Here is a 144,179-nt window from a genome sequence, read left to right as displayed (position 1 = left end):
AGCTTTGGCTTCGGCATTACTATTTAGCACCCACGTGCGAATTGGTTTGCTTATATACGAGCTAACGAGAAAAGGCCTGTGTACCTTTTGGAGTTAACGGACGTCGTTTCGCATGACCTCTGCGTAACGAGCCCGGTCATTCGGTACACCAGGGAGCCGTGAAACGGCCATTTCACACAGGTCGCTGACTCTGGTCCTGGCCTCTAGGGAATCGCGACTCTCCAAGGGTACCGCGATGGGAACCGTCTGACGGGGTTCCGCGCAGTTCCGCGTACGTGAAGCGGCTATGATTGTATCTACCTATACCCAGTCGATCGCATGGGAAGGTAAGTTTGCTTTTTAGTATTTGGCTTTCGTTTTCTTTGTTTGCCTCTGCTCTGAAACTGTACTGACATGCAAGCGTGCGCATGTCAGTAACAGTACTTCTTACACGCACACCTGCATATGTACGGGGTGTTGCCCTATAGAAGTCTACCCGCGCCGGCATGTCATGCTCAACCATTACTCAATGCAAATTGTTGTCTACATATAAATCTCGGCTCTGAAGTTGATCCAATCCTGGTAAATTTCAAAATGATTGAACTTCGTATAGCGCAAAGCTATAATGCAAAGTGTACGAATCCCGTATTAGAAATAATCAAGATGGCGGTGTTGCGAAGAGCATGCAGTTGAGGATTAGAGATGTATGCTCACCAGACGCACAAAACTGATGCGCCTGTATTGCAGAACTGCTCACTGCGATCCCTGCCGCTTGAGCGCTGGCGTTGAGTGTCATATGACGCCGCCTAGGGAGCAGCGTTTGTACAGCCCTTCGCGGCACCGAGATTTTGACTCGTTTGAATACGGCGACAGGCATTTCGGTGCGCGGACGTTTCGGTGCACGGACATCTCGGTACAAAGACACTTCGGTGCGCGTATGGAAAAATAAAGGGGTCTTAATTGCTATGCAATACTGTGTTGAGAGTACTGGATTTGAGATATAATTTGACATGGTATTAGTTCGAAGGTCAACGGAGGTTATACGATATATGGAACGGGTTCTCAGACAGTGTGATACATGAACGACGAACATCGGCTATTCGCTGGCCATAGAGAAAATCATTTCCATATATGTTATTTTAAAAATGCGTACCAGTACCAGTGAAACAAAATATGTTAAAAGTACCAACTAAGACGGTAACGGTGAAAATTTAAGGTATAAAAATGCTAATTTTGCATTTGATGCAGGCAATTTGGCGGCAATTGCTGAGGCACGCCTGTCTCCGCGAGATACATTCAATATCAGATGTCTTCTTGGTGAAATTGACAGGTTCCAATGAAATTGTTGAAGCTCGTTGCAATATCGCGTGACGTCATACCGGCATAACGGAAACTACATATATATTAAAAAGAAAAAGAAACTCGGGCGTTTGTGCCTTTGCACTTTCTACGGCGCGAGAGAGCAACACATTCTTTGTTTTGTTAGGACTATTTCGATTATTCTGGACTAAAAATATTTTGACTTCTTTCTCGTATACGGATCCCGCTTTCCGGTGTTTATTTCGGGTTCTAAAAATTAGTGTCCACCGGGTCGCTTTCCCCCCCCCCTTTTTTTTTTCCAGGGCATAGTACAGACCATCAGATGGGCGATATTAATTCGGAGACCGACCACTGTGACGTCTCTCGTGATCTCAATAGTCTCTTGAAGTAATACTCCGAATTCTTAGTACATTACGAGGGTATAATACAGAATTATTCATTATGAACTAGCTAACTTTTAGAGGCGTTACGACCGCGCATTATAGCTAGAAACCGACAAAATGCCACCGACAATGTAGTGGAGCTGATTTGGGGAGGGTGGGCCTCGAGTTTGTGTCTTGACCAACAGAAATTTTAATTCTCGAGACACTCATTGGTCCTCACGACAGTCAGCAATACGAAACTTGAATTGGCAACATTATTAAACATGTGAGTTATGTTCCTCCTCGGGGTGGGCCTAGCGATGATGAGACATTCGGCGGCCCAAATCCCGGATTGTACCGACACCTTGCTTGAAGAACGGACTCGCAGGCGAAGTCAACAGACAAACAACTATTTACATTTATTTACAACATATGATGGCACGTCTTCAACCGACAATCAACCCCAATGATCAAGAACCACACCTCCTTCACCAATCAGATAATTACAAACTGACGTCAAGGTTCACACGTGAACATGAGCTGATATGGAAAACTTTCACTTTCAAACATAGCTTTCTCCGAAGTGGGTAACAAAGGCATACTGGTCCGGCTGACCCGCTTTCCACGACTCCGGACGTTCCGATGGTTTGAAAGGGACGCTGGCTCCGGACGACCTAGAAAGTATATACCGTAATCCCCATTGAGGGATCCAAAAGCGTATGTCGTTCTTCTAACGTGTCCTTCACGTAGGCAGCCAACAGATGCACATTGAAAGTTAATTAACAGCAAAATTATGTGTTTGCTCGGCTAGATGCCTAACAATGTGCGTGCTTGTATTCGTGAATTTTCGGTCACGCGAAGCAGAAAATTTTCAAATTATTTATCAAAACTATACGATTCTGTATCCTACAAAACTCATTTGGAAAGTATTGCGGGCATCCAGTACATTAGCAGAACATAAAGCTTCTCAGATCCGTCGTTGCCAAGAAGAAGAAGTAAAAATCACTGCATCTTATACTAGCTTCTGCGTGCTGCCGCAAAGAACAAAAGTAAAGCCCGAGCGATGAAAATCAGCCACCGGAAAGTGATTGTATCAAAAAGGATCGAGACACCGAAATGTTCGCGCAGCGTGATGTCCGTACAGCACGAGATGTCCGCATCGAGCCCACACAGAATTGTCCTGCATCGAGATGTGCTACATCCGTGGACAATATGCTCCATCTGCATTCACCTTAACTCATTCATCTGTTTGCATTTTTTGTGTGTAAGCGTGGCCCCGATCATATAGCGATCGTCATCTTTTAAGCGGTAACCGCATACGACGAATTCTCGACGGAAAAACGGCCAACTTCCCCACCGGCATGACAACTCGACGGAAAAACGGCGGGATCAACCGCATGCACAGATTTCCACTGCGGAGGACGGTGGCGTCCTAGCGGGCGTTTCGTTACTCCGTGTTAAATTTGGACTTCAAATTAATTGATAAATGTTTTCCTACACATAGAAAAGTTATAGTGGCACACAGAAGAAGTTCTTGCGGTCAAAGCATATTCGCGAAGCGAGCGCTACAAAAGCGCCCTCAGACAGCAGCGGGCGAGCGACAGCATGCTTCCCACTTCCAAAGTTAGCCATACGGGCATTCGAAATGCCCGCGACTGGTCCGGCACATCCGCTCGTGGAACGACAGCGCGTGGAGCGGTCCTATTGGCTGCCGTCGAGTGGCGGCTTCCGCTCTTCGGCGAATTTTTCTGTCCATCGTTGTCGTCGAGAAATCGGTGAAGTTTCCATTGCTCGCGTCGGCTCACCGGAAAAACGGTGACGGTGGCCGTTTTTCCGTCGAGAATTCGTCGTATGCGGTTAGCTAGCGAGCTTCAAAGGCGCTTTGATATAGGCTCGCTCGTGAGCTCGTGGCGAATCACGTGATACGCCACGGGTTCGAATCCCATGCCAGCTGTGCTGTCCGAGGTCTTTCCTGGGTTTTTCTCAGACGCTGTCAGACATATGTCGGCACAGTTTCCTTAGAAGTCGGCCCAGGTCGCACATTCCCCCAGGGCGTCAATCGTGACGTTGCCCATTTCTGTGAGGCCGGCAACGGCGAGCCCTTCCACCAGCGCCAGCATCACCACCACCACATTATGGGATAACGACAAGTTGAAGATCGGGCCCTTGGGTATGTTCAATGCCTCCTCTCCCTCCTTCGCTACCTGTACACATATACTAGTACACTATACCGCGATTCGCAATTCTGCGAATTCAAGAACTCGCAAATGATTGCAGCTAACTTCGCCAATTTGAACCTGTAGACTAAAAGTGTAACAGAAATTTAGTCTTAAGAAAAATATGGGACCGTATTGTGCTTTATTTTATTTTCCCATTTAGTACGTGGGGAATGTCATTACTCGCAGACGACAGTGACCCGTGCGGCTGATGGTGGCTCGTCTCCATGGCTACGGCAGCTGAAAGCACGTTCGCGGTTGGCTACGGCTATTGAAAACACAGTCCTGACTGGCTGACTCTTAGTTGTTTCGTCACGTCGACGAGTAAGCACAGACATATGTCCGCACAGTTCCCTTAGAAGTCGGCCCAGGACGCACAATCCCCAGGGCGTCAGTCGTGACGTTGCCCACACCTGTGAGGCCGACAATGGCGAGCCCTTTCACCATCACCACCACCACCACCGCAACCACTGCCACCGACGAGCAAGCAGGCTTTCTGTATCTGGTGTTGTTTTGGGGTAGCCAGTTCGACTTCGTCGCGACTCACATTCTCATTTTTTTCTTTATCACATCACCATCACCATCCATCGGCATTGAATAATTGTTACCGAGCATGACATGCCGGCATTGGTAGACTTTTATACTGTAGCACCCTGTACTTAATTAGTTTCATCCACAAGCAGTTTAGTGCACAGCCGCTCCTTCAGTTGGAGGAACCAACATCCCCGCATGTTTGCTTCCTGTACACCCTACCTCAGCTCAACGATCACCAGTCTCAGAAAGCTTTAAAGGGAGGGCAATGCAACCATGAGTGACTACCAAAAGAAACAGGAAATGATGTTAAATTTACGTATTATTCGCCAACATGGTTCGCCAATGGGGTTTGTGGCGCAAGAAATTTTGCCTTTTTTAATAGCAATATATATGATTTGTGCTTCTTCCTCCTTTGCTCTATTTTTCCCTTTCTCATTACCTCTCTTCTTATTACTCGACTGAAATGGCCGTGCACATATCCCTCCAGGCTTTAATGGCATGAATGAACGCACTGCAGTTTCCTATAGAAGCACTAGCTTACGAATACTTACTACTTACTGGCTATCATTAATAATTCACTGGCTTTACACTGGGCTTTCAGGAGTGAGTCTCTCACCCTGATGGGAGGACATCACGTTCCACGTGATCTTCCGACGCCACTCGCTCAAATGTCGCCCACCTGCGCACTGCTGATGATGGCCCAATAAGGCCGAAAGAGCTGTCCAGTGTTGGTGTGGTGACGTTCGGTACTTATAAACACATGTTCTGCGTGCAGCCAAAGAGCTTCGGCTACTTCCCTTCCCTTAATACTTCACTGGCTTTGCACTGGGCTTTCAGAGGTGAGTCTGTCACCCCGACGGGAGGACATCACGTTCCACGTGACCTCCCGACGCCACTCGCTCAAACGTCGCCCATTGCGCACTAAGGCCCAATAAGGCCGAAACAGCAATGCAGTGCTGACGTGGTGACGTTTGGTACTTATCAACACATAGTTTACGAAGAATATTGTTAAACCACTTACGTAGTAAGTTACGTCACCATTATGCACATTATCCGATTTATTTTACTGCACAGGGAAGCATAACGACGGAGAGACGGAAGGTGGAGACACCGGAAGCCAAAAAATAGATAATGTTCCTTAGGTCCATCTTTTATAAATCTCCCTCAGGCACGAACCTGCGACAACAGAAGAAATCCACCTGTTATCGAGGACAACATTCGTGGCACTCGTTGGTAACAGGTCACAGCATCGAGATACAAGAAAGTGGCGGGCCAGTGGTGCTACAGACGGGTTCCGGCGCATGTATAAAGATGCCCGTGACCTGTGGCGGTGTTGCTGAGGAGCAGTCATACGCGGGGCAGTGCCGCGACTGGCACGGGAGCAGAGGCTTGCTGGACGCCAGGCAGTACCGTAGTATTACGATTAGTAGTGTGATGTTTGAACTCGTCGCCACTGGACAAGCGAGCAACCGAGGTCGAGCTGTGAGATAATGGCCCAAAATTTCAATTGAGTAAGCGAAAGAGACCTCGTACGTCCAATATTATTGCGGCCGCGTAAGCCAAGGAAAACAGGCACCAGACTCTGTGTCCCGTGGGAACCGCTCCAATTTTGGGCGGGCCAAGCATGAAGCTCATGTAAGGATGACCCTTTTCTAAGCCTTTATAAGGTTTGGCGCGATTGCCCGTCACTCTCGTTCCCGATTTGACTTGCTCATGTAACTAAACGTGCACAGTATCTCCTTCCATCGCTGAATCTCCTTAGGTCCGCTACCACGCTGACTTCCAACACACTCGAGACGCAACAGTTGTGCCATAGAGAGTGTCGAGACGTTGGTCGGAGAATGCGGACCTTTGCGTCGGCTCCTCTGACGTACCGTTACCGGAAGAATACAGGGCTGTAGTGCACAGATCGGCAGGTGGGGAACGCCAGGTAAAAGGAAAAGTCTAATAGTACGCGCTGTGATATGCAGGAAGCAGAGAAATCGCCAGTGTGCCTGAAGGCTGTGGTCCATAGCAATCTTCTGTCAGTAATGCAGCTTACGACTAGCAGAGTGTAGAAAGCCGTTGGGAAAGCGCACGGAGGACGAAGCGGGTAGATGGCGAGTATAGCACGATAGAGGACATGAATCCTCGGTGGAATTAACTTTCCGCGGCTGGCTTCCATACGGGGGTGACGGTGTCGAAGCCGTCAATAAATTTGCAAACCAATTCAAGAGGTCAATCGCGTTCACCTTATAGTTAAGGTACAAGAAACCAAGACTCCGGTAGTTTGCCGAACTGGAGTTTAATGGAAACCAGAAATAGAAGTGAAGCGCACAGATGCGAGGTCACGTGGAGGATGCCTTCGGCTTCTTCCATAACACTCCTCCCGTAAACAAAGTGATGTACTATGAAGTTTCAGCTTCCAGTCTGTACAATAGCTGTATTGGTCTTGTTAGAGTCTTCCCATTGGACAGCTTTATTTTGCAGGACCTTTTGCACCTTCTTGTCAAGGCTGGTGCGTACCCCTTTGACTCGTCCAAGAGGTCACGATGTTCGCGAAGGATTTTCGGTGGAAACAAGGACGATATCTCCAACATCCCAGCCTGCTGGCCGGCATCAGCCCCATCTCATCATCGTATCTCTATTTGTGTGTGTGTGTGTCTCCAACATTCACAATGTCGGAAGGTCGAGGTGAACAGATATTGGCAGACAGCAGACCTAATATGTATTCCTTGGTCCACTTCTTCGAAAATAGCGTGGTCATGCTCTCTAGATAAACCCAACGTCTTCGTATACTTTCCGAAGATGACGTGTCCTCGGTTGTTTCATTGACCGGAGGAAAAGCTGTGAGCCTTTTTCCTACGAGAAAGTGCCGAGGGGTGAGGACTTCTACGTCGTCTGGGTCTTCCGAGATGCAAGTGGGCGCGAGTTGATGACCGCCTCCACTTCTGTGACAACGGTTACGAGCTCTTCATACCCCAGGGTACTTTTGTCCAAGATCTCGCATAGGCAGGTCTTTACGCTGTGCACGAGCCTCTCCCAGAAGCCTCCCCGCATGCTGTATGTTCGGCAATAAATTTCCAGGTGATCCGGTTGAGCGCAAGAGCCTGCTACTTCTGGGTCTTGGGACAAGTTAGGGAGAGTGAGGCCTCGGCTGGCACGTTTGAAGGTGCGAAAGTTGTCGGAGTACATCGTTCGCGGAAGGCTTCGTCTCCACCAGAACTTCTTGAATGGTGTCATGAAATCTGCGGCCGACATAGCCTTCGTTAAGTTCCAAGTGAATCACCCTTGTGACAGCACATGTGAAGATTAGAAAATAGCGCTTCTTAGCCGCTATAAAACCTGATTTGTAATACATCGGCCCCGCGTAGTCTGCCCCAGTTACTTCGAACGGTGGCGACGGGGTTATTCTATCACGTGGCAAAGGTGCCGTAGCCTCAGTGCAGGCATGGGCTTTAGCTCGGCGACAAACAAGACACTGATGTAAAATCTTTATGACTTGGCGACTCCGGACGGCCCATCACTCAGAGAAAAATTTATACCTTTAGAGGTATAGATCGCCTGCTCAATAACTTAGCCCTTCTTAGGTATTATTTTATACCTCGGTTACAGGTATAAAAAATAGTCCTCAACAAAGGACTATATGCCATACCTTTAGGGGTATAGCTCTATACCCCTGTGAAGGTCTGCACGAGTACCATCATGGTGTTACATCACACCTATGCATAGCTATTTTTAGAGGAAGGAACTAGAAAAATCACCTTTGGAGGGAAGAAACGTTTTTGACATACACACACACACGTACTACAACCACACGCAAACGCATGGTTGGCACGCACGCAAACGCATATGGTTGTGAAGTAGGACGAAAACCTCGTGCACATTACTCGGCATCTAAAAAAAATTAAAAAATGTGGAGTTGAAATCTAAAGAAAATTTTCAAGGAGCAAGACGCTCTGCGCAGCCATCATGTGTGTATCACGATGTATCGTGTGTATTGTCATCGTGAGACAGACATTTACAGAGCAACATATACTGATATACTTGTGGCGACTTGACAAACTGTGGAGCAGCTTTCGTCTGGTACGCAACCCTAAGGGTGAGGACATCTAGATTCAACATTCCAGCAATGAAGATTTTATGCAGCCATAAACTAACCATGTGGATTTAGATAGTAGTGTACTGATGTGTATGTTTCTTAGTTAAATATCCGTTTAACTTAGCTGATACCGTCTCAAGAAAAAATAATGATGATGTGATACAGCACGTTGCGGAAGTAAAGGTATAAAAAACCATAAAGGTATAAAGAAACAGAAGGTATAAGCAGCCTCATCGTATCCGTGAAAGGCATAGCCTGGTGATCTATTGCTGGTACTGGATATGAACGCATGGTGATGAGGTATAAATATGGTACGTTAGCTCTCCTTTATACCTCTTTCATACCCTTGAGAAGGGTTGGAGGTATAAATAGGAAATGTGTACCTCTTCTATACCCTCCAAAGGTATATATGTGAAGCAGAAGGTATAAAAGAGGTATAAGAGCACATTATTATACCTTATTAATACCTTTTTTTCTAACAGTGGCAGTATTCTTCTCTTATTTGGGCCAAAGTTTCTTGTACTCCTGGATGCGAAAGTCTTATGTGGACGTTCTTCACCTAAAGGGCTGTAAATGAATGATCTGGAGGGAGCACGAAGGGGTATTTCAGAGATTCTGCGAATCCCTGCGAGACGGCCTTTCATACGTAAGATACCTCCTTCGTCGTGAAATATCGACGCGCACTGAAGCGATCTATGTGTGGCAGATTGGTGTCCAAAAGACTGCTGCTGTGCCAACGCAATCCAGTAGGTTTTCGCTGCTTCTATGTCATCTGACGTCAGCTCCTCGTTCCGCTTCGTTTGAGCTCTCCTGCAGTTATGGGCAAACCTCTGCACCCATGATGTGACCCGTAATAACCTGTGTAATGAGCTGAAGCGATCGGCTTCGAAAAGTGAGTCCCTGACTGTGGTGTGCCCGAGACAAGCACTGCGACGCTTTGCTTCTTGCTGTACTTCAGGTGAACGTTCTGTAGACATACGCCACGCAGGAGGCCACGCTTCTTTGTCACGAAACCGCGTTGGACCGTGTCACCAGTGACAATCTTCCAGTAGACGAAGGCAGAAGGTTCCCCTCTTAATGATGTCTGCAGGGTTGCCATATCCTGGACAGTGCCTCCATTGATCTAGTGACGTCACTGACCGTATTTCCGTAACTCTGTTTGCCACAAACTGTTTCCAGGCCGTTGGAGAGCCGCAGATCCAATGCAACGTGATTTTCGAGTCGGTCCCTAGAGTTGCCCTTGACTCGAGAAGGGAGAGGGCACTCGCTACGAATTTTAAGAGGCGAGAAGCTGTAAGTACACCCTTTAGTTTGTGGTGACGTCTTCCTCACCGGAGCCACTCTGCTCTTCGCCAGTACAAGTGTTGCATGTGAACGTCCGTCGGCAAACTCAGAGACCAAGTAGACTGCAGCGCCATTAGCTTGTGTACTGGCATCACTGAGTACGTGCAAGCTCTTGTGTGGTTCAGAAAACGTCATGGAACGAATCAACCTTCGTGGCAACGAAATACGCAATGTTTGCGCTTCATCACATCATGTATGCCATATATATGCAACAAGTCCTCTGGGAGCGTGTCGTCTCGACTGAACCTTGCAAACATATGTACCTTGGTAGCCACAACAAATGGGGCAACATGGACAAGAGGGTCATACATGCGTGCCACAGCTTGGAGTACACAGCGCTTAGTGTCTGAGCATTTGTCGAGAACCTCAAAAAGAGACTTCATGCTATATTCAATTTCATCTGAAGTTATGTCCAACGCCCAACAAAACCGAAGAATTTTCCTTGTGCTAGATTTTTCAGCGGCTGTGCCTTCTGCTTCGAACATTGTTTGCCCAGCACAGGGCTATTACTAGTCCACTTCCCCAACTTCATGTCTGCTTCGTGGAGAACGTCTTTAGCCAGACGATGCAAAGCTGTTCCTTCATCAGTAGTGTCGGCCCCATCATCTAAGTCATCAACGTAAGGCCTATACTTGGAAGCAGCGCTGCTGTCTCACGACAGACTACTGCTGCGGACTGTAAGTGATGTCGTAAAGTTGCAGCCAGTAGGAACGGGCTGGGTTTTGCACCAAAATGAACACGTGTCATGCGCCAAGTTTCTACATGTGGTAACGGTTCGTCACGCTTTGGAGTTGTCATGTACATAATCAAATAATCAAATAATGAATCTAAATGCTCATTGACGAGTAATTCACTTTTGCCGAATCTGGTCTTCAGAATATCAACGGCGGTTTCATAGTTTTCGTCCCTAATAGTCAGTTCGTCCAGAGCGCGGGCCGCTAGTCCAGTCACCAGCGACATCAAGTATTTCATCTTGTCGGCCTTCGATAGTCTTTGGTTATCATCAAGGATGTACTTGCACGGAATTGGTCCCAAAATCCCTGCTAACGTGAGAGCTCACCACTGAAGGAGTCGGTCTTGAGCTTCGGTATATATAGAGCGATCCCATCAGGCTGGTTGGCAGAAGCGGGCCGATGCGTAGGCAAGAGTGGTTGAAGACTGCCAGCTTCATTTGTCATTTGTCTCCCGGGATGTTGTGAGGCGTCCAGCACAGAGCGTACTTGAACGACGGCTTCTTGTGATGTACTCTAAGCAACGGTTGCACGCTTCGCATTCATTCTCCAGGAACTCCTAATCGATTATTGCTTGAACGTCATCATCCATCTGCTGTAGAGTTGACGCCTTGGTTTCTAGAAATTGCAACTTCTTGAAATTGCGACCCGGGTTTCGGCACCAAACAAACAACAAAACAACTTTATTACAGGATGATGACTGGGGAGTTTCATCGCCGGGGGCGATACTCTTCCCCATTGCACAAGGTCTCAGCCCAAATGATCTCAGCCCAAGGTCTCGGCACAAAAATGTGTTAATGTGTTAATGGAAACCAGAAATAGAAGTGAAGCTAGCAGATGCGAGGTCACGCGGATGATGCCTCGAAGCAACCGTAGAGTCGTGGACAGATGGAGAGAGGACTGCAGGAAGGAGTAGGGGAGGGGTGGATTGTTGTGCATACTGGGCTGACTTCAGTGGGAACTGTGCCGTCATTCGTCTGGGAAGTCTACCCATGCGCGGATCTAGAGGGGACGGGTCCAGGGGTCCGGAACCCTCCTCAATTCCAGACTTGAACGTAGGGTTCAGTGGACCAATCCCAGCATGCACGTGGCACTTGTCCTCAACGGACCCCCTCCACCTCGGGAAAATCGTAGATCCTCCCCTGAGTCTACCACAGAACCCAGAGAAAAACTTTGACAGAATAGCCGGTGGTGGATTCAAGCCCAATCTTCCGCACGACCTTGGCTACCACCAACGAGCGGACGCTTTTACCCATTCGACCATGCCACTGATCGCTCAGTCTGACTGCACAGCCCGTCTCACGAGATGTCGCCCACGTCGTCTGGACGAGGCCCACGCCGACCTATGGTCGGGTTTGCGGTCGCGACGCACGCAAATCATGTACGCTCACCTATAGCGCAGGGACCTTCATCTGGTGTAACGTTACCGCATTTCGTACGCGTTTGGCAGTGCACCAAAGAGTACAGTTATTTTTTTTTATTAATTACTGCAAGTGACTTCCAAAGCAAGGAAGAGGTGTGCATAGCTAGGACACAACAACGTCTGTTCGTAAGTTTCCTTGTCTCGGTTCCCTCGGTTCCCAACCGATATGTACAACCACGAGGAGATACCGCTCTCTAGCGCCACTTGCCCTTTCCACACCTGCGTGCGCACCTGTCACTCTGTTTTCCTCCAGTTTTCCAGAGTTTTAAACATGACTGAGGTTCCGGCAATCGCAACGAGGTAGGTTATGTGAGAATGCAGCGTTCTCCAGCACAAAAGGCATGGCAGATTAAATTTATTTGCGAACGCATCGAAGAAAGCATAGTTACCTTTTTGTATACGTGTTTTTTGGAACCATGCAGCGCTGTGTGCCCTTCATTTATTGTTGTTGTTGTTGTGCCCGTTGCACACTGAATTGTAGCAAACTGTCCATCGAGGTGGACGTTGGACATGGCTAATAAGACATTGTGTTGCTTGGGTACTTCATGACGGACCACATCCTGTTGCGATAAGTGAATTTGTCAGCAGTAAGTAAACAAAAATATCAATAATTCAGGTCATTCTACAGACAGATGCGGTCGAAAGTAAAGGTTGCGCCTATTCCAGACGAGTCCGAAGACGAGACTGCAGCATCAGATGATGAAAATGCTATGTCATGCTATGAGGACTGTGCACCGGATGAGGATTGGACCCCGCAAGGTGAATCCAGTGAGAATGGCGAGGAAATACTACAGAATGAGGAAATTATTTCGAACGCCGCAGATATATCCGCTAGCCGCGCACCATCTGGACCGTCGTCACGAGGGAGTAAAACGAAAACGTCACGACCGCAATACCAGTGGAGGAAGAAAGACCTTGAAAGCAGCGATGAAACAGTTCTCTCTAGGATTCTGAAACTGAGAGACGTCACACCAAGCGAGAATCCTCTCACTTCTTCAACTTGATCTGGAACGACACGTTCTTGGAAGAAGTCGTATTCCAGAGTAGCCTCCTGGCCTAGCCTGCCCTGACTGGGTCGGGACTAACCTCTCCATGTTTTTCTTTCATATCCAATCTAATCCAATCGGGCGGCGCGCGGCATAGGATTGTTCACTTGCTCGCATTCGTCCGCCGACCGATACTGTCGTCGTCCAGGAAAGGAGTCGGCTCCCGAATCTTGGAAGACCTAGGCATCGGCTCGCGGTGTTTCAAGCAGCTGATCTCGAGTCCGAAGGACGTGTGCTGCTAGTCTTCGGCATATTTAAATTTTTGAGTAGATAGTGGCCATGTTATCTTTGACGGTAGCCTGGTGTTGTTGATGAAACGCAGAATCCACGCTGTAACCCGATGCACGGTGCTTGCGCTACTGGATCTTTCGATGTCCAGTACTGCTGCTGACGGCATAGCGGACGTACGCAAGACCGTGGGATCCATTTCGTCTTTCCCAGGTGACTTGGTATTTCGGGACTAACGGGAGCAGGCCACAATTTAGGAGTGACTTGCAGCCAAGATGGTCCTTTCCACCAGAGCTTGGAAACCAGGATCTGCTCGGGGGATATGCCCCTATATAGTTAAGATATCCGAGGGGTTTGCGTAGGCACATATTGTCAACGTTCTTTGCCTACGTTCCTCACAGCCTGGCTAGAGAAACCTCAAAAACTTCTTGAAAAGTGTCCTTGCGAGAAGCTGTAAAAGTTTCCACAACGCGGCAAATTTTCATTGCGTGGCAGCTTGCTAATCCGAAAATTGGTTATGTTCCGTACTCAGGCCATCACTCAACCTCAGCTACAGTCCTATGACCTCGTTGCGAGAGTGGCAGTGCACGACAGTTGAATATTCGACAACAGTTGAGCACGGGTCGTGTACGAACACTAGCGGGTGACTGGCTTGCTGCTTGGAAAAGCGGGATATGCCTGTACAACTTTCCTAATGACGCCTCTGACCAGCTCACGTGTACCAAACAGTCCAGAAGACAGGTATGAAGCTCCGATCCAACAAATAATCCGACCAACGCATCATCGAGCATCATGCAGCGTTTATTACACCTATTTCGTGTGTGTATATAGCAATGCTTCGAGTAGTACTTCTTGAAACTAAGACAAGAGTTGAGCTTGAACTACATCCTGTCGTTTCATGCAAGCGGGCAGCGTACGTTCGAACCCGGGACAGCGTCGAGCGGGCCTTGTTCAGCCGTCGTTGTGACAGTATGTGCTGCACTGCACAATTTGTCTCGCATGCGTAATGAGCCGTGCCCATCACATCAGAGACACCAGCAGCTACTTTCCCCAACACACACACACACACAACGGCGGCGGCATCCTCACGTTGCCCGTGGCCTGACACCCCTGTGGACTCCGACAACGGCACATAGATGTAAACTAATTGCCAGGTGCTTTCAGTAAGCATGATCTGCACATGGTACAAATATGCATCCCTGACATTGTGTAGTCAATTTTCGTTGTATTTGTAGTAGCCCTGCACGCAGTAGCCCTACACCTGCAACGCTTCAGTTGTAAATAAATTTTCTGTACATACTTTCCTACTGTCGCGCTTCTCAGCACAACGTACGTGTACATGTTTTCACTCAAACAAGCAAGCTGTACATTTATTGAACAACTAATAAATAAATAAATAAATAAATAAATAAACATCTGCTCCCTATAGTCTTGCAGCTGCCTAGCTGCTCAATGCTTCTAGCTGCTTCTGCTTAATTTTTGTATCAAGTTGGAGCAGCTCCTGCTCTAGATTGTGCCTGTGTTCGAGATGCTGGAGCTCTCGCCTGTTGCGCTGGTGAAATAGCTGGCACCGAAGCCGTCGCATGCGTAGCTGGTGTTCCAGCTCCTGCTGGTAGTTCGTATACTCCTGTAGGCGGCGACGCAGGCCTCTCCTTCTCAGTGTAAACATTGGCTTCGGCGCGACTATACTGTCTCCACATCTCCTCCTACCTGGAATCTCTGGATCACGGTGCTCTGAATGGGAGAGAATCTGAGATACTAGGACGATGGAGCGAAGCGCGCCCGTAATGGTGTGATGCTTGCGTTTTAACCCTCGCAAAATGCAAATCGTCCAAAATTGTTGGTGCGTATACTTCTGGTATCCATTCGTACCCGGTATTCAGTTTCTTATTCGATATTTCACCTGCACTGTGACTACCTAAATTACGTGCTGAGGTACCCATAAATGTTTTCCACGTCTTTGTAGGATATGCAGGGGCAGTATGAGGTCTCAATGAGGGGATGTCAATATTTTGCCCTTCTAGGGCAGCGTTTCATTTGTAAAATCGGGCCAAGGTTCCCAACATTTGACCAGTCTGGAAGCAGTATTGTCATCCTTCTGCACAACAAGGTGAACTAATACGGGTCCCACGCTGGACAAATATTGGATAGATCGTTTGCTAGTACTGGCCTAATTGGTACAGTATTGGGAAATACAGTGGCCATATGTGAGCTGAAAGCAGGCATGCCGGTACTCGACGACTCTTGGACCAGTTTGCTGTTGCAAAATTGGACCAATAGTAGCATCCCATCTATCATGATAGGCAAGCCTGAGTGATGGGCAAAGACACGTACACAATACAACACACATGGAGTTTATTCACCAGCTATACTGCAGCTACGCCATTCTGTCTACCACATCCCATCTACCCAATCTATGACCACTCTGGGACCCACATGGACCGACTTTCATGGAATATTGATTGGCCGGTGTCTATGTATGTAAACCATATTGCCCATTTTCATGCAATATTTTTTGGTCGCCGGCAATATGTAGACCTTATTTACCGCTTTAATATTGTATTGCAGACGGTTATATGCAAACTATATTGCCAGTTTTCAGGCAATATTCTTTTGCCCATATATTTGCTATATATGGCTATATATAGACCACATTGCCCACTTACAGCCAATATTATCTGGTCACAGGCTGTAATCGGGTCGTATCGCCCGCTTCGATCCAATATTGTTTAGTCTTCGGCTATATAGACCACATTGCCCATCTTCAGCGAATAGCGCCTGTTTTCTGGCTATACGGCGACCATAATTCCAATGACCAGTCAATATTGAGCTGTTGTTGGCAAACTTGGACCAATATTCCTGTGGTGAATGTGCCCGTTCACCTCTCGATGAGCTGGCCTACACCTGGTGTAGGAAACACATAGTGGGAAACATCGAGACACAGGCACAAAACAGGGTTTTGAACGTGATTTTACTCCCTTGGTGGTATCGGCTGCCAGGGGTGTCGCCGGACCCGGTCGGGTACCGCCCAGGGTAACTGGAACCGGGTGGGACGGATGGCCGAACTGATGGAGAACCCTCGTACGACGTGACAGTGAGGCGGCAGCTGTAATAGACCGGGAAGTACAGTGGAGGTTGAAGTCCACCAAGGGCCGGTGTCTAGAGATGCGAAGCCACGGAAAAAACCCGGAAATTTTTGGGGAAAAAAGTTTTTTTCGTTTTTTTTTCTTGTCTCCGGAAAAATTGCCCAAAATTTTCAGGCGACAAAATTCAAAAATGTAAATTTTCGTGCCTTTGATCCGTTCCAACCCGCCAACAGTGCCTTAGGTGCCTCTACTCCGCCAACAACCACCAACTTAGAGACCCGTCTGGCTGTTCAAAGCGATCGCCATCGCGTTCACATAATGTTGAAGTTCTGGTCGGAGTGGACGGGTTGATCCAATTACCTATCGCTGAGTAGACAGCAGTCTCATAGGATGCTCTGCTCTGCATTTATGCCTAGAGGGTGAACACTACTAAAGTTTATATCTCATTGTATGCTGTGGCATGGTCGGCAATGCTTCGACTCAGCAGCAACCGCGTTTGTTTCCATTTGTACCAATTTTTCGAAAAAAAACCCGAAAAAGACGGGTTTTTTCGAGCGATCCAAAATTTCCGGAAATTTTGCATCTCTACCGGTGTCTGCGAGTCTGCGGTTCGAGCCCGAAGTTCCGTCCAGTTCCTTTTTCCAGCGAAGCCAGTCTGCACCCTCTCTCGAGCTTCCCGCCGCCGCTTCTCTTCGTCCATCTTCAGCGCTCCCATGCACCAGCGCCACCACAATTCCCATGCTGCAACAATTATTGGAAGAATAATGGTAAACATGGTCCTTTATAGGACCAGTAGTTCCAGTGTGCCGACAATAATGGACCAAGTTAGTGTGCTGCCTGGGTCTTTCCGTGTGCCATTATGTCTGCACACCACTTTCTACTTATGTCTACTTTCTCACTGCGTACTAGCCATTTTTCAGAATCTCGACCTGGCAACCCTTCACCATATATAGACTCAATCAGACTTGTTCGTATTCAGTATTTTCTACTCAATGCTCTAATTACTTTTAGTTTTATGTTTGTCTCATGTTCAGTTTCACAACAAGCGCTTTCATGTTTCATTTTTCTCATTTCCAATCCATTGTGGATCAATGGACACAAACTTATTGACCAACTACATGGTTTTTAAAGAGAGGAATGCTGACTGACGAACACTATGAAATGAAACTCCTATAAAGAGTCAATAATGTCTATGGGCAAAGTAAAAACAAACAAACAAACAAACGGCAGTCAGCTTTGTTACCCCTAGCACTGCACAGGATTTTGAGAAAAATGGAAGACTCATAACAAAGCCACTCCTCTGAGTACGGATACAACACGGAGTTTTACTGATCTTATAGAGACACAATAAACTGCTAAAATAAAGCGACAACGATCGAACGCATCGATCCGTCATAAACGACTTCAGAACAACCTGCTGTAAACATACCAATTTCTTCATAAGCCTCCTGCGCGAACGGAATACTGCGAGCCATAAACTAATAAAATATTGAATCCTCTAGAACTCATAGTCGAAAAGACAACTGTTTGCAGACGAGAACTTCCCACGGTTCAGGGAACGCAATCCGAAGGCACAACCAACGCACACAAGAAGGCGCCTTCTGCAGACCTCGCTAACGACCTTTCGATTGCCGTACAACCCGCAGAACCAAGATGGGAGGAACCGCATAAAGAAGGAAAAAGGGCCCCGAAAATTCCCCGAGCGACACTGGGCCTCCCGCGACCATAAAACCGAGACCTCGAGTTGCCCGCAGGGAAAAACGGTCTAAAAGACAATGGCGGCGTCCCCTTTGAGTCTGACTAATTGCGCGCCTATTTCAGAATAGCACTTTCCGATGTGTGCAAGCACCTCACGGGCGGGGGAAAATGGCTATCATATCCCATAGGCAGCAAAGGGTGTCACAATACAAGACGCATTTTGACACGTTAATGTCTTTATTGCCGAGCAGTTGGCATTTTGTGTTTCGCCTTGACTTTTGGGGGAACGTTGTCGCTTCGTTTGTTTGATGTTAACGACAAACATATTAGTTTTACAGGTGGTATAGATGACGAATCCTGTTTACTCTAACGACACCCTTTACCTCTCAAAGGGCAGCGAAATCATATTTGCGGTTTTGAGGGTTCGATTCCGCCGCTGGAGGCATAGTCGTTGTTCTCCGTTCTCATTATTTTTCTGATTTGACGCATTCAATTTTTACTACCAAAATTAAGTTTGGACAATAATAACAACAACAAAAATACTGAGTTCGAGATTAGGTCATCTACATAGACGATCGAGCGATATACGTACCTGCAGAACGATATTGAGTGAAGATGATGACCTAAATAGGCAGAAGAAAGGAAACAGTCGCAGCTGTTTTCACACTAAATGTGTCTTTTATCGTGTTGCCTTATCGGCAACTGCTAAAACAATGCACAGCGCACTAGTTTCACTGCGAAGGAAGACTATGCTTTGGGCATTTTGATTCGCACAAACATTTCACGACGTCTCAACACACTGCACGTAAAATTAGCTACCACTGCATCCATACGAAAATGCCCTCCAAGACAGGTGTGACGTCCAACTCCAATAAACCTCCGCAGGCATGGCGGCACATGCACTCTTGAAGCACAACTTCACCACACAACAGGCTAAGAGGCCACACATCATGATGCCGTTATCACTATTGATTTGTGGAAAGCACGGAACGTACGCCTTTCTGTGACACTTAACATAACTGTATGGGTGTCAAAAAAGGACGTAAGCCTTTCGTTTTTAACAAATAGGGGGCAAAACGATGTCATTCGGGACGGTTGCTGGCTTGGAGCGTGCTGTGCGGTGAAGTTCTGCACGCGTGGAACTCATCAGCAGTCAACAATGTTGAGCAACTGTTGCCTTTGTACAACCGTATATCGTATTAAAATTAATCACTCACTCACTCCTATACATTCGCGCAATAACAGTTAAGATGGAAATTATTTCGACTGGATGTCAGCCGTCGCCACAGAGTTGGGAAAGTAGAGCAGAATATGGCAATTCAGCGAACTATCCCCCTTCGCAACGCTATCGTCCCCTCACAATTCTCGTGAAAAAAGGGGACCAGTATATGCTCTTTTCCGACCCTTTTATCTGATCTCATTCCCGCGATCGACACACCAAAGGCGCCCTCTGGATGGATCTCGCGCGACATTCGTCTTGCCGACCCAGCCAATCACGGTCGAGCGGACGTTTCGTCATGGCACGAACAACCATTAGGTGCAACCCCGCTGTCTGACACAGGCTCGTACTCTCGTCCGCCACTCTCCTTCATTAACGGCGTCTGACGGAGGATAAAATAGAGGAGATGATATCGCGGAGAAGCCATGTTTGTGGTGGTTGATCGGCCTCATTCCCTATACACATGGATGGCAATAAAGATTGCACGACCAGATCGCGTGCTTTGTGTCGAGTGAGAGCCCTCCGATAAGGATGACTTTGGCGCAAATGGCGCACGGCTAAGATACTCATTTCCATGTACACGACAGACACCCACGTCCGTGGAGCCTTAAAATATGGCTCGAGTGATTCGCTTTCATGCTGTTTGTCATGCGAGGCATAAACTTTCCTTGCTGCGCAACTCCTGCCTTATTATTCTGGGGAGCCACTCGTCTGGACGTGCCTCGTAATATCTCGTTCCATCCATGAAAGACGTCGATGTTGATACGGGTAAATATTCCATAAAGTACAATGTGATCGCGAAGTCAAACGAGACATTGTGATGTGTAATAACGCCAACATCACTTTTGTGCGGTACTAGTTGTTATGAGTAAAACAGCTGAAGGTCAAGCAGCTAATGCGCGCTTGAAGCGGGTGTGAGACAAGTATGACTATACTTCCTTTATTAACCGACAATATCATGCAGCTGTATGCGTTCGTTCAACTTTTTCTCTTTACGTGTAAACCTATACTCCGAATTATTTAACCCGTTTTCTCGCTCTCTCTTTAATTATTCGTTAAATCATTCCATAATCGTTGTAACTTTCGGATATTACTGAGACGACAGAGATAGCTCGGGTACCTCAGTACTAGATCCCTCTAGTATTCAGGTATCCTAGCGATAAAGGCCCGGTTTCACCAACGCCAATTAACACTTGAACCGAGATCAACGGTCACTTAACTTGAATTTAACGCTTTACTGTGCCTCACAAAAGAGAGTTATTGTTACTGAAACATTAATCACGTCACCAACTAACGTTCACAAAAAGAATTGAGCGTTCAAGTTTTAACAACGCTTGATCTCAGTTCAAAGTCACGTTCGTGAAACCGGGCCACATCCTTGCAGACGACGAAAAAAGACGAAGTGGACAGGAGTCCCGTCTTGTTCCACTCTCTCTTCCCTTCATTTCGACCAGACCCGTGACGTAGCCGCTGATGACCGCCTTCCATGCAGAGACTGGAAGGTGACCTGGGGTTCGAATCCCTGCTCCGGCTGTGCAGCCTGGGCGTATACTCGATACTTCTAGATGAGCTCGCGTAGACGACCGGTTACAATGTAATAGAATAGCTTACATAGCGATTTCGTGTACCCTATAGACAAAGTATTCTGATGTCGAACATGGGAGCATAGTGCGGACTACACGATGAGCTCCAACGTTCCAATTCTCTTCACCCTGCTGCAAGGGCGTTAAAGTGTCTACCCCGTAGTTTTGCATATATTAGCTTTAAGGTGGTGACAAAGAAGAAATCATATAATCAGAACAAAAAAGATTGACTGATTGATTGGTAAAAGAAAAAATTGAGATGTTAGCCCCAAACTACTCGGGACTGGCTACAAAAGAAAAAAAAAAGAAACCTGTGGATGATCCCAACTTTCGGTGATGTTTCCTGTGAATACCATACATAGACAAAGAGACGTAATTGAAATATTCGTTCACGTAAATATAGCGCAACGATGTACGTCGCTCGGGAAAGCGAAGCGTACTAGCCAAACTCGCAAAAAGATGGCAAAACAATAAAGGAAAAAGCGCTTTGTGCCCGGGCATTAAGCTCGCGCACAAAGGGACGAAGTAAACAAAGGAATTATCGATCGGTGCCTCAGGTGAGCCTCGTGCATAATTAGGAACCTCACTGCGAGGGATTACAAGCCTTTTAATTAACGGAAATCCCAGCTGGAGGCTCAATCCCCTGGGCTGACACAAGGTAATGAAAACGACGATGAGACGCGCATGCGCCTTAAGCGGAACACAAAGGACGAATGACAACGCTGATCCACGGTGGAAAGGCGACGTGCGAGAATCGGTGAAACGGGAACCAATAAAGGAGGCCCAATAAAGGTCTTCATGGGAAGGCAGGCGCAAATTGCACCTGCGAGCGAGATACCGCTCTGACAGCCTTAACGAGCATGTGATGAGAACGGACGTGCTCTATTATACGGCCACTGTCAGCAGGATTTTCCTGCACAACGGAGCGGCTTCCTTGGTTCGTGCTGGTCTATAGGGCTTGGCCGCGTATATGGACAAAGCAAACCTGTCAGCATCAGTGAAGGCGAAGCGAGGAACCGTTGACAACGGGAAGCTTGAGGAAAACTAACCTTCCTCATCAACACTTTATTTTAATAATGACGATTGGGGCTATACTTCACCGCACAACACGATCCTAGCCAACCGTCATCCCGAATGGCATCGTTCACTCCCACGATTTGTTGAATACGGGGAACCGTACGCCTTTTAGTGACACTTATGCAGTTGTGATGATTGTCACGGTGGTGGTGGTGGTGTCACAAAAAGGCGCACCCACGCTTTTGACAAATCAGGAGTGATCACGGTGTCATTCTAAGCAATGCAGTCTTAAATAAGAACTTCACCACATAGCACGCTCCTAGCCAACCATCCTCCCGAGTGACATCGTTCTTTCCTCTGATTTGCTGAAAACGGGAGGCGTACGCCATTTTTGTGGCATTATGCAGTTCATAATTGCTACAAAAATGGCGTACGCCCCCCGTTTTCATCAAATCAAGGGAAAGAACGTTGCAATTCGGAATGATGGTTGGCTAGGAGCGTGCTATGCGGTGAAGCTCTGTTTTTAGAGTGTGGTTGGCCTTCACATTAAAAATGAACTTCACCGCATAGCATGCTCTGTGCCAACCATTGCCACGAATGATAGGGTTACCGCTTATGATTGGAAGAGAGAGGGACGCGTACGCCTTTTTGTGTCAATTTGGATACATGATAATTGACACAAAAAGGCGTACGCCTCCTACTCTCCACGAATCAGAAGCGTTAACCCTATCATTCGTGGCAATGGTTGGCGCACAGCGTGCTATGCGGTGACGTTTATAGAGTGTTTGGCGTGCGGTATGGTGAAGCGTTGACGTATATGAGCAGTACACGCAACATTGAGCCACATCCGATAAATTAACGCAGCATCCTAGCAAGAAGCATTACGTGGCACCTGGAGGGTTGCATCAACTCTTGCGAACACAGGTACGTACCAAAAGAATGTCAGTTTCACAATAGTGCGAAGCCACGAGTTCCACTAAGCGTTGAAGAAGCGTGAAGGTAGCTTCTCCACGAGAGTAGACACGAGAAGGTGAAGATAGCTTTACAGGCGTACTACGGTGTCGCTGCGCTATTTAGTTAGGCTATAAAGTTACGCTTTGTAGTGGCGACATTCAGTTGTAACATTGTCATTATTAATTGGTTCACCATTAACCAACAAATGAATATGTGCCGTGATTCTCACGTGCTCCACACGAATCACCCCGCGGTCCGTTCTATGTGCCCTTCTCCGCTGCCAGTTGATACAAGATACCACACCATCCCAACGCTTATTCATGTCCCACTCACGCGAATTCCACACCGCTTGGAGCAATGGGCTGAGGATGAGATTGCTAAGATTAAAAAACGAGATACTCAGCGACGCGTTTTGATATTACGCGCGTGACATTAAACGTTCCGCTATACGTACGCCTCTATACGCGATCGTGCAAGCCAGCAAAGTCGGAATGGGTGGTTTTCAAGTTGAGAAGTGGCGCTGCGCATGCTGGGTCTTCAAACTTCCGGTCCGAAATTGCGCTCAATTGGAGCAAAGCAAAACTTCTACCATCTGGCTTAAAAGACAACCAAGATGAGTTTTCCTGGGAATGCCTGCACCCCAAAGAAGTAAGGTACTGTAACAAATACTTCGCACGTACTTTTCTTGCGACAAAGATAATATTTCGTGACACGTCGTGCATGTTTCGGTTTCGTTCGGCGTGCGCTTCAAAATCGCAATCTTTTGCTACGGGAAATGTTCTGTTACAATGCGGTCAATTTGACGCTTCAAATAACAAAGATAACAGGCAACATTTCAGATATGGCGCAACAAAATGTGCAGGCAGTATTTTACGCTACAATCTTCGGCACTCTGACGATAGTACGCAGGTAATCGTTTTCTTTTAGTCTGGGAATAAGCTGTGGCTTTAGTAATATCCTATTCACATTATGAGTTGATAATCTTATCACAGCCATGCACAATTCAACGTGATAAGTTCACAGCACGACATTTGGTGACAAGTGCCTACACCCCTTAGTTCAATTTTCGCTTACGTTGACAACATTTTTCCAAAGGCGCAGGATCCAAGGGTATGCGATACATTATATGTCCCTTTTCCGCTGAATTAGTGTATTTACGCCCGGAACATTAGCTTATTTTAGGTTGAAAATCGCACTTACTCTATAAGACTCCAGCAGAACTTCGGACCGGAAGCGTAAATCCACGTGACATTGCAACTTCCCTTACGTCGTTTTGACAGGAAGTTGCAAACCACCCATAGGTATATCAAGGGCGTCGAGACAGCTTAGCCCATTCTAAATAAACTACATGTGACTACGTTTACTACTTTGCCTCTATAGCAAATGCCAGGACGACACAGCCGCTCCTTGAACCAAGGCACTCCTCAACCATTTCGCAGAGCTGCAAATCCATTCGGCTCTCGTAGGGAGCAGGTAGCGACCTTATGCATCTATCATAGGGCTTAGGTCTTGTGCTGACACTTTTCATTAGGTACAGTATACGCCCTTAATATTAGAGCTCCACAAAAGCGCACCCTAGGAGCCAATATGTGGCGCCAGCAACTGTGACGAAGAAATCGAGTGCGCAGGCACAACCACCCCGAAGGGATCAGGCAAAATTGGCTACGTCTGCCGCCTCCTACTTTGTTGTAAACCTCTATATGTAGCACAAAGACAGCCAGGTTTCAGGAGGACGAAGGATCCAATACACGTTCGGGCGGAGTGCTACAGAAGGCGAGGAAATGAGAGGTTCATCATGCTGGCTTCACAATTTGCGTTTTCTATCACTGCACGTCACATAGGTGTACTTCCTGGTCAACACTGATGTCTTATCTCGTAGGGAGTGTCCAATCAACATCACTTAATCAACAGCCTTTATTTAATTCATAATTCTTTATAGGAAAGCAGCCCCGCGTAAATCTGCGGAAGTTGCTTGTCGTGGCGGCGCTGATCATTTCGAGAAAACAGTGTTTCAGATTATCGTTTCTAGCGGTGACGTACTCGGGTGGAGGGTTTCGAGGGTTCTAACCCCCCCTCCGAACTCGTACACTCAGCAGTGCATTTGGGAAAGGGGGGACGTGGGTGAAATCCTCCTCCTTATATAAAGTTCCCAAAGAACCCCTCCCATTTTTCTGGCTAGGCGTTTCTGCGAGAACGTTCTCCGGAGTTTGCGAAAACGCAGTTTTATAGCACGTCTTCCACAGCGCGTCGAGACCCTGAACGTTTTTATCGAGTGCCGTTGTGTCTCTGTACGGCGCGGTATTCAACATCCGGCATTAAAATTTTACCCATAATACGCGTGCCCCACTATTTTTAAAATTTACTTCTCACTTAAAAAATACAGACTGTGGAAAACCAGGACAGTAAAATAATTTGGAGAACCACTTCCGCAATGAATGAAAATATAAAAAATTTCTACAGCCCTTTTACGATCATATTTATCGGATATGTGCGCGTCTCAAAACATGAGCCAAAGCTCGTCATGCAAAATAGCGTGACCCAACGGAAAATGAGTAGATCGTCGTATGCAGCTATCAAATGGCGTCACTCATCAAGATCACTGTCCTCGCAGTCAGCAGCACGATGTCATGTGAGACGTTGTGGACATCATTGACACGTGCAAGGAAAGGGAGCAGTGGTAACAAAACGTACAATTTTTTGTTGTCGCCGAGGTGGCACCGCCCATGAAACCAGTGTGAAGATGGCGGCAGCGCCTAAACGACATTTCTTGGATGGGCTCCTTCGTGTGAGTTTGAATGCGTTCGAGTCTGACTTAAACTTGTGCTATACCTTTCTCTCCCGTCCCTATAGGCCGCAATAGGCCACAATGAATGGACCAATAAGGATGCGACAGCGCCCTCTATCTGGTCTGCTACCTTCTCAAGTATTACCAGCCATATCACGGTTGATGTTCCACTGGAAATGCCACTTCGTCGGTGACGATTAGAGGTTTTAAGGAAGCATGGAGGGCGCGTGATATGAGCATACTACTTGTAGGAACTGCTCTATGGCAGACGCTGGACGCGCGACGTCAAATATAACGACAAAAAAGAAAAAAGAAAGAAAGAAAAAGAACTCGCTATTGGGCGGATGAGCTGACGTCGCAGACTCGCAGCCAAGGGAAGAGACACGAGATTGAAAGTTCTCTTGCGTGCTGGATTGCGCGCTGCCCTCGTACTTCTTGTGCTAGTATCTATCCCAGGACTTGTGCACTGCTCCTGACATATTTCTTTTCGTGCCCTTTCATGCTCCTTTAATGCACAGGCCATGAAGCCAATGTGATGGTGCTCTGATCCTCAGCACACCAAAGCAGTGACAATTTGCCTACGTTCTCACGTGGCATTGTTAATTAATGAAGGTATATAGTGGTAACGAAGGAAATGGGATATGGACGAAAGCGCGATGGGAACTGACGTTCTGATGGCAATCTTGGGCAATCCAGAAGATGTGGGTTCGAGTCCTACAGCTGGCTAACCTTTTCAGTGACTTCCTTCTTTCATGGACAAAAGCGCCCCCCTTAGCACGGCAAGCACGCTTTGTACCATAAAAATCTTTCGTACCAGAATGTACACAGCTAAAACAGAACATCGCTACGTAACCCCGCCCTCGTTCCGACTTCAGAATAATATCCTTCTGTCTCCTTACTCGTTGAAAACAAGAGGTTTGCGCGTTCTTTTTCTTTTTGACCGTTAATGCAAAATGCAGCGATATCAATGCAACGACGTTAGCTAGGAGCCCGCCACGTGTATATAATGTGCGTGCGGTGAAGCGGGTGCTTCTAGGTGTGTTATTCGGACGGCAGAATCAGGTAATGGCTTGTCGCAACAGTGGACTGCGCTTTACACGAAACACATTTCTCTGTGTTCGCAGCCGGCTCGCTTTTTTTTTTCTTTTCTTCTTTGCCTGTTCTCTCATTCCTTTTACAGAGAAAAGGGCGCGTTTCTGGGTGTACGAGGAAGCGTTGGCATCATTTTACGACGCGAATCCAGGTGCCAAATTCGCCATAATAGCGCCGGCAGTAGAGGCAGATTCCGTTCTCGCCGCCACTGAAAAGCCGACATCGTAAAACCGCCTATGAACGTCGTAGCATCCGCCAATATTTGCTAGAACAACACTATAACTCGGTGTGTCCTTTAGGAAACGCATCTTCCGAGTGCCTGCAAATCGTTTGTAAAAATGCCAACGTACATTTGTCGGGGACATGGTACATTGCTGGAAGGCACAACGCTTAGCACTGAAAATTAGTTAATTACCATTAGCAACAGTAAAGAAAAATTACAAACAACAGGCAACAGGAATTACAACATACATCGAACTTTGCGTCACTCTCGTGCTAACAGAAAATGAAAAAAAAAAAAAAACGCGATGTGTACTGTTAACATTCAGACGATCGCAGTCTCAATAAACATACGGTCTCAATACACACTAGAAAATGGTCTCGGCATAAATAACGCAACATGATGTGCAGGGTGACGATCTTCCTTTGCACTGTGTCTGATCACAACGTGATGTATGAATGATGCCTGCTGGAGAATCCAACAGCTGTGATGTGCCCGTTTAGTGCGGCGTCCGTTCCTGAAGGAAAGCTCTCATCATGCGCTCCTTGTAAGCAGGTAAGAATCCAGCAAAGCTGTGCAAGCACTGGAAGCCTCTCCTGGTACTCACGCAGAACGTACCCCTTGGGCATGCTCCGGGTCTACATTCTGGAATAGCTAGAGAAAGGATACGGTGTACATTCCTTGCATTGCTTACGTTTTCTCAAATGAAGTGAAAGTCAGCGGCCAGGGGATGCAGTGGCATTTTAATGAACACGTAAATCTGTTTTCTAAGTCTGTAACACTGTTCTGTCTGCACGGGTACATAAAGTATACTTTCAGCAACACGCGCCTGATACTGGGTATTGAAACACATATAAAAGTGCCCTGTCATTTCCTTTCGAAAATTCGCATCACGTTTTGTATCAAGACCGTAGAATAACTTTAGAATGAAGGTGCGGCTTCGCGTTTCGGAAAGGTGTCCACCACCTCAGCTTGGGGCCGTAATAAAGGGCCGGGTTGTTCTCCATGACCAGAACTCAGGGACACCTCCTCGGATGCTGATTTTGCCTGATAACAGTACGACATGTAAGAAAGCCAACTTAAAAGATAAGCATGACGTGAGGAGGAAAGAAGATGGAATGAGGCGCGGGCACACGAGAAAGGGAATTTGTACATCAGATATCGTTAGATATCGAGCGCCGGGCAGCCTAGCTGATTCATATTATAACGTCTACGGCTGCGTACAGTGTCTTACGTATACCTTCGTTCTATCCTAAAGGATGTTCCGTTGCAATGATTTGCTGTCAGCTCAACGTCGCTGGCACGCAGCCGCACGCACACATTGAAACGCGATAGTGTGAGCCGAGCTTAGGTGGCACGGTTTCATTAAAGGTCCCTTAAACTTAGGACTAAACCGCGAAGTTTGCATCGTCTGTTAGCGAGGTAACGTGAATTATACATATAATGTTAGCCAGTGTTGGTAAAGAAGAGTTGAGAATGACCGGCGTACAAAGGCTTTTGTTCTCAGTTCAAATATTCAAGAGTTTTAGTATACATCCTACGCTATCGCTTTTGCGTACGAAAGCCATAGCGTTGATGGTTCTGCACACGCCCCTAACAGAAAGAGAGGTTCGCGCAGTGCGCAGAACCACCAACGCTATCCGTTACGTACGCTATCGCCTTTGCGTACGATCTACGTACGATCAGATTGCGCTAGCGTTACACTGCAAAAGCGCAGTTCGGGATCACTGTGTAAGAAATTTGTATGCGCAAATAAAAATAATCAAAATAGTGACGAAGGCCACATGTCTCCACAATTTTCTACAGTGTATTCCAGAAATTACCCCACATTATAATAGTGAGTGTTAGTAGACCGGTGATGATGTCACCGTTAACTTAGTGTGCCTACCGGAATCAATAGTAGAGAGTTTTAGTATACCGCTACCGGTGCCCGGTAGGCTACCGCGGCTACCGGTGGACTTGCTTACCGCAGTCCCCGGCTCCGGTATAACAGGCTCGTTTAGTATAGCGCGACTCTACCGCGACATTTCACCGGTAGCGACGCACGGAGACGGAAAGGAGAGCGGCGGCGCTGCTGTCGATCTCGCCGGCGAAGCGAGCGGTACGCTGGCGGTAGGCTGCGCGGTATTTCGCCCCTCCGACCGGCGGCCGGTGGGACCGGGAGGCCGGTATTCCGCTCGCGCTTGCGCAGAGAAGGCATGACGTCAGTACCGGCCCCACCGGTGGCCTATGGCCGGTATACTAAAACTCTCTAGTGACTTTTAGTATACCGTTGATAAGGGTATCGTGCCTATCGGAACCAATCGCAGTGGTGCGTGACTCAGAATCTTATCCACTGATTGGTTCCGGTTGATACGGTTCGACGCAAGCCACGCTATCGACAGTCTGCTAAAACTGTCTATTGACAGATACAGCGTGACTGATCTGTTCTGGTGATCTTACCTGTTGATAGGGTGCGGTAGACGCAGGGCTCCCGGTAGCGGTTTACAACATACACTATAGTTTTAGTGCATGTATACGCTATCGCCTTTGCGTACGGAACGGATAGCGTTGATGGTTCGCATGCCCACAACGCCGCCCAGAAAGAGCTCCGCGAATGCGCAGAACCACCAGCGCTATCCCTTCAGTGCGCAAAGGCGATAGCGTACGATGTATAAAACACTCTAATGAAAAGAAGCTATATCCTATGAGTAGTGTTCCAGGTTTTCGGATTACGAAAAACGTACTCCGGTGAAATTTTAAGCAATTATGAATAATCCGAAAAACTCCGCTTGTGGAAGGTTCCAGTAGACTGGACGGCAGGCAGATCTTTTTCCTGATAACCGTGTTATTGTCCTTGGCCTCCTTTTGTGTCCTGGGTTTCTTCTAACCTCAGATACCGGCCCCGCCGCAACATATAACGGTTTCCGTGACCTAGCGTTTTCTTCAACGGTCATCTCGACCACTTGAGGGTTCACCGCCCGGGTTTTTCCCCCAGTCCATTTCCCGCCCAAGCAGCACAACATCTCGACCCAATGTTGGGCCAATACTGGGACAGCATTGCCGATATTGGGCCGGTATTGCCGATATTGGACAATATTGGACTAATACTAGTCCCGTATTGCCGATATTGGACCAATATTGGACCAATACTGGGCCGGTATTGCCGATATTGGGCCAAGATGTTGTGCTGCTTGGGCGATTTCGTTTTCCTACACGTGACTTAAGCACTAAAATAAGCATCGAACCGAGGTCATACTGAGTGGTGTTTTTGACCGAGAGAAGTAGGAGATCTCTATATGCAGGATCCACCATGTAGTTGTCAGGCATCCGCCGTTGATTATCATGTAGTTGTCTCGTGACGTAAAGCCTTCAATCATCAATGAATCCTTCCTTCCTACCAATACGTATTCCCTCACCCTTTGGACGTACCTCTTTCGCAGAACCGTCCAGCAAAGCCAATCTTGCAGTAGCAGACATCAGAGATATCCCTCCGCGTGACACACGTCGCTCCATTTAGACAAGGACTCTCCTCGCAGGTCACTATCCCTGTACATTGAACGAGTGTTAGGCTAAAAAATACGCAAATTTAAAGCGGTCCCGCAGTGTACAGGAACAGGGCGTACTTAGGCAAAGGGCGCCTTCTTGCTCGAACCCAGGCATACAAGAGCAGCGGAATGACCCATAAAGGTTAGTGCAGATGCTGAAGCGTCCGCAGGGTCGTTGTGTCCGGCATTCATTCACGTCATCTTCGCAGTGCTCACCAGTGAAGTTCGGCGGACATATACAAGTGGTCGTACCTGCACCGTTTCGTGAAGAATCACTCCGTTCTGTTGGCACGATGAATGCATAATAATATCATGCTAACACCAAAACGGTTTACAATGATATTGTTGCGCATTATTTAAGCAGTCTACTATCAGAAGTGTCTTGGAAACATCTAGGAACAAGACTTCCTTAGTGTCTATTGGGAATGTACGCAGGGGTCACACTTTTATTTCTGTATTTTTTATTATAATCTATATTATTCTATAATACAGGGTTCGTCACGTAGACTGACCAGAATTTTTATAAAAAGGGTATGGGAGCAGCATAGATGTTGCTTTTGCAGTTGAGTTCTACGGCCAGGCGGACATCCTCTCGAAGAAAGTGTGTAACTACAAGATGACTAATTACCTAAAATTCATTAATTAACTTTTTAATTAGGGGATTTCGGGCAAAAGCGAGATGGCAGTTTGAAAGACTATCCTAGTTGCGAGCCATTTCACGTTTAAAAATCCTGAAACCCGCTCACGTGCGTTAAAATATCCATCCCCGAATTTCGATATGCAAATGAGCCGAAACCGAAACCGCCGCGGTTTCGGTTTCGACCGGCAACGCGCGGACTACAGCGCTCATTTCACGTCAGAGGGCCACATGATTTGGAGCGATTGAGATATATTGGAGTAGGTGCCTCTCAGCTGGCCAGATAAGCCGTTTTCCGGCCCAGATAAACCACCGTCGGCGTGGGTGATGCGCTCCTCAGGCGCGCTTTTTCGGTTTCGGCTCATTTGCATACCAAAATTCGAGGATGGATATTTTAGCGCAACTTGCGTGTTTCAGGATTTTTTAAACGTGGAATGGTGTTCAACGAGGATAGTCTCTCAATCTGCTATCTTGCTTTTGCCCGAAATTCCTTAATTAAAAATTTAATTAATGAATTTCAGGTAATTAGTCATCTGGTAGTTACATACTTTCTTCCAGAGGATGTCCGCCTGGCCGTAGAACTCAACTGCAAAAACAACATCTATGCTGCTCCCATAGCTTTTTTTATAAAAATTCTGGTCAATCTTACGTGACGCACGCTGTATAAATACTGTATTCGCCCACGCGTGTATAGACAAATTAATCAAAAACAGAATTTCGTTCCTTTTTCACGAAGTACAACCATACAATATGCAATGTGAACTGTTCTTCAGATTTCGGATTTTTAACAGGTGGCTTCACACCCCGACTCGATAAAAGAAATCCTCTACGCTCCCAGCAAAGCTCTAAAGCCAATACTTTCGTGATGAAACAAAGCAAAAAAAAAAAGAAAATATGTGGCGAACGAGGTCTTTTTGTTACTATATTGTTACATACCAACTGGAGGCAACCGACACACTAGTAGTTTCGTTCAGTAAGGACAGAAATAAAATGACATCAGCCTTTGTTTATAGAGCTGTCTGCATCACTTGTATCTGAATCTGATGATGAGAAAGCAAAGTACGCAAGAGAGAGAAAGATATAAGGGGGAACGGGAACTATTACAAACCCAACGATATCAAGCAGAACTATTTACGGTGTGCGTACACAGCGCACCCGAAGCAAGGGAGCTCACGCTACATATGTCAATGGCTAAGTGCCAAACCCCGGACTTCCCGCCAATAGACAAATGACATTCTCCCCCCATCTATGCTAAGAAGAGTTACCCAACGCTCGCTTTCCGGATGCCACGAAGAGTCTCTCGTGGAGACAGCTCAGTGGGCGTTACCGCTTGAGACAAGTCGACTCTCCCAGATGCCGTCACTGGGGTGATCTAGATAGAGCACATTCTTCTGCATTGCCCACACTACCAACCTTCCCAAACCGCACTCTGCTGGTCTCCTCTGTCTCAAATTGGAAAATGGCCAAATCTAGTCCACCAGCGCTCTACCCTCAAAGCTCTTTTGAACTTTTTGGACACCATAGAACTTCGACCCTTACTGTGAAGGGGTTCATTATTTATTTCTCCACATCACCACCAGCAATGGGGTAGAGTATCGCCCCTCACGATGAAGCTCCTCATTCACCATCATTAAAGTTGTTGTGTTAGTGGAAATGCGCAATGCACACTGAAGTCTATATATTGTGTACAGTGACTTTCAGCCAGTGATGGCCACTAACTACTTCTACAGTAGTTTAACTATAACTACTAACTACTTTGTGATTGAGTAGTTTAACTAGTAGTTCAACTACTTTTCAGGGGAGTAGTTAAAACTACTTTTTAACTACTGCAATGTAGTTTAACTACATCTATAACTACTTAACGTTGTCCACCAACATGTTCTTGGACAGCTAAATCTGAATCACAAGCAATAATAAACTTTGGCTCAAGCCATTGCTACGATCGTCAAATACAGAGCTTGCGGCGGGATTCTTTCTGTGCCTACGCGATAAACTAAGTTGCAGAATTATTTCGCAGCAAATGAGGCTTCACTATAGACAAGCATTAAAAGTGAAGATTTAGTACACATGCACGATGCAATTGCTCTGCACCTCCGTTCTCATCAAACAAGTAGCTCAAGGTAAAAGTCGGAAGCACAATCGTGCCGTAAAGCTTGCGGCAAAATCGGAAGTAGTTGGCGCCTTCAGTAACCTAACTACTGTAGTTAACTACTTAAAATAGTAGTTTAACTAGTAGTTGATAACTACTTTTTAACTACAACCAGGTAGTTTAACTCGTAGTTTAACTACATGTAGTTAACTACTGGCCATCACTGCTTTCAGCAACGTTAGTTTATAAAAGAAATCGCATTTCTAGTACGGAATGGGACTCCAGGGATTACACAACAGTCAGCACAGGTTCGTGCTTCTGGAGAGCAAGCCAATGTGCTGCGACATCTGTCGCACACAAAGTATTGTTAGGGAGCGTACCCGTGCGGCTCGCACAGTTTGTTTCTACACTGAATGCCGTAACTCTTTTTTCCGACGTGCTGCATCCTTGTCGTAGTCTAGGGGTTTGTAATGTCGAAGTAGCTCAGAAGAGATGACCACCCCGGATGACAACATATTAAATGTTCCATAGCACCCAGGATACAATTAGTTCGCGCTACGAAAACCCATCGAGGCATCTTCGTCGTAGTCTGCCTTATACGACACCACTTTTCCCTTCGCTTTTTGTCTTCACCTTTTTGATGTGAACACGAACGTTTACATGCGTTCACACAATGCGCACTCTTCGCATCAAACCAAATGGAACCATAACATTAACGCTGTTTGTAGCCGTATAGCGTTTGGGCTGTTTTAAAGTTCGTCTGCACTGCGTACGCACTACTTTGTCCTGGGCTTCCTAAGCCACATTGGAGCGCATAGGCATTGTCATCTTCCGTGCTGCCTCCCCCTCCTGAGGAAGTCCGGAAGAAGTCTGGACTTTGGGGTAGGTCCTTGACTATAAACTCTGCCCTATGTACTGCAGCACCAGCGAAAGTACGCACTGCTGTGTTGTTGTGCAGCCCAGGTCGCTTCGTAGCACTATGTTACGGAATGCTAGTTCCCATTTGTTTGTTCAGTTTGAGCTCATCTTTACCTTTGAAGAGCATCGCGCCTACTTGCTGACGAGGTTCGTGATGTGAGCGCGTCGGACAGTTCTCTTCGCTTCTGGTCCGTAACCTTCGTCGTTGGTTGTAGGCTGCCGCGCGCATGCTTTGCTCCTGTTTGTATCGTCTTCGATGTCTTGGTAGATGCGGCCATGAAGGAACAAGCGTGGTGGGCATTACGGGTACGGTGCAACACAGTTGCCGGCCCATAAGCAGTTGTGCGGGAGAATATTTGCATGTTACTGACGTTGTTCGATTATCCAGAAGGGCGTCATGAATTGTCTGGTGATTTGACTAGGAGAAAGTCCGTCTGTACGGCACGTTCTGCCTGCCCGTTGCTTTGCGGGTAGTGCGGAATACAAGTAATGTATGTACTGACGCACGTCGCTAGATATCCTCCGAATTTGTGAACTGAACTGTGGCCGTTATCGGATCGGACGACTTCCTGCATGCCGTAGCGAGCAAACATCGGATGCGGCTCTGCAATTATGCACGACATTGTTGTCTTAAGGTGAGAGATCTAAAAAAAAACTTAAAAAAAAAACAGATATCTGCATAGGTACATGCCCATCACCTTGTTTGTATGGAAGTTCCGGGAGAGGAGTTTTCATCAGGGGCTCTTTACCTGAACTTCTGTGCATCTGGCACATGGGACGCCGCTTCATAAAGTCGGTAAAGTCGGTGTAGATGCTGGCCGATGTCCAACCGCCACGCAGCTGCTCTAGCTCTTGCGCTGCGCCTCGTGATGCTTTGGTGTACATAGTGTAGATACGTCATTATTTGGTGTCGCAGGGTTGTCGGGATGACCAGTCATACTCCCCTCAGCAGGAGACCGTCGACCACGGAGAGTTCGTCCGCAACGCTGATGAACTTCCGACAGTCTCGAGAAAGAACCGTATCTGGAGGTCACTGAGTCGCGCAGTACTCCGTGGCACAAGTTAATTTCGGGTACTGTGCCGAAGGTTTCCTTTTTCGTCCTAGCATATGTCGGATGAAGCGGGTAAGAATAGGTAAATCGTAAAGCCTCTTACTCTATGATTGCAGATATGCTAGGCACGCATCCGGGTCCCCGTTGCTCGTTACAGGATTCCTGGAGCGCTGAAAAGGGCTGCTTTCTCGGTACGTGTGTGAGACGGAGATATCGTACGCGACCGTAAGCGTTGAAGGTGAGGAGTAAGCCCGTCCAGCCTTTTTGTGGATAATATTGGCACTAGAGGTTTCTGGTCTGTGGTCTGTCTCGACATGGAAGCGTAGTCCCAAGACGTACACACGAAATTTGCCACAGGCCCGTCTGACCGCAAGGGCCTCTTTCTCCATCTGGCCGTAGCGCCGTTCAGTTTTGCGCCGCCGATGCTGCTGAGAATTCAGTGATTTTTCCAGGATTTTTATCTCGAGTTGGGAAGGGGACAGTTGGGAGTTGGTGCCCCGTAGGGGGGATGTGACACCTATTTGCTGCCCTTCTGGCCTTTCTGGCATGCATTTTACGGGGTGTCGCAAGATTTTTTAGGGGGCATTAGGGTGTGCGTGTGGGGCTGGGAAAATTCCCGGCTGGGATTCTCCTCAACGAATGGATCGACCAAGAAGAACATGTCGTAGACTTTGAATGACAAACATTTTCTGCTGTGCTGTCTGTCCGTCCCACGTGATGTCGACTTCCACTTGGCCATTGGTGTCGATAGTCTATCTTCCAGGTCCATACAGTACCTTTGCGGGCTATTGCAAACCGGAGAGAACACTGCGGGGCAGAGCTGACGTTGGTATACAGCTGTCACATCTGCGCCTGTGTGCACTTTGAACCTGACATTCGTTTCACTGACTTGAGCTGTAATGAACCAAGGGCCGCTGGGTGATGTGCTTTTCATATCACACAGAAAAACTTTCCTCTATAGAACTGTCGTTGTCTACGGCAGTCCTACATAGAGACGACTGTAAATCTTACGTAAACTGATGTGATCATTGCACAGCCACTTCATTCTGCAGCTGATGAGGGGCGACGATTAATAGAGGTCGCCCAATCCCACGACAGTTCGCGGCGTACGAAATTACGTCCATGGTAGTATACACGGACAGGGGACCTCCCCAGCGCCTAAATAAACTGGGGAACAATGTACTCCGGAGGATCCACGTCTTGATCTTCGCATTCTTGTCTACGCTGGTAGGTTGGAGAACGTGGGAGACATCGTCTGTACCCTGCATTGTACGTGTACTGGCCAAGAGCGCTGCCTCTGAAGATGTGCCTGATAGCGGCAGGGGCGGTACCAGCGAAGTACTTGGGGGGGGGGGGGGGGGGGGTAGGGACGTCTGCGAGCCTTTAGCCAGTCGCTATCCATTTGGGTGCGAGGGGGGGGGGGGAGGGGTTCTGGACGCGGGCTCAACCTTTTCTCGCACGAAATCCTATCACTGGTAATCCATTTTAGGCATAGTGCCTAGCATAAAGCCTGTTGTATTCTACCTGGACCGCATTCATGTCGACCTAGCTAGCATCGAGCCGCCCATATAGTACTCGGCAGCTGTTTGCAGTGGATCACTTCTGTCAAACACCTAGCTGGAGCACTCATTCGTTAACAATTTTGGGGGCACGGTTCCGCATTTAGGTAGAACAATTAAGAGCACATTCAAAATTAGTGACAATAACACACAAGCGATAACATATTAAGGGCTTTACATACACATATTTCATATTAGGGTAGCAGTCCTGCATGTGAAAGCTAGCATGGTTATCACAGGGTCATTAATATTGAAATCGGACATGGCTTGTTTGACATCGTTGTGGCATTTCACAAACAATGCTGGTAAATATTGCTTAGCTTCACTGTATTAAAAGTGAAGGCGCACAAGTTGGTACTCCTTATTACTAGATTGGTAGCAGGGTTCCGTCTGTTGTGTGTTGCGGTCAGCGGGAAGGATTGGTATGCTAGACGATGGGAAGTCTTATGAGTAACAAGTTTGGGGGTGTGCCCTCTTCGCTCTTCTTGAGAGTGTCACAGGGAAAGAAACGAAAACTGGACTAGGCTATGCTTTTTTTTTTGGGGGGGGGGGCGACCGCCCAACGCCACCCCCCTTGGGACCGCCACTGTACAGCGGTGACAGAAACGAGATATATTATATATGGCCTAATATACCACAGCAGCAGCAGACACGAGGTGCCCTAATATAACTTACTGTTAGAAAAATGCGGCATCGGCGCCGCAGTAGGGACGGCATCAGTTGACGGTAGCAGGAGCGGCACCGCAGCGTAGTCACGCGGAGTATTTTCATGCACGGTTCCTGTTCTGCTAATTTCCTCTGAGAAAAACATAAAGCCGCTGAGTGGTCTGCATAGACGAACGCTTGACATGCATTTGTAGCAACGTCAGTTCTCCTTGCACACAATTTTCCGAGTGAGAGCTTTGAGTTCATCACGGTCCGACCCGTAGCGAAACCTGCATATGTGAGCAGCAAGAGGTCCAATGCGAAGCTTGCGCAATTCTTCAACGTGCTTCCAGGCACTCGCCATGACGTCAACAATCGCATATTGCTGCACCGCAACATCATTGAAAAGACCTTCAGGGAGTCCTTTATGTCGTACCTTAGTGCGCTCAGACAATATGTGGGTATATGCTCTACGGCGTAAGGCTAGAACGTTTTCCATGTAGTACTCGAATGTCTCGTCATAATCTTAATTTCGAATCTCAAGGTCGTGGTTGGAATGCTGCCTCCGGTCATCACCCTTGCAGCCATATCTAGGTGTTTTCGGGAAAAGCCCAAATTGCTTGTCCAGATTGCGTTGTCCACAGTCATCATGAGGCAGTGCGGTCTAACTGACCAGTTGTGCGTGACGCCGTGCCACAGTTCTTCTTCCAACCCCCTGCAGCACATGACTGAAGAAGACAACCATATGTATAGTGTTTACCATACACTCTTGTCGACTACTTTACATTGACGTGCGCATTCACAGGCATGGGCTAAGCGACATTTTCCAAGCACACAGCAATCGCTCGTCACTGACTCATTCCTGGCGCTCCGTTTTGCCATAATACCAGAGGAAAAGGAAATAGAGAGATAGAGAACAGAACCAAAAGAGAACAAGAAACGCCTGTGCTATATTCTCCTTGAAGAAAGACCAGGTAGACAACAGGCTTTCATTGTTCTTGCACCAGAGCAACTGAGCAAGCCTGTCCCAGACAGACAGAATAAAACGTTTGACATCCCATTGTCCCAGTTATGTGAAGCCGCCCGATATCCGGTGGAAGCGGACAAGCTAGTACTCCACGTCCAGGTCATCGGTGCCACTGAAGATTCGAGATTCTCTCTGGCGCGCCAAAAGCCAAGGAGTATATAGACGTCTGAGCTACGTTACCCACGCTATACAGCATCGCGGTAGGTCGTAGGCTAGGGCTAGAAATCGACGCTCTAGCTTCGTTTGGGTATTTGTACTGGAAGTCGAATCTGCGCCTCCACCACTCTTTAGGGAGCGTATCAGTGTCTGCACAGTTTTTTTTTATTAGTCTGAATGCCCCAACACTCTTCTTTCTTCACACGCTGCACTCTTCATGCGACTGTATGGGTTACGCTTCTACAGAGCACGGACTTATTAGACAGAGCAGTGACGCGTACAGGGGGCATTTTGATACCGTTTATTCAGTTACCAAACCTAACATCTCAACAGCGAAGAAATATACCGACAAATCCTGCTCGCAAGTCGCAGGGCAAACCGTTTCAGAGCGATTTTTCCTGTATATAGAGATTTGGATCCGGGTCGCACAACCAGGGCTGGCGAGAGAAATTGCGAGACCCGGGGATGGGTCATGCCCGGGCCTCTTCCTCACAGTCAAAGAATTTCTTCTTTATATGATTACGACAGGCGACAGTGTTGTCTTTTTGGAATCATCACTTCGTGCTCGTCTGAAAGGCTCAAACACCACCGCATCTGAAGGTGATATTGATGATAATTCGCGATTTTTTACGTCGCAGGACAAGTATGATCACCAGCGACGCCACAGTGGCTTGTCTGTGGATACATTTTGCCGTCCTGACGGTTCTTTAACGTGCGCTGAAATCGCGGCTTTAATGTACATCGTGGAAGATTACATGTCTAAGCATCTTACACCCTGCCACTGAGTTGCTAGCATCCCCGGCCGTGTATTAACTCGCAACCTTGGGTTCAGCAAGCTGACACGATACCAACTGGTCCAGCATATGAATGGGTTCTGACAAGCTACGCCTCGCGCACGAATATGAGGAGATTGGCAATGCGTACCATTTTCAAGGTGAACGCAGGTGCCTCCGTTGGAGCAGCAGTCAAGTGGTGGAGGCCACGTATTCTTATACAGTTCAATGAAACGCATCGCCTCTGGAGGAATGTCTCCTTCGCGAACTGGAATTCCTGCATTATTTGATAAAGTCACCCCTATAAACACACAGTAATCAGTGTACGCCTACCGAGAGTGCGATGTTGAGGCGTTGCCGTGTCATTCAGGGTCGTAGCGGATTTCGCCACAGGAATATACGTCACTAGAAGCGCCAAACATATTTGCCACACAGCCACGTCGTTCCACATGTATTGAGCGTGCCTTCACATGCCTTCAGCTCGTGACTGTAATGTAACTGTAATGACAAATCCTAGAGGGATGCAAACGTCCCCAGGTGACACGAGGGTATGCTGAAATTGCCCAACACAAGGCACGCCCTTCTTCTTCTTCACACTTTCTGGTCTTGATCCACTAGGGGACCACTAGGGAACCAACGTTACGTTTAGCTTTTCTTTCCTTCTTTGTGACACGTGATAATGTCTATGAGAAACATATTAGAAGCTCCTTTAGACGAACTCTGAAAAAAAGAAACAAACAACGAAATCAAAAGTTTTTACGTTTTGAGTTAATATTAAGTCATTTCTATTTTTTTATTATTTTAATAATTAAGTTTAGATATTAAAACAAGTTCTCGGCAGCCAGCCTGCAAAATCACGTCATTGGCCCGATAGTGAAGCTCGCGCCTTCTTTTTAAATTCCTTTTGAGACCATTGTTGGTCCCGCTCTTCCCGCATCTGAAGCAGAGCAATGCTCCCGAGCCGTGGCAGACGACTCTCGGCGGCCAGTTGGTGTGCACGGGTGACCTGACGTCACAACGCGCATGAAAGAGCTGGGAGAGATCGCCGCCACTGCACGCACTCTTGTAGACTAATTTTCTCAGGAAGCGGCTCCCAACGGAAATATTTTACGTGGCATGTTCAAAAAGTAGCTATGTTTGTATCTCGCGGAAAAGAATAATACAAAAATGCATGTTGGAGGTGCCTTCTATGCTCCTTTAATAGAACCTGAACAGATGTTGTGAAGCATTGCGCACGGGTGTGTTCCATTACACACTGCTCCTCCAATCTCCATGAGCATTATGACCCAGTCTCATATGAAAACAACCTAGCTGCTCAGCAGAAAGAGCGGTGGCCCACGACAGACGTACCTTAGGCCCAACCGCATGAGGCGTTTTTCGTGCGGAAGAACGTCGAGCTTTTCTCAGCGGCAGGCGACGCTGTCGAAAAACGCTCAAAGCTAACCGCATGCAGCGTTTCTATAACGGCGGATGAACGGCGTCCCTTGCGAATGTTTCCGTGCTTTCTCAAGGAAGGAAACTCCATATAACTAGATCAACATTTTTATTACAAGTGAAGAAGCCTCAAACACAGGTGCTTTTGAGTGATAACGAACAAGGTACAGCAATGCGCACTCATGGAGTCATTTGTTGTGAATTGTGATCCCGCTATTCACGAGGCACTCAAATACACGGAGCGAGTGCAGCTTTCCAGTTGACATCTTCATCAATCTGTTGTACACTTCTCTTTGTGTTTTGCATATTGGACGCTCACACAATAATTGCGTTTTTAACATCCGCGACAATCTTCTGATCTTCTGCCGAACGCGATCCACCCGAGCACTCAGAGCAATTCCGCGTGCTGCCATCTATGGGGTCTCCCGAAAACTGGCGCCACCGGATGAACCTAACCTGGGGCTAATCTCTGACTGGCCACTTGCGCGATCCGCTTCCGTCGCCCACCGCCCAGAGCCGCCGATATCTGCTCGCCAGGGACTACGGGTGCTGCGCCATGTTTCTATCGTTCACCGCCGCTCTGGTTGCCGCTCGCCAAACGCCGCGGCAGACCGCTGGATAAAACGCTGGAGAAACGGCTCATGCGGTTCTAAGCAACGAGACATCAATGCAACGACAAACAAAGAGAGGGCTTATGATAATTCGTATAATGATAAGGCGTCTTTTTGTCTCGAGAGAACTAAACAAAGCAGTTCAAAGGACGTCATACCGGCAGAGAGAAGGTCGATCATCAGGGGATTGAGGAATGAACGCAGTGTACGAGTGTGCAAGTTGTTTCTTTTTTTAGCATTTACAAAATTTTTATTTTGAAAAAAAAAAAAAAAAAGGTATGAGAGCAGCATACATGGCGTTTTTGCAGTTGCATTCTACACCCACGCGGACATCTTCTCGGAAGAAAGTGTGCATTTACAAGACGACTAATTACCTAAAATTCATTAACTAACTTTTTAATTAGGGGATTTGGGCAAAAGCGAGATAGCAGATTGAGAGGCTATCCTAGTTGCAAGCGTTCCTATCCTAGTTGAAACACGCACGTGTCTTAAAATACCCACCCTCGAATTTTGATATGTAAATGAGCCGAAACCGCGGCGACCGGGAACGCAGGGAGTACAGCGCTCAAGTTCACGTCAGAGGGCCCATGATTTGGAGCGATGGAGATGATTGGAGTAGGTGCCGCTCAGCTGGCCGAATAAACCGCTTTCCGGCCCAGAGCCGCTTTCTGGTTTTTCTCACGCGCTGTCAGCAATATGTCGGCACAGTTCCCCTAGAAGTGGGCCCAGGACGCACATTCCCCCAGGGCGTTAGTCGTGACGTTGCCCACCTCTGTGAGAGCGACAACGGCGAGCTCTTTCGCCACCACCACCGGCCCAGATGACACCGGCCCCCATTGGCGAGGGTGATGCGCTTCTCAGGCGCGCTTTTTCAGTTTCGGCTCATTTGCATACCGAAATTCAGCTATGGATGATTTCACGACACGTGCTCGTTTCTTGATGTTTAAAAGATAGAGTGGATTGTAACGAGGATCGTCTCCCGTTCTGTCATCTCGCTTTTAGTCATCTTGTAGTTACATACTGTCATCTAGAGGATGCCCGCCTGGCCGTAGAACTCAACTTCAAAAATGACATCTATACTGATCTCATAACTTTTTAATAAAAATTCTGTAAAGCCCCCGCAACCCCCACAAAAAAAGCACACCTTATATACTTCGGCGTCGGATGTGTCGTCTTGATGAAAACTATCTCGTTTTATGTGCACACAAGTAATGTCAAATGTAGCTCCGTGAAGTATCCGCAAAGTAGACACACACACAAAAAAAAAATAGCCAAAAGTCGCCATCGCTCAAATTTCAGCGCCATGACAGTCAGAAAGTAGCCAGTTTTGCACATAGTAGCCAAATGTGGCAGCCTTGACGATATTCGATATTACGTCATAATCGCCGGCACTTGATTTCGCACTGGGGTATATCGAAGCTAGGATTCCCTGAACTGTTGTTTCATTACTACATTGCCGCTGGTCATTTTAGCACGTTTGTAGCGGCAGTGTGTAATAGCGGGTAACCAAATCCTCACCCGCACCCGCCCCCCACCCGCGTCCGCACCCGCGCTGAGTTGTGCGGGTACGCCCACGCAACCCGCAGACGCCGTGCGGGTATACCCGCAATTACCCGCGTCCACGGGATCATGAACATGACATTCATTCGCATGGAATGGCTTGTGCGTAAATGTCCCTTTTGAATCTCTGCAGTAAACGGGACTGCTTGTGATGTGTAAATCATACGCGTCCAAATGACAAAATATCTGTGAGCACAGAAGTTCAAACCCTCGTCGCTACACCGTATCCCGTTCGCAGAAGCTCGCACGCATTTGTGAATTAAAACCTAGCTGAAAACGCCTCGCTCGAAAACTCCGTGAGGGAGTCTGGCAAAATGAGGAGACATCCAATGATACCCGCCTTGGGACTGCATGCGTGCTCGTCAATGTTGTGTCACGGGATCATTTTTGCCTGCGGCACAGATGTTCCGGGCCATTTTTTAATATCCCGGGCCTACCGACGAAAATATTTCATAGACGGCCGGTAATGGCACCCGAACACTGACACCTTATTCCAGAGATCTAACGACACAGCTACAAGCAGAGCCACGTCCGTAAGTAACTATTAGTAATAATACAAGTCGCGTTCATAGCGCCATAGCATTACAATGTCGCCGTAGTCTGCGCCTCTAAGGTGTATAGACAGAAAAACGAAAACGAATCGTGTTCAGACTTTCCGAGTCTGGCACTTCAGGGTTCTGACCGATGATGGCATTTCAAGGCTTAAAAGCTGGAAAATTTTTTTCCCGAAGGTATAATTGGGGGCTTCCTGGTTACATTGATACCTCCCGGTGAAACCAAAGGTATATTGTTGTGGCATTGCACCCATGTGTACCTGACAGGAGGTCTACAATTAGTCCATATGCTGCAAACGACGGCATTTGGCATGTTACTTTTCCAAACCCTTAGGAAACTTGAACTATAGGAAACCGAACCATACTTGAACCAAGCGTGAAAAAAGACGTCGGCACACTTGCCTGTTGTGAATACATCAGCTACACGTGCACGGTTGATTTTCTGTTCCCTCAGTAATATTTCACAGGCGGTAAGCAGCGCGCTATGTAACCAAAAGCGATTCCAGGCCGTGAGATACGTGCGACATGCGCTGGCAAGCCTGCGCGGTGCGCTTCCCATATTGCACAATGGCAATTTGCCGCTTATTCCTGCGAGGCCTGGACCGTACAAAAGAATGGATATAAGGTAGGATTACAACATGCGATAATAAGGGGGAGTTAAAATTCGTTCACTTCTCTTTCGTAACGCAGGGCAAAGCAATCAAATTGAGGGGTGCGGGTAGCGCGGGTACACCCACAAAACCCGCAGTCACTTGCGGGCGCACCCGCATTTTACCCGCGACCTGCAGCGAGGTCAATTTTCCACCCGCAAATCGCAAAAACGTACGAGTATGCGCGGGTATCCGCGGATATACCCGCACCTGCGCACACCTCTAGTAATATCCCCACATATGTTATTTCGTAATCGAGTATTTCGCAGCGAAGATTCTGGGAAACAAAACAACTTTAATTTTAAGAGGAATAATGGGGCGTATCATCCCAATTATGGGAATTCTGGGATGATTCTAGGAAATTTGTTTCAGGGATATATGATTTCGGTCCACAACCCATTTCAGACTGTGTTTTCTGTAACTGTGGGGACGTAGTATATGTTACCGTACCAGCTCCAATATCGCTAATATACAGTTTCGATAAAAAAAGATAAAAAGCCAGCGAGCTGGTGGCAGATATCCATAACGAAAACCCGAGACTAGGGGAAAATAAATAAAAAGTACGCACACAAACACAAGTCTCAACACAGGTTTCCGTTACCATTGCCGTCACGTTGCCTTGTATGAAAAGGCTTTGTATATACTGTATCTGCGCAAAGAAAGTGCTATACAATGTCCAATGCGACAAAGCACGACAATTTCGAAGTCTACTTTCTCTTCCTATTCGCCCTTGTTCTCAAGTCAAGGTGCATAATGTGATGCAGAGCAGTTTAATAGCGAGTTTTAGTGCATCGTACACTGTCGTCTTTGGGTCCGTAAAGGATAGCGTTGGCCGTTCTGCGCATGCGCAAAACAAGCTTCGCGCAGTGCGCAGCACCACCACGCTATCCCTTATGCAAAGGTGAGAACGTACGATGCACGAAAACTCACTAATGTGTCGCAGTTGCCGCTTCCCCGGAGGGAAAAAAATAAAAGCTCGTGTGCTCTAGTATACAGTGTCTTCTTTTTTATCTGCTACAGATTTTTATAAAAAGCTATGAGAGCAGCACAAATGCAGTTTTTGCAGGGCGATTATGCGGCCAGAACTACCTTGAAGCCATTGATTAACTTTTCAAATATAGGTTTTCGAGGAAATGTGATATAGGAGAATTTGGTCCAATCATTATGTAGCGTACTCTGATGTATCCATCGTCAAATTTTGCCATGCAAATGAGCCGAAACCCAAACTAAGCGAACCAGGAGCACAAGAGGGACGCGACCTTCGCCTTCGGCGGCTTATCTAGGCCGCATAGCAGTTTATCTGGCCAGCAGATCCAATCACCAACCTACTCCAACCACCTTTAGCGGCTCTGCAGGTTCAGGGCACGTGGCCCTACGACGTGAAATGCGCATTGTTCTCCCAGCGCTCGAGACGCGCTTGTTTCGGTTTCATCTCATTTGCATGGCAAAATATGGTGATGGATATTTCAACGTATTTGGTTGTTTCAGGACTTTTCAAAAACAGCGGATATGGTTTTGAATTGTCACTGGCTCCAATTCTGCTATCTTACATTTCTCCCTAAAACTTCCAATTAAAAGGTTACTTTACAATGTATTTGGAATGTACCGGTCCAATGTTGTTGAATGGGAATACCAAATAAATACCGAAATTGTTCGTTTGCCAGTTTGCAAGGATGTGATGTAAGCCAGCCATGGGTTCGGTATGGAACTTACAGGAACATTTTTAGGGCCAATCTAATACAGCATTTACTGATTTTTATGCAATATTTCCAAACACGGAAGTCTGATAATTTTCCCTCGCGTCCTCAAGTACTTCGTTGGAACGGTTGGAAGTTTGCCACGGAGCTTGGAAGGGAACACGGACAGAACACCCGCCGCAATGTGGTATTTCCCGCGGCAATCGGGCAACGCTGTGGCGCTGTGGCTGTGCTGACTGTGCGTGAACGTGTTGTTCCGGTGGTTCATTCATCGAGCCCGAAGGAAGTAACAACTTGTGATCTTACGTTGTGAAAATGAAGTTATACAATAGTGATCATAACTGTTTTGGATTGAAAGTTGCTGTGACGATAGCCGTAACCAAAGCGAGTGTCGAAAAAGTGTCGAGGAGTCCTAAGGGTAAGTTCTTGACTAGGCTCTAATGACGGCACACGTACACAATAACGGCTCTTAAATACTGCGTGAGAACGTAAAAACCAGTTGACCGTTGTCTTATTCAGTAGGGCAATCAAAATGTTTTTTCCCATTCTGCTTCGTTCTTTTTTTTTTCTTTTCTGGCTATGTGTTACATGTCGGTCTCTACGTTTTCTGACGCAATACCCTTCAATTTCCTACACGTGTGCAATAATTTGGGTCATCACCTTCTGTTCGCTGGGGTGTCCAGCGGTGTTCATTCAGCTGTGGCTCGTTTTTCGATGTAATAGAAAGAAACGAACAGTGTTACCTTTTGACATATTCTCTACTTACTTCAGCACGTTCAGCACACTCCTGAAATGTTTGAATTAGCATTTCGATGCCTAGTCCATATTCGTCTGAAAGATTGCATCATTTTCATCTACCTGGGACCCTTCAGTGTAAAGACACTTAGTACGGACTGTTTTCTAGTTTTCAATCATGGGTAGGGTTTTCGGCGTTTATTCCGGTATTATTTCGGTAGATTCGGCGGGTGCTTTTCAGCATTGATATTTTTGTTAAATTCGAGTGTTTTCGGCATTTTAAAACGTTTCTGCCAAAAATAGACACCGCAAAATCGGCAGATATAATCACTGGGGAGAAGGACTATGGAAGGAGAGCAGCTTGGTAGGAGCATTGAGGACACATATAAGTTCTTTTCCTTTGTTGGAGAGTTCCATGTGTACTTGAACCCCCTTGTGTCTTGACCCACTGACCAAGTGCTACAGAGGAAGGCATTTCCCTGAAATAGAGGCCAGCAGCTCTGCAGGGCAGTATTCCCTGCATTCCCCGTGTAATTGGGTACCTGCATTTTCGGCATGTAGCACCTTATGCAAGAGTATAATTCTGAGTTTTTCGGAACATCACGAATTTTTCTTAAAAGCCGGGTGTTTTTCGGCAAATGCCAAAAACTTATCTAGAATATTAATAAGTAGAAGCGAGATAGGTAGGCATTCAGTTTTCTGGATACCTTAGTCCTCTACTTCAGCATTTGCAACAATAACCGTGCAGAATGAGCTGAGCTTTTGCTCAGCAGTGCTGTGTCTGGTTTGTGCAACCTCATAGATTCCCTGCTGGATAGATGACCATAAAAAATCATCATCAAAAAACATCAGAAGGATATTTTTGCTGCTTTCTCCTCCTGGGTGAAATGGCTTAGCCCCCTCTCGCAGAGTTGAATATGAAGGAGATGCTTCCCTGCGAATATCATCTTGTCACTGTTTGATAGCGCTTTGAGAAAGCCATCCTTTGGTAAAGGACTCTCGCAGCATGGTACTAGGGGCATTATATTTAGTCACTTCACATGTCATGCACCTAAATTGAATGACAATGATATATAGTGGATTGAAAATGCTTCACTAGCCTTTTCATGTATTGTGCAATCTGTAATATGCATTGTTTGGAAAATGACAGTTTTTTTTAAAAGAATTTGATTTGAACGTGGTCTTTTAAGTGTCCAACATTGCTAGAAATGATTAAAGGAAAGGGACACAAGCGAGTTGGTGTAACGTTGAAGTGGGAAACATCACTTGCTGCATCAATTGAAAGTGCTAGAAATGTTTGCATCATCTTAGATTCACAATTTTTTGTGTGCGCAAAAATTACGAAAGCGAATATGAAGGGTTTTATTCACCACATTATTGCCCACCTTTAACCCGAGATCTATAATATCTATCTGCGACGTTGTTGAACAAATAAAATTGCAGCAAAATGGTTCCCATCAGGAGTTGGTACTATGCTGCTACCTTTAGTATTCCATTTACTTCAGTTTTGAATAAAGAAAAGATCACTGTGCAGAATTGCGCAGGTATTGCAAAAGTGGCTATTAACCCTAGTTCGTGCAGGTAAAATTTTGCATCTATGATTGTAAGCTAGACATCACTACCCACTACAGAAACCGACTGCATCGTGCTGTGGGTGAATGTTATTCCATTGTCTTGCCCTACTGTTCATACTGCAGGTTTACCCTGTAGGTAGCACATTTTGACTTGTCAGGAAGCTCTGAAGTTTTTGCATATGAACTTTCCATTTAGTTTAAACTGACCTGTGCATAATCACAATTGTGGATTTTTACCAAATTGGCAAGAATGCCAGATAAGTGCCAGCCACTGGTCTTGCAAGGAAATGTGGTAGAGAACGTAGAACGAAATACTCATGACACGCCATTGCCTGTAACTTGTTGTTTCCTGCCATTGTTTATTCTATTATGGATCTGATATTCTCGCCAGTATCCTGAAAAGTGTCTTGTCTTCCACTGATTTTAAACATTAACACTTCGCTACACGTAGAATATATCCTGATACGAGAGCTTAATTGACATTTCTTTCATTCCAGAGTACAGAGTTCCATTCCTATCCAGTGAAGGGAAACCTGCATTAGAATTGGAAAATGGCTGTATCATTTTCTCTGAAAACTCTATATGCAGGTAAGTTCATTTGTGCCAGCCTCTGATAATGTGATAATTTGACGATGATGTGTGCAGGTTCCTCTGGGAGGAGGCGGGAAAATTTCCTGTGAGCATAAAAGATAGTGAGTGGTGCGAATGGGAGTGCATCAAACTGCGGGTACTAAGCACACATGGGCTTCTCGAAGTACACTTTACTCACAGGCAAATATTTTCAGGAAGCCTTGACACCTAGATCGCTTCAAAGTACAGTACTACAAGGAAAACCAGAAAAGTCAGCAGATACACTTTTGGGGGAACTCCTGAGAGATCTCGACAATTACCTCGAGCATCATAAAAACCTTTCTGGGTTGTCAGAGGTAATAAGATATAATATCTCGAGCATGTTACAAAGGCATGCTCTGAAAAGAAGTTATAGCTGATACTTTTTACAAGCGCTCTTATTTTGCTGTCTTCATTCATAGAAGGCGTATGGACTCGCAGACGTTATTGTGTGGTCTGCGGTTTATCCCTTGTATGCAGGAAGAGCCCATTCGACAGGTAATGGTCATGATTACTGGACTGTGAGCTCACATGCATAAAAAACTCGCACAAAAATATTAATGAAAGTTCCGCTAATATGGTGCCAAATATCTAAATTAAGTTTATCAAATTTCACATTATTGCTCCTTGAACATTTACAATGTCACCACAATGAACATTTTCTGTAACATCATTCTAACCTTTATAATATTCCAGATGTCTTTCCATTGTATAAACATATCCCAAGGTGGTTCAACACGCTTGCTAAAGATGAGCAGTTTTCACATGCTGTTATGCAAATACCAAACGATGTGTTGAATGAATGCAAGGTGAACTTCCTCTATTTTGCATTGTTTCATGCCATTATTTTCATTGCCATTTCAGATCAATAGTACAAATGTTTATATCTTGTTGTATTAGGTTCCTTTAGTTTCACGAAACAGCGTTCCAGGAATAACAGAACCATGTTCACCATCAAAGCAGGCCATCTGTAGAACACAGAGTAGAGCTGAAAGCCGAAATGAGGTACCTTGCATGATTTTTAGATATCTTTTTCTCAGCTTTTCATATTTTGGTCAGATGATTTGGAAAGAAAAACAAAAACTTTTTATTCTTTTAGGATGAACATGGTCCCACATTCAGCAGTGAAGATATCGAACAAGCTTTTGAAGCTTGGCACAGCAACAAGAATGCATCACTGGAGTTACAGAAAAAGGCAGATCCTATGTAATATAGTCTGAACTGCTTTACATGCTTTGCTTTGGTAACCTAGTTTTCACCCTATCCTAGATTGCCAGAAAAGGGGAAGAAAAACATTCTCATCACAAGTGCTCTTCCATACGTTAACAATGTTCCACATCTTGGGAACATTGTGGGCTCTGTGCTTAGTGCAGATGTCTTTGCAAGGTACACCGTTCTATATTCATAATTCATTTGGGAATTAACTGCAAAACGTTTGTTGTTATTCAGGTACTGCAGGTTGAGGAACTGGAACACACTGTACATTTGTGGGACTGATGAATATGGAACAGCTACTGAAACAAAAGCTCTAGAACTGAAAATTACACCAAGAGAAATTTGTGACAGGTTCAACAAAATTCATAGTGACATCTACGATTGGTTCAACATTTCTTTTGACCACTTTGGGAGGACGACGACAGAAAAGCAAACAGAGTAAGTAAAATACAGTTAGAGCTTTAGGGTCAGGTTAGAGCTGTGTGATTTTTTTTTAATCAATGCGCAAAAACTGGGCTGTATAATAGGGTAAAATTCGTATTTACAGGGTATTGTGTGGAAAAAAAGAAAGAAAAGGAGTGGCATTTTAGATGAACATGAGATACCAAGCGGCTGTGCTGAATGTGCAGAGCAAAGCATTCTCCAGTGTCCGTATTGGTGGCTGAATTTGCACTTTGTTCTGTTCATTTTCAGGTTGACTATAAAATCGAGGGTACAAAAGTGGGTTTAACTCATTTAACCCTAAAACACAAGGCTCTAGCTATATCGAACAGATGTACAAGATGGTTACTTGCGTTGATGAGAACCTGAAGGTTTTGTAGAGACGAGTAATGCAAAAGCCACAGAAGCAAAAATTATGCAAATTCAGTGAGTGCTAACAGGGCCATTCAAATGGTCAAAGGAAATGCAGAATTCCGAATACGAAAATCTATGCAGATCTTCATATCCATAGCCATTTTAGTGACTTGTGTGAAATCGCACACCCGGAAGACATGCTTTAATACTTGAAGACTGCATAATAATGTCAGCAAGGTTTATGTGTATCCTAACTTCGAACGTGATAATTTATGTTTATAGTGTTATTAGTGTACTGTGTTTGCAGACATATTTTCCCAAGCTTGAGCACGCATGAGTGACATTGTTCGTTACTCCCTGCAGAATTGCGCAAGACATTTTTCTGAAACTTCACGCAAACGGCTACCTGTGTGAAGAAGTGGTGGAGCAGCTTTTCTGCAACAAGTGCGATAGGTATGTTGGAATTTATTTTGCTGTTGTCCGCATGTAATGTGCTCAGAACAGTTCATCATTATTGTGTCTTTTAGGTTTCTGGCAGACAGGTTTGTGGAAGGCACATGCCCATTCTGTGCATATGAGGATGCACGTGGAGACCAGTGTGACCTGTGTTCCAAACTCATAAACCCCACAGAGCTCAAGGAAGCACGTTGTAAACTCTGTAAGGAAGCACCTGTCCTCAGGAAGTCAGGACACTACTTCATTGATCTGCCGAAGGTACTTCCATTTGGGAGTAACTACATATGCCCATTTTTAGAGTCTGTCAGAAAATATATTTAAAAAAAACTGGTTGTAAAGGTTGCGAGAAAAGTGGGTGTTGTTCAAAATATGGCAAGCCAGGGTGAGGGGTTATAGTATGTCAGATTCATGAGAAAAAAGTGCATGAATGGTGCTACACAACATTTTCTAATTGTCTTTCTCACTGGACATGACACCTCAGCTCTCAGTACCCACAGCTCAGCAGCACTGCAGAAATATTTGCAGAGTATTTGTATTTGCTTTGGTGACACAAACATGTTTCCACATTGCTTTGTCCACTCTTGTGCTGTTTCCGATTCATAAGTATCCATGAGCATCACGTCATACTGCCACCGATTTCAGTCATACCGAGGATTCCCTTGATGCTCAGAGACAGCACAAACTTTTATTTTGTACCACCCATCAATTCCATACCTGTATGTCTATGACAGTCACTTTCTTGTCATTGCCTCGCGTAATGCACTCAATTAGACTCCTCCTGCTATGCAGCATCTCCCATCACACGAGACTTTTGACCATAAACCAAGATCATATATAGCCTTTATCTTCACTGTCCCCACAACCTTGATGTGAAAGGTAGCCCATGTCTGGGGAAACCCTTGATTGGAGAATACACAAGAAATGAACAAGACAAAACAGAACCTTTGTTTCTCCAGCTCAGCATTTTCCAATCTTTCTCTTTTCTTCTTCTTCTTCTTCTTCTCATTGTGATATTGAAGATGCGTTTGTCTTGAAAATCATGCATAAATACATTAGACACCAGCGGCATAGCCAAGCGGGTTAAGGCGTCCCGCTCGTTGGCGGCAGCCAAGGTCGTACCGAAGAATGGGAGGTGGTGGGTTCGAATCCTACCAACAGCTGTGCTGTCTGAAGTTTTTCCCTGGGTTTTCTGAAGACTTTCCAGACGAATGCCGACACAGTTCCCCCTGAAGTCGGCCCAGGACGCATACTAACCCTCCCTGTCCCGCACTCCTTCCTGCTGTCCCCTCTCCATCTGTCCACATCTTTATGCCGCTCATAGCCACAGTTGCTTCGCGGCGCTAACACGGAACAAAAAAAACAAAAAACAAAAAAAGGCATTACAAGAGAAATATGGTTTACTTCTTCACCGATTATTCGAATTGAAATGGTTGTAACAGATTGCATTCGACAGGGACTCGGCTCCTGGGATATGGACAAAAAAACTTAAGACCATGAACTGCTGATTCAAGCAGAAAACTATTTCAAACTGAGTTCTATTCGAAATGTTGGCAGAGCCAGACCTGGGACTTTTCCGTCTGTTGGAGCATCCAGCAGAAGCATGCTATGCCTTACAATTTTCTTATGATAAGTTCACTGTTTTACAGCTGCAGCCCTCATTTGTGAAGTGGTACACAGAAAAGACGTCGGGGGATGCTTGGACGCAGACAGCCAAAGTGATAACCGGTGCGTGGATCCGAGATGGGCTCAAGCCTCGTTGCATCACTAGGGATCTCAAATGGGGGACTCCTGTACCCGTCGAAGGCTACAGAGACAAGGCATGAATACGTGAACTGTTTCTGCTTGAATATTATCGGCTGAGCGCGCTAACTTCACTAACACGCTCATGTTTTGCATCCTCATTGTGCTCCAGGTGTTCTACGTGTGGTTTGACGCCCCAATTGGCTACTTGTCCATCACTGCTAACTACACGGACCAGTGGGAGAAATGGTGGAAGCAACCAGATGATGTCACACTGTACCAGTTCATGGCTAAAGATAATGTGCCATTCCATGGAATAGTGTTTCCCATGACGCAGTTGGGTACACACGAAAAATACACCACAGTGGATCACCTTGTTGCTATCGGTAGGAGTTCAGCTTCTCAGCATTTCTGCTTCTTCTGAGTTGCTCCCGCAACTGTTCGCATGAGAGGAACAAATATTAATACCTCCGCTCACGCTACACCACTTAAATGAGGGTCTGGTAAATTTCTGTTATATGGTTTTGTCATGTCTTTTTCCCTTTGTTGTTGCTTACTGTAAAATGGGGCAGATTCGGGCAATATCTGGTGCAAATGCTCGGCATCCCCCACTGCCCGTATTGGTGGTTGAAGTAGTACTTTGCCAGGTTACTTTTCCGGGGTTTTTAGGGTTTTACTCTAAGTGACAGTGATGCAAATCGGGGGTAAAAATGGGTTTTACCCGAAACCACAAGGCCCTAACTGTAAGTGATGCTCTAGAGTCTAGCCGTTCTTAGGGCCTTGATAATAGGTGTCCAACCTACGATCTGAATGTACTGCAGGGTACTTTCGTGTCTGACCTAGACTACGTTCATCATCAAGTCAAGTTGATCAACCTCTACACTTTGAGAGATTGAGATCTCGAAATGGAGACACGTTTTCTTTTTCTTTGCTTCCAGAGTATTTAAACTATGAAGATGCAAAATTCTCAAAGAGTCGTGGTGTTGGTGTATTTGGAAATGATGCACAAGACACAGGCATTCCATCTGACGTGTGGAGGTTTTATCTGATGTACCAGCGTCCTGAAAATCAGGTTAGCAATTGGAAACCTTTCGAACATTTGCCTATGTGAGGTGCTTGCTTTATTGCCATACTTATTGCTTGAACGTGTCTCCCTCAGGATTCTAGTTTCTGCTGGGCTGACTTGCAGCTGAAGAACAACTCGGAGTTGCTGAACAATTTGGGCAACTTTGTGAATCGCGCACTTACTTTCCTGTACAATAATTTTGGTGGTGTAGTGCCAGAACTTGACCTAACTGAAGACGACAAGGTTGTGATTGCAAAGGTCTCAAGGCAGTTGTCTCACTACATTGGCTTCATGGATAAAGTCAGGTATGTGGTATTTCTTTCAGCTTTGTATGAAATTTGCTATGCTCTCAGAAATTGCAAGGTAAATGCTAGTGTAAGTTACATTCATGAGGCTTTTCCAGGTCACGAATGAAATTCTTTGTTTCTGTGTTTTTAAACTCTCAGTAAAACAAACAAAACATACATACGTACATATGTGCTTCCATACCAGCTTCAATAAATTGTTGTAACTGACTTCGTGAAGGACAGAATTGCAAAAGAACAAAATAAACAAACATTGATACTAATTTCTCTGTACTTTTGAGGTGTTGTGAGGCTGAAGCAATATCAAATAAAAAAATATCCTGATTAGGGCCCCCAAAAAACTGTAAAGCATACTTATAAGTAAATTACATTCTTGAAGGCAAGCTAAATGTGTCACAGCCCTTTTCTTGTTGTGAAAGGCGGCAAAAGCTTCTTTGAGCCCCAGAGTCGAGAGGACACAACAGGAGTAAGAAATTATAAATTGCCTTTGTATTCAACATTGGAAAGACACAGTAGAGTAGAGGTGAATAAGTGACATAGATGAGAAGTGAAAGGAATAACAAAAAATCCAACAAGCAGCTATTTATCACAGTTACCTCACACATCCACTATAGTTTCGGAGTGATGTTTTCGGGTTAAATGCCTTTCTCAGATTTTTGGGGGGTAAAAATCGGGCGCTATTTTTAAATCTGTAATTCGGGGAGAAATCGGGCGATAATTGTGCCTTCGGGTGTTATTGGGTGTTTTTGTTTCTCCTCTTGTCTATTAAGTCCTTCCCTAATCTCTCTTTTTTGTTTTTTTGCGGGATCGTGACCTTCCAGCGGTAATCCCCGAAGACATAGAGAATGTTGACACACATGGGTGTATTGCTGGGAACGTAACACGTGGTAACCTTTGTTCGTCTTCAGTGGAAGCGTCACCTGAGGATTTCATAGTGACTGGAATTCGGGGAGAAATCGGGTTTAACCCGAATTGGTCGGAGGTCAGTTCGGGGGGGGAATAACCGGGCGGAATCGGGTTTAACCCAAAAAAGTCACTCCCTAACTATAGTGTGTGGGTGTGCTCTCAACAAAAATTAATGCAAGCATAAGGTTCAGTTGAATTAAATTTTATTTTTGCTGTGCCCATGAAGAAACCGGATGGTCTGAGTAATGGTGCGCCACAACAAAAAAGCAAAAAAAAAAGCAATGTATATAGACACTACTACTACATATATATGATGGTGAATGTAATATAGATGGAAAGACAATTTGACTTACAAAAATATCAATATGATTCTGTCGATGAACATCATTAAAGTCAGATGTGGTGCATACTGAACTCTGGTAATGAGTGCTAGCATAACACACAGAGGGGTACCTGAGCACCTTGATTGGTACATTGAAGTTAACAGATTATAAAAGTTTGGGGCAGTCAGCTACTATTTTAGGCAGAAAAGGATAAGCAGCCATGCATGCCATCTAAGTTTGAATTGCAAGGGTGTCTATGACCCTTGACATTTTTATGACCTACATTTTCAGCGTGCCCGAACAGGCTGAGATAGAGCATTGCATGTAGGCAGTGGTGTGGCCAGAGATGGGTATCGTGTGTTCAAACTTCTCCCTGAACTCGCCTTTGGGAACTCATGCTTTTGGAAAAGGGAAAACTGGGCTAAAACCCTCCTCCCCTTGTAAAATTCCCGTTGAACCCCTACCAAAATATTTTTCTGGCTGCCCTACTGCATGTAGGCTGCCCTCAAATGCTACCATGTTTCTTGAAATCTTTGTTGTTGTTGTCCTTGGAATCTTCTGCAGAATATTCTCCTGAGCGTAGAGTGCAACAAAAATATATGTGGCATCGCATAAAATCTAAACAATGACATTCGACAATACTTTGCAGGTTGCGAGATTCTATTCGTTGCATCCTCAATATCAGCAGAATAGGCAATCAGTATATCCAGTTCCACAAGCCATGGGAGCTTGTGAAAGGCACACCTGCTGAAAGGTACGCCTTGTAATACTTAATTGTAGTACTTTGTCTGCAGTAAGTTTACATTGCTCTTTCATCAAAATTGAACAACCAGATTGCGGTCAGCTACCATCATGGGACTGTGTGCCAATGTGGCATGCCTTGCATCACAGCTTATTCACCCCTTCATGCCGGAGACAAGTGAAGCTATGAGAAAGCAGTTAAATATTCCTATGTTCCAGTTAGGACCCCACTTTGTGCAGTTGCTCAAGGCTGGACATCAGATGAACAAGGTCAGTTGTGCTGCAAGACTTGCTAAGTGAGAATATTGATCCTTGTTCATTCCTCCCTCCAGCCAGTGCCTCTGTTCAAGAAGATTGAGCAAGCGACTGTTGAACAGTTACAGAAAAGATTCGAGGGTCGACAAGCAGATCCAGTCAAAAAGGTACTTTTGTGGTTCCTAATCATCCTACTGTATTATCGTGGAGCTTTGTTGTAATGTCTGACGCCATAATTTCAACTGGCCCTGTACAACCCGTATATCACTCACTCATGTGTCTTAGTTGAGCTGAACTGAATGGAGCAAGGATGGTGCTTACCGGAGTGGATAAATTAGATCATTTTACAGCATTCACTAGATTTGCAAACATTCACTTGAACGCACTGCCTCCTATGGATAATACATGCACCAGTAATAAATCATAAAAAATTAATAATGGCACCACCTCTGTTCATTTACATGTGTAACTTTGCTAAGTGACGTGTGCTCGTCTCAATCCCTGCTGTTCTGTAGATAAAAAAACGTCACTTATACGGTACCTGCATTATTTCGGCAGGCTTACCATCTGACTATTTATTGCTGACGAAATGCCTGCCCTGGGCCATTCTTAGCTGCACCAACTCATAGTGCTTAAATCAAGTTTAATTAGCACTTGCCTCCACAACTGGTAGATTGCTCATTAACATTAGTGAACCGCATGGAAATTCATTTTATAATCAGTTGTTTAGAAGCATGTTTCTGTATGAAATTTTGGAACACAAGATTGCATCCTAATAGCTGAAGCACCCTGTTATTATTAAGCAGCTGCACCATATTATTTCAGATGGCAAACGGCATTGTGAATCATGTTGCCGTTGTAAAAGCACAGTCAGCAGGGGACACAGCAGTCGACGTGGATGAGCTAACAAAACTGGTGCAACTGCAGGTGAGCAACGTTGCAGCTCTCCAGGAGCATTATGGCAACAGCTATAATGCTTGGACACAAGGAGTTTACATGTGCTCTTGTTTATGCAACATTTACGTACAGGGCAATAAAGTGAGGGAGCTTAAAACCGCAAAGGCAGACAAGTCGACAATTGAAAAGGAAGTGGAAGTTCTTCTGAGGTTGAAGAAGGAACTGGCCATGGCTACAGGACAAGATTCATCGACGGACCAGAAACAAAAACGGAAGAAAAAATAACATCTGCTGCCTATTATGTGGCACTAACATTATTTATTGCTGTAATAAAACTTACAATATACTCCTCGCCGTGTAAGAATGCGTGAAAAGGAGTCTTATATATGAATGCTAAAGGTTAAAAAAAACGTATGCATTTTGTACACCAAAGCAGGCAACAAGGTTTGTTTGCTGTGCATGTTGTATTTTGACCATATCCAGCACAGTGGTACTGTGGCTGCTCCCATTGGTGATAAGCACACAGTACCCAAATTCTTCTCATGCTACTTCATACTGCTAGACAGAGATATGCATGTATATTATTGTGAGACTGGATCATCGCTGTCATCCTCATCGTCATTGTCATCTGCATAGGTTTTGGACAGTTTCAACCTCGTGTGGGACATATTAAATATGCTTTTGGCCTTCTCAGACTACCCTGCCTGTGTTGTTTCCAAATTTCTGCTTGACAATACTTTTTATGTTTTGGGGTGCCTGAAAATATCCAGTGGTTTAAGGAATGCATAGTTGCTACTAGACACTGTGATAGCAATGGCTCTTCAGGTTTGTTTCGATCATCGTTGGGTCTCGGTACTTCGTTGCGCATGCACCACAGTGATGGCTCGCAGTTATTCGATTTTTCTAGTGCAGATTTCCGTGACACAGCAGCCTTCAACCAAATAAGATACTGAAGATCTAACTCAAATGCAAAACTGTACAGAGCAGCCAGAAGAACGTGGGCTGCTGTGTAAGAAGCAAACAATAGAAACTGTGCGATCTATCACGCTTCATAACTTGTGCCGAAGCACTTTTACTAGTATGCCTATGCTTCTTGGAAAGCAAAATTTTAAAAATTGCGAGTGTTTTTCACAACTCCAACTAGTTCCTGTGGCAGTGGGAATCCATGCCGGAACTTGCCACAATACAAAAGTGAATTGAAATGGCTTTGTTGTGGAAATGCATGTCATGGGTCACTACATTCTTCAAAGCCAATTCATTTGTGCAATATTTGATTCTTGCGATGAATGTGATATTCATGACTGCTACTGTAGGTGGGCATACATGCTTGACTGATGCAACTTTTCAGCAACAGCAATCTATCCAGTGGCATAGCCACGGGGCCCCCCTACCTGCCACAGGCTGACCCACGGAAATCGCGCAAATCCGAGGAGAAATAATATATATGGGGGGGGGGGGTCCAGTGTGACGATCGCAAAACTTCTTGCCGTTACTGGCATCTATCGAAGCAGCGTACTTGAATACTTTTAAACTATAAGCTTTTTTAGCTACTTCTAATCTCGTGAGGCAGCCTCACAGCTCATGACACCCCATAAGTCAACACATTATTAATAGGGCCTGACTTTTTCGGGTTTTATTTTTGGCCAAATTCGGGGGGTAAATATCGGGTGATATTTTTCATTTGAAAATTCGGGTGTATTCGGGTTAAATCCCGTTACGGCATATTCTGTCGTCAGGAATTCGGGTGTATTCGGGTGATTTTCTTTGTTTAATAAAAATTTGTCTTAACATGGACCTAATGTTTAGCAATGTTATCAAACTTTATTTTAGTGCATGCTTATGAGTGTGCCACGCGACCCGGATGTTTTCGGGTAGATTCGGGTTAAACCCGAATTTTACAGATTTCGTTCGGGGGGTAAATATCGGGCGGATACGGGTTTAACCCTAAAAAGTCAGGCCCTAATTATTAAACGTTGAAATATTCTGTATTTTCATCTCTCATCTCGCTGTGCGCACAAGGATGACTGTGTGGGCTTACCCAGGATCAGTGCAGGGGGTTTTCGTATCGAGCCCCCCCCCCCCCCCCCCTACCTTGGAGGTCTGGCTACGCAACTGATTCTAGCATCCGTGGTCACTAATATTGCCATCATACTGCTTGGGATAGGAATTACATGCTCAGGTAATTATTTGGCACATTCCTGTGCACCGTTAGGTTGAATGTACATGGATCATTTATTTTAGAATGATATTTGTTCAGAAATTTTACACAACACAGAAGATGAAGAACAATACACTTTTATAGGGCTCCTCTGGAAGTGTTGCTCCTAAGTATACAAACAGCAAATGCAGCAGTTCGTTAAAGTACCACACTGGAATGGAAGCAATGAAATATCACATCATGTTGACCTTCATGCAGGAAGACAACTACATCACCAGTTATTATGATCCAAACAGTTGCCATTATCGAAACTGCGATTACCGAAAACTGAATGAAGCTCTGGGGTACATAAGAGAAACAAGTCTTCCCTTGTCACATAAAAGATACAAAATAAATATCGCAAGACTGTAATCTCGCGGTGCAAACTAAATAAATTATGTATGTACACACAACCTGATACAAATCAGCTTCTCCCATGTTTTACATGACCTTAACATTTTGCATTACTGTCCTTGTCCACAGTTCTAGATTCCACTGAAGGGTTTTTAACACTTTTAGTTAGAAATAATCACCAACAAGTCCACACCACGATTATTTTGACATGTATTCCACGGACGTGAGGAGACTTATTTTGAAACATTTTTCTTTTGTCACAATGTTTTACTACCACCTTAATATTCCCTTGTGCACATGCACTTTACATTCATGCTCATATGACCTACATGGGCACAACAACAAGTGTAGCCGGGTCACTCCAATGTACTCAGTGCCTTAGGATATGTATCCTGCTGTTATGATACCAAGAAATGGGACAACATTGCGTATCTGCTTGCAACTACTCTAACCAGTGTCTTTGAAATATGTACATTGTAATGACTTGTTTTCTTAACACACACATTTTGCTTTCTGTCTATACTGACAGTGTCAAGGTGCTGTATTTTGAGGATGTTCCTAACAGTCAACCCTCGATTTATGAACAGTTTACGTTTCTTGAGAACTCATTGGTAAGTCGTGGACTGGTATGAGCAGAAGAGCATGAAAGTGCTAGAACAATAGAAAATACATTAATTTCATTTTATTTGTATTTTTTAGGTGCCCACGAACAGGCAAAATGCCTCCCTAAAGGTGCACCTTGCAAGGAATATAACAGTAAATTTAAAACGTACCATAAATGCACAAAGATAGAACAACATTATTAATTATTATTAAAATTCTTATCAACATACTACTTCATGATGTGTGCAGGAAGTGTTATTATGTGCATTGCTTTTTTGTGTGCAAGGTTTCAATTGCTGGTTACAGCAGAATTGTTCAGATTATGTTTATTTTAAAAATACTTTGCAATAGCTCTGCACCATCATTTCTCCTACGTCAATCTTGCTCAGGAGAGATGTTAATGATCTAACGCTTTACTTGTTGTTCCTGTAATTGAAGTATTGCATTGCACCCTCATCATGCATCCATTTGCCCTTACATGCTCCTGAAAGATAGATCATCTATGGTGGTCAATAGGTGAAAATTTGCTTTTCTTATTTGCTCTCTGACAGTGGGACACAAGATGCTCTATGTATATGCTTATCTGGCTTCTATTGACCAGTTATTAATCTGGATGTCCGTACTTGTCCCGTTCATGCAGTGAGCAAACAAAGGTAGGGCTTTCAAGGTTCTCCCCTGACACATGCGTTTACTTATTGGAAATACGACGGTTCATATCTTGTCCCAGGAGGCACCGTTCATAAAGCGAAGAAATTCGTAAATCGAGGGTTGACGGTACTTCCTGCCGTGCTTATAAGGCCAGTGAGATGTACCTGATATTGAGAACATACACGCATAAACAACCAAAAATGAGAATACTTTATACGAAGCTTTCATTTGCTTAGAAAATGTGAAATAAAAATTTACACAGTATAAAAACTGAGTACTCGGGACTCCGTAAGTACAAAAATCAACACAAACAGTAATTTAAAACATTGAAAACGCACATTCAATACTGCCCTGAGTTCCTGCCTATTTGGCATTATTGCATCCTGACATCACTGTACTGACAAACAATTGTTCAGATCGAGAAGTCAAAGTGGTAAGGACCTGAATCAGAATTCTCAACACAACAAAGGATTTTTGCTGCAGATGCAAACTCACACATTGACTTGTTACCTACCACAACACTGCAAATGATGTGTGCGTCACTTGGTTCGACAGAGTGTGTACTGCATACGTTGTTGTTTATTAATATGTCCTCCTCGTTGCAGTGCAATGTCAACATTAAGTTAACTATAAGTTAAATATAAATAATATAAGTTAGTCTGTAAATATGAGCCTATAAATCCTCACGTAGCACTGGCACAGACAGAGGTACATGGGAACTACAGAGGTACAAGTGCACTTGCATTCCAGAGCCTTGACATTTGCACAGTGAGAGAGTTTGTTCGAAGTACAGGTTCTTAGCACACCCTTAAAATTACGAAAATCTCATTCATACAGTGAATGTCACAAATCAACTGCCATACCAAGTACTTGAAAGCCATCAAATACACAACTCATGTGCCTGCCGTCATGCTACTGCGAAGTAACAATGATGTAAGAAAGTTTGGAGAGGTCCACATTTGGGGCACAGGTGTTGAACCCACACCATTTCTGTATATTTTCAAAGAAATAGAATTTAAATTCCTACGTACAATGTGCGCGTTAGTGTCTTACGCATTCGAGAGCACACGTCCAGATGGGCTACAGTGACATAATTCTCCGTCCCAAGACCTTCTAGCTTTCATGGTGTTGTGGGGTGACATTCCTTAGCCATCCATTTCCTCCATTCTACAGTGGATGGCAGTCTCGACAACCTCCAAGCTGGCATAGTCCAACTCTTTGATCAGGCACAGCACAGCCGAGAGGATGTTGGCATTCTGAAGAATAGAGTCAGTCGGCACTATTAGATGGGATGGTTTGTCCGGTCCATGACAGCTGTTATGTCTGTGGAGGCCGTTATTAATGCCGTATTTACTCGCATATTTTGCGCATCCTTTGTTTAGCACCAAAAATGAAGAAAACAAAAAATCGCATATTGCACACCCGAGCGCGGATATCTGGCACACACTTCTCAGCGACCGCGGCAACTGCTTTTTCGCGACGCCGTCAGTGCTACCGAAGTTACTGCTGCATTTTTTGTTTGATTTGCTCACACTTTCGGGTGATGGTCCACTGGCGTGATGGACGATACTCACTCGAACTGCAAAACGCTGAAAGAAATGCTGGACAAACACGCTATGACAAAACTTACAGCACAACATGACAAAGTTGGTGAATATAGCGTGCCTTCGGTCATAGGCGCCGACGCGGGGGCCCTTGCCCCCCCGGAACATGAAGTAGGGGGGGGCGCCGCCTCCCCCGAGAAGTCCTGCTAAGAGACTGGGGCTCGGCGTGCCTGGGTCAAAAGAGCGAAGGGGCACCAACCCCAAAAATGCATCTTGCAATTTGTAAAATATGTATCCGCCCACCATACTCATTATCACAGTAGAAGGTGAGGCGAAGAAACACAGAGGATGACACAACACATAGCCTGAATTTCGCCCAAAGCAATCAGATCAATGAAACGAAGCAGTCGAAAAGGCACCAGCCGCTGCCAGTCTTCAGAACGCATATCCGTTGGGAGCGGGTTCAACTCCTGCTGGTCTATTTCATTGACCATATTCATTATATTACGCGCATTTCAGGTCAAACACCCAGGATTCAATGCATTTTGTTCCTTTTGCACTCAGTTTTCAAAGGCTGTAATGCCTTCAGTTGTGCACATGTTCACTGTTTACGTTCTGTTTTTTTTTCCTTCCTTTTTCTTCCTTCCTCTTATTTCTATACCAGTTCTCCATACATCATAGGATCCCACCAGAGTGTGTGATTCTTCAGCTTTAGTTTTGTGTTCTTCATTTTTCTTTTCCTTTTCTTTCCTTTTTGTTTTCTTTGCCTTTTTTGTCTTCCCCCTTTCACTTTTTTTTAAATAAGAAGCCGACATCCCCTCCATCTGGCTTACCTTTCCTTTCTCTTTTTTTTCTTAATAAACATATCCCCCCCCCCCCTGCACTTGGCGGTGCGCCCTAACCTAAGTTTTCCAAAAATAACTCAAATCAGGTCAGAAAACGTTAAAAGCCATTGGTTTAGCTATCGTTTGCACTTAACTAGAAACAATAGGCAACCTATACCTCATTCCCAGTTACAAAGCACTGCTTCTTGGAGTCCCGAATTAACCCAATCTTAAGGAATTGCCATCTGCTTCCCTCACCGCTATCACTTCACAATGTTTGCGCTAGAGTCAGTGTCTTATCGAATGCTGCTTTATGTTGATACTACTATCTGTCTTCAAGACATGACCAGAGGAGAGGTCAGGGTGTCTTGGCGTCAGAGTCGCATGATTTTTTTATTGGCTTTGTACGTAGTAATCTCTCTGGCTGGAAGATAGCAGCATGATCTGATCTAATCCAATCCTCCTTGCATGTGTGATAATTGGTTATTTTCTAATTACAAGTACGAAAAATGTGGTTCAGGAAGAGCTCTTTTGTTTGAAATAGAGGTCATTTCGAATTATGCAAGTTTGACTTAAACGGATGGTCGCATCTGGAAACCCCTTTACGAAATCAATACCACTGTGTTCCGCTTCCTGCTCAGCCTACCTCCTCAGCCTACCCAGCTAATTTTTTCGTTCCAAAAGTGCTTAGATGTTAACCAAACGAATTTAGAAAGCGCTGCCTCCGCGGCTGCAAAAGCTTCAGCGGCGTGACGTCACTCTGTAAGCAAAGGATTGCGCAGCCATTCCCTTCAAAGTGTAAGGAAATGTCATAGTAACCTTACGAATTTCCCATTAAAATTTTGTGGTAATATAATAGGCTGCCTTCTGCAACTACGTATGTCTAGTTTCTTTTTCTTTCACTTTGAAACAAATGCCTCCCATTATGCTTGACCTGACCGTTGCACGCCCTGTTTAACGAAGTTACCATTCTTTCTTTTTTTTTTTCGCGGCCTCGTGGATTTTGTTGTAAAGGAGTCTGACTGCTTCAAGCCAGACAAATACTGCTACCTCTGAGGGACACACAACATTTCATTTGTTGCTGATCATCGTGCTTGTTCATCTGTTACATGCTTTGTTGCTGATACTGAAACTTGCAAAAAAAAAAAAAAAAAGGAAAGAAAAGAAGAAAAATGCGACTCAGGAACTGTTTTTTTTTACAATGGTGGTACATGAATCACAAGTTTCGCATTGCAGACAAGCTTGCATTCATACGCCAAAGACTCTCCTGTGCAGCAAGAACAAAGTACGAAAGCAGCTTGAGCTTGTGCACACCCCGACATCAGCATGCCTGAAGAAACGATTACTTGCGGTAAAAGGTACTCACCCGGTTTTTGCCACCTTTTGGCAGGAGACGAGTTGGTGAGCCCTTTTCTCCCTTGTGAACCCTATGCAAGTCCACATGCAAGGGAGGGCGGGATTCCACAGGAGACATCAGTGTGTCCGTATCAAGGGAATGGCTATGAAGGTACTCCACTGAGGCATACCTACCATACAAGATATATGTCAGAGGTTAAGTACTATCACATGGTTCTCAAATTCCATTCATACGACAAAACAACAGCGAGTTTTAGTACATCGGATCAACTCTACTAAAAAGATACGATAAAAGAAGTTATCAAATCCAAGCTTAGCAATGTGATGTCAATGTTTTGGAATCCTTATCGTGAACACCTTCCGATCTACTAAAACTCGCTAACAGCTGCAGATCCCTATACAGCATCTGCAATTGGAACTGTACCTGAAGAAATATGAAAACTGGCATTTGCTACAGCAAGAAGGAGCTCTGCTAACCTGCGAGAGTCGTTCAAAGACTGTCTTGCTCCCAGTCCACAGGACCCATCCTCGCCTTCAAACATGGTAATTGGATCGCAGGTGACTTCAGCACTCCTGCGAACCTTCCTCCCAGAATGATCCATCAGTGTCTGCACCCTAGCAAGGAAAGCGTGCTGCTCTGCTGGGGATAACCCCGGCTGCTGGGGCTGTTGAAAATCTGTTTTCTGCTGCTGCATATCAGCAGAAGGGACAGGAGAGCGAGCGACAGGACCGTGAGGCCGCACATGTTTGGGGTCTTCATTTTGCACTGGGTCCTTGCAAAGAGTTCTGAAAAGATAAGCGTGTATTGGGGCAAAACAAACCTCATGCTGAATTCTGCTCAAACTGCGAGCTTTTGTAAATGTCTGCAACGAGGCAATTTTTCATTTATGTGCATTTTGATCGTGTCCACATACAGTCAAACCTCGCTTTACGAACACCCTTCGTTTCTCAGAAAATCGTTCGTAAATCGAGGTATTCGTAAATCGAGGTCCGAGGAGTGCAGTGCACAAATACCTCACAAAAACACGGGAAATTGATTTGAATAAGTTTTATTTTTGAAAATACTGCGTAATTGTGCTTTGCACCATACTTTCTGCAGGGTCTATCCTGTTTAGAAGAGATGACAGAAGTCTGACACTTGACTCATCCACCCGGCCCTCAAAGTACCGTATCGCGCGCGGATGAGACTGTTTCCAACGGCAAATATTACGCTTGTCACCGGCTGTCAGGACTGAACGCCTTCTCTTGGAACAGCAAAATGTTTCCATCTCGTAGACCTGGTCCAAACTCACAACCGTTCGGCTGTAAACGCCCGAATTATTCTTTCAGGAAATGGTGAATCATGTTTGTGGAACGTAGCGACGTTGGGACATTGTATGTTTGACCTTAGCAGCATGTACTGAGGAACTTTCATTATCCTCCGGTCCATTGGCCTGTCCTCTGTACATTCATAACGCCCGTTCGTATATCGAGGTCAGAATGGCTTGGCTACTTTGGGTCCGTTCCCTAATAATCCGTTCATAGTTCGGATATCGAGGGTTCGTAAAACGAGGTCAAAATACACGGAAAAAGTTTGGTTCCCTGTGGAGCCGTTCGTAAGTTGAGGGAATTCGTATATCGAGGGTTCATAAAACGAGGTCCGACTGTACTTGCTTCAATGAAGGGGGAAAAAAAAAAAATTCACATACAAAGCATAATATATAGCAACAAATTCCTTGCTCACCCAGCTAAGCTTGCACTAGTGGTATTCTGTTGCTTGTTTGGGGATTCAACTTGAGGAGCTCCAACATCCAAGTCTTTTGGACGAACGCTATGGCGTCTGGCATCACTTCCATTCTGTGGCCCAGATACTTGTGCTCCTACTGTAGGCTGGTGGAATTTGAGGCCACCAGAATGGTCTTCATTTTGTGTAGCTTCAGAGGGTGCCACTGGCAAATTCAGAGATAACCCCTGCACCTTTGCTCGTTCCACTTCCTGGCACTGAACATCTAGATCAGTAAAGATGCTGTTCGTTTAAATACATTTTTTAGGCAATTATGAGAAACTAATCTCAATAACTCTACTCTAAAAACAATAAATTGCACAACAAGATTAATAAACGGTTTGAAAAGCTAGGATAAGCACCCTGTAGACGTGACCTGACACTGAGTACTAGATAGAGTATTTTTGTTTTTATTAGCCAATAATGCAAAAATCATGCTAACAATGGTGTAGCTTTTAAGTCCCCCCCTGTTACACTGAAGGTTAGACAATGGGGACTTCGACAAGATAGATATTGAAGGAGGAGGCAAAGACCAGGCTGCTCGCAACAGCATTTGTTTCACAACTGAGCTGTAACACCATCGAGATTCTGAGGGCATTCCACGTATGAAAGCTATTCCCCGAAAAGATTTCCAGGGGGGGCTTCAATGTTCACATTCGTTCTGGACTGTTTTTTTTTTTTTCCACAGGATGTAAGACACAGTTTACAGGCAGGACTTCAATATTTTACAAAAAAGTTTATAAGCTACAGGTATTACGACATAATACATGGGGTCTACGTAATAGTGATTCCGTCACAAACGTGACAGGTGACCCCTAAATGTTGAAGATCACAGCTTCACAGGATAGAAAAGAATGAATGAATGAATAATGAAAGGATGAATACAACGAAGGGCACTATCAATTTCTCACACTTTTGGCATCGGATACCAATTTCTAGTGCAATGAGTGCTTACTCCTATGGTTTCGAAACTGTAGTTCTGGTTCCGGATAAGTGGAATTTGCTCTGCAGCCCCACAAGTGCAACATCAAAAGTTTTCAAGGACTGTGGAAAATTCCAGTCTTCATGACCTCGAAAACAGCATTATCGAATTCCAGGGTATTCAAGGATGCCAAGCGACATGAGGGAACCATGATAAAGAAATATCACATTTGTCACCTTCAAGTGCCTGCCTTCAACAAAAATGGATATCTTGGTGCTATGGCAATGCACACATCAGAGGTTAAAAAGGTTGAGACACTTTGCCATAATTTAACCAGGATGAATGTGAAAGACAATTATCTGCACTGATGTGAACCTGCATTCCAAGTCAGAGTAGAAAGCCAAGAGTAGCAAGCCAGGATTTCCTAGGTTGACCTGTCTTAACCCATATCAAACAAACTAACAAGGTGGAGTAATAGACACGTTGAAAATCGGTACTGCAAATACTGAGACTCATTTGGCTCAGACATCGTGGCAGATGTCTCTGCCAGTGAGGCAGCGCGGGAGAGGTCACGTGCTTATGACTACCAGTGGGAATGGCTGCAGCTCTCACTTCACTGACATCAGGGGCCCTATTCTCGTCAAAAAGTAGTCAACCTCGATTACTTGACGCTACAAACTGTTGGGCAGAGCTACCATAACATGCTCCACCCATAGACTCTGCCCTTATCTAGGGATATTTATCCCTAGGCGGTGTCTAGCGCATGAATAGTGTGAAGGTCCCCCCACTCTCTGCATCCGCTACTGCGTAAGGGAACCATGCTCATACACTTAGCGTATTTTCACGCGTATTAGCCGCGGCTTATGCGAGATTTTTTGTTTTCGTGGACGCTCTGCGGCTTATGCGCGGGTGTGGCTTATCTGATGACTATCTTTCCCTGGTATTTTCCCAATACCCTGGATGAAACGAAAGGGCAGACAGTGCGTCATGTTTTTCAGAACAGGACCGCCCTGCCAGTGCACGAACAATACCAAACAGGGACGAGTCCATATTCGAGTGGCCTGACCTTCCGGATACATTCCCCCACGCAGCTTTAACAAAAGGGGTGACAGTGAATCATGTCTTCTGGAACATGTCTTATTGAGCCGCTCTGTAATATTTCTGATGTTAGCCTTTTTTCTGTCGAATAAATGATACCCGTTTTCATAGCAATAAAGTCTCTATTGATTTCGTATGTGCATCACTGGTTTAGCACACAAAGCAGTCGCGTCGTATTACCCGCGGCTTATCTGCAAAAAAATTTTCAAAATGTATCTAAAAACGAGTCCTGCGGCTTATCTGCGGTGCGGGTAATACGCGTGAAAATACGGTATACTTTATTTTTCCTATCACCTGCAGACCTCAGAATTTGCTATGCAGAGCCACTAGATTACTCCGGAACACTTTTCTTCACAGCCACACAAATTTACCTTTCACGATACAGCTTTCCGCTTCTGGCGAGAACATGCAAGGGTAGTCTCATGATGTGGGCACACCAATAAAGCACGAAGACTGCAGGATCCAGAGCTCGACTATTGATTGAAGGCATATGACATTCATTTCTGTTCTTCGCGCCTTCTCCGCGTAACGACCAATGACAGGCAAGACAAAGTAATCGAGGTCGATTACTTTGACGAGAATAGGGCCACAGGCGCGTAGTACAATGCTGGCACAATGCAACGATCGGCATCGAAGTGTCACAACCCCCTCAATTTTGTTCACTTTTTGAGGGCTGTTTTTTTTTCTTCCTTTTTTTTTTCCTGTGTGGGTCTTCCTCCCTTATCAATTTTAGCTCCTGAACGACCAGGACTGAGTTGTGAGGCTAAAACAAACAAACAAACAAAAAAGCATACTGCACTAGCTGCTCGTATTTTCAGGCACAAACATCAGAACATAGATTGATAAGTTACTGGTTTAAAAGAACTCGTTACAAGTTAAGTTACCGTGTGCAAAATGTAACGAAGTTAGTAACGAAGTTCTTCAGCCTGGAATGTAACTCGCAGTTACTGAGTTACTTAAAAAAAAAGAACGAGTTACTTCCAAGTTACGTCGGACACAAAACAGCATTACGCAGGTGCAGCGCGCGTGAGCAGTTGAGTTAGACTTTGAGTTACCTGCGGAGGAGTGCAACACGCTTAAGCTGGATTCACACATGCGTTTTTTGAACGCGTTTCGCGAGCCGCGGAGCGTTTCCAGTCGCTTTTCGAGAACCGCTACAGCTGCTGCTTCGTGCTGCAGCTTCGGAGGGCAGAAACGCGAACGCTTTTCATCCAGCCAATCGCTCCGCTCGGAGGGGTGGAGGTGGCTTCCTTTTGGCGCCGGCGGGCAACGGCGGGCCTCCTGAAACCGCACTGGGATCTTTTGTCATTTGTGTGTGTGTGTGTGTGTGTGTGTGCGTGTTTGTTTGGTGCTACCGCATGACTAAATTCCTTGTCACCAATAGTTGTTTGGTGTCTGAGGTATCAAAGATGAGCTGGAAATTTGCGCAAACCACGGAATCGATGAAAATAAATACGACTTGTGTGTGACTGTGTGTTGTTCGTCGGTGGGTAAACATGTGTCTCGCTTCTTCTGCCGTTCTTTCTCTGCTATTGTGTCACGTCTGCCGTTCCAGCGATTGATGATTCCAGCAGAAATGCTTCGCGATAATTATAAAATGGATAACATGCTTCACAATGTAAATTTTGAGGAAGAGAGCTGGAGGTGTCGGTACGATCTTCACGTAGCAACGACAACGAAGCGCGTTTTCAGGATGGCGGCTCGGCTATGTGTGACAGGCCCCTCTCGGCGGCGCCGCTTTTTGAAACGCATGTGTGAATGAGCCTTGTCCAACAATAGACCTCTCCCTGTTTGTAAACAAATGACGTCATAGTGTTCGACAGTGCCACAAATTTGGTAGAATTCAACTACGCTCGAAGCTAGAGGTGAACAAGGTCGCACCCGAAAGCCATGGTCTTGAGGGGATTACGATATGGTCCCTTAAAGGGACGCGACCCTTGGTCCTGTTTTTCTTTCAATGGGAGGCAGCGAACAAGTGCCCGTTCGCGGAACCCAGCCCTCTCCTTCCGATTTGTTTCGGTTTCAGTCTGTCTGCCAATGTCATGATGACGTTTCTCTGGTAGAAGTCTATACGAACGCTTTGGATCTTACTCCCTGTGGGCGCACAATGGTTCAGCTCCATTTCAATGGCAGCGGCTCTTACTTCCTGTCACTGATTGAATATTACGTTTTATGGCAAAAAATGCCATGAAGGAACTGGAGAGAAAGCAAGAAAATATGTGGACGTGAGCGAAAAAAGAGGTAACACTAACTTGGAACTTAACGTAAGTTACTTTGGCAAAGTTACCTGAAAAAGGAACGAGTTCCTCTGAAAGTTACCACGGCGCAGAAGTACCGAGTTAAGTTACAAGTTACCAAAAAAAGGAACTTAGTTACAGTAGCGAGTTACTTGTAACGAGTTACCTCAAGCTCTGCATCAGAATACGCATTTATGGGAACCATAAAAGTGAACATGGGTGTCCTGAAATGTGCTATCAAGTGGAAAAGGCATGGGAAGCATGAAAGCAGGGGGCACCCCAGAGAAGCCACTACATGGCATCAACAGACAATGGACAGTACTCCTTTCAATGGCAGTGTTTCCACCACACTTTCTCAGATATATCTGGTCCCGTTGCTGCCTGATACAAGGACTTGGCAAACAACACAATGAGCACAGCTGAATACTTGCTTACTTTGGTTGTCTAGCTTCTGTAGGTTTGGTAAATGCCTGAGGACTGTAAACCTGTACTGCTCATTTTCAGCACATGGATTATCAGCAAGCCACAAATTCTTGAGTTTTGGCAAATCTTTCAAGTACAGAACTTCGTTCAAGTCCTGGATGTTGTTCTTCCGGATGTACAATTCCTGAAGGTTTTTGCAATGAGCGAAATCTGCCAGGGTACTTATGTTGTTGACACTGAAACAAATGTGTATCAACAGATAAGACTGAAATGCGTTGAAGATAATTGCGGTACCTTAGTGATAAGACCTCGACGTGCGACATTTTTCTCACGATACTGACGTCCTCAAGTTCACTTCCCCTAAAAAATGAATAGGTTTCCCTGTGTTTATGCGGGCAAATTCGAGCATTCAACGAGAACTAACCAGCAGTTCAGCTTGCGAACGCTCTTCAAGTCTTGAGCTCTGGTGCGAGAAAGAACGCAGTTCTCCGTAAGCACGCTCATGCTAACGATCGTACCAACTGTACTGCGTTCTCCTAAAAGAAACGTTTATTATGAGCAACGATGCATGAATACAACACGCTAACGGGCACTACTACAGCATTACCTTATGAGCTCAAGAATGCCTACGCGTCTTGAACTTGACTCAACAGGCGACTTCTTACTCGTGGTATTAGGCGCTGCTCATTCACATCGAACGTACATGCTCCGGATTGCAACTTCACCGAAGTATAACAGGTGCTCCGGTACCACGAGAAATCCCACGCCATGATTTACACTTATTGAAGACCTTGCGTTTGCCATGTTAGGTAATGCTTGCACAGCCCGCGCAAACAAGCGGCTAGCAATCTGCTCACTAAGCTTTCCTTTAACGTTGCTCACCGCAAATGTTCCACAAGAGTGGCCACGCCATTCAAAGCGATGGATACAAACGCAGCGAAACACTGCACCAGCACTGTCCCCATTCTGCTGCACAAGGGCTAAACAGTTTTCTGCAGACGACAATGAACGCGCCACCTAGGGCCTACATGCGGCGCCGAACCGAAACCAAAAGTTACACGTGATGTTCGATTACATGTTCCGTTCAGGTCGTGGTTCACTCACTTTTGTCGTGACGACGGCAACAGCGATCGTTAATTTGGGACACGAACGCTTTGTTTGGCGGTGCGTACAGGCGCATATGTCACTTTGGCAAGAGAGCAAAAATTTGGTGGTGACATTTCATCGAACGCTCTTTCGTCGAAAAATGGACGTTTCATCGAACGCAGTTTCATCGAGATCGGTGGCCGACGCGTTTTCTTGTGGCAACTTGTGAAATACGTAAAAGGCTCTCCCTGACATAACCTTGGTCAGGCGTCAATGAAACGGCCGGCGTTCGATGAAATAGGCGGACATCGCTTGAAGAAAGCTGACAAGGGAAAAAATGTGGGCTTCCGACTCTTCGGATTTCTCCAATAAACCCCCGCAGATGTTTTTTTTCGCAGATGTTTTTTTATCGGATTTATCCGATAAACTCCGATTTTTCCAACGCCCACGTGGCGGCCTTACGGTTTTTCCCGTTTCCTTCTTCCTTTGCCCCCTTCTTCCACACCTATACTTTTCGGCTTCAAACTGATCCAGAAACTAAAAAAATGGATCAGAAGTGGTAGCCAGGGTCGCTGGACGCATGAATGGCCCAAAAGGAGGATAATACACACACCTGTCCCATCTGTTCTATAACATCCTCGACCCTTAATTGTGACTCTACTTGACCCCGGCACTGGACTAGTTTGGCACAGACAGTTCTGGTTCGTCACAGTTGCTACTCATTTTGAGCCTGGGCACCATTCACAATTTGTGCAAATACGCTTGTTTGTACTTCAATAACTCTTGCTAGTAAAACATCCGTGCACTACATCGTGTAGTCTCAGTCACTTTTGTACTTCTGTTCTTGCATTGTCTCTGCGATGACTGCTCAGAAATACTCCGAAATCGGCGCTGTTCATTTTCAGACTTTTTAATTTTTCGAGAAACTCCGAATTTCGGAAAAGTTGAAAACTCAGATAAACACCCTCAGAATTTTCCAAAATGAAAACTCCGAAAACTCGGAACCCCAATTATACTTTATCGGCTTCACATGAGGTATACATATGTGTATCTGAACATGCAATGTCAAATTATTTTTACACTGAAAGTGTGGTCTCATGAAGCAAACTGAAAACTGTAAAACAACTTTCACTTCAAAAGTCACTCATGCATTTCCCATGTTTGACAAGAAACTCCCGCATTGGCATTGCAAGTGCAGGAAAAACAGACAACAGAATGGACGAAAAGAGCAATGGCATGTTCAGAATGTGGGATGGTTTAGCCATTTAGCACACAAGTTATCATGATAACTTGGGAGCTAAAAGAGCACAAAGGAAAATAAAGGTAGCAAGTGTCCTGTTCTTGCACTGGCAATGCCTTCTGCATTTGTGGCACTCGTGAGAGCAAGTTCCTGATGGTAATGTATAGTTAGAAACACCTCCTTAATTGGCGCTGTAAAAGCGCTACAATCGATTGTGCCGGCACGTTTCAGCGACATTTGTGTTGAGCACGTCTTTCATTTTGTCTGAAGGCATACACGTCTTGTTCTCATCTGCAACAACAGTGAATGCAGTTTCAAATGGTTTTGCAGCGTTGTCGTCGTTCTAGTTGGTACTTTTAGCCTGCGGTCGCAGCTCCTGCACAATGCCGGGATTGGAGAAATTCTGTGGAAATATCGTCACACCGCACTCCCCGATTATTGATGTTGTCGCATGCATCCATGATTCGATGCTAAATCGTTGACTGGCACCAGTTGGTAATCTGTCCAAACTATCACAGGGAAGTCTGTTCAGACCTGGCCTAGGACACAATAATGTAGTGGCATATACAAATATCTTGAGACAAGAGGTGTGCAAATATTGAATACGAATTAATTACATTATTGAATTAGTTACACTACAATACACTATTCAAACTTTTTCGAATATCGTACCAATACCACTATGTTCGGCATTGGCCAACAGTCTACCCGCCAACATTTTTTCATCCAAAAAGGGCTTAGATATCAAACCAACAAATTTTAAAGATGGGCACAAACTACGGTGGCATGATGTCACTCCCTAGGAGTGACATAGCGCTCAGAGGAGGAAAGGTGCCATCTAGAAGCCCTGTTAACTCTTGAGACTGCCGCGGCATTCCTTTTCTCAAGGTTGCGCCCTCATTGGTTCTGAGGGAGTAACGTTTTCTCGTTTTTCCAGAGAGAGAATTCCGAAATACCCTCAACATCCGGCGTCTGCTCTTGTTATGTATTCCGTTGTATAACAGTCAAACTGTGCCACTATTTCGCGTGGGATTTTCAGTAATGTGGTCGGTGGTTCAGGAGGAATAAAATGACACTATCGTTTCTAAATCAACTGGAACAGATGCGACCGTCCCTTTAAATTCCTACCCTTCAATACGAAGCATACAAAACCACGGTATGCTTTGTGTGAAGTATCATCGTGGCTTCACTTGATTGTCAACAAACTCTGAACATTTGAATGAGGCGTCAAATTCTAGTTAACACCTCTGTCTACCGTGCCACCGCATGCGTAGCACGGTCGGGTGACGCACCCACGTCTTGAATGCAGTTTCGATTTGTGGTAGTGACCTTTTGCGTTTCTATACTCCGGAGTTTGAACTTGAACTGAGTTTGGCATTTACTGCACCCCACAAGGGCAACTTTTGAAGGGGTGTAGTCTCCCTTTGGCTTAATGAGTAAAGGAAGGTGTGCAAAGTTCTAAAAGTGCAGTTATATCGGAATGGTTAGTCTGTTTTGAACAGTACGCAAAACTTCAAATCATGTTAGCCAACTTGTATACGAAAAGTGGATACAGCCAGATTGGACATTTGAGATGGAGCACACTAAACAGAGTCAGCTGTATTCAAAAGTGCAAAACCATATTTATTCTTCAATGGTGTAAAATTTATTGTAATTAAAATATTGCTAAAAGTTGTAGTCATTACTGCAACCTATAAGTTGCATGTCATATAGGGGTAGCTCTCATAAAAGATCTTAATTACACACAATGCGAAGATTGGAAGCGCATTATTACATGACCTTGCCGCATTGAAAAGTGCATCTGTGCCGTATTCATGCAGCTTCGTCGAATTGTACTGCTTTGAAAGGCAGCGTCAAGACAGGGATGCCGTACACAACTGGTGCGGCCCCGACCAGGTGCTGTAACTTGCAGGCTTTCCTTGACGACTGGACTGCTGTTGTGATATCTGGCACATGGTCTTTGGTCACCAGCTGGGGGATCCACAGTCTCAGGAGTTCCTCTGTGAATCTGTCAATGTCTCTGTCAGTCACTTCCCAGAGGTTTGCAACAACACAAGGACTGCAAGAAAAGAGGATCAAGGACTTAAACAAGTTTGCTTCCAGGATGATGCAATATGCCAAGTATTGCTACTGTAGAAGCAAGAGAAACCAAATGTTTGCTGTAGACAGAGAGACAATACAAGATTTGTCACCACATGTCACACACTTTTTTGGTGGTGTTTGGAGCATTTTCTTTGTGTTCATTACTGAACAAAACGGGGATAAGCTTCTCTAATAAACAACTTGCTTGTACAACACTTATGTACTTTTGGGAGTAGCAAGGAGTGTTACACTACCATATTTACTCGCGTATTAGACACACCTAACTTGAGCGCCGAATGCTGGTACTTTTTTATTCCCTGCACATCAAACGCATCAATACTTTAGTAGCACTGCCGGATTGTCTCGCACATCGCCAGCCAGTCAGTCAGCCAGCATTTCACACAGTCAGTGTGATGGAGCGCCTGCGAATGCGATGGCCATTGAGGAGTATTTCGTCCACGCTCGGTAGATCAGAAGACCATTTGATGTGGGTGAATCGCGAAGTTCTATTACGGGGAGATTGCCGCAGATATCTCGGAATAAAACAGGGGTTGAAGGGACCTTGAACAGACCTTCAAAACCTCTGTAAGCATATGTAATGCATTCCTAGACACTAATATTTACTTATTTATACATACTGCAGCATTAAAAAGGCTATAGCAGGAGTAGGCATACATTGCTGGTGAAATCACTAACAGATAGTTCTCTAATCATACTAGGACTAGAGTTCCACTGAACAATCGAGTGAGGAAAGAAGCTATAAATACTTGAACACATCAATGTGCGAAAAGATAGGTACAATGTTCAAGGGGTGCGCACTACGTAGTGACGGAATGTTGATCTGCTCATGGACTATTAGGTACAGATACCCGAGTCTTTCCAAAGTTCGCCTGTTGCTAAGGGAAGATTTAGCTAGATTTAGGGAGTCACGAGCAGATGATGGAGAGAAATGTCTATCATAGCGTTTCATGATGCCTAACCGCCCTTGACTGAAATGTTTCTACTATAGTGTTTTAGCATCCCTGTCGGTGTGAGGGTACCAAACAACTAAGGCGTACTCCAGAATTGGGAGCACAAGGGTTTTGTAGGCCAAGAGCTTGGTGTCTGCGGATGCCAGTTTGAGGGTGTGCTTCGGGAAACCAAGCTTTTTTAGAGCTTTTAGAAGATATGGCAACTGATATGTGCCTTCCACTAGAGGTCATGAGAGAGTGGACACCCAGACATCTGTATCCATCAACCCTATTAATTACACTGTTGCCAACACCTTAAGAGAATAGAAGGGGACTTTTGCTGTTTACATTCAATCAACTCTGACAAGTGAGCTGACATTAGCTTCTCCGCTTCTGGCATTTTCAATCGGTCATCAAAATTGGACTGTAAAGAAGGCTGACGTGGTTTTGGTCAGATATGCTGAATGGGTATCCAAATATCAGGAAGTATGTTTAGTACAGAACTTAATTCAGGAAAGGTTCCCGACATGGAAGACAGCCATTCTTCTTAACGTGACAGCCCTGACTCAAGAAACGATAAATGAACACAGCAACATGAAAGATGGAAGTCACTGAAAAGGTTAGCCAGCTGTAGGACTCGAACCCACATCTTCTGGATTACCGGTCCAGGGCTCTACCAATTGAGCTAAGCTAACACACCTCCCCAGGGACTTCCAAGGGCGCGTCATCTGAAGGGACAAATCAACCACTCTCTCTCACTCATCCCCCTTTCACTCTTACATTTTTCTCACTCATACACACAATCATACGACAGGATCGATGCAAGCGGCAACTGTTGAACATGAGAGAACTGATGTTCTGAGGCTGGAACAACACAGAAAGGACAAATACATACAAAGCCTCAATTTGCCTAAGAAATTAACGATGAAATATGGAAGTCACTGAAAAGGTTAGCCAACTGTAGGACTCGAACCCACATCACCTGGATTACCGGTCCAGGGCTCTACCAATTGAGCTAAACTAACACACCTCCCCAGCGACTTCCAAGGGTGCCCTTGGAAGTCGCTGGGGAGGTGTGTTAGCTTATTGAGGCAAATTGAGGCTTTGTATGTATTTGTCCTTTCTACGTTGTTGCAGCCTCAGAACATCAGTTCTCTCATGTTCAACAGTTGCCTCTTGCATCGATCCCGTCGTTATGATTGTGTGTATGAGTGAGAAAAACGTGAAAGAGTGAAAGGGTGATGAGTGAGAGAGAGTGGTTGATTTGTCCCTTCAGATGACGCGCCCTTGGAAGTCGCTGGGGAGGTGTGTTAGCTTAGCTCAATTGGTAGAGCCCTGGACCGGTAATCCAGAAGATGTGGGTTCGAGTCCTACAGCTGGCTAACCTTTTCAGTGACTTCCATCTTTCATCGTTAGTTTCTTAGACAAATTGAGGCTTTGTATGTATTTGTCCTTTCTGTGTTGTTCCAGTCTCAGAACATCAGTTCTCTCACGTTCAACAGCAACATGCTTTGCTATGATGCTCAAAGTAAAAATAACTGAATTTTGTAGCCCGTGCTTGTGCTGCTGTGACGTCGATGTCAGTAGCTTCCGCTTCCTGCTGTGTCATGTGGTGAAGCAACTGACTGGATACAAAACTTGTTATACGTTTAACAATATCTTAATACAGTCCTCAATCGCCCTTACCTTGGTCGCATAACTTTGCGACATCCACAAAGGCTACTACGGCAGCTCATGCTTGTGTCACCATAAAACCGAATCACATGAACATGCTGCTCGTTTTTGTTAACCTCAAAAACTATGACGCTCTGTTGGATAAAATTTTGCATTTGTCATCTAGATGTAACTTACAGTACCTACATGTAATTCCAGATACAGCTCCACATCATCCCTTTAAGCTTGGCAACAGCGCTTTTAACAAGTTGACAAACTGAATCGACAACCAATCTCATGGAGTCTACTACGTCTCAGATTATACTTGGAGACGAATAATCTTGTCTGACTGTCAGCAATTACAGTAATAGTTCAATAGCTCAGTCTTTTACATTGATGATGGGTTACAAAATGTATGCATGCAGTGTGAAACCTCCCATTATTATCACCTCTCTTGGATGAACACTCCCCTGCTACAGGTGTATACTATGAATATATTTCTCCCAGTAAGCTTCAATGCTCTTACTTGAATACCTCTGGTGTACACGCACCTATCTTCAGCAGACAAGAACCCTGGCCCCGTAGGTGTCCGTACTACAAGGGTTTCACTGTTTATGGTACGTACCTTCCTCCTAGCCAGTACTGAAGCACCACTCCAACGGGTTCAATGCGTGAGCCAAAGACTTTAAGGCGACCACTGCCACAGCCCATCAGAATAGGGCAGGCATGACACAGCATCTGCTCTATTACATCTCCACAAAGATATTCTCTGCCGGAGCCATGCCCACAGTAGCTGAATAAAGACAAATTTAACAGATAAGGGAACAAGAAACAGAAGCTCTCATACCACACAACATCAGCACTGTGTAGATAGGGACTAAAACAGGGACAAGTAGCCGGGACCATGGCTGATACAGCTGTTATACACTCAAACTTAAGATTTCTCACAGGCACAGGCTGTGCATAACTAACTGCATACACAATGGAACCCCAAGCAAGATGCTTACACCAGTGCTGGCTTTTGAGGAGGCACGAAGGGGGTTTTCCAACCTAGTCATCCTTTTATTGACACTGATCCGGGTCACTGTCATCAGCATTGCAAATATTACCAGTAAATTGAGGCTCAAGTACAGTGAGGCCCACAAACCCTTTTTTAAAAGTTTAGACATTGTGCAGTTTTTATGCACTGCTACCACAGCACTAGCCTGTGCAGATGTACTGTCTAGACCAAGTACACATGCTCACGTGAACACAAAAATTTCCTACAAGGTCATGTCAGGTCACGTCAGTCTCCAAGAAACTTGTACGCCAGTCACTCTGGCACTTGCAATACCAGAGTGACTGGTGCATTGCCTCCTACATTTCAGCAATGTTATAGTGCTAGGCAACTTATAAGAAAGTGCCTGCCTCATTATTGGGCAGAAGACATGACGTCGCAGACTGGCAGCCGCAGGAAGCAGCTTTTCGGACCTGCGAGATTGAAAGCACTCTTGCACACCACGACTTTTTGTGCAAATATGTGTCCCAGGGATTGTGATCCTAAATTCTATGCCTGCAGTCATTTTTTTTTCCGCCCTTCCATGCTCTAGTTCTTCAAAATGGAAAAAAAAAGTAAGGGTGACTTTGAATAATGACTGACTCCACTTCTATCTCACATTTCACGGAAAACCTCTAATGAAAAAGTTAATTTACAAAGTTTAGGTAAGTCATCTTGTACAGTTGCATATTTTTGTCCGACAAAATATCCGCCTAGAATAAAAAAAAAAAAAAAAAAAAAAAAGAAGAAAAAGATTTTAAAAATACACGGCCTGCAAAAACAACATCTGTGCTCCTCTCATAGCTTTTTTCTATTAAAAATCTAATGAATAAAAAACCTGTATGTATTGAATATCTCAGAGAAGGTTTTTACGTAGGATTCAGCTGTCCTATATGGACAATAATGTAACCATCCATGTTCAGCCGTACTACAGCAGTGAAAATCATGCCCAGGTTTGACTGTGCTTACAGTGTCCTACCAAGGATAGCAAGAGAGAAATCAAACATGCCAAATAGGCAGATGTACATACAGAATGAGGTCCTGGCCAGCAATAGCAGACTGGAACTCTTCTTTCTCTGGAGGTTTACCGCAGACACCTGGCCATCCTTCTCTATAATGCAATGTTGCATATGTAAAAGGTACATTTCAAGCAATCATAACCTATGGTGGATCACTCTTCTGCACAGCAGACTCACTTTCTAAACATCACTTCAAACTGCGCCTGGGTTTTTGGGATGTCGTTACTTGGGTTCAGAATAAAATAGGTCTTTCGGGAGTCCACTCCTTTTACGTAAACATTCTCGGTCATCATCTGGTAATAATTCAGCTGCGCATGCAAGTAGGCCAGGGAGGGCACTCTGCTTACAGAGTTTTTTCGCAGTATTGGCACACTTTCCCATGGAAAGGCTTGAATCGTCTGAAAAAGATGCAATGCAGAATAGCTTCTTGAACAGTACAAAGCCAGAGTCCTCTTGTTCACACGTGCGAGTGTCATTTATACATTTGTCTGCTGCACACAACCTACCTTGCCAAGAATAAGGATCACAGGATGCCTCTTTGTCGGGCCCTTGTCAAAGTTCTCCATTATCTGAACTAGGGCATTATGTGCCAGGTGCGTGCTGGTGATACCAAACAGTTGACACACCGCCACAGACAGCTGCTGTGCACTAAGGTCAGCCACAGAGCCTACCACAGCCTGCAAAAGAAAAGGGGAAGCACAAATGAGTTCTTGCTGTGCAGGTAACCCCCAAAAGAACAAACTTTCCTCAAATGCTCTGTGCCTCGACAAGTTTGTTGCGTTTTCAACGTAAAAACATTGACGAAATGTGCAACATTGGTGCCAATTACTCACTTCGAGAAGCCTCCTGCTGCAGCACTCCAACTTGTGCTTTGCTGCCTTGCTCAAGACCTGGGTTACGGTGGAATTTAGAGCTTGCTGGTACGCTGAACTTGCAGGTTTCCCGTTGAAAACACATTTCCAACATCCCATCCATATGTTTTCAATGCTTTCAGTAAGCTCCTAAATAATAGTCATCAGGGTAGTACCAACAACTTGTACTTTATTCATAACACTGGAACATAGATGATGTAATACCTTCAGTCGTTTGTCTAAGGCACGTCGTATGCTCCACCAAAGTGCTGGGTCTGTGGTTTTCATTGTTGCAACACTCTCGCTCATGATGCTCTTGTATTCATCAAAGAGGCACCTGTGAAACTGACATAATACTACATATGACTTCACCTGTTGGAGTCATCCCATATAAACTACAGGTTTTCCCACTCATTTCAATCACTTGGTCACTCAGTTTAATCCCAGTGCTACCCAATTTAATACAAGCAACACGTGTAAATGTATTCCATATGTATTTCGTCATGGAAATTGTCATGACTGAGACTTTCATGATTACGCCAATGTATCATGACTCATGATACATTGGCGTAATCATGAAAGTTGTTGTTGGATCAGTAATCATAAACTCATGATTCATGAGTTTATGATTACTGACCCAGCAACACCGGGTTTTTGCAGTGTCATGCGGTGTTTTATGACTTTTTTTGTCATTATGACGTTCCATGACTATTTTCATGAAATGTGCCATGAATCAATTTTATGGGACTACCACTGTTTGAAACAGTGTCATACAATGGTGGTCATTATGACATTACATGACTATTTTTTGGTGGTGGTGACAGCACCAGAACACGTCGCTAACCTCTTTGGACTTAACGCATTCCAGGAGGCCTGTGTCGTCCCGGCTGTTCCGGATTCACCGTAATCTTCTCGTCTACACGTGCATTACCTTTGCCTGGTGCGTGAAGCCGGTTCCTACAATCGTTACTGTCGCCTCTGGTTATCGTCGTGTGCACCGTGCCCACGCGCTGGTTGAATGTAACCCGGAATTTACGTCATCACTTGTCAGCACCGAGACTACAAAAGCGGCTTACTCCCACTGTCCTGGTTTATTTTGGTGGTGGTGACAGCACCAGAACACGTCGCTAACCTCTTTGGACTTAACGCATTCCAGGTCAGTGTTATTACTATACTTCTTCTTGCACTGCTTGTAAGACTGTCACTGCCACCACCAATATCTGCTGTTGATTGCTGACACTTGCTTAGTACGCCTGTTGTAACGACTGTTCTGTACGCAACAACACTGTGTTTACTGTGCCGCGTGTACTTGTGCCGCGACCAGTGAAATAATGAGCAAAGAGGTAACAAGGATCTGTGAGGAGTTGAAGCGTGAGATAAAGCAAGACATAAAGTTGGCTAGGGAGGGTATGGAAAGGGAGCTACGCAACGAGTTACGAGAGTTAAAAAATAGTATGGACTTCTTCAACAAAAATTTTGAAGAATTCAGAAGTAAGATGGAAGCCTTGTCTGTTGAGAACAGTAACTTACGGTCAGCCAATGAAGCATTGCAACGTGAATGTCATGGCATGAAAACGCAACTAAGAGATCTAAATCTGAAGAGTATCCAGCTCGAACAGTACTCCAGAAACAGAAACATCGAAATCAAGGGGATACCTTTCATACAAGGTGAATGTATCCCTGGTATATTAAAGAAGCTCGGCGAAGCAGTAGGCGAACCGATATGTGAATCTGACATTGATGTCTGTCATCGAGTCCCTGTAGTGAAAGGGCCTACTCAGAATATTGTTGTTCAGTTTTGTCGGAGGGGAAAGCGTGACACTGTCCTCGAAAGATCAAAGAAAAAGCGTCTAACTTCCTTAGATCTTGGCTTCGCTGACAGTCAGCCCCTGTACGTCAACGAGCACTTGTGCCCCGATTTAAAAAAGCTACTGGGGATGACTGTTGCTGCAAAAAAAGAAATGAAATGGAAATTCGCATGGGTGAAGCATGGTAAGATTTTCGCCCGGCAAGATGAATCATCCCCAATTGTTAGTATTCTCAGTCCTGATGACCTGTCCAAAATGAAGTAATTATAGTTGCTCTCTTTGTATCTTTTGTGTGTGCATGGGCTGATAGTTATGCCGACTAGGCCAATTGACTGTCATTATTATTCCGTTGATGAACTAGATTGTTTCACTAAAAATGCATTTTCTGTTCTTCATTTAAACGTTCGTAGCCTTCGAAGACATCATGATGATCTAGGCAATATGCTGTTAAGCTCCAAATTGGCATTTTCGGTTATCGGAGTCACTGAGACATGGCTAAATGAGGCTGAAACATCCCTTTATCAGATACCCGGTTATTGCTCTGAGTTTGTTTGTCGCAAAGAAAGCCCACATGGCGGTGCTGGTGTGTTCATTTCTAGTGATTTGTTGTACATTCCGAGAAGAGATTTATATATTGCCAATGAGAAATGTGAGTCTATTTGGATTGAACTAGTCAAATGTTGTTTCTCGGGGTTTCGTCGAAACATTATCATTGGTATTTTGTATCGCTCTCCGAGCTCTTGTTACACAGATTTCTGTCATTATTTAGACGTGTTATTAAGCACCGTTTGTCGGGAAAACAAATATGTATTTTTACTCGGTGATGTCAATATTAACCTTGGTGATACATCTGCATCGGCCTGCTCCGAATATTTTGAGTGCTTAGTTAGCTATGGTTTTACATCCGTTGTCAACATTCCAACTAGGGTGTCTGACTCATGCAGCAGCACTATCGACCACATCTTCACCAATTTCGACCACATACACGCTTCAGGGGTAATACGCCATGAGATCACTGACCACTATCCTATTTTTGCAACTTGCGATTTTCACGTTAAGGTTAACCGAAATACTTTCTTGAAACCATCTCTCAATCAAGACAAGTACATCGAGATACTGAATACCACAGATTGGTCTGACATTTACGAGCTAGAGTCCAGTGAAGAAGCTTACGCAGCTTTTGTGTCCCTCATCACCAATGCACGCGCTCGGTGCACAACATATAAAAGGTGCGGTGGGAGGTTTAGTAGTCCCGTGAACCCGTGGGTAACCACTGGCCTCCTCAATTCCATTCGTAGGAGGAATAATCTCTACAAGAAGTTAAAAAGATACCCTCATGACAATAACCTTAAGAATCGATACAAGAATTTTTCAAATAATTTAACCACTCTTCTTAGGGTCGCTAAAAGGGAATATTACTTTGGTGAAATTGAAAAATATAAAAGCGACCCCAGGAAAAGTTGGAGGGTCATCAATAATTTTCTAGGCAGAAATAAGGCACATGCTTTCCCCCCCGAAATGTCCTCGGGTGAAAATCTTTTAAAAGGTGACAGTGAAATCGCCAACGCTTTCAGTATCCATTTCACTACAACACCCAGTCAGACTTGCGCAACTTCGCCATTTGTACCTCTGAGTAGGCGTCATCATTCTTTCTACTTGCGACCCACGTCCCCTGAGGAGGTAGCAAACGTGATATCAGATCTGCGTAATACCGCTCCTGGTCTTGATGGTATTTGCTCGAGTCACATCAAACTTGTAAAGCACACTCTTGCTCCCGTATTAGCACACATTTTTAACCTCATGTTTAAGACCGGCACTTTCCCTACTCCTTTAAAACTTGCTAGAATTACACCAGTCTACAAAAAAGGCAAGCCCACCCTTATCGATAACTATCGTCCCATTGCCATCCTGCCATTTTTTAGCAAGGTCTTCGAGAAACTTCTTGTGATTCGTCTCAATAATTACATTGAGAAGTTCAATCTGCTCACGCCGAGCCAGTTTGGATTTAGGCGCCACTCGTCCACTGAATATGCTGTACTTGAACTTACTAACAAGATCAGAGGTGCAATCGACTCGGGCCAAGTGACCGCAGCTGTTCTCATCGATTTAAGCAAGGCATTCGACACTATTGACCATACCATTCTTTTGTCTAAATTAAATAGCTATGGCATTTGTGGTCCTGCTTACACACTTATATCTAACTATCTGTCCAATCGCTCGCAGGTGGTTAAAATTAATGATGCGTTGTCTTCACCCGTAACAACTAATAGAGGTGTTCCCCAGGGCTCTATTCTAGGTCCCCTACTGTTTTTACTATATGTTAATGACTTACCTAGCTCCACCATTCACTCACAGTGCATTTTGTACGCTGATGACACCACCATCTTCTTAGCTGAAAATGACATTAACTCATTGCAGGCTAAACTAAATGAGGACCTTACTAATGTTGTTGACTGGTGCCGCACCAACAAGCTAACTATTAATAATAAAAAAACTGAATTCATTCTCTTCCATAGCCCTCAGAGGAAACTACCGCTACTGCCAACTTTAACGCTAAATGGTAGCTCTCTTTTACCTACTGGCAAGGTAACGTTCCTGGGAGTAACGCTAGATACCCATTTGAAGTTCACATCACACATCTCAAACATATGTCGTCGTGCGGCTTACGGCCTTCATGCGTTATCCAAGGTCAAATATTTTTTTCCACTCCATACACTTGTGTCATTATATTACGCTTTCATACATTCCCATCTCTCTTACTGCATCACATCATGGGGATCCACATATATCTCTCATCTCTCGTCTCTAAACCGCTTACAAAGAAGAGCTATTCGCATCATTACATTCACTCCCACAGTATGCAGCAGTCGCCACCTCTTCATATCACTGCGTATTTTGCCACTCATGCAGCTGTTTCATTTCCGCGTTCTACTGCTTCTGTACAAGCATTTGTCAGGTGTCTTCAACAATCAGTGTCTTGCAGTAGTCGTTCCATCTAGATCACCTCGCTCCGGTAATTTTCTCCTGCCACGCACAACAACCAACTACGGGAAGCAAACATTCACCTTCGTTGCTGCCAAACTATGGAACGCCTTGCCCGATAACCTAAAGTCAGTACGTTCGTTCCATCGTTTTCGGATCATCTTAAGGAACCATTTCATGAATTAGTTACTCATATTCATACACATTCTTTTCATGCATGCTTTTTCAACTATTTGTCTTTTTTCTGCCATGGGTTTTTTCGCCTACGCTGTTCACCTTCATAAACGTCACAATTTTGCTCAATCTCAGTTGTTTTTATTTCTTATATTTATTTAATTTGTTTGTTCTTCTTTTTCTTTTGTGCGTATTGTGCTTTGTCCCATACTGTATTGGATACCTTGTTCTGATGTTGTCGCCACATATGATATGATATTCAGATTGTTTCCGGGAGGCCCCACCTCTAGCTATGCTACGGGGCCCCCACTGTGTACTATGTATTGCAAATATTACTAATAAAATTGAATTGAAAAAATTGAATTGAATTTTCATGGTATGTGCCATGAATCAATTTGAAGGGACTACCGCTGTTTCAAAACAGTGTCATACAGTGTTTTACGACTACCGACGGTCATTATGACATCTCATGACTATTTTCATGATATGTGCCACGACAGAGTTTTCAATCTACTGGAGGGGGCTGGGGCACGACCCCCCCCCCCCCCCCCTTTCAAGCACAGAGGTCGGCCAGGGTGTTGGAAATTCTGTGTTGAGTCTTTTCACTCGTGTTGTGAGGCAAAGTTTTACAGGATTTTCATGATCACTCACATGAAACACGCGATTCTTAGGATTCCAGATCATAGTCACAATTTATTTGTTGTTGTTGTTGTTAGGATATCCCTCGAAACGTTCATCTTGAGTGTCAGCTGGATAGACTTCGCAGTGGGGGTCTATGTGCCACGAATCAATATTTTGGGGCTACTGCTGCTCCAAACAGTTCCATAGTGTTTTATGACTACCGATGGTCATTATGACATTCCATGACCATTTTCATAGTATGTGCCGTGAATCGATTTGATGAGACTACAACAGTTTCAAACAGTGTCATACAGTGTTTTATAACTACAGATGTTCATGATGACACTCCATGACTATTTTCATGGTATGCGCCATAGATCGATTTTAGGTGACTACCGCTGATTCAAACAGTGTCATGTAGTGTTTTATGACTACCAATGATCATTATGACAATCCATGACTATTTTCAGGATGTGTGTCATGAATCGATTTTATGGGACTACCGCTGCTTCAAACAGTGTCATACAGTGTCTTATGACTACAGATGGTATTTATGACATTCCATGACGCTTTTCATATGTGCGATGGATCAATTTTAGGGTACTATTGCTGCTTCAAATGGTCTCATACGTGTTTTATGATATTGATGGTCATTATGACATTCCATGATATTTTCATGATATCTCCCATATCCCAACATGATGCAACTCAGCTGCTTCAGATCGTGTCAGTGTTTCATGACTTGGTAAAATCGCTAAAACCAGTGCTAAAAACACTAAGGACGACACAGGACGGACGCACTGCACTTTCAACAAATGTTTAATGATCCATCACCTTACACAACACTTCATCGCTACGTCGCTCCACTCAAACACACGTTTTTAGCTCGTGTTAGAGAAATGCATGTATCTTATCAGAGTAAAATACTGAACACGAACTTACACAATTATCTGCAAACAACCTGATCTACATCGCTTCCTCAAACAATAACGCTCCCCTACCCTACATTTCCTTAAAATCTGAGTTTTCTCATACATGGCAGCACAATTGTTACATTCTTGTAGGAGTACCAACTAGGAGTTACCCAGCGTTTTTGCCCTCAATATATGAACAGATCGTTCCGAGGTCAACAGAAACCTTCAAAGGGATTATTCTGTGGTCTTATGAATGACGCCTGAACGGACAAAACGTTTTCCAGGTATTGCACCCTCGGGTCTTAACCCCTCGAAATCCGAACAACAAAGGGGTCTTCCGGGGTCGCAGAAGGTGCGACCAAGTGTTCCTGACCTCAGTTGATGAATAAGGTGACCGCTGTCACCCGGAGATTAATAAACGGAGGTTAAAAATCGCGGAGGAAATCCGAGACCAGTCCATTGCGAATGTGGTGACATATCTTCTTTCCAAGATTGACACAGCGGAAGGCGTGGTCCAAAGCAAAATTAAACAATTTAGTATTGCATAATAAACAGTGTGTGAATGCCTTTTGAGATTGATACAGCAGAAGGCATTGTCAAATGCAAAATTACACAATATATGGCATTATAAACACAATACCAACTAGGAAATATTGTTCCATTTGCTCGATAGTACTCAGTTAACGGAATTTTCGACTTATGAATCCCTCGATTTATGAACGATTTTTCGGGGAACCGAGGGTGTTCACAAATCGAGGGTTGACTGTACACATATTTCGTTGATGAGTATGTTTGTGCTAGAATTGTCCTGAAAATTGTAATTCCAGACATAAAGTAGCTGGCTGTGTGATTAAATCCCTCTTTCTATGGCGTCATAGCTGGTCCAGCCAAAGCTCAAAATAATTAAACTAACTTAAACATCCCTGCCAACATTTGCTAAAATATTTCTCAAAAGTGGCAATTTTCAGTGATCCCTCAAATCGCACTTTTAAACCATGCCTGCAACCCCGCGGCACTGGCAGAAGTGTAAACTAGGCTTCGCCTGATGCTCGGAGACATGAGGCGAAGCCAACTTGCAGGATATCGTCAAGTCTGCACGCGCAAAACTGTAAAGTAAGCTTCACCTAACACTCAGAAGCATGAGGTGAAGCCACCTTGCAGGATATATTTGAGGCGCAGAATTGTAAAGTAGCCTTCGCCAAACGCTCAGAGGCACGAGTTGAAGCCAGCTTGCGGTATTTCGAATATATTCGAGTATTCGATGAAATGTTATTCGGTACGAATATCGAATATTTCGAATATTCGCACACCCCTACACTAAAGCCATGGGGTACAAAATGGAAAATTTAGTGCGAAAGCAACATATTGTAAATTTTGCACAAATATTCGATATTCGATTCGGTATTCGGAATTTTTTCCCCCATTCGATTCGACTTAAAATATTCGGATTCGCACACCCCTAATGAAATGTCATAATGACAAGCTGTAGTCATGAATCATTCCAAGACAGTTTCCAACCAGCTGTAGTCACACAAAGTTGAGTTATGACCCTTATGTCCAAAATCGTCCTGAAGTGTCATAATGACATGCAGTAATCATGAATCATCGCAATACACCATTTGAAGCAGCTGTAGTCGCACCCGTATATGCAAAATTCACGAAATGTCATAATGACAAGAAGTAGCCACAAATCATCGCCTGACTTTGTTTGAACCAGCTGTAATCATGCAGAGTTGAGGTATTACCCGTACCTCGGAAACAGTCATAATGACAAGCAGTAGTCATGAATACTTGTGCAGAATATTGCAGATAGCAATAGTAATCAAATTTGTAGTCATGATAAGAATCCCACAAATTTTAATACAAATTTCAGTTTGACACGCTGCATTATGGAATTGTTGCTTGGATTAAATTGGGTAGTGCTTAGATTAAACTGAATGACAAATGGATTAAAATGAGCGGGAAAACCTGTAGTATTCACACTATTAGCAATGCAATGTGCATGAGAGAAATTTAGCCATCTGCACACAGCTGGACCAGTACCTGAGCATCAGAGGACCCACTAAGCTGCACAGTGATTGGACATTTTCCTTTCACATACTGGCACACCAACAAATCAGGAGTCAGTGCTGCCCCATTCTCAGCTTTGCTGATGGTATCTGCAGCAGTGATCTGCACCACTGTCCAATCTGTAGGATATGAAAAAAAAAAAAAAAAAAAAAAAAATCAATGTGATGGTTCACTAAATCAAAGAAAAAGGTTGTGGTAGCACATTCGCCAGAGGTTAAAAAGGAGCACATACACTTATAATGATGTCTAATAATTATAATTACTGTATTATAATACCGTATTGCAAAGTGGAAGTAAGAAGCAGTCTTATATGGTAAAAATATCTCAATGCCAACTTCCTGTATTAAAAAACTAAGTCATAACCAAGCCGAAAAGCATGATAACAACAAGTATTTTCCTACGGCTCTTCACTTCACACTTCAATGGTACATCCTACTCTTTAGAGTGAAAGACACTGCAACTACCTTTTGGATATGCCGAGTATTTCACAAAAATCCACCAGTTGAATAATTTGGATGGGAGTAATAATTAACGGCTAATGCATTCAAAGAACCTTATTTTAGGTAAACATCCACGAGACATCAGCCAGGAGTTGACCATAAATGGCGCAATTGTACACGCTCATTAATTAAGAAATAAAATAAATTTCAGACCCCGTCGGCATCTGTGTGGTATTGTAGCAATCGGGACCCACAGCGAAGGATATTACAGGAAGAAAAAAGAAAAGAATTTGTTTCAGTTCCCACATTTATTGTGTGCAGCGGAACAGCAATACACTCTTTCATTTAGCAATCTATCTCTGAATGGGGTGACCATCTGCCTGGTTCACACATTGGCTGACTGAAGATAACAGCCACAACAAGAGATGTTTCAACATTCCTTCTCTACTTGAATGGTACACAGTGCTAGTGGGGCATTCGTCACCACTATGCTAAAAGTGCGACCGCGCCCTGCCAACGGCAGCTGCATGTGCTGTGTACCATTTGGGTAGAGAAGGAGAAGGCTCTGGGAGAAGGAATACCTAACAGTCTCTTGTGGCTGTTGCTTATCTTCTGTCAACCCATGCGTAAACACACACTGGAGAGCCGGATAGTTCAGCGAAAGAGCATATTGCTGCTCTGCTCAACGCAATAAAGATGTGAATCGAAAACAAATTATTGACTAAAACAATCATTAAATTTTCTGGAATATTTTTTTGCTGAAGGTCCCGGTCACCACAGTACTGGTGCTGAAAACCTCCGAAGCAAAAACTAAAAGTTAGGACTTTTGATTAATGGGCCACTCACCAGTCAGCTCTTTACCAATGCCATTGAGGGCATCTACCAAAAAGAATATTTTTCTATAGAATCAACCATTTCTGAATCATTCACCCTGGGGATTTCTCTGAGACACTCATGGTGTCTTTCTTGAAGCGTGTAGTGATGGGAGGGAAAGTGGAAACAGTGTTTGACCTAATGCTCCATAGGGGGGCACTGCACCCCCGACCACCCTGGATCTGCTACATTGTCATTCAACAACAATTCACTATAACTAGAGGCTGAAGTTTTCGGGAAATATTTTTTTCTAAATTCAGGGGGTAAAAATCGGGTAAATAAACGTGTGCACTAAATTCATGCGAATTCCGCTGAAAAAACTTCCAGTAGGCTAAATTCGGGGGGAAATTGGGCTCAGTTACTCAAAGTAACTGCAGTGGTTTGGTACAAACGGTCATGTAACTGCATTTGCTGCCAAACAAGTAAGTTAGTGCAGTCCTACAGACATCCAAGTGAGGGAAATTTGCCGGGCAAAAATCAGGTTTCACCCTAAAGAGGCAACCTTCAATTCGGGGTGCAAATTCGGGGAAGAATCGGGTAAAACCCTAAAACTTCAGGCTCTAACTATAACTGTTCAGTTAGGGAATCCAAAGGTTCGTGTTTCTTCTAGCTTCTGGATAAGCAGTGAAAAGTGATGTGAAAGTGAACCCACAGAGCATGCTGTGAATGGTGACGCAGATGACAACTGACAATTGCACAGTAGCATACCTGATGGAATTATGTCCAACATTTCCTTGAGGTGTCCCGCTTCTCTTCCCACAAGTAGCTTGAACTGCAGCATTTCCACTTTCTTCAATGAAAAGCTGCTCAATTCCTTCGTGTCATCCCCAGCTTGTCTCCTATTCCCATAACTAGGTATGAGTGCCACAGCTCCCTAGTACAAATCTAATCAAACCAACTTTCTATTGGGGGGGTGGGGTGGGGTGGGAGAAGAAAACTGTGTACAAAGGCTGTCTGTACAGAAGAAATTAATTGTATTCCTACTCTTGAATGCAGCAGACAGGGAGTACTTGTATGGAAAGTTATTTGCAACTCAGTATCTGTGCTGGTGGAGGCTGCTTTCCCAAACAACGAACAAGCTAGATATGTGAAGGATATTGCACATCATACTCTATGTAGGACATAACAGCTTGTTAAGAGGTAACATTGCAGTTATCACAAAGTTACTTATCAGTTATCACAATGAGGAACTGAGCCCGTTTGCAGAAAAGTTGAGTACAAGTCTCAGACTCATTCTCAATAGCCTTGGCAGTGCATGAAGTGCTGGCAAGGCTATTGAGAATGAGTATGGGACTTGTACTCAACTTTTATGCAAACAGGCCATGGGCTAGTTGGTACTGGTTCATTCTAAAGGGAAAAGCACAAACAAAACAAATGGCAGAGATCGAGGATCAAGACAAAGCGAAGCGCTACTATGAACTGAGGGTTTTCCGGGCATAGAATGAAAGAACCCATAAATTATGGGTAGAGCCTGAAGTTTTCGGGGAATATTTTTTTTAAAATTCGGGGGGTAAAAATCGGGTAAATAAACATGTGCACTAAATTCATGCGAATTCGGGTGAAAAAAACTTCCAGTATGCTAAATTAGGGAGGAATCTGGCTCAGTTACTCAAACTATTTCTATTCGGGTTGCAAATTCGGGGAAGAATCGGGTTAAACCCTAAAACTTCAGGCTCTAATTATGGGTTGTGGGCCATAATGACGGCCTGAGCACAGAAAGAGGTTGAATACATATTCCTACCTGCCACATCTCACTTCCATACTTACACGTGTTCCAACTTCATCAAAGAATATGATCTTTGTATCCAAAGCAGGGGAAGGTTGGAAGGTTCATGCGTCCAAAATTCGGTTTGCACTTGTACTCTCAACAATGAATAGCAAAGTCCTCAGAGTGGTGGACTTAAGCGCAGCGGCATGCTCTTGCTTTCTAGTGTTGATAGGACTACTGGTTTTATTACGTATGGGAGTCAGTGTATTAGGTACAACCAAATTTTGCACAGCTTGCTCAGTTTTCAGGCAGTTTTCCAGAATTCCACCAGTACACCTTACCTGGCCACCACTCAGCTGTTAGTAGCACTTCATCCTGCCTGGATCCTCAGCCTCTGTTTGTGCTTTACGATTTATATATATTACTTAGCTTACGTGATGCCATTATCATCTAACCATATACACAGGGACAGTTACAAAAGTTTACATACGCCAAACCTTTGCAATCCTGCACAGTATAGTCAAACACAAAAGAGTACCTGATTGTCTTGTTTAAGCAGTTGAGGCCAAGATGCTGGAGTGTTACTGCTGCAGTCTGGCTGAGGTACCACGATGAGATTTGTCTGTGCTCGTTGCTACACTTTTCCTGTGCACAGGAATGCAAGGATCCTGATGCAACTAGAGTACACTCATACAAAGCAAGGGCCCATGAATGGCACAGTTCTTGATAACGATACAATAATGTGCACAATTCAGATTTGCTCTCCACAGTATGTGCGTTTTGGTGGCTCTTCTCCACATAGCAGGAGCCTACATGTCACTCTAAATAGGCAAAGATATGACATTTCAGATATGATGCACATTATTTTTATTATAAGGTTTAATCACAGCTCATTTTAGCGCTATCTTTCTTAATGCTGTCCGCATACACGGGGTTGTCCCTCTGGTAATCTTTGGTTTTCTTTAGCATGGTAAAATCTGGAGATGGATATCTCAAAGCACATTCAGGTTTTCTAAAAATGGTCTGGCTTTAAATAGTAACTGCCTCCAATTCCAGGAATTAACATGTACCTGAAAACTTCCAATTATAAACCTGGTTAACTTTACACACTGTCGTGTAACCGAACCACCTATGAAAACAGTCTGCACTGCTCTTACATATTTTATGAAATATCTAATAAAATCAGCAAAAGGCAGTCGGGAGGTGGATCTAGTCTCCCCTGACAACAAGAAACTTCCCTTACGTGAGATATCATTTCCGTGCTCTGCAGGCAGCACAAAGTTGGCGACCTACATTCGCAACAACTCTGCCATAAGGAACTGTCCTGAACAACACCAATGACAAAAGACTCGAGGTTGCCATGCAATTGTGTCTTGTCTGGTGCTTCTACTCATATACCAGAAGTAGGGATATATCTGCTCATTAATTTCCATGCTTTTTTCATGTATAGTAACAGAATGCCTGCAGGATTAATAGGAACACTAATCTTGTGGTGCAGTTTGTCTGGAGCAGAGAATGCAGCCAGCACTAGTCCTGTGGTCTGGTACACAGAGTTGTTTGGTCCAGCTCAGAGTTCTGATCCATATATCCTGTGATTTGGTGCCTGCCAGCATTGTTCTTGTGGTATGAAGGAGTGAAGGACAGATGTTGCCAACTCAAAGTACTTGCTGGACACTATTCAAGCTCCATGAGTACTTTGAAACTTTCTAATACATCTATCCAATTCTAAGCTAATCTAGAATAATTCATGATTTGAAACTTTTGAAGACGACCTGGTGACTCACGACCCATATTCTCGCTCAGCCCTGAGGGATCCCTCTGCTTCGAGGGGCCCTTTCAGTAGCTTGGGCAATGCGTTTGGCATGCGCATGCTGTGCATGCAGAAAGCGCTGCCAAGGCTATTGAAGCAGACAAGTGATCCCCCAAGGCCGAGCACGAAGACAGCAGTTAGTGTCCTCCTTTTGTACCCATTGGAACTGCGCTAAGTAGACAAACAAATGCGTACTGTGATCATCACTAGCTTTGCTGTTCTGATTTTAGGATATGTTCTTAGGACTGGCGACCTGGTTTTCCTAATTATAGCATACCCACTGAGGCCCTTACATGCATTACAGACATTGCACACAGCCTTGGGATCTGTTTTCTCCTCATTCATTATCTAGATGGAGGATTACCACAGGGAGCGGAACAGACTACAAACATGGCACATGATTAGAGCCCCTAGTTTTCCGCGAATCCGCGAAATTGGTCATGTCATGCAGAACTTGCTGTTCCCCTCGGAATTGTGGGGTTTGTTTTATATTATTTTCTTGTGGAATAGTTGATATACTATTACAGAATTATGTGAGGATTTCAATCAATTTGCGACATCTTCACGGGTTAAACCTGACCAGTCGCTCACGACTGATATTGCTGTCACATACACGGCTGAACATGCCGCGCCGAAAGAAAATTTAACAGGAATGTCTGGCGAGAAACTATCAGAGCTTCCTCTAATTTTCTTTGCACACTCAAACATTTCGAAAGGCTGGAAAAGCGTGGAAGACGGGTCGGAAAGCGAACTTGGGAGAATTATGCAACATTTTTGTGCTTGTTTTCTCCTGCCTGCGGATTTCTAAATCGCAGAAAGCTATGGGTTTTAGACACGATTGTATATATAGTCCTTATTGAATGTCAGAGTTTTCTCACCTGCAATGCAAGCACTTGTACCATGGTCCTGCACATTTCAGAGTACAGAGGGCATGGAGGAAAATGAACTGCTAGCTGTAGTGCGTCCTCAAGCTGAAGCTTCAGGTCATCCAAAGAAGCTGGAATATACCGGGACATATGCACCAGATCTCTGCTCAGGGACTATACAACATCACACTGGGTGAAGATTAATCCTTCGATGCATACATAGGCTAGGTGCATGATGCACCCCACAGAGGTTCTTTTCACATTTGACAGGTCCTTTGACTCAAACAGATACAATCTCCTGGTCAAACACTGCACAGCTTATGGTACACTCAGTATCTTGCTACCTCATCTGTTCCATCCTGTGCCGCACAAGCAACGGTTGTGACTCGAGAAAAAAATGAAGAGCCGCATTCACAACATCTCGACTGCATCTGGAGTTACGATGATGTGAGAATACTCTAACATTTTAAGAATAGTGAAATTACCTTCTGGGATATGCAGGGCTTCCTCTTGTGTTAACACTTCCCTTCGAATGTGCTGGCTGCATGGTAATTCAGAGAAGTCTGCTTCATCAGCATGTGAGGACCTCACCACAGCAGTCACTGCTTCCTCTTCAATCCTGTTAAGTATTGATGCCCGTGCCCCTCGTGTCTGCTGGTGAGAACTCTTGGAACCATCCACGGAATCAACTGATGCAAGAGAGAAACTGCTAGACGATGTTAAATTTGTTGTGGCTGCCTGGCCTTTTGCTCCTGAAGGTTTTCTTTGGGGCTGTCTCGTAGCATCCGTGGTCTTAGTAACAGCTGCAAGAGATGCTCGGCTTCGGGTGTCTGGTCGGCTTAACGCCCGTTGCCTAGTTACCCTTGCACCCCTGGAAAATTTCATGCTTTGTGAGCACAACTGGGAACAGTAGGACACTTCAGTTTTACCAGAAGTTATATTTTCCATTGGGAAGTATGGGAAGTTGTACAGCTCCAGGGGTGCACAAAATATTTCTGCAAAGGCCTTGCATAGACTAGTTTGAAATAAAAACACTCATCCTACAAAGGTTCACACTACGAGACCCTGAGCAATGGCAAAAAAACACACAAACACGATGGCTTAAACCAGCAGAACATCTAATTTCAAAAGCTTTTGTTCTTGATATTGCATTTTGCTGGTTTGAGCAGACCCATGTTTTTTGCCCACTGCTGAGGCTCGCCTATCATGGAGCTTATCCGCCAGCTATCTTGCATCTACGCTATCTTACGTATGATCCTACAAAGACTCTTCTTGCAGCATAGAGGCCTCCAACAGGCCCTCAACAAAATAATGTGTGCCAACACTTCGCAAATCTGTTACAGATACGTTATGAGCAGCAAACCAACCTTGTTCTGGTGGCAACTCCTTCCGGCTTGCTTTGCCCTTTACTCTCCACATCGTCTTCATCAAGCACAAGAAATGCTGCAGACCGTCTGTTGGATGCTGGCTTGGCTTCACACTCAAGGCTCCGAAGGTACTTATCTAGCATGTTTTTCTTCCTTTTTGGTGCATTGGGAGTCTTGAAGGGCGAGCTACCACTTCCAGGTTGGCGCACAGGTGACAGAGCAGTTCTTGGACACACTGTCACGGCATTTCCAACTGCATGCTCATTCACATTACACAGCCATACAGAGTTTCTTTTCAGATCCCCTTCGGAACCTTTCGTTCGAGACAGAGCCTCAAGCAAGACCCTGACTTTCTGGTGCGTCAAACTTGCAAAAAGGTCATAATGGTATGCCCTACATCCAGTTTGCTGAGACAAAATTGTCAGGCCTCTACTCGCACAGTCTAGTGCCGCAGAGTAACTCTTGCACGCAAGATGCACCTCTGACATGTGAAGCAAGATTCTTGCATGAATTCCAAGAAGTTTTCCCCAACCTCCAATGCTTTGAGAGATCTTTGGTGACAGTGGCATCAAGTGGAGCTTCAAGAAGGAGAGGACATCGACACACTCCTTCTTCAGTTTGTCACACAGTGCATCGTGGAATGTAACTTGAGACCCCAGTGCTGTCAGAGCCACCGAGATGTCGCCAACAGTGAAGTAGAGGATACATCGAAGTAAGTTCCTCTCCAGACGCATCTCCATCACATGGAAGCAGCGGCACAGGTGACACGAACACTCTTGATCGTGAGCAGACTCAAGTTTGCACGAGGATGGCACAGAAGGCGTTTCTCGAGACTTGTTCCTTGCCAAGAACTGGCTCGCAGCCATACGATGGCTCATAACTGATGGGGAAGACAGCTGCAACGGACAGTCAGCGGTATCTTCACTGGATGGCTGGAAGGCTAGCCGACTGAATGTTCCCGCTCGAAGTAGAAGCTCTATGCCGTTCAATTTCACCTTTACATCGTGTAATTTTTCACAAAGAAGGTCCATTTGGGTGATAAGCAGAATCAGTCGCCCACAGCTGCAAAAACACTTTTATGATGTAGTATAATTCATCATTTAACTAAGCAAGCTTGAAGCAATACAAGGTGGTAGACTTGAATTAGACAAACTAGTAACAAAGCAATGTTACAATGGTAAAAAGCAAACAACTTTCTGGGACATAGCATGCTACTCGAACCTCAAACAGAGGCTTTGCACAGCAGAAGTGCTGAAAAAATATGAAATAAGAAAGATAAGTCAGCATAAGGAGAAAGATGAGGAAGAGTTTTGACACAACACAACAGCTAACTTCACTCATACTGACTGACTTTCATGTTGTAGTAACAATAAGAATTTGTAATTCGTACCTTGTAGAGGAAACAAGCTGCTGAGCTCGCTGCAAATACTCCTTCAGAAAGCAGTACGCTTCTCTTGCTGCACCAATGTTAGTGTACAAGTACCCAAGCATGGCCGCAGAGTCCAGTAACAGTCTTTCTAACACAAACTTTGTGTGCAGGTCCTCTGTAACACAGATTTATCACAAAAGCTTGAGCTCTAGGCAGCAAGATATATTGAGGTCAAGCATTTCCAGTGACAGAACTGTGTTTAAGACTGGGTTTTCTCCTTAGCAAAGATTGTTTTAGATGCTCCGGCCTTAATGACAATGGATAATGTCATAAAATGTTCCTATGATTTGTTCCACAATGAAATGTGGGCATCGGCTACAGAATGCAGTAATAATCCTATTTGAATTCCTTCTATTCAGCATAAGACAAAATACACATCCTGTGCATATTCTAGATGCCCTCAAGCACTTCTCAATTAACACCTTTTTGCCATCGACTGTCCAACCCACATGTAAACTTAACAGCTATAATTAGAAACAATCATCATAGACCTGACATGTCTGAGAATGGCATTGCATACAGATGCTCTTCCCCTGTGCTTCGCACCAGGCAGACATGTCGACAGTATTTTCACAAGGCTATTCATACAAAAGAGATCTGCTGTAAGGCAGTAGGTGCAGTTCCTGGTGTACACAGTGCTGCTATTACGTTACAGTTGTACTGCGAGGAAGTGTAGACAAATAAATTGCAGCTAAAGTGAATGAAAGATAACTCACGAGGGTCTCCCTGCTTTCCTTCAGCAAGGTGCCGCAGTACACTTTGTGCTAACTTGAGTGCGTCTTGGGCTAGGTTAATAGGCGTGTCACTCGGCTCTATTGTATGCTGCGTTACAGATGCTGGTGGCAACATTGCGAACCGACATGCAAGGAGTTTTGCATCTGCCATAAACATGTGGCAGGACTTTGTTTTCTTTTGCAGAACAGGGTGAGTGAGAAGCTTCCTCACAAGTTCTTGACCTTCTGAAAACTGATATTTAGCTAGAGTGAGTACAAAAAAGTACAATAGATTAAAAAAGAAAGAAAGAAGGAAACCTTAGCTGGTGGCAATCAAAGCTTAATATTGCAACAGTGGGGCTCTATATACTAACATGATTGACAAAGAGCATCAATGCCACAAACCCATCAAAAAATCAAGCAGGAGAAGGTAACATTCGCAGTAGGTGCACAATTTCATCATCCCGAACTCAATGTTGCGTACATGTAGGGTTCTTCGTTTTCGGGTTAAACCCGAATTTTCACGATAGTTCCTCCCCAAACAAATTTTCAAGAATTCGGGTAAAACCTGACAGCTACCCGAAATCCTTGCATTCCTTCAACTTGTCTTTCTAGGTAAACCGTCGGAAAAGTGAATAATAATATCAGCAAAGAGAGCTATTTGTGGAGCTCGGACAAGTGTTTGAATACTGCGGTCATTCACTGCTCCAGTTCAGAGCGGAAATAAAGACTCTTCCCATTGTGTCACAGCAGTGGCTTGTTTCATATGACTTTCGTTTCACCCGAACATTCTGCTATGACATATCAAACGGAGGTCGTAGTGTCAGGGTTCCTGTGTGTAAATAGCACCCAATAGCACCCAGTCGTTCACCATACTAGAGGTGAGATGAACAGACGAGTCACTTGGAGTACTGTAACTGAACCTCTGTTATGCAATAAGGGGATAAGTCAACTTATCCCATTTGTAATAAATTTGCTGCAATGCCATCTAAATACATCATCTAAAAGACCCTTACTGTCTAAATAAATGAAATGAAGTACCATTATATATACTTACCAAAGAAAATTTAGGACCACATAGCAGTTTATTCACACACCAGAGGCAAAGCATGCAGAAAATGCATGCGTGTGAATGGAACATAGTTTTATCAGGCCCTTTTCCACATACTGATACAACTTCTGTTATGATGCAGAAATGAATTACGACTCGTTTTTCCTACCTCACATGACTATGTTAGCAGTGCTATTGGGCATTGTAATAGGAAAAACCTGCACACTTGTGCTGTTATATCGCATTATGATGAATATATCTAGAACATTTCCTTGAAGAGCATGCTCATGTAGCTGCATAATAAGCCTGACGGCCGCTCCGCTACACATAGGTGACTTCATCCCACCTAGCATCACCATTGCTGAACTAGCAAGGCAAGACCCGTGATATTGTTGTGATTTTTTTCTGCGCCAGAATCCTGTGCATGTTGTTTATATTGGAAAAACGGGATATGTTACGCACCTGGATTTTGTTCATTTTCTGCCAAGACCCTAAGTTACTACCCTAAAGTACCAAGTACCCTAAAATGATGCTAACAGAACCATAGAACCATGTAGAGTAGATACATACATGTATGCAAAACATTTGTCATTGGAGTTATTGCCAGTATACGTACCAGTTGCAACAACTTTACCAAACGTTCACCTGAAGCTTTCTCAGTGTTTTCCAACTCATCCCCTTGTTGCATACAGGGTTTCAATTCAAAAGAATGTCACACCAATGTGGTGAAAAGGTAGCAGCCCTGACCAGAAATTAGAATTAACGCACCTATTCAAATGGTATGAGGGCTCACCACTGTATTACAGAAGAATGTCTGATACAGGTGCACTTTAGTGTGTTATGCTTCTGTAAACTTACTGCACAATAACACAATAGAAACCCACTTTTTGCCACCCTGGATGACAAATGGATAAATTAGCACACTAATTTAGCATATAAACTCTGACACCACTCATCCTTGCCTGCAAAAATTTGCGCTGTATTACTGTTGAATATTGCAGGATGCATTACAAATGCTCCAGTGACTTCGCACCCCTTGCAATCACACTCACCTGTCCCTTGGAGTACAGCACTTGTGCCCTCGCCAGCAAGAAGCGTAGCTTTGGCAGACCATCTTCAAGGCCACTGACCACTTCTCTGTTGTTCTGTATCACCTCAAAGGCTGCACCAACAAGTCCTAGCTTTGTGAGGCTAGTAGATAAGCCAGCTGCTGCTAACACTTGCTCTTGTGGCAAACTTAACTCCTTGGCAGCAACATACCATAGCGTCAAAGCTTTCACCTCTTCTGAAGTCTGCGAAAGAGTACAAAATGCGAAGACATTAACAAGGATGACTTGATGAATGTTGTTTGCAGTGCCATACCCTCAAGGAAGATGCATAGACTTCTGCTGCAACCTTAATGTGATCAAGGAACCAGAAATGCATCACGTCATCTCGCAGCTTACACCCGTCTGAGTTGTTGAGAACCATTCCACTCCACAATGACAGAGCATCATCAAGTGATCGCTGCACATCCAGCTCATTACCCAAGTTGATATGTAAATAGCCCATTACATCACAGGAATAGTCTTTTTCTTCTGCAAGAGCTTGGTTCAGGATTGGGTCATCACACTTTATTTCTGTTAAATCTACAGCTGCTTCTGCAAGTTCCTTCTGGAAAGAGACAAGGAAACAAGGATATTTGGGAGACCCATTCAAACCCATCAGCAATGTTTTAGTGAAAAGACCATACCATAGGTACATAAAAACTATCATACACCTATGACAGTACCATGCTTGAGTAGCCCATAGTGACAAAGCGAGCCACAATTTTGCGCAGTAGTGGCCATGCAAATGACAGATAAATGCCTTGTCATATATGTATAAAAAAAAACAAAGGGTGAGCCAAGTTTCTCGTGTTATCACTCACAACTATAGTGGTTGATTAAACAATGCAGGAAGGGCTTACTGCTCACCTCGAGTATCCTTACGCGGCAACTACCAAGAAAACCTAGTAAGTCAATTAACCTTTCTGCCACTGACCACCATGCCCATTATAAATGAGCTGGTTAGTTACAAGTAGCTGTGGAGCATTTTTAAGCAGTCTCTTAAAGTTTGTACGCTAAAATGAACAAGACCTATTTGCAGCAGCGACGTCTCGCGCTCTGACCTTTCTCAAATGCCACGTGCCTATCAGTCCACAAGCACTCTAATTTACGACAAAACAGGCAACAAACCATACTCAGGGGCTGTTATTCTTACAGGGTACACAATGGTGCATTCAATGGAAATTTCAAGCAGGTGCTAATGAAGCAATAAATTGGCAACTAACTAGCCCCCCTTTCCTGAAGCTCATACTAACTATTTTCATTTTGTACAGTATGTGAGGATTCATCAAGACAATGAAGAGCAAACACTTTTCATTTAAACTCAAATAAACAATAAGTAGCAAACACTAGACAGCACTCCATCTGCATCATAAATGCAGTGAAAAAAAAAAAGGAAGAAAGAAACAAACAAATCGTGTCACTCTTGTCAGGACAGGGTGTCTACCAAATTGCAGCCTTCAAGTTCCCTGAAAAGAAAAAAAAGGGAACTTGGTGCCTCTCGTACATTTTGATGCAGATCCCTCGTACAACAGCCATCTATGAAGTATTAGTGAGGCTTCCCTACTTTTCTGACTCAGGGTTCGTCGTATTGGCAAACTACTACTCATGACAACGTTGATCGGCACTAGGGATCCGCAGTGCATCGCCACGGCACTTGCCTGCAATTTCCCCTCACTTCGGCTGCTTTTTTGCCAAATTCCCTGACAATCCCCCGACTTTTCCAGTTGCATCATGATTTCTCGACAATTCCCAGTTTTCCAGGTCGGGAAACACTCTGCAGGACCCACAGAATGGTCACTACGCACTGTTTATGACGTGTCAAATTCTTTGCCAGATTAGCTATGTATGCACTTAAGAATTTATTTGGTTGCCTCTCAAGATACATGCAGGTTGTTTAAAATTAAAAGAGTGCAGGTTTTCTGTAGAAAAGCTACAGATGAAGTTTTTGCAGGTGGCTTATATGGCCAGACAGACATCCTGTTGTCTGACATTCTCTGTCAAGAGATGAAGTATCCACCAGATGGCCAATTTCCTAAAGGTTCTTAATAAACTTAACTAGAGATTCTAATTTAATTACAGGATTATGGGGGAAATGTGAGATAGCAGAATCATAATCAAAAGCTACCACATTTTGTAGAATTCCTGAACCAAGCCCATCCGTAGTTTTTTTTTTTTTTTTTTGCTATGCTGACAGACAGCCACGTTTCCCTTTCCTGACGAACTTGGTGTTGTCCTGATAACACTGGCATATCACCGTTAGAGACAGATTTATGGGACCATGTGGTTCTCTCTCAGCCTACAGGCTTCGTGGGCATGCTTCGCCATGGACACTGCTTTCATGCAGTATTTTACGTGCTGCAATATGCACCATGTGGACCAGTCTTCAGACTGGATCCCGTGTGCTGTACATAACATGCTTCTCTGTGCAGGTCTGAAACATGTTGTCCTCCACGCACTGGAGCTATTCCTATGACTTATTTTCCTTGGTTCTTTTATATAGATGGACATTTCGCCAATTCCAAAGACCCAAACTGTGTGTACAAATAATCAAAAATTGCAATTCAAAACAATACAAAAATACCTATTGTTGCTTTGCCAGACAGACACCACCTTGAGCACAAGGCCTCTCCAGAGCAGGTCTAACATCGTGTCTCTTACAGTGCATTGGGTGCTTGCATGAATGACTCATGTATGCATTACCCAGTAAGGAAAAAATATTTCTGGGTGGCCATATTTCCCTGATTGTGCTTCGTATGGATGGTTCAATGGCAATCAAATGCAGGCACCACCATACTTGCATTCGGTAAACCAACCACTGCATTGGCCTCCTGGGAGTGTATTTGCACAGAGGCCTTGTATTCCAGAAGGTATGAACAGTAAAGAGGAAGACAACAGACTTGACATAACACGAGAAACAATTTACTAGACGTTTCATCTCCCATTAGAATGGGAGTTGTAACGTCTAGTAAATCGTTTCACATGCTATGTTACGTCTGTGTTGTCTTTCTCTTTACTGTTACTATGATGCCCAGCTTCTGGACCATCTTCCCAGAAGGGATTGTCCACACACCCCAAGTTGTAGGAGGTGCCCTAAGTCCATGGAAACATGTATCCCCACAAAGCATGCATGCTTTATCATTGCTTTTCCCTGATTCAGTACTTAACACAAGTTTGTGGCTGAAACAAACAATGCGAATCGCCAAGCTCTTCTTACTGGATCCACACTGGGAAGTTGTCAGGTGAGTGCAAATATAGTTTACTCACGGAAGCCATGTTGCGCAAGCTGTCAATTTTACTAAAGAATGACCAGAAGTGTGCTGTGGCTAGCAGGAGTTGAGAAACATCTTTCATCTTTTCTGTGGTTTCGACGAGCATGGTTGCAGCACTCACAGCTTTCGTGCAGCTTTCCTCAAAGGTACTGCAAATGAAGAACATGTTCTCATATACTTATTGAAGTAGAATTACACATTTCCCACTCACTCGTCAAGTGCAGCCTCCAGGTGAGGAAAATGCCAAAGAATGTGTGCTTTTTCCACAAGCATGCAACATTTTTTCAATTTCCCAGAGCACCTTGAAACCATTTCCTCCATCTCTGTGAATACCTGCAGGCAAATGTCTGAAGAAAGGCTAAAAAATATGGAATGACTTATAATTTGTACAGTGACTGAGCTTGGTCACTCACCCTTCCTTGATGGAAATGTTCAATTCCATAAAAAGGAGATGAAATTTCTCATTGCCAGTCATCTCCAAGTTCAGCTGCTTCATTTGGTCTACTAGTGTGCTACAAGGTGATAAGTGCAGTTTATTATGGCAGCTTTTTATTATTGCTGCTTATTTTTATTATTGCTGAGACTAGGAACACAATGCAATGACAGGAGCCATGTCGACTTGATGAAATTTCACTAACCATTTCAGCAGAACTGGGTGAGTGATATCCCTTTTTGTTTTGACCCAACGAGTAACAATGGCAGGGCCCATATCAGGAACAGCAGGCATGGCCTTTGCAGTAGCTTGCATCGCTTCAACGAACAAGGCTTCTTGTCGATATGCCCAAATAAGCAGCTCACACTTTTTCCAGAACCCCTTCTGAAAAAAACACTTGTGATTATACTCGTGTAGTTTCATGGGCACTGTAACGCCTAGCCTACAGAGAGCTTCACATAAACAAACAAGTACTACAAGTGAAGGAAAAAGTACATACCACAGTCTCATCTTTGTCTTTCCCTGAACCCGGTTTTATTTGCAGCCTGTGAAGTTCAATGCTCATTTCTCCAAACATTATGATGAATTTATTCAGCTTATGCTGAATGCAGCTATAAGCTAGGAAATAAAAGATGGAAGCTGGAACAGAAAAAAATTAAATAAATAAAATTCAATGAATGCAAAAGACATAACCCTTCCAGGGTACGGGGAAATCTGTGTCTCACCAAGGTGTTCCGTTTCGCCTAGGTGAGCAGCACCACCTTGAACAATTTCTGAAAGGTTCTCAGGATAATATTCCTTGGCTTTGCTCAGAACCTTATGCAACCTTTTTAAATCTAGCAGAAAAACATCAGGAAGGTTAAGAATGCTCCATGCAAGCTGTGAATCACACATACCTTTTGTCTCTTGTATGATGTACATGTAGTGTGTAAGAATAAACCGCAGCACTTTCAGAGTGACTTCCACAGGCTCATCGTAGACACCAATGCGGTACAAATGAGAAAGATATTCTTTCAAGAAGGGGCCAAACTCTAACACAGCATACATGATGGGCATAAATCCCTGTTTGTGCTCAGAGTCATCAATGAAGCACTGAATTTCAGCCATCTTTACTCCCAAGGTGTTGACAATTGCCATTACGCATTTTAGCTCTTCAGAGTTTTGCTTGCAGTTGTCCCAGTTGAGTGTCCTGTGCATCAAAAAGTAAGCAAAGCACAAAGATAATCAATGAAATTGCACAGTCTACGTGCTGTGCGAATCTGTGTGACAGACTATGTGACTCACAACAACAACTTGACAGATGGCACGGCACTCTCGTTCAGCATGCACTGGTGGATGGCATATACCTGGTCGACAATGCCGAACAGGACTCCAATGTGTGCATGCAGTTGTCGGTCATTGTCAAACAAGGATACATCTGCTATTTTCTCCCATTTACGTTGTAGGGAAAAATCCACGGCCACCTTAGCAGACAGCTTTTTATGGTCGAGCAGCAGATCCACAAGTGGAGGCACGTTAGCCCTTGTGCTCTTGGATGTTCGAAGCAGCAGCTTCTGAATTTGAGGGAGTATTGTTTCATAAAGAGCAGTTATTTTTGACTGCTGTTTGTGCATGGACACACACCACGTTGCAACACGAAGAGTCCTGTCTGCCACGGCCTGCATATCATCTTTCAGGCATAAGAACTCTATGGCTTGAACTTGAAGTTCATAGATTGTGGACTGGTACAAAGCAAAGTTCTCCTGGCAAAGTTTCAGGGAAGTGTTCCACACTTGAACATAAGCATTAGCCACAATGACTTGGAGTTTAGGCTCTTTTGGGTCAGATGACCGAGTTATCAGCAGAATGATGCTCGAAGCCTTGAGAGCAATCGCGAACAGTTTCTGCAAGTCAAAATATATAGTGAATAATAACACATCTCAACAACATAAAAAAAAAAGGATAAAAAGCTAAGTGCATTAATGCAAATAAGTGTGAATACTGGTTTATCAATTCTCGCTGGGCTAGATGTGTACAAATAATAAATAAGCAATTCTATGTATGCAAAGAGGGGAAAGCAATCTGCAATGCTTGCAGCACCTAAGACAGAGTGTAAAGGTTGCTCACAAAGCGTGCAGACTTATGAATGCACAACTTCCTCTGGCTTTCCTCTGTACCGAAGTCCACCTTAATACCCCAAGGGCCCAAACTTCTGGGCTATTCCCGTACGTAAACAATGCAATAACTAGAAGCAGCAACTTATATACCTCTTTTAGAAGGAGGCTGAACACATGATACAAGATGTTTGTGAGATCAGCAGAACCATCAAGTTGAATTTTTTCTAGCTCTTGTAGGCCCAGATTGAGAGACTCTGCAATTTCTGTAGGAAGTCTCTCCATGTTCATGCCGTCGTGATACTTCACAGCATGCTTGAAGAGACTTTTTAAAAATGAGAGGCAGTGTGCTTTGCTTCCGCTGAGAGCTTTGAGGTGTGCCTGAAAAGTTATGCATAGGGAAGAGTACTGAAAGAGACAACAATCACTCATTACAGTACTTACTGTAACACCACTCAGAAACCCGTCCAGCTGCCGGGATCTCAACTTTTCCAGTAGACGTTCTTCCATAGTCCTCTGTCGGCATGTACTGCAAGTTTTACTTTTACATTGTACTTGGTCACACTCACGTGCATACTCTAGTACATCCGTCACAATTACAAACTGTGGGTAAAAAGTAATAATGATTAAATGCTAAATTACATATGGTGATCAGAAAGACTCATGTGCATGGAGCTATGTTGCTGTCCTCATGTGTAGCATCGAGATTATCAAAGGGCATACCAACTTGACAAAAGGCTCTGACACCAAATAGAAGGGTTACTTCGTTTCCCCCCCTGCCAGGTTTAGGTACATCAGGGGCGGATCCAGAACCTCAATATTTTTTTTATTGGGGGGGGGGGGTTCTTTATCGAAGTGAGGGAGGGAAGAGGGAAATGCAATGATTAAGCTGACGCTTTGACGTCCCCACTGGATCCGTCACTGAGGTGCATTCTTAAGGAAGTGAAAGAGACAAGCACACGGCCTGGCTGAACTTGATAACGCGCTTGCTGCACTCGTTGACATTTAAGTTCAAATACAATGGCCCTCGTACACAACGAACTTTAGTTTCGCGAGTGGGGGACCTGGAGAGACCGGTTCTTCAACGCCCCTCTGAAGTACGGTGTTACTTTACCAACGCGGGCATTCGTAGTTGCTGTCCAATATCAAATTCTTGTTCATGAGCCAAAAGAAGGGCTTAGATACGCACGTGCTGCATAACATAGACATGAGCAACATTATGCTGAGCGAGAGCAGAAACAGTGCTCGAAATTCTCGTTCCATTCCAAACTCTATTTTTTTTTTACAGGGCAGCTTCCTTGCGCTATGGGTTCAAAAGGCCCACCGAATGCGCAACATAAACAATTAAATCAGTCTTCTATTTCTATAACTAACACACGATCTAGTTCTTACCTATTCAAATAAGTGTAAACGTCGGCGAGTTACCCACATTACCGGAAAGGCCGAATGAGATGAAATAACGCCGGCATAACACATTCGAATATGGCGCACGCGGTAGAGAAAGACCAGTGTTGCCAAACTGTACAGTGGAACAATCGCTGAAACGCCACTAAAAAGTATCTAAAACCTAGGGAAATGCTAAAAGTTGCTGTAATTTTCTAACGTCACTCTGAAACGATTTCTTAAAATGTATGATGCTTGAGACAATTAATCTGGTTGATATACAGTTTTAGAATCAAAGCTCTGCCATGCCTGTGCACAAAGACAAGCATAGCAGAGTATCGTGGATATTTGGAGTTCGCCACCTAAAAGTCACCCCTCCCATTTAATCGTTTAATTGTGACTGTGAAGCCTTGCTGTTGTCTTGACGATAAGCACTGCCCTAAGGCATGCGTCTTCAAATCTACGCCCTCTTTCCCTCTTTTGACCGTCATCGCCATCCATCCGTTGTGCGGATAACTATAATTGAGACGTCACTCATGACATCCGGTGACGTCACAGTCGACGTCAATTGTGACGTCTGTTTCCATGTTCACGAACTTCCATTTGGTTCCCTTTCCCCCCTCACTCCGCACGCGCTTCGTTTTCCTTTGCTTCCATCGCGACATTGAACTATTCAACGGCCGATGGATCGCGTGTTTGACCCAGTGTTGCCACACCTACAGATTTATCATGAGATCTACCTACTTTTTGAAAAATCTACAGATCTAGAGAGATTTCTGAAAATCTCATGATTTTTTTGCTCCAACGAATGAGTCAGTCGACCCAGTGTTTCGCATCAGTGCCCAAAACGAAACGATGAAAAACGTCAGCAGAACTCGGGAATGAGTGCTTTACTGACTATTTTTTAGAATATTTTCCACAGTTAATTTGACGAAAACGAAGCAACGACCACCAACTGGCCTCCTGCACACAAAACGCATGCTGTTGGGTCAAACTGCTTCGCCTTCGCAGTTGACAAGGATTTGACCCATCGATCACGAAACTAGCGGGGCTCGCCGAAGGAGAAGGACGTCTACTGCGTCTGACTTATTGGCGAGCCTCAACGCAGTTTTCTTGAGTGTTTGTGTGCGCGTTACTAGCTTGCATCACAGACTTGACTCGCGTTGAAGTGAAACAACAACGTTTATAATTCACGTCACGCATGTACGCTTTCATTATGTCTGTGGAAATAATATCGACTTTTATTGTTTTTGTGGTCCATTGCGATCCTCGCTCACCACTGTGATGGTGGGACGAACGAGAGAATTGTTCCTACTACACGCGATGCGTTATTCTTGCATTGGAGCGCAACGGCTCACGTGGATATATCACATGTCAAAGTATTAAAATCTATGTGCAGTGACACTTTTTTGTGATTGTAGCAGATTTGAATACGCGACATCGCAAACCGAAAGTTCCAACGCGTAATGCCAGTGCGCCGCAGCAAAAAAATTCCGGCTGTGGTCTTCAGCAGCGGAACGAAATAAGCCCTTGCTCTTCCACTAATTTAGAGACGCAGGCAGACATTACAGATTTGAAGGCAAAATGTTCAAGAAACTAAGTTTTGAGTGGCTACAGACTTTTACTCTATCTACAGATTTTTCGGGCTCGGATCTACAGATAAATTTGTTTTACGTGTGGCAACACTTTTGACCATATATGGAAGTAGCCCACTGAAGAGAGCAATGAAACACAAGACAGAGAAAACTTCATATCAGAGTGCACTGGTAACAGGTTTAATGACAAATCACACCAGTGCCAGGGAAGGGCAACCGGGGCGTATATGCCCCAGGGTCCCCACCGAAAGGGGGGCCCCCACCACTGCAGTATTTTTTTCTGTAAATGGTAGGTGCTGCAACATAGAACCATGATTTCAACATTTGGACAGTCGAGCACTGCGGCAACTGTCCTGATGGCAAGCCGAAACTGTTAGGAAGACCTGTTACGGACCTGCAGTTAGACGCATCGGATTGCTCAATCCCGTGTAACCACCTAGTAGCACCGTAGCACGACGTCTGGCGCCACCGAGTGACCAGGGGCGGATTACTGGCCACTTGTCGGTGCGTAGCGCAGCGTCGTCTCCATAGTAACGCGTGCTGCACGTGACCCGCTTCGTCGTGAGAAGGAAGAAGTGACCTTACTCGCAGCCTGCCACCGTCGCCGGGTGTGTGGCGTTCGTAGCCATTGGGCGAGAAGGTCAGCCGACGCAAAACGCTGCGATGTTCGTCGTCGAAAATGGCGCTTGTGTATGCGTTTCTAGAGGACCAAGGAGCCACTTCAGTGCAGTCAACGAGGACATTTCGTGCTCACAAGGATGTCTTCACGTCGTTGTCGGAAGAGCAGTTTGTTTCCTTCTTCCGACTGTCCAAAGCCTCGTGTATACACATACAGGATGTATATGGAAACATTGACATACACATCGAGTGTTTCCCATATAGGGAATGTTATGCACCCGCATTAGCTGAGTTAGTGTGTATGTAACCCACCATTGTGGAATTAACTCCGTCTTGCACAAGCATGACATTTCTTTATTTATGAAATATTTGGACACTGCAAAAAAAAAAAAAAAATCTAGCAATACTTGCGCTATTCATTTGTATGCCTTTTCTGCAGAAGCTTGTGCGCAAAATATTGTGATATTGCAGCCAGTGCCTGCGGGAATGAGCCAGCACATATTTTATTGTCCGTATTGTTAGTAACTCTTTCATTGGGCATACTTGGCATAGACGATCAATGCTTCCTGCGGTCCGCCGTTGTTGTTCCACGATTCTCCTTCGTTCTTCAAGGAGTTGGTGGACATTGATGGTGGCACCTGTCTCCTCCTCCGTCGACATCTGCCTCCGCTCCGCACATTTTGAGCTTGGCTGCTTGTTGTAGCCGGCAACTCTCTGGAAGCCTCAGCAGGCTGTGTAGTCCTGAGCTGTTACCCGAATCACTGCTTAGTTTAGTTGTAGAACTAAAAAGGAGGAGGAGATCACTCGACAAGCTCAGCAAGCACACCGTAAGTCCACCAAATAACTTTATCCTCGTCAGTATAGCAATCTTCCACGCGGCGTATAGTGCACAGATCACCTTCCTCGTCTTCTACGAATGTAATGCTAAAATAAAAAACGCAATTAATCCTCAACACATGTGTCGCGTGAAAAGAAAAAGAGCCAGCTCCGAGCACCGAAGGATTCCCTTCGAGCCGGCGACGGCAGCAGACGACACTGCACAGCATTCGCATTGGCTGATTCGTGTCTTACGTGCTCATCTAGCGAAGTATGTGCAAGAAGGTTTCTTTCCACGCGGTAACAAAATTTATATTTCTTAGAGGTAAATACAAAGTAAGTTAATGTCGTCAAATTTAGGCTTTTTGCTTGACAGACTTGCGTCTGCCACCGAGAGTAGCGTCATTGCTCCTCGCGCCGACGAGGCTCGCCTACCCAGCGGACGACGGTGGCCTTACTAACCACTTCAGATCGTGCGTCGGCAGCGCGCGCTTGCCCGACGGTGGGCGTTGCCACGTTAGACCGACGCACCGATGCAATGGCCAGTAATCCGCCCCAGGTCCCCACCGCGTGTCTGCAAGAGCAAAGTTGGGCGTCCCTGCATGGTTGGTACGGAAGTAAGTAATAAAAGCCTCCAATACTACTCAATTTCGCTAGATTTCATGCCCGATATCAGCCATGTTGGTCAGCTGGCTCTAGTGTTTCGGTACATGGAAAATGCTATGCCAGTTGAAAGGTTCGTGCAGTTTGTGCCTAACCAGGGACATAAGGCTGGAGTTCCTCGACACACATGGCATAGGACTGTCATGGGCAATCCTATTCTTGATGATCCACATTGAGTTTGCGTGCCCGCACGCATTTTTGCTTGTATATGCGCGCAATATATGCATTGAACAGTCACTTTCAAATGATTTTGGACAGATGCATGGTACGATCATCTGCATGAGTGTGGTCCTACAGCCCAAGTTTGATAGTACAGGATGTAATTCGCTGCGCCGGACTCTCTACCAGAACGTGTTGGTGGCCAAGCTGGGTGGGGTCACCTAAGAAATTTCAGGGGGGGTGCAAAAATGGAGGGGGTGTAGGGAAATCCCTGGCGGACCTTTCTGTGGGAACGTTGAACACTATCATTCATGAACACCTCCAGTTTCGGAAAGTTGGTGCCCGTTGGGTCCCGAGGCAGCTCCCCGTGTTTGACCGGCAGAGAAGACTGGAAATCTCCCAAGAGCTAAGGTACCGTTTCGACACTGAAGGACAGCCGTTCCTTGATCGGATCACCACGTGCGATGAAACGTGGGTGCACCATTTCACTCCTGAGTCTAAACTCACATCAAAACAGTGGAAGCATTCGGGCTCACCAGCTCCCAAGAAGTTCCGAAGCACCCCGTCTGCGGGTAAGGTCATGGCCACGGTTTCCTGGGACAAGGCTGGCCTTGTTCATGTTGACTTTCTGCCCAGTGGTACCACCATCAATAGTGCATATTACTGCCAGGTTCTCAGGGATGTGCATAGGGCGCTGAAGCAAAAGCGGCCGGGCCTCATCACAAAAGGAGTCCTCCTCCTACAGGTCAATGCACGCCCGCATACCGCGCATCTCACGACACGCAGCTTACAGGAACTTAACTTGGCTGAGAGTTGCTGCCACATCCCCCTTCCAGTCCAGACCTCGCCCCCAGCGATTTTCATCTCTTCGGGCCACTGAAGGCGTTCCTTGGGGGCCGCCACTTCAGCTGCGACGACGAGGTCAAGAATGCGGTCCGATCATGGCTGCTACGCGCCGGTAAGGATTTCTACGCTGCTGGCATCCAAGCCCTCGTGAAACGCTGGGACAAGTGCATTAGTGCAGCTGGAGATTACGTTGAAAAATAAAACTAATTTCTCGCCAGTAAGTTCATTTTACTTTTGCGAAAAATGAAAAGTCCCGGTTTGACTTGAACACCCCTCGTATTATTTTCTCTTCGGATGTGCACGATTTGAGTGGGTCGGTCCGTGGCAGGTAGGAGGGGCAATGCAAAATGCAATTATAAATGCTGTGCAATGCAAGGTGGTGCACTGTTAACTTCAGGTTATGCTACTTTCTCATCAGTTCACCGTTACTATCAGGGTAATGGTGACGACCCAGAAGGTGTAAGCGCGGTGACCCAGTGCTCTCTGTGTATCACCTTCTCTCCCAGCAGTTTCGTCACGGGCGGGCCTGCTGGGCACAGATATGACGGCATGTTGTCTGCTGTCCTCCCAAATGCTTCTAGTTTATGCTATATGGTGTCAACATACATCTGTACAAGAATACATGCATCTGTCTTACTCCTCTTGAGGTCATGCAGATATGATTACAGGAACACTGAAAATATTGCACCGTTCTATGCGTTTGTTGGCCCCATGCTTACCAGCACTATATGAAGAGCACTCCAGTGTCGGTATTGCATCCCACCTGAGCCTTCCTGTGTGTAACAGTGCGGTCTATGCAGTCTGTGCAGGCTGTGTTAGTGCTTGTGTTGTGCTCAGAGCAACCCTGGGTGCCAAGGAACAAAACCGCTCTGCAGCTCCACGTCACAAAATTCCACCCATGCTTAACACATGAAAAATGGTTTCCATTGTAAGTAATGTTATAGAAAAAATATGCAGGATATTATACAAGAACTGGCCAGCATCCCAAGCATGCATCAGACTGCGCAACACCAAGACTGAAAGCCCACTGCGAAATCACGTTCAAATGCACGTGGTGGTGGTGTTGCTGGTGAAAGGGCTCGCCGTTGTCGTCCTCATAGAGGTGGGCAACGTCACGACTGACGCCCTGGGGGAATGTGCGTCCTGGGCCGACTTCTAAGAGAACTTTGCCGACATAAGTCTGAAACCGTCCGAGGAAAACCCAGGAAAAACCCCAGACAGCACAGCCGGCACAACCTTCAAATGCATTCAGAAGCAAGCAAGCAAGCAAGCCCAAAATCATGCCGAAGTGCCCACCAGGCAAACCACATAGCTCCAGAACCCATGCAAATATGAGAAAACGAAGAAATCATGCAACAAGCTCGTGCACACTGTTCAAATTTGCGCGCGCAAAAGCTGAAGCAGCAAGACACGTGCTTTACCAACCAAGTGTTTACCAACTCGTTTGATGTTGACCAATGCGAGCAGGTGTTCCAGCAACAGCGCTGAATACATACAATATAATTTATGCACCAGCAAACTATATATGTTCCTACTTGACAGTCTTTATTTTTCGATCGAGGCATCGCATCATATCCAAAGCTTGAAAGGCTGGGAACTTGGAAGTATGCGTAAACGAGAATAACCACAGCGCATGTACAGGGTGTGTGCAGAAAAAGTAGCCGCACGGTTTCACGCATAGCGCGTTCCTTGCACACCGTAGGAACTTATGGTGGCGCACGACGACGCATTTATGCGATAAAACAAACAAACAAACAAACAAAAAGAAAAAGAAAGACCAGAAATGAAAACAAAAATTTATACGCAGCATCGCTCACTCACTCGTCAAACTCGCTCACTCTGCACGACTTTGACGTACGTATTGAGCAGGCAAACAGGCTCCTTTTCCTAGCTACCGAGTAACTTATGTCATCGATGAAAAAAATAAGTTTACGTTCGTGTTTGTTCTGGCAACACCCCGGTTCGCTCGCGCATCAAAACACCAGGGTTGCCCAGTCAGATCGCATATTTTTCTCACCTTCGCTACCTTTTTCGATTTACCTTGCAGGCCCCGACAAAAGTTTACGGAACACGCGAGCGACGTATTTTCTCCTCGGCGCGAAACCCTAGCAGCAAGCGGAAGCGGGCATGTTTACTCGTTCAGAGGAGTGGAGGAGTGCGCCGACGGCGAGAACAATTCAAACCACCCTTCGAGCACGTTCAAATTATATCGAAATTATCGCAGTGTGTCGCTAACAGCGCACTCGCTCAGCCCTCAGAACGAGTAAGCGAGCCCATCTCCGCTCGCTGGTGGGGTGTCGCACCGAGGAGAAAATCAACCGCTCAAGTGTTCCGTAAACTATTGTCGAGACCAATTAAAAAAAGAAAAGAAAAGAAGAAAAAGAAAAAACTTGTACCATGTTCGGGAATGTCCTGGTGAAATCTTGCGAGGTCGTCATGATTATTCACTTTTCACAATGAGTATTATGTTTTGCTGTCCACTTAGTATTCAATGTGTCGCCGATACATATCAAGCAACCTTACAGAATATAGTGGGAAGGGTAGCAAAATAAAGCGTAAAAGAAACGATATCTGACAACACTTGGGAAATATTGTATCAACGTAAAGGTAACAGTGAACAACGCATAAATGTTGACACCTAACGACTGCTGACACGCATTCGCGCGGTCATATTCTATGTAGATTCTACGTCGTAGGTTAGCATAGGCTGTAAAATGCAGCCGTATACCTTGCAACGGTATTTCACCGTTCATTCTTCAAATCGTTGTGGACTCGTGAAGACGTCTAAAGTCACCTGCAGTCACCAGAAGGCGTCTGAAGTCACCTGAAGTCATATGAAGACATCTGAAGTGACCTGCAGTCAACTGAAGTATCCTGAAGACATCTGGAGTCACATGAAGTCTTCTAAGAGCCTGGTGTCACCTGAAGACGTTTACAGTCCCGTGAAATCTCCCGAAGACGTCTCTGGAGTCACCCGCAGTCACCTGAAGACATCTTGAGTAACCTGTAGACATCTGAAGCCACCTGAAGGCGTCTGGCTTGACCTGAAGGTGTCTGAAGTCACATGAGGACGTCTAAGGTTACCCTGGAGTCACCTGAAGTCACTTACAGACACCTGAAATCACTTCGAGATATCTGGAGTCACCTGAAGTCAGATATACACATTTTGAGTGACCAGAAATTACATGAAGCCGTCTCGAGTAACCCGAAGTCATACAAAGACGTCTAGAGTCACCCGAAATCACATGAAGACGTCATTAGTCAGCTGGAGTCACCTGAAGTCATATGAATTCACCTCAATACGTCGGGAGCCACCTTAAGTCACTCAAAGACGCCTGAAGTCACTCGAAGATGTCTGGAGTCACATGAAAAGGCTTAAAGTCACGTGAAGACATCTGCATCCCCTTGAAGGCGTCCGAAGCCACTTGAAGAGGTCTTGAATCCCATGAGGTCCCTTGAAGTCGATGGCAATTGATGTTCTGAGGCTGGAACATATAGGAGGGACAAATACACACAAAGCCTCAAACGCCTCAGCCTCATCTCCAGACATCTCAGTCTCAAAGATGATGTAGGTTCGTGTCCTACAGCTTGCTAACTTTTTCAGTGACTTCCTTCTTTCACCCTTGAAGACGTCTGAAGTCACCTCAAGATGTCTGGAGCGACCTGAAGATGTCTGAAGCCACCTGAAGACGTCTCGTGTCACATGAAGTCTCGTGAAGGCATCTTGAGCCACCTGAAACCTCTGGAGTTACCTGAAGTCACTTAAAGACGCATTAAGTCACCTGAAGTTGTCTCGAGTCACCTGAAAATATCTGGAGCCACCCGGAGACGTCCGTAGTAACCTGAAGATCGCTGAAGTCATCTGAAGACATCTGGATCCACCTCAAGTCGTCTGGAGTCACCTAAAGTCACTTAAAGACGCCGGAAATCACCTGAAGACATCTACAACGACCTGAAGGCGTCTGGAGTCACCTGAAGACGTCTTGAATTACCACAAGTCACTTGAAGACGGCTGCAGTCAGCTGCAGTCACCTAAGGCGTCTGGAGTCACCTGAAGTCACATGAAGACGTCTCGTGTCATCTGATGTCACGTTAAGACCCCTGGGGTTACCTGAAGACATCTGGAGCCAGCAGGAGTCACCTAAAAACGACTAGAGTCAGCTGAAGAACATGGAGACGTCTCCACAGTCACCGGAAGTCACCTGAGGACATCTGGAGTCACCTGAAGACGTCACCTGAAGAAGGCACCCTTTGGATTTTTCTGATAAGTGGGGGATCATGGAATAGGTGACCCTATCTGGACCAGGAGCACTGACCTTCACTGAGGACAATGCTCGCTGGAGCTCTCCATTGTGAACGGCTGGTTGTATGTATAATTTTCACCACCCACAGTTGAAATGACTTGTTTTTCTGCACGGTTTTTTTAGAGACAAGAACGTTTTGCTGTAATGTGCAGAACTGGAAACATTTTAAAAATGTTCACCTAGGAGGTCCGTCTGTTCGTCTAAACTCTGACATGGAACACAATTGACTTGAAGGAGAGGAATGGAGAAGCTCTGGTAGTCTCCTTCAATTTTCCGGAGCCTATCCCATACTTTCTTTGATGGGGTTCCATGTGTTAAAGAAGAAACAAAGTTGAGCCAAGAATACCTTTTTGCTTCCTTTCGCGTCTACCTTGCTTTGGCACGTGCTTTTTTGAAGGCAAGAAGATTCTGTGATGTGGGGTGTCCATGCAGTCATCTGAAGTCACGTGGAGATGTCTGAAGTTACCTGGCGACGTCTTGAGTGAGCTCAAGTTTCGTGAAGTCACGTGAAGGCGACTGCAGCCGCCAGAAGATCCATGAAGCGTCTGACGTCACCTGAGATGTGTGGAGTAACACGAAAATGCCTAAAGTCACATGAAGAAATCTGCAGCGACTTCAAGGCATCTGTGGTCACCTGAAGACATCTTGAATCGCCTAAGGTCACTTGAATACGTCTGCAGTCAGCTGAAGTCACCTAAGGCATCTGGAGTCACCTGAGGTCATCCGAAGACGCCTGAAGTCACATGGAGACATTTTGTGAAAACTCAAGGCGCCTGGAGTCACCTGAAGTCACTTACAGACCTCCTCAAGATATATGGAGTCACATGGAATAAGCGAAACACATTTGGAGTCACCTGAAATCACATGAAGACGTCTTGAGTCAACCGAAGTCATATGAAGACGTCTCGAGTCACATAAAGTCACGTGAAGGCATCTGGAGGCACCTGAAGACGTCTGGAGTAAGCTGTAGATGTCTGAAGTCATATGAAGACATCTAGAGCCACCTCGCCTTACACGCCTTACACGACCAAATGGCGTCGATAATGATCATGGTTTTCTCGCGACGTAAAGCCACGAAGTATGATATCAGCTAAACATAGCTAAAGTATTCAGCTAAACATATCAGCTAAACACACCTAAACATATCAGCTAAACATACCAGCTAAATTTCAGCACAGAATAGAGAACCCCATGTGAGCAAAACAATCCACAAAACGACCAAATGGCGTCAATCACGATCATAATTTTCTCGCGACGTAAAGCGACGAAATATTATATCAGCTAAATCTACCTAAACATCAGCTTGACATGCCATCTAAACATATCAGCCAAAATATCAGATAAACATATCAGCTAAAAATATCAGAGAAACATATCAGCTAAAAATATCAGATAAACATAGCAGCTAAACATATCAGCTAAATTTTAGCACAGTGTAGAGAACCCAATGTGGGCAAAACAATTCACAGAACGACCAAATGGGCATCAATCATGATCATGATTTTGTCGCGACGTAAAGCCATGAAATATTATATCAGCTAAACCTACCTAAACATAAGCTAGACATGCCATCTAAACATATCAGCTAAACATAGCTAAAGGTATAAGCTAATCACAGCTTAAGATATCAGCTAAATATCAGCACAGAGTAGAGAACCACATGTGATAAAAACAATTTACAGAAGCACCAAATGGCGTCAATCATGATCATGATTTTCTCCCGACGTAAAGCCACGAAATATTATATCAGCTAAACCTACCTAAACATCTGCCAGACATGCCATCTAAACATAGCAGCTAAACATATCAGCTAAACACAGCTAAAGCTATCAGCTAAACACAGCTAAAGACATCAGCTAAACATATCAGCTAAATTTAAGCACAGAGTAGAGAACCCCATGTGAGAAAAAACAATCCACAGAACGACCAATTGGCATCATTCATGATCATGATTTTCTCGCGACGTAAAGCCACGAAAAATATCAGCTAAACCTATCTAAATATCAGCTAGACATGCCATCTAAACATATCAGCTAAACGTAGCTTGAGCTATCAGCTGAACATATAAGCTAAACACAGCTAAAGGTATCAGCTAAACATATCAGCTAAATTTCTGCACAGTGTAGAGAACGCCATGTGACCAAAACAATCCACAGAACGACCAAATGGGCATCAATCATGATCATGATTTTGTCGCGACGTAAAGCCACGAAATATTATAGCTAAACCTACCTAAACATCAGCTAGACATGCCATCTAAACATATCAGCTAAACATATAAGCTAAACACAGCTCAAGACATCAGCAAAATATATCAGCTAAATTTCAGCACAGAGTAAAGAACCCCACGTGGGCAAATCAATCCACAGAACGACCACATGGCGTCAATCATGATCATGATTTTCGCGCGACGTAAAACCACGAAATATAATATCAGCTAAACCAACCTAAACATGAGCTAGACGTTCCATCTAAACATATCAGCTAAACATAGCTAAAGTATTCAGCGAAACATATCAGCTAAACACAGCTAAAGATATCAGCTAAATTTCAGCACACAGTAGAGAACCCCATGTGAGGAAAACAATCCACAGAACGACCAAATCGCGTCGAACATGATAATTATTTTCTCGCGACGTAAAGCCACGAAATATTATATCAGCTAAACCTACCTAAACATCAGCAAGACATGCCATCTAAACATATCAGCTAAACACAGCTAAAGATATCAGATAAACATATCAGCTAAACACATCAGCTTAAGTAATCAGCTCAATTTCAGCACAGAGTTGAGTACCCCATGTGAGCAAAACAACCCACAGAACGACCAAATGGCGTCAATCATGATCATGATTTTCTCGCGACGTAAAGCCACGAAATATTATATCAACTGAACCTACCTAAACATCAACTGGACATGCCATCTAAACATATAAGCTCAACACAGCTAAAGCTATCAGCTAAAGCTATCAGCTAAACATATAAGCTAAACACAGCTAAAGATATGTGCTAAACATATAAGCTAAATTTCAGCACAGTGTAGAGAACCCCATGTGAGCAAAACAATCCACAGAACGACAAAATGGCATCAATCATGATCATGATTTTCTCGGGACGTAAAGCCACGAAATAATATATCAGCTAAACCTACCTAAATATCAGATAGACATGCCATCTAAACCTATCAGCTAAAGCTATCAGATAAACATAGCAGCTGAACATACCAGCTAAAGGTATCAGCTAAACATATCAGCTAAATTTCAGCACAGAGTAGAGAACCCCATGTGATCAAAACAATCCACAGAACGACCAAATGGCGTCAATCATGATCGTGACTTTCTCGTGACGTAAAGCCACGAAATACTATATCAGCTAAACCTACCTAAAGATCAACTGGGCATGCCATCTAAACATATAAGCTAAAGGGAGCTAAAGATATGAGCTAGATTTCAGCACAGTGTAGAGAACCACGTGTGAGCAAAATAATCTACAGAACGACTAAATTGCGTCAATCATGATCATGATTTTCTCGCAACGTAAAACCACGAAATAGTATATCAACTAAACCTACCTAAACATCAGCTAGACATGCCATCTAAACATATCAGCTATACATAGCTAAATTATCAGCTAAACATATCAGCTAAACACAGCTAAAGCTATCAGCTAAGCACAGCTAAAAATATCAGCTAAACACAGCTAAAGGTATCAGCTAAACATATCAGCTAAATTTCAGCACAGAGTAGAGAACCCCATGTGATCAAAGAAAATCCACAGAACGACCAAATGGCGTCAATCATGATCGTGATTTTCTCGTGACGTAAAGCCACGAAATATTATATCAGCTAAACCTACCTAAAAATCAACTGGACATGCCATCTAAACATATAAGCTAAAGGGAGCTAAAGATATCAGCTAAATTTCAGCACAGTGTAAAGAACCCCATGTGATCAAAACAACCTACAGACCGACTAAATTGCGTCAATCATGATCATGATTTTCTCGCAACGTAAAGTCACGAAATATTATATAAGCTAAACCTACCTAAACATCAGCTAGACATGCCATTTAAAGATATCAGCTAAACATAGCTAAAGTATCAGCGAAACATATCAGCTAAACACAGCTAAAGCTATCAGCTAAACATATCAGCTAAATTTTAGCAGAGAGTAGAAAACCCCATGTGAGCAAACCAATCTACGGAACGACCAAATGGCGTCGATCATGATCATGATTTTATCACGACGTAAAGCCACGAAATATTATATCAGCTAAACCTACCTAAGCATCAGCTAGACATGCCATCTAAACACAGCTAAAGACATCCGCTAAACATATCAGCTAAATTTCGGAAGAGAGTAGAGAACCCCATGTGAGGAAAACAATCCACAGAACGACCAAATGGCGTCGATCATGATCATGATTTTCTCGTGGCGTAAAGCCACGAAATATATCAGCTAAACCTACCTAAACATCAGCTAGACATGCCATCAAAACATATCAGCTAAAGTGAGCTTAAGAAATCAGCTAACCATATTAGCTAAACACAGCTAAAGTAATCAGCTAAATTTCAGCACAGAGTTGAGTACCCCATGTGAGCAATACAATCCACAGAACGACCAAATGGCGTCAATCATGATCATGATTTTCTCGCGACGTAAAGCCACGAAATATTATATCAGCTAAACCTACCTAAACATCAGCTAGACATGCCATCTAAACATATCAGCTAAACATAGGTAAGGATATCAGCTAAACATAGCTAAAGCTATCAGCTAAACATATCAGCTAAATTTCAGCACAGTGTAGAGAACCCCATTTGAGCAATACAATCCAATGAACGACCAAATGGCGTCAATCATGACCATGATTTTCTCGCGACGTAAAGCCACGAAATATTATATCAGCTAAACCTACCTAAACATCAGCTAGAGATGCCATCTAAACATATCAGCTAAACACAGCTAAAGATATCAGATAAACATATCAGCTAAACATATCAGCTAAAGAAAAACAGCTAAACATATCAGCTAAATTTCAGCAGAGAGTAGAGAACCCCATGTGAGGAAAAAGAATCCACAGAACGACCAAATGGCGTCGATCATGATCATGATTTTCTCGCGGCGTAAAGCCACGAAATATATCAGCTAAACCTACCTAAACATCAGCTAGACATGCCATCAAAACATATCAGCTAAAGTGAGCTTAAGAAATCAGCTAACCATAATAGCTAAACACAGCTAAAGTAATCAGCTAAATTTCAGCACAGAGTTGAGTACCCCATGTGAGCAATACAATCCACAGAACGACCAAATGGCGTCAACCATGATCATGATTTTCTCGGGACGTAAAGCCACGAAATAATATATCAGCTAAACCTACCTAAATATCAGATAGACATGCCATCTAAACCTATCAGCTAAAGCTATCAGATAAACATAGTAGCTGAACATACCAGCTAAAGGTATCAGCTAAACATATCAGCTAAATTTCAGCACATAGTAGAGAACCCCATGTGATCAAAACAATCCACAGAACGACCAAATGGCGTCAATCATGATCGTGACTTTCTCGTGACGTAAAGCCACGAAATATTATATCAGCTAAACCTACCTAAAGATCAACTGGGCATGCCATCTAAACATATAAGCTAAAGGGAGCTAAAGATATGAGCTAGATTTCAGCACAGTGTAGAGAACCACGTGTGAGCAAAATAATCTACAGAACGACTAAATTGCGTCAATCATGATCATGATTTTCTCGCAACGTAAAACCACGAAATAGTATATCAACTAAACCTACCTAAACATCAGCTAGACATGCCATCTAAACATATCAGCTATACATAGCTAAATTATCAGCTAAACATATCAGCTAAACATATCAGCTAAACACAGCTAAAGCTATCAGCTAAGCACAGCTAAAAATATCAGCTAAACACAGCTAAAGGTATCAGCTAAACATATCAGCTAAATTTCAGCACAGAGTAGAGAACCCCATGTGATCAAAGAAAATCCACAGAACGACCAAATGGCGTCAATCATGATCGTGATTTTCTCGTGACGTAAAGCCACGAAATATTATATCAGCTAAACCTGCCTAAACATCAGCTTGACATGCCATCTAAACATATCAGCTAAACATATCAGCTAAAGATATCAGATAAACATATCAGCTAAACATATCAGCTAAAGGTAACAGCTAAACATATCAGCTCAATTTCAGCACAGTGTACACAACCCAATGTGAGCAAAACAATACACAGAACCACCAAATGACGTCAATCATGATCATGATTTTCTCGCGACGTAAAGCCACGAAATATTATGTCAGCTAAACCTAAGTAAACATCAGCTAGACATGCCATCTAAACATATCAGCTAAACATATCAGCTAAATTTCAGCACAGAGTAGAGAACCCCATGTGAGAAAAAAATATCCACACAACGACCAAATGGCGTCAATCATGATCGTGATTTTCTCGCGACGTAAACCCACGAAATATTATATCAGCTACACCTACCTAAAGATCAACTGGACATGCCATCTAAACATATAAGCTAAAGAGAGCTAAAGCTTTCAGCTAAACATATCAGCTAAATTTCAGCACAGTGTAGAGAACCCCATGTGAGCAAAATAATCTACAGAACGACCAAATTGCGTCAATCATGATCATGATTTTCTCGCAACGTAAAGCCACGAAATATTATATCAGCCAAACGTACCTAAACATCAGGTAGACATGCCACTAAACATATCAGCTAAACAGAGCTAAAGTATTCAGCTAAACATATCAGCTAAACACAGCTAAAGATATCAGCTAAACATATCAGCTAAATTTCAGCACAGAGTAGAAAACCCCATGTGAGCAAAAGAGTCCACGGAATGACCAAATGGCGTCGATCATAATCATGATTTTCTTGGAACGTAAAGCCACGAAATATTATATAAGCTAAACCTACCTAAACATAAGCTAGGCATGCCATCTAAACATATCAGCTAAACATAGCTAAAGTTATCAGCAAAACACAGCTAGAGATATCAGCTAAACATATCAGCTAAATTTTAGCACAGAGTAGAAAACCCATGTGAGAAAACCAAAATACGGAACGACCAAATGGCGTCAATCATGACCATGATTTCGCGCGACGTAAAACCACGAAATATAATATCAGCTAAACCTACCTAAATATCAGCTAAACATATCAGCTAAACACAGCTAAAGCTATCAGCTAAGCACAGCTAAAAATATCAGCTAAACACAGCTAAAGGTATCAGCTAAACATATCAGCTAAATTTCAGCACAGAGTAGAGAACCCCATGTGATCAAAGAAAATCCACAGAACGACCAAATGGCGTCAATCATGATCGTGATTTTCTCGTGACGTAAAGCCACGAAATATTATATCAGCTAAACCTACCTAAAAATCAACTGGACATGCCATCTAAACATATAAGCTAAAGGGAGCTAAAGCTATCAGCTAAATTTCAGCACAGTGTAAAGAACCCCATGTGATCAAAACAACCTACAGACCGACTAAATTGCGTCAATCATGATCATGATTTTCTCGCAACGTAAAGTCACGAAATATTATATAAGCTAAACCTACCTAAACATCAGCTAGACATGCCATTTAAAGATATCAGCTAAACATAGCTAAAGTATCAGCGAAACATATCAGCTAAACACAGCTAAAGCTATCAGCTAAACATATCAGCTAAATTTTAGCACAGAGTAGAAAACCCCATGTGAGCAAACCAATCTACGGAACGACCAAATGGCGTCGATCATGATCATGATTTTATCACGACGTAAAGCCACGAAATATTATATCAGCTAAACCTACCTAAGCATCAGCTAGACATGCCATCTAAACACAGCTAGAGACATCCGCTAAACATATCAGCTAAATTTCGGCAGAGAGTAGAGAACCCCATGTGAGGAAAACAATCCACAGAACGACCAAATGGCGTCGATCATGATCATGATTTTCTCGTGGCGTAAAGCCACGAAAAATATCAGCTAAACCTATCTAAATATCAGCTAGACATGCCATCTAAACATATCAGCTAAACGTAGCTTGAGCTATCAGCTGAACATATAAGTAAACACAGCTAAAGGTATCAGCTAAACATATCAGCTAAATTTCTGCACAGTGTAGAGAACGCCATGTGACCAAAACAATCCACAGAACGACCAAATGGGCATCAATCATGATCATGATTTTGTCGCGACGTAAAGCCACGAAATATTATAGCTAAACCTACCTAAACATCAGCTAGACATGCCATCTAAACATATGAGCTAAACACAGCTCAAGACATCAGCAAAATATATCAGCTAAATTTCAGCACAGAGTAAAGAACCCCACGTGGGCAAATCAATCCACAGAACGACCACATGGCGTAAATCATGATCATGATTTTCGCGCGACGTAAAACCACGAAATATAATATCAGCTAAACCAACCTAAACATGAGCTAGACGTTCCATCTAAACATATCAGCTAAACATAGCTAAAGTATTCAGCGAAACATATCAGCTAAACACAGCTAAAGATATCAGCTAAATTTCAGCACACAGTACAGAACCCCATGTGAGGAAAACAATCCACAAAACGACCAAATCGCGTCGAACATAATAATTATTTTCTCGCGACGTAAAGCCACGAAATATTATATCAGCTAAACCTACCTAAACATCAGCTAGACATGCCATCTAAACATATCAGCTAAACACAGCTAAAGATATCAGATAAACATATCAGATAAACATATCAGCTTAAGTAATAAGCTAAATTTCAGCACAGAGTTGAGTACCCCATGTGAGCAAAACAACCCACAGAACGACCAAATGGCGTCAATCATGATCATGATTTTCTCGCGACGTAAAGCCACGAAATATTATATCAACTGAACCTACCTAAACATCAACTGGACATGCCATCTAAACATATAAGCTCAACACAGCTAAAGCTATCAGCTAAACATATAAGCTAAACACAGCTAAAGATATGTGCTAAACATATAAAATAAATTTCAGCACAGTGTAGAGAACCCCATGTGAGCAAAACAATCCACAGAACGACAAAATGGCATCAATCATGATCATGATTTTCTCGGGACGTAAACCCACGAAATAATATATCAGCTAAACCTACCTAAATATCAGATAGACATGCCATCTAAACCTATCAGCTAAAGCTATCAGATAAACATAGCAGCTGAACATACCAGCTAAAGGTATCAGCTAAACATATCAGCTAAATTTCAGCACAGAGTAGAGAGCCTCATGTGATCAAAACAATCCACAGAACGACCAAATGGCGTCAATCATGATCGTGACTTTCTCGTGACGTAAAGCCACGAAATATTATATCAGCTAAACCTACCTAAAGATCAACTGGACATGCCATCTAAACATATAAGCTAAAGCGAGCTAAAGAAATGAGCTAGATTTCAGCACAGTGTAGAGAACCACGTGTGAGCAAAATAATCTACAGAACGACTAAATTGCGTCAATCATGATCATGATTTTCTCGCAACGTAAAACCACGAAATAGTATATCAACTAAACCTACCTAAACATCAGCTAGACATGCCATCTAAACATATCAGCTATACATAGCTAAATTATCAGCTAAACATATCAGCTAAACACAGCTAAAGCTATCAGCTAAGCACAGCTAAAGCTATCAGCTAAGCACAGCTAAAAATATCAGCTAAACACAGCTAAAGGTATCAGCTAAACATATCAGCTAAATTTCAGCACAGAGTAGAGAACCCCATGTGATCAAAGAAAATCCACAGAAAGACCAAATGGCGTCAATCATGATGGTGATTTTCTCGTGACGTAAAGCCACGAAATATTATATCAGCTAAACCTACCTAAAAATCAACTGGACATGCCATCTAAACATATAAGCTAAAGGGAGCTAAAGATATCAGCTAAATTTCAGCACAGTGTAAAGAACCCCATGTGATCAAAACAACCTACAGACCGACTAAATTGCGTCAATCATGATCATGATTTTCTCGCAACGTAAAGTCACGAAATATTATATAAGCTAAACCTACCTAAACATCAGCTAGACATGCCATTTAAAGATATCAGCTAAACATAGCTAAAGTATCAGCGAAACATATCAGCTAAACAAAGCTAAAGCTATCAGCTAAACATATCAGCTAAATTTTAGCACAGAGTAGAAAACCCCATGTGAGCAAACCAATCTACGGAACGACCAAATGGCGTCGATCATGATCATATTTTATCACGACGTAAAGCCACGAAATATTATATCAGCTAAACCTACCTAAGCATCAGCTAGACATGCCATATAAACACAGCTAAAGACATCCGCTAAACATATCAGCTAAATTTCGGCAGAGAGTACAGAACCCCATGTGATGAAAACAATCCGCAGAACGACCGAATGGCGTCGATCATGATCATGATTTTCTCGTGGCGTAAACCTACCTAAACATCAGCTAGACATGCCATCAAAACATATCAGCTAAAGTGAGCTTAAGAAATCAGCTAACCATATTACCTAAACACAGCTAAAGTAATCAGCTAAATTTCAGCACAGAGTTGAGTACCCCATGTGAGCAATACAATCCACAGAACGACCAAATGGCGTCAATCATGATCATGATTTTCTCGCGACGTAAAGCCACGAAATATTATATCAGCTAAACCTACCTAACATCAGCTAGACATGCCATCTAAACATATCAGCTAAACATAGGTAAGGATATCAGCTAAACATAGCTAAAGCTATCAGCTAAACATATCAGCTAAATTTCAGCACAGTGTAGAGAACCCCATTTGAGCAATACAATCCATAGAACGACCAAATGGCGTCAATCATGACCATGATTTTCTCGCGACGTAAAGCCACGAAATATTATATCAGCTAAACCTACCTAAACATCAGCTAGAGATGCCATCTAAACATATCAGCTAAACACAGCTAAAGTATTCAGATAAACATATCAGCTAAACATATCAGCTAAAGGAAAACAGCTAAACATATCAGCTAAATTTCAGCAGAGAGTAGAGAACCCCATGTGAGGAAAAAGAATCCACAGAACGACCAAATGGCGTCGATCATGATCACGATTTTCTCGCGGCGTAAAGCCACGAAATGTATCAGCTAAACCTACCTAAACATCAGCTGGACATGCCATCAAAACATATCAGCTAAAGTGAGCTTAAGAAATCAGCTAACCATAATAGCTAAACACAGCTAAAGTAATCAGCTAAATTTCAGCACAGAGTTGAGTACCCCATGTGAGCAATACAATCCACAGAACGACCAAATGGCGTCAACCATGATCATGATTTTCTCGCGACGTAAAGCCACGAAATATTATATCAGCTAAACATACCTTAACATCAGCTTGACATGCCATCTAAACCTACCAGCTAAAGGTATCAGATAAACATATCAGCTGAACATATCAGCTAAAGATATCAGCTAAACATATCAGCTAAATTTCAGCACAGTGTAGAGAACCGAATGTGAACAAAACAATCGACAGAACCACCAAATGGCGTCAATCATGATCATGATTTTCTCGCGACGTAAAGCCACGAAATATTATATCAGCTAAACCTACGTAAACATCAGCTAGACATGCCATCTAAACATATCAGTTAAACATATCAGCTAAGCACAGCTAAAAATATCCGCTAAACACAGCTAAAGGTATCAGCTAAACATATCAGCTAAATTTCAGCACAGAGTAGAGAACCCCATGTGATCAAAACAATCCTCAGAACGACCAAATGGCGTCAATCATGATCGTGATTTTCTCGTGACGTAATGCCAAGAAATATTATATCAGCTAAACCTACCTAAAGATCAACTGGACATGCCATCTAAACATATAAGCTATACATAGCTAAAGTATCAGCTAAACACAGCTAAAGATAACAGCTAAGCACAGCTAAAGGTATCAGCTATACATATCAGCTAAATTTCAGCACAGAGTAGAGAACCGTGATCAAAATAATCCACAGAACGACTAAATGGCGTCAATCATGATCGTGATTTTTTCGTGACGTAAAGCCATGAAATATTATACCAGCTAAACCTATCGAGAGATCAACTGGACATGCCATCTAAACATATAATCTAAAGGAGCTAAAGGTATCAGCTAAATTTCAGCACAATGTAGAGAACCCAATGTGAGCAAAACAATCCATTGAACGACCAAATGGCGTCAATCATGATCATGATTTTCTCGCGACGTAAAGCCATGAAATATTATATCAGCTAAACCTACCTAAACATCAGCTAGACATGCCATCTAAACATATAAGCTAAACACAGCTAAAGGTATCAGCTAAAGAAAACAGCTAAACATATCAGCTAAATTTCAGCAGAGAGTAGAGAACCCCATGTGAGGAAAAAGAATCCACAGAACGACCAAATGGCGTCTATCATGATCATGATTTTCTCGCAGCGTAAAGCCACGAAATATATCAGCTAAACCTACCTAAACATCAGCTAGACATGCCATCAAAACATATCAGCTAAAGTGAGCTTAAGAAATCAGCTAACCATAATAGCTAAACACAGATAAAGTAATCAGCTAAATTTCAGCACAGAGTTGAGTACCCCATGTGAGCAATACAATCCACAGAACGACCAAATGGCGTCAACCATGATCATGATTTTCTCGCGACGTAAAGCCACGAAATATTATATCAGCTAAACCTACCTTAACATCAGCTTGACATGCCATCTAAACCTACCTGCTAAAGGTATCAGATAAACATATCAGCTAAACACAGCTAAAGTATTCAGATAAACATATCAGCTAAACATATCAGCTAAAGGAAAACAGCTAAACATATCAGCTAAATTTCAGCAGAGAGTAGAGAACCCCATGTGAGGAAAAAGAATCCACAGAACGACCAAATGGCGTCGATCATGATCATGATTTTCTCGCGGCGTAAAGCCACGAAATATATCAGCTAAACCTACCTAAACATCAGCTAGACATGCCATCAAAACATATAAGGGAAAGTGAGCTTAAGAAATCAGCTAACCATAATAGCTAAACACAGCTAAAGTAATCAGCTAAATTTCAGCACAGAGTTGAGTACCCCATGTGAGCAATACAATCCACAGAACGACCAAATGGCGTCAACCATGATCATGATTTTCTCGCGACGTAAAGCCACGAAATATTATATCAGCTAAACCTACCTTAACATCAGCTTGACATGCCATCTAAACCTACCAGCTAAAGGTATCAGATAAACATATCAGCTGAACATATCAGCTAAAGAGTTCAGCTAAACATATCAGCTAAATTTCAGCACAGTGTAGAGAACCGAATGTGAACAAAACAATCGACAGAACCACCAAATGGCGTCAATCATGATCATGATTTTCTCGCGACGTAAAGCCACGAAATATTATATCAGCTAAACCTACGTAAACATCAGCTAGACATGCCATCTAAACATATCAGTTAAACATATCAGCTAAGCACAGCTAAAAATATCCGCTAAACACAGCTAAAGGTATCAGCTAAACATATCAGCTAAATTTCAGCACAGAGTAGAGAACCCCATGTGATCAAAACAATCCTCAGAATGACCAAATGGCGTCAATCATGATCGTGATTTTCTCGTGACGTAATGCCAAGAAATATTATATCAGCTAAACCTACCTAAAGATCAACTGGACATGCCATCTAAACATATAAGCTATACATAGCCAAAGTATCAGCTAAACATATCAGCTAAACACAGCTAAAGATAACAGCTAAGCACAGCTAAAGGTATCAGCTATACATATCAGCTAAATTTCAGCACAGAGTAGAGAACCGTGATCAAAACAATCCACAGAACGACTAAATGGCGTCAATCATGATCGTGATTTTTTCGTGACGTAAAGCCATGAAATATTATACCAGCTAAACCTATCGAGAGATCAACTGGACATGCCATCTAAACATATAAGCTAAAGGAGCTAAAGGTATCAGCTAAATTTCAGCACAATGTAGAGAACCCCATGTGAGCAAAACAATCCATTGAACGACCAAATGGCGTCAATCATGATCATGATTTTCTCGCGACGTAAAGCCATGAAATATTATATCAGCTAAACCTACCTAAACATCAGCTAGACATGCCATCTAAACATATAAGCTAAACACAGCTAAAGGTATCAGCTAAAGAAAACAGCTAAACATATCAGCTAAATTTCAGCAGAGAGTAGAGAACCCCATGTGAGGAAAAAGAATCCACAGAACGACCAAATGGCGTCGATCATGATCATGATTTTCTCGCAGCGTAAAGCCACGAAATATATCAGCTAAACCTACCTAAACATCAGCTAGACATGCCATCAAAACATATCAGCTAAAGTGAGCTTAAGAAATCAGCTAACCATAATAGCTAAACACAGCTAAAGTAATCAGCTAAATTTCAGCACAGAGTTGAGTACCCCATGTGAGCAATACAATCCACAGAACGACCAAATGGCGTTGTAGCGGCCGGTGGACAAGGACGAAGAATGCCACGCGCCTGGAGCACCTGCCTCAGTTCCACCGGCGCGGCCATGGAGATAGGCCACCGTCACCGCCTCTCCGTGGCATACCATCACCGCCGGTCGGGGCTCATGTAGAGGCAGTCCACCGTCCTCTACATTTGGTGACCCGAACTATGAACATCAAGTTCGATGTAATTCGGCCCTTTTATCATCCAAATTCGGCAACCTTCCCGCAAGTCCAGCACCGACGGTACGCTGCCGCGGAGCCTGGAAGCCCTCTTCCATTTCCTGTCCGACGCAACAATGGACCGCTACGGTAGCTCTGTGATACGGCAACCGATCGAGCCTGGTGCTCTCCACGAATCCTCGCCTCAACATCACCTGTCCAGCCCCACTGCCACGCTCTCCATCCCAACCAATCCCCTGGAACGACAGTCACCAAGCGGCTTTTCTGGCTATCAAGCACGCCATTGCCAATGCCACGCTCCTCGTTCACCCACGGCACGAGGCTCCTCTCTCCTACAAAGCACTACCAACCGGTACACACGCGCATCACAGCTTCATTACCCTTCGCTTCAGCCCGATGTTCACCGCACCCCGGGGCTCCTTCACTGCCGGCCGCGACACCCGAGCTTCGCGCTCACCTGCCGGTCGCGGCAGTCGCGGCAGCCGACGCCACGGCACGTTTCAGCCGGCGTCTCGGCGTCTCTCAACGGCTCCCACAGCCTCACCCTCTCCTCCTCTGGGACTCTCAGAGCTTCGGCTCCCGTGCCGGTAGCGGAACCCCAGGACCTCCACTTACCCAGCGCCTCACTCTTTTCCTCGCTGTTCTCGGGCTACCGGATCTGATTACTCATCAGCTGTGATGCTTCGCCACCGTCTGCCGTGCCGTCATCCTGTTAAACCGTACATGCTAACCACGGTCGCCCTCGCTGCCCTCCTCCAGTGAAGTCGCGGACGTCATTTGCTTTATCGCCGCTCCGCGTCTGAGGGGGGGAGTGATGTAGCGGCCGGTGGACAACGACGAAGAATGCCACGCGCCTGGAGCACCTGCCTCAGTTCCACCGGCGCGGCCATGGAGATAGGCCACCGTCATCGCCTCTCCGTGGCATACCATCATCGCCAGTCGGGACTCATGTGGAGGAAGACTATCGTCCTCTACAGCGTCAACCATGATCATGATTTACTCGCGACGTAAAGCCACGAAATATTATATCAGCTAAACCTACCTTAACATCAGCTTGACATGCCATCTAAACCTACCTGCTAAAGGTATCATATAAACATATCAGCTGAACATATCAGCTAAATTTCAGCACAGTGTAGAGAACCGAATGTGAACAAAACAATCGACAGAACCACCAAATGGCGTCAATCATGATCATGATTTTCTCGCGACGTAAAGCCACGAAATATTATATAAGCTAAACCTACGTAAACATCAGCTAGACATGCCATCTAAACATATCAGCTAAACATATCAGCTAAGCACAGCTAAAAATATCCGCTAAACACAGCTAAAGGTATCAGCTAAACATATCAGCTAAATTTCAGCACAGAGTAGAGAACCGCATGTGATCAAAACAATCCTCAGAATGACCAAATGGCGTCAATCATGATCGTGATTTTCTCGTGACGTAATGCCAAGAAATATTATATCAGCTAAACCTACCTAAAGATCAACTGGACATGCCATCTAAACATATAAGCTATACATAGCTAAAGTATCAGCTAAACATATCAGCTAAACACAGCTAAAGATATCAGCTAAGCACAGCTAAAGGTATCAGCTATACATATCAGCTAAATTTCAGCACAGAGTAGAGAACCGTGATCAAAACAATCCACAGAACGACTAAATGGCGTCAATCATGATCGTGATTTTTTCGTGACGTAAAGCCATGAAATATTATACCAGCTAAACCTATCGAGAGATCAACTGGACATGCCATCTAAACATATAAGCTAAAGGAGCTAAAGGTATCAGCTAAATTTCAGCACAGTGTAGAGAACCCCATGTGAGCAAAACAATCCATTGAACGACCAAATGGCGTCAATCATGATCATGATTTTCTCGCGACGTAAAGCCATGAAATATTATATCAGCTAAACCTACCTAAACATCAGCTAGACATGCCATCTAAACATATAAGCTAAACACAGCTAAAGGTATCAGCTAAAGAAAACAGCTAAACATATCAGTCTAATTTCAGCAGTGAGTAGAGAACCCCATGTGAGGAAAACAATCCGCACAAGGACCAAATGGCGTCGATCATGATCATGATTTTCTCGCGGCGTAAAGCCACGAAATAAATCAGCTAAACCTACTTAAACATCAGCTAGACATGCCATCAAAACATATCAGCTAAAGAGCTTAAGAAATCAGCAACCATATTAGCTAAACAGAGCTAAGGCAATCAGCTAAATTTTAGCACAGAGTTGAGTACCCCATGTGAGCAAAACAATCCACAGAACGACCAAATGGCGTAAATCATGATCATGATTTTCTCGCGACGTAAAGCCAGAAAATATTATATCAGCTAAATCTACCTAAACATCAGCTTGACATATCAGCTAAAGCTATCAGATAAACATATCAGCTGAACGTATCAGCTAAAGGTATCAGCTAAACATATCAGCTAAATTTCAGCACAGTGTAGAGAAGCCAATGTGAGCAAAACAATCCACAGAACCACCAAATGGCGTCAATCATGATCATGATTTTCTCGCGACGTAAAGCCACGAAATATTATATCAGCTAAACCTACGTAAACATCAGCTAGACATGCAAATCTAAACATATCACCTAAGCACAGCTAAAAATATCAGCTAAACACAGCTAAAGCTATCAGCTAGATTTCAGCACAGTGTAGAGAACCCCATGTGATCAAAACAATCCACAGAACGACCAAATGGCGTCAATCATGATCGTGATTTTCTCGTGACGTAAAGCCACGAAATATTACAACAGCTACACCTACCTAAAGATCAACTGGACATGCCATCTAAACATATAAGCTAAAGAGAGCTAAAGAATTAAGCTAAATTTCAGCACAGTGTAGAGAACCCCATGTGAGCAAAACAATCTACAGAACGACTAAATTGCGTCAATCATGATCATGATTTTCTCGCAACATCAAGCCACGAAATATTATATCAGCTAACCCTACCTAAACATCAGCTAGACATGCCATCTAAACATATCAGCTAAACATATCAGCTAAAGATAACAGCTAAACATATATGCTAAATTTCAGCAGAAAGTACAGAACCCCATGTGAGGAAAACAATCCACAGAACGACCAAATGGCGTCAATCATGATCATGATTTTCTCGCGGCGTAAAGCCACGAAATATATCAGCTAAACCTACCTAAACATCAGCTAGACATACCATCAAAACATATCAGCTAAAGAGAGCTTAAGAAATCAGCTAACCATATTAGCTAAACACAGCTAAAGCAATCAGCTAAATTTTAGCACGGAGTTGAGTACCCCATGTGAGCAAAATAATCCACAGAACGACCAAATGGCGTAAATCATGATCATGATTTTCTCGCGACGTAAAGCCAGAAAATATTATATCAGCTAAACCTACCCAAACATCAGCTTGACATGCCATCTAAACCTATCAGCTAAAGCTATCAGATAAACATATCAGCTGAATGTATAAGCTAAAGGTATCAGCTAAACATATCAGCTAAATGTCAGCACAGAGTAGAGAACCTCATGTGATCAAAACAATGCACAGAACGACCAAATGGCGTAAATCATGATCGTGATTTTCTCGTGACGTAAAGCCACGAAAATTATATCAGCTAAACCTACCTAAAGATCAACTGGACATGCCATCTAAACATATAAGCTAAAGTGAGCTAAAAGTATCAGCTAGATTTCAGCACAGTGTAGAGAACCCCATGTGAGCAAAACAATCTACAGAACGACTAAATTGCGTGAATCATGATCATGATTTTCTCGCAACGTCAAGCCACGAAATATTATATCAGCTAAACCTACCTAAACATCAGCTAGACATGCCATCTAAACATATCAGCTAAAGATAACAGCTAAACACAGCTAAAGGTATCAGCTAAACATATCAGTTAAATTTCAGCGCAGAGTAGAGAACCCCATGTGATCAAAACAATTCACAGAATGACCAAATGGCGTCAATCATGATCGTGATTTTCTCGTGACGTAAAGCCACGAAATATTATATCAGCTAAACCTACCTAAAGATCAACTGGACATGCCATCTAAACATATAAGCTAAAGAGAGCTAAAGAATTCAGCTAAATTTCAGCACAGTGTATGTGAGCAAAACAATCTACAGAACGACTAAATTGAGTCAATCATGATCATGATTTTGTCGCAACGTCAAGCCACGAAATATTATATCAGCTAAACCTACCTAAACATCAGCTAGAGATGCCATCAAAACATATCAGCTAAAGTGAGCTTAAGAAATCAGCTAACCATAATAGCTAAACACAGCTAAAGTAATCAGCTAAATTTCAGCACAGAGTTGAGTACCCCATGTGAGCAATACAATCCACAGAATGACCAAATGGCGTCAACCATGATCATGATTTTCTCGCAACGTAAAGCCACGAAATATTATATGAGCTAAACCTACCTAAACATCAGCTAGACATGCCATCTAAACATATCAGCTATACATAGCTAAAGTATCAGCTAAACATATCAGCTAAACACAGCTAAAGGTATCAGCCAAGCACAGCTAAAAATATCAGCTAAACACAGCTAAAGGTATCAGTTAAACATATCAGCTAAATTTCAGCAGAGTGTAGAGAACCTCATGTGATCAAAACAATTCACAGAACGACCAAATGGCGTCAATCATGATCGTGATTTTCTCGTGACATAAAGCCACGAAATATTATATCAGCTAAACCTACCTAAAGATCAACTGGACATGCCATCTAAACATATAAGCTAAAGTGAGCTAAAGGTATCAGCTAGATTTCAGCACAGTGTAGAGAACCCCATGTCAGCAAAACAATCTACAGAACAACTAAATTGCGTTAATCATGATCATGATTTTTTCGCAACGTAAAGCCACGAAATATTATATGAGCTAAACCTACCTAAACATCAGCTAGACATGCCGTCTAAACACATCAGCTATACATAGCTAAAGTATCAGGTAAACACATCAGCTAAACACAGCTAAAGGTATCAGCTAAGCACAGCTAAAAATATCAGCTAAACACAGCTAAAAGTATCAGCTAAACATATCAGCTAAATTTCAGCACAGAGTAGAGAACCCCATGTGATCAAAACAATCCACAGAACGACCAAATGGCGTCAATCATGATCGTGATTTTCTCGTGACGTAAAGCCACGAAATATTATATCAGCTAAACCTACCTAAAGATCAACTGGACATGCCATCTAAACATATAGGCTAAAGAGGGCTAAAGAATTAAGCTAAATTTCAGTACAGTGTATGTGAGCAAAACAATCTACAGAACGACTAAATTGCGTCAATCATGATCATGATTTTCTCGCAACGTCAAGCCACGAAATATTATATCAGCTAAAAATACCTAAACATCAGCTAGACATGCCATCTAAACATATCAGCTAAACATATCAGCTAAAGATAACAGCTAAACATATCAGCTAAATTTCAGCACAGTGTAGAGAACCCCATGTCAGCAAAACAATCTACAGAACAACTAAATTGCGTCAATCATGATCATGATTTTCTCGCAACGTAAAGCCACGAAATATTATATGAGCTAAACCTACCTAAACATCAGCTAGACATGCCATCTAAACATATCAGCTATACATAGCTAAAGTATCAGGTAAACATATCAGCTAAACACAGCTAAAGATATCAGCTAAGCACAGCTAAAAATATCAGCTAAACACAGCTAAAGCTATCAGCTAAACATATCAGCTAAATTTCAGCACAGACTAGAGAACCCCATGTGATCAAAACAATCCACAGAACGACCAAATGGCGTGAATCATGATTGTGATTTTCTCGTGACGTAAAGCCACGAAATATTATATCAGCTAAACCTACCTAAAGATCAACTGGACATGCCATCTAAACATATAAGCTAAAGAGAGCTAAAGAATTACGCTAAATTTCAGCACAGTGTAGAGAACCCCATGTGAGCAAAACAATCTACAGAACGACTAAATTGCGTCAATCATGATCATGATTTTCTCGCAACGTCAAGCCACGAAATATTATATCAGCTAAACCTACCTAAACGTCAGCTAGACATGCCATCTAAACATATCAGCTATACATAGCTAAAGTATCAGGTAAACATATCAGCTAAACATAGCTAAAGATATCAGCTAAGCAATGCTAAAAATTTCAGCTAAACACAGCTTAAGCTATCAGCTAAACATATCAGCTAAATTTCAGCACAGAGTAGAGAACCCCATGTGATCAAAACAATCCACAGAACGACCAAATGGCGTCAATCATGATTGTGATTTTCTCGTGACGTAAAGCCACGAAATATTATATCAGCTAAACCTACCTAAAGATCAACTGGACATGCCATCTAAACATATAAGCTAAAGAGAGCTAAAGAATTAAGCTAAATTTCAGCACAGTGTAGAGAACCCCATGTGAGCAAAACAATCTACAGAACGACTAAATTGCGTCAATCATGATCATGATTTTCTCGCAACGTCAAGCCACGAAATATTATATCAGCTAAACCTACCTAAACATCAGCTAGACATGCCATCTAAACATATCAGCTAAACATATCAGCTAAAGACAACAGCTAAACATATATGCTAAATTTCAGCAGAGAGTACAGAACCCCACGTGAGGAAAACAATCCACAGAACGACCAAATGGCGTCGATCATGATCATGATTTTGTCGCGGCGTAAAGCCATGAAATATATCAGCTAAACCTACCTAAACATCAGCTAGACATGCCATCAAAACATATCAGCTAAAGGGAGGTTAAGAAATCAGCTAACCATATTAGATAAACACAGCTAAAGAAATCAGCTAAATTTTAGCACAGAGTTGAGTACCCCATGTGAGCAAACCAATCCACAGAACGACCAAATGGCGTAAATCATGATCATGATTTTCTCGCGACGCAAAGCCAGAAAATATTATATCAGCTAAACCTACCTAAAGATCAACTGGACATGCCATCTAAACATATAAGCTAAAGGGAGCTAAAGAATTAAGCTAAATTTCAGCACAGTGTAGAGAACCCCATGTGAGCAAAACAATCTACAGAACAACTAAATTGCGTCAATCATGATCATGATTTTCTCGCAACGTAAAGCCACGAAATATTATATGAGCTAAACCTACCTAAACATCAGCTAGACATGCCATCTAAACATATCAGCTATACATAGCTAAAATATCAGGTAAGCACAGCTAAAAATATCAGCTAAACACAGCTAAAGGTATCAGTTAAATATATCAGCTAAATTTCAGCACAGAGTGGAGAACCCCATGTGATCAAAACAATCCACAGAATGACCAACTGGCGTCAATCATGATCGTGATTTTCTCGTGACGTAAAGCCACGAAATATTATATCAGCTAAACCTACCTAAAGATCAACTGGACATGCCATATAAACATATAAGCTAAAGAGAGCTAAAGAATTAAGCTAAATTTCAGCAGAGTGTAGAGAACCCCATGTGAGCAAAACAATCTACAGAACGACTAAATTGCGTCAATCATGATCATGATTTTCTCGCAACGTCAAGCCACGAAATATTATATCAGCTAAAAATACCTAAACATCAGGTAGACATGCCATCTAAACATATCAGCTAGACATATCAGCTAAAGAAAACAGCTAAACATATCAGCTAAATTTCAGCAGAGAGTAGAGAACCCCATGTGAGGAAAACAATCCACAGAACGACCAAATGGCGTCGATCATGATCATGATTTTCTCGCGGCGTAAAGCCACGAAATATATCAGCTAAACCTATCTAAACATCAGCTAGACATGCCATAAAAACATATCAGCTAACCATATTAGCTAAACACAGCTAAAGTAATCAGCTAAATTTCAGCAGAGAGTACAGAACCCCATGTGAGGAAAACAATCCACAGAACGACCAAATGGCGTCGATCATGATCATGGTTTTCTCGCGGCGTAAAGCCAGAAAATATTATATCAGCTAAACCTACCTAAACATCAGCTTGTTATGCCATCTAAACCTATCAGCTAAAGCTATCAGATAAACATATCAGCTGAACGTATCAGCTAAAGGTATCAGCTAAACATATCAGCTAAATTTCAGCACAGAGTAGAGAACCTCATGTGATCAAAACAATCTACAGAACGACCAAATGGCGTCAATCATGATCGTGATTTTCTCGTGACGTAAAGCCACGAAATATTATATCAGCTAAACCTACCTAAAGATCAACTGGACATGCCATCTAAACATATAAGCTAAAGTGAGCTAAAGGTATCAGCTAGATTACAGCACAGTGTAGAGAACCCCATGTGAGCAAAACAATCTACAGAACAACTAAATTGCGTCAATCATGATCATGATTTTCTCGCAACGTAAAGCCACGAAATATTATATGAGCTAAACCTACCTAAACATCAGCTAGACATGCCATCTAAACATATCAGCTATACATAGCTAAAGTATCAGCTAAACATATCAGCTAAACACAGCTAAAGCTATCAGCCAAGCACAGCTAAAAATATCAGCTAAACACAGCTAAAGGTATCAGTTAAACATATCAGCTAAATTTCAGCACAGAGTAGAGAACCCCATGTGATCAAAACAATCCACAGAACGACCAAATGGCGTCAATCATGATCGTGATTTTCTCGTGACGTAAAGCCACGAAATATTATATCAGCTAAACCTACCTAAAGATCAACTGGACATGCCATCGAAACATATAGGCTAAAGAGGGCTAAAGAATTAAGCTAAATTTCAGTACAGTGTATGTGAGCAAAACAATCTACAGAACGACTAAATTGCGTCAATCATGATCATGATTTTCTCGCAACGTCAAGCCACGAAATATTATATCAGCTAAAAATACCTAAACATCAGCTAGACATGCCATCTAAACATACCAGCTAAACATATCAGCTAAAGATAACAGCTAAACATATCAGCTAAATTTCAGCACAGTGTAGAGAACCCCATGTCAGCAAAACAATCTACAGAACAACTAAATTGCGTCAATCATGATCATGATTTTCTCGCAACGTAAAGCCACGAAATATTATATGAGCTAAACCTACCTAAACATCAGCTAGACATGCCATCTAAACATATCAGCTATACATAGCTAAAGTATCAGGTAAACATATCAGCTAAACATAGCTAAAGATATCAGCTAAGCACAGCTAAAAATATCAGCTAAACACAGCTTAAGCTATCAGCTAAACATATCAGCTAAATTTCAGCACAGAGTAGAGAACCCCATGTGATCAAAACAATCCACAGAACGACCAAATGGCGTCAATCATGATTGTGATTTTCTCGTGACGTAAAGCCACGAAATATTATATCAGCTAAACCTACCTAAAGATCAACTGGACATGCCATCTAAACATATAAGCTAAAGAGAGCTAAAGAATTAAGCTAAATTTCAGCACAGTGTAGAGAACCCCATGTGAGCAAAACAATCTACAGAACGACTAAATTGCGTCAATCATGATCATGATTTTCTCGCAACGTCAAGCCACGAAATATTATATCAGCTAAACCTACCTAAACATCAGCTAGACATGCCATCTAAACATATTAGCTAAACATATCAGCTAAAGACAACAGCTAGACATATATGCTAAATTTCAGCAGAGAGTACAGAACCCCATGTGAGGAAAACAATCCACAGAACGACCAAATGGCGTCGATCATGATCATGATTTTGTCGCGGCGTAAAGCCATGAAATATATCAGCTAAACCTACCTAAACATCAGCTAGACATGCCATCAAAACATATCAGCTAAAGGGAGCTTAAGAAATCAGCCAACCATATTAGCTAAACACAGCTAAAGAAATCAGCTAAATTTTAGCACAGAGTTGAGTACCCCATGTGAGCAAACCAATCCACAGAACGACCAAATGGCGTAAATCATGATCATGATTTTCTCGCGACGCAAAGCCAGAAAATATTATATCAGCTAAACCTACCTAAAGATCAACTGGACATGCCATCTAAACATATAAGCTAAAGGGAGCTAAAGAATTAAGCTCAATTTCAGCACAGTGTAGAGAACCCCATGTGAGCAAAACAATCTACAGAACAACTAAATTGCGTCAATCATGATCATGATTTTCTCGCAACGTAAAGCCACGAAATATTATATGAGCTAGACCTACCTAAACATCAGCTAGACATGCCATCTAAACATATCAGCTATACATAGCTAAAGTATCAGCTAAACATATCAGCTAAACACAGCTAAAATATCAGCCAAGCTCAGCTAAAAATATCAGCTAAACACAGCTAAAGGTATCAGCTAAACATATCAGCTAAATTTCAGCACAGAGTAGAGAACCCCATGTGAGCAAAACAATCTACAGAACGACTAAATTGCGTCAATCATGATCATGATTTTCTCGCAACGTCAAGCCACGAAATATTATATCAGCTAAAATACCTAAACATCAGCTAGACATGCCATCTAAACATATCAGCTAGACATATCAGCTAAAGAAAACAGCTAAACATATCAGCTAAATTTCAGCAGAGAGTAGAGAACCCCATGTGAGGAAAACAATCCACAGAACGACCAAATGGCGTCGATCATGATCATGATTTTCTCGCGGCGTAAAGCCACGAAATATATCAGCTAAACCTATCTAAACATCAGCTAGACATGCCATCAAAACATATCTGCTAAAGAGAGCTAAAGAATTAAGCTAAATTTCAGCAGAGTGTAGAGAACCCCATGTGAGCAAAACAATCCACAGAACGACCAAATGGCGTCGATCATGATCATGGTTTTCTCGCGGCGTAAAGCCAGAAAATATTATATCAGCTAAACCTACCTAAACATCAGCTTGTTATGCCATCTAAACCTATCAGCTAAAGCTATCAGATAAACATATCAGCTGAACGTATGAGCTAAAGGTATCAGCTAAACATATCAGCTAAATTTCAGCACAGAGTAGAGAACCTCATGTGATCAAAACAATCTACAGAACGACCAAATGGCATCAATCATGATCGTGATTTTCTCGTGACGTAAAGCCACGAAATATTATATCAGCTAAACCTACCTAAAGATCAACTGGACATGCCATCTAAACATATAAGCTAAAGTGAGGTAAAGGTATCAGCTAGATTTCAGCACAGTGTAGAGAACCCCATGTCAGCAAAACAATCTACAGAACAACTAAATTGCGTCAATAATGATCATGATTTTCTCGCAACGTAAAGCCATGAAATATTATATGAGCTAAACCTACCTAAACATCAGCTAGACATGCCATCTAAACATATCAGCTATACATAGCTAAAGTATCAGGTAAACATATCAGCTAAACACAGCTAAAGCTATCAGCTAAGCACAGCTAAAAATATCAGCTAAACACAGCTAAAGCTATCAGCTAAACATATCAGCTAAATTTCAACACAGAGTAGAGAACCCCATGTGATCAAAACAATCCACAGAACGACCAAATGGCGTCGATCATGATCATGATTTTCTCGCGGCGTAAAGCCACGAAATATATCAGCTAAACCTACCTAAACATCAGCTTGACATGCCATCTAAACCTATCAGCTAAAGCTATCAGATAAACATATCAGCTGAACATATCAGCTAAAGGTATCAGCTAAACATATCAGCTAAATTTCAGCACAGAGTAGAGAACCCCATGTGATCAAAACAATCCACAGAACGACCAAATGGCGTCAATCATGATCGTGATTTTCTCTTGACGTAAAGCCACAAAATATCATATCATCTAAACCTACCTAAACATCAGCTTGACATGCCATCTAAAATATCAGCTAAACATAGCTAAAGTTATCAGCTAAACCTATCAGCTAAACACAGCTAAAGCTATAAGCTAAACATATCAGCTAAATTTTAGCACAGAGTAGAAAACCCCATGTGAGCAAACCAATCTACGGAACGACCAAATGGCGTCGATCATGATAATGATTTTCTCGCGACATTAAGCCACGAAATATTATATCAGCTAAACCTGCCTGAACATCAGCTAGACATACGATCTAAACATATCAGATAAACATAGCTAAAAATATCAGCTAAACATATCAGCT

At 43.8% G+C, this 144,179-nt stretch overlaps 4 protein-coding genes and 1 long non-coding RNA gene across 8 annotated transcripts; 2 read left to right on the top strand and 3 right to left on the bottom strand.

The window, feature by feature from the left end:
* Positions 1-27,088: 27,088 nt before the first annotated feature.
* On the bottom strand, positions 27,089-39,875 carry LOC135383810 (delta-like protein 1). Its single transcript, XM_064613126.1, has 5 exons — positions 39,635-39,875; positions 39,453-39,578; positions 30,524-30,697; positions 30,330-30,446; positions 27,089-27,572 (listed from the first exon to the last, which is right to left on the bottom strand). The coding sequence occupies exons 1-5, from the start codon at positions 39,750-39,752 to the stop codon at positions 27,418-27,420; spliced, it is 690 nt and encodes a 229-aa protein (XP_064469196.1). The 5' UTR covers positions 39,753-39,875; the 3' UTR covers positions 27,089-27,417.
* Positions 39,876-46,003: 6,128 nt separating this feature from the next.
* Positions 46,004-57,773, top strand: LOC135385667 (methionine--tRNA ligase, cytoplasmic-like). The gene is made up of 21 exons (XM_064615120.1): positions 46,004-46,225; positions 48,614-48,704; positions 48,762-48,843; positions 48,902-49,042; positions 49,148-49,223; positions 49,422-49,534; positions 49,626-49,730; positions 49,825-49,931; positions 49,995-50,111; positions 50,175-50,378; positions 51,099-51,188; positions 51,263-51,449; positions 52,838-53,008; positions 53,104-53,317; positions 53,870-54,003; positions 54,091-54,302; positions 56,181-56,285; positions 56,365-56,542; positions 56,605-56,694; positions 57,353-57,454; positions 57,557-57,773. The coding sequence occupies exons 1-21, from the start codon at positions 46,123-46,125 to the stop codon at positions 57,707-57,709; spliced, it is 2,775 nt and encodes a 924-aa protein (XP_064471190.1). The 5' UTR covers positions 46,004-46,122; the 3' UTR covers positions 57,710-57,773.
* Positions 57,774-59,637: 1,864 nt separating this feature from the next.
* Positions 59,638-72,411, bottom strand: LOC135385668 (uncharacterized protein F09G8.5-like). The gene is made up of 8 exons (XM_064615121.1): positions 72,000-72,411; positions 71,817-71,928; positions 71,687-71,752; positions 71,405-71,628; positions 66,674-66,938; positions 65,428-65,736; positions 64,961-65,120; positions 59,638-62,482 (listed from the first exon to the last, which is right to left on the bottom strand). The coding sequence occupies exons 2-8, from the start codon at positions 71,894-71,896 to the stop codon at positions 62,372-62,374; spliced, it is 1,215 nt and encodes a 404-aa protein (XP_064471191.1). The 5' UTR covers positions 71,897-71,928; positions 72,000-72,411; the 3' UTR covers positions 59,638-62,371.
* A 2,909-nt stretch (positions 72,412-75,320) lies between these two features.
* On the bottom strand, positions 75,321-108,564 carry LOC135385664 (uncharacterized). 2 transcript variants are annotated; one of them, XM_064615118.1, is made up of 28 exons: positions 108,411-108,564; positions 107,463-107,547; positions 107,172-107,399; positions 106,210-106,808; positions 105,822-106,114; positions 105,651-105,761; positions 105,425-105,564; positions 105,131-105,309; positions 104,906-105,004; positions 104,704-104,850; positions 104,488-104,641; positions 101,498-101,788; positions 101,188-101,427; positions 99,088-99,337; positions 98,333-98,486; positions 96,943-98,004; positions 96,061-96,446; positions 95,588-95,706; positions 93,438-93,544; positions 91,900-92,030; positions 89,852-89,997; positions 81,535-81,654; positions 81,292-81,459; positions 80,965-81,135; positions 80,636-80,856; positions 80,470-80,550; positions 79,029-79,196; positions 75,321-75,777 (listed from the first exon to the last, which is right to left on the bottom strand). In XM_064615118.1, exons 2-28 carry the CDS (start codon positions 107,526-107,528, stop codon positions 75,531-75,533), a joined length of 6,078 nt encoding a protein of 2,025 aa, XP_064471188.1. In that variant the 5' UTR covers positions 107,529-107,547; positions 108,411-108,564; the 3' UTR covers positions 75,321-75,530. The 2 variants fall into 2 exon arrangements, with proteins under 2 accessions (XP_064471188.1, XP_064471189.1); XM_064615119.1 differs by having other exon boundaries at positions 107,463-107,534.
* LOC135385666 (uncharacterized) lies at positions 82,123-99,831 on the top strand. Of its 3 annotated transcripts, XR_010420468.1 has the most exons (6): positions 82,123-82,465; positions 95,629-95,768; positions 95,864-96,022; positions 96,077-96,232; positions 96,919-97,070; positions 97,242-99,831. It is a non-coding gene; the product is annotated as an uncharacterized LOC135385666 (long non-coding RNA). The 3 variants fall into 3 exon arrangements; XR_010420466.1 differs by having other exon boundaries at positions 95,629-96,022; XR_010420467.1 differs by lacking the exon at positions 82,123-82,465 and adding an exon at positions 82,479-83,766 and having other exon boundaries at positions 95,629-96,022.
* Positions 108,565-144,179: the final 35,615 nt, after the last annotated feature.

This window comes from Ornithodoros turicata, chromosome 2 (assembly GCF_037126465.1).
Source record: "Ornithodoros turicata isolate Travis chromosome 2, ASM3712646v1, whole genome shotgun sequence".
In the NCBI taxonomy this organism is placed as follows: Eukaryota; Metazoa; Arthropoda; class Arachnida; order Ixodida; family Argasidae; genus Ornithodoros; species Ornithodoros turicata.
This window is presented reverse-complemented; position numbering and strand designations above follow the sequence as displayed.

Coding starts and splice junctions, on each gene's coding strand:
- LOC135383810 (XM_064613126.1), bottom strand. CDS start 39,752: ATGTGGAACGACGTGGCTGTGTGGCAAATATGTTTGGCGCTTCTAGTG. Junction 39,579..39,634: donor GCCTCAACATCGCACTCTCG/GTAGGCGTACAC, acceptor CAAATAATGCAG/GAATTCCAGTTCGCGAAGGA. Junction 30,447..30,523: donor AGAAGGCGCCCTTTGCCTAA/GTACGCCCTGTT, acceptor TTCAATGTACAG/GGATAGTGACCTGCGAGGAG.
- LOC135385667 (XM_064615120.1), top strand. CDS start 46,123: ATGAAGTTATACAATAGTGATCATAACTGTTTTGGATTGAAAGTTGCT. Junction 51,450..52,837: donor ACTTCATTGATCTGCCGAAG/GTACTTCCATTT, acceptor ACTGTTTTACAG/CTGCAGCCCTCATTTGTGAA. Junction 57,455..57,556: donor CAAAACTGGTGCAACTGCAG/GTGAGCAACGTT, acceptor ATTTACGTACAG/GGCAATAAAGTGAGGGAGCT.
- LOC135385668 (XM_064615121.1), bottom strand. CDS start 71,896: ATGAGCGTGCTTACGGAGAACTGCGTTCTTTCTCGCACCAGAGCTCAA. Junction 65,737..66,673: donor ACTAGTGCAAGCTTAGCTGG/GTGAGCAAGGAA, acceptor TTATCTTTTCAG/AACTCTTTGCAAGGACCCAG. Junction 65,121..65,427: donor TCTTTGAACGACTCTCGCAG/GTTAGCAGAGCT, acceptor CTTGTATGGTAG/GTATGCCTCAGTGGAGTACC.
- LOC135385664 (XM_064615118.1), bottom strand. CDS start 107,528: ATGGAAGAACGTCTACTGGAAAAGTTGAGATCCCGGCAGCTGGACGGG. Junction 101,428..101,497: donor TCTATGCATCTTCCTTGAGG/GTATGGCACTGC, acceptor ACTCTTTCGCAG/ACTTCAGAAGAGGTGAAAGC. Junction 98,005..98,332: donor CAGCTTGTTTCCTCTACAAG/GTACGAATTACA, acceptor GTGTTTTTGCAG/CTGTGGGCGACTGATTCTGC.